The sequence below is a fragment of the Mixophyes fleayi genome, chromosome 1 (assembly GCF_038048845.1).
Source record: "Mixophyes fleayi isolate aMixFle1 chromosome 1, aMixFle1.hap1, whole genome shotgun sequence".
Taxonomy (NCBI): Eukaryota; Metazoa; Chordata; class Amphibia; order Anura; family Limnodynastidae; genus Mixophyes; species Mixophyes fleayi.
In genome coordinates, this window is record NC_134402.1 from 95,584,345 (window position 1) to 95,728,523 (window position 144,179).

Here is a 144,179-nt window from a genome sequence, read left to right on the forward strand (position 1 = left end):
AAGGTGTGCATTTAGCTGCTCTCCATGTAGTACACACGAGCAGCTATCCTCAGTATATGTAAAATATGTTTAAATAAATGTAGACAAAAATAGAAAATGTTGCAGTATAATAATTTGATTTCGTTTTTAAATATTACATACAAACTTTAAGTTGTTAATGGAACTTATCTGCACCACACCCGGGGGCATGAGAGAGACATGGTTGTCTCTGCCCAATTCCAAAATGGCTGTAGCTGCTCTCCTGTAGCCTGTAAGATGAGCCAGGTGATAAAGCGTTTGGTGCAGTACAAGGTTTCCTCTGCGTGTATGATCTTCAGCTGGCCTCACAGCTCTGGGGGCGGGGCAGAAGGCGCCGGATGTCCCGCCCTCGCCGCAGCGGAAGTGTGCTCAGGTGCTGAGAAGCCGGTTATCAGAAACTCAAAAGCGCACACCGGGGAAACATGTCTCATCCCACCCCAAGTGACCGGCCGTCCAGCTCCACCAATCCCCTGGTCTTCTTCGATGTGGAGGTGGGAGGCGAGCAAGGTGAGCGACGGCTAATGGACGGTCAGGGACCTTACAATGGAGACGGTGCTGCTGAATAGAATTGGCGCCATATATAAGCACATACAATGAATTAATTGATTAATGATATTGAAAATGAGCACTATATGAGGAGGCGGCGGGGTTGTGTAGTGGTGAATTAAGTCATCACGAGCCTGTGAATTCATTGCAGCCCATTGAGAACTTTCTAGATCCTGGCTCATAGGTGCTGGGTACTCTCAGGCTCATGGATGATGGGCGTGCCCTGGAGCTTGGACACTTGGTATCTTTCTGGTTTGGTGATGATGGGCATGGTCTGGAGCATGGGTAATCTGACTCTGGGATGACTTACTATATGGAGCCTTAAATGGCATTATCTTAGTAGAAATCCGTTTCAGAAACCTATGGTGATTTTTGAGCCCTTGAATTGTAAAGGGCTCACCAATGGGTGCTGTGTGGTGGTGCAATGCAATAGATATTTACAGTATGTTTGGCTCCAGACTATCTCTGTATAGCAAAATAGAACACTTAATAACACGCCTCTTCCACTACAGCACAATACTTGGGCTGCAAGTGCTAAAACCAGTATATATATATATGTGTGTGTGTGTGTGTGTAAAATATATATATATATATATATATATATATATATATATATATATATATGACTCTGCGTGCACAGTTCTTAGGTGGTCAATATGAATATGGTTACAAAATATGCATCTGCTCACCTCCTGCACAGGTCTTAAACTGTTGGCAGTATAACAGTTCCCTTAGGCTTCCTACACAGTACTTAAGGGGTTAACACACTTAACCTCATAGATGCCCCACAGCTCTACCCCCCCCCCCCCCCCCCCGTGTGTGTGTCTGTGTGTGTGCGCGCTTCACCATTTACTGGCATTCCCTGCATTGTATCTCTCAGCCCAGTCAATATACTCACTGCTGTGTCTCTGCTCTCAGCAGCACAGCCTTCTCTATAGGGTTTATCTTGCTTGTATTCAATATGGGGGATTCTTCCTCTCCAGAAACTGGGCAGCTTAGTGGTTAGCACTTCTGCCTCACAGCATTGGGGTCATGAGTTTGATTCCTGACCGTGGCCTTATATGTGTGCAGTTGGTATGTTCTCCCCGTGTTTGCGTGGGTTTCCTCTGTGTGCTCAGGTTTACTCCCACACTCCCAAACATACTGGTTTGTTAATTGGCTGCTAATAAATTGCCTTTAGTCTCTCGGTTGGTGTTTGTGTTAGGGGATTTAGATTGTAAGCTCCAATGGGGGCAGGGACTGATGTGAATGCGTTCTCTGTGCAGCGCTGCAGAATAAGTGGTGCTATATAAATAGATGATTCACTTTATTTCCTTTTATTTGTCATTACTTTTCCCCATCACTAATATTCTCTTCTCCCAATCTTTTTCAATAAGTATATTACCCCTGACAGATCTCACCTCTCTATAATACAGTTGTATCCTGAGGCAATTTCTCCCTCAAATCTGTCCATTATACACTCTTAGTGGTCTGACTCCTGCTGTCTTGTTCTCCGCCATCATGTATTATTGTACTTTACGATCTGTTTCCCAGAACTGTTTCTCTTCCATTTACCTGTTTCTCGCACCTCTTATTCTTTATTTTAAACGTTCTATTTTCTCCTCAGAACATTTCACTCATATTCATTGTAACATAATGTACTTTGACCCTTGTGGCGGCAGGTCATGGACCCACGCTCCAGATTGGGGGTCCCGTGACCACATCCCCTTCGTCCTGTGTCCCCAGCTGTCACTCTCCCACCACTTATGTTATAGCTTATCCAAACCTCCTTTTGCTTAGCAGCCGTTCCTTGTGCCTCTCCGGATGGAGTTTTACACTTATGTTAGAAAATTAACAGCACAGTGGTTTTGGAATGTGCGTGAAAATCTTTTTGTCTCAACAATTCTTAGGTATGATCACAAGGCTTCTGATAAGAAATGTAGTGACCTGCACAGAATGGTTGAATTACTAACTGAGCTTCATTTACTTGAACATTAGAAAACATGAATGCAATGTTAAATTTTCTTTTTCTGTCCATATATATTGGCTCAGACAGGACTAATATTTGTGAGCCTGAGCTCGTTGTCAGTGCCATGCAAGTAGATAGTGCTTTATAAACTATACTAAAGGGAATCAAGTAATCTTCACAGAGTGCCCATATTGGATACATGTGTTGTAACTAAATAAGAAAGTCATATTATTTTTACCTGTACCAGTCAGCAGAAGACTTCTTTGGTTTCATGGTCAATAAAATCTCAAAGATGTGGGTTCAAAGCCCTTTTCTGAGGCCTCTTGCATTTTGTTCTCTATGGGTTTTTGTTTTTCAGAAAAATTATCGGTGTATGTTTTTAAATTTAAACATTTCTTTAAATGAGTTTACCCTAAATTGTAGAGACATTACCTACTTGTATTTTATTTATATAGGCCTTCCCAAACTATTAGAATGGTGAATAGCCAGCCTACTGAGCATCTCCAGATTTGTGCCTGGGGATCTTAAATGGCTTTAATTTATATAAGTGGCATCACCAACTGTATGGGATGACACAGTCTAGATTGACATGGCCTGAATAACGCCTCTGCCTTGCCTTATACTGGCTCCCCTACAGAATCTTTTCCAAACACTTCACCTAGAAGGCCCTGATCCTCTCCCACTCCACTGCCCCATACATCTCCATTCACACTTCCTCCTGTTTCCTGCGATCGGCCAATGACCGTCGCCTCTGCTCCACCCTGATCACCTCCTCCCACTCCAAAATCCAACATTTCTCCCAAACTGCCCCCCTTCACTGGAACGACCTCCCACACTCCATCCCACTGTCCCCTAATTTGTGCACCTTCAAACAGGCACTCAAAACTCATCTGTTCCTCAAAGCCTACCTGCCATCCACCCAACCTTCTCTCCATGCTTCTCCTTACTTCTCTTCCCTTGTCCCCCTACTTGCTTTTTGTGCACTAGATCCCCTCCACTGACTCCATTGTGCCTGCTGTCTGTTTGCCGTCCCTTTAGGATGTAAGGTCTTATAAGCAGGGGTCCTCTTTCCTCTTGTCTATCTACCTATTCTGCTCCAACTTCAATGTGCAAGCTATGTTTGGAGCTTTTGAATTCCTGGTATTGTTTATTGTTCTGTACTGTTTCATCCTGTATGGTCTGCTGTCTGTTTTCTGTGTGGCGCTGCAGGAATCTGTGGTGCCCTATAAAGATTAATAATAAATGTGGTCTGTGTATATTGAGAAGCATGGGGTGCTTAGGGGTTCTTATCACATCATTCAATGAATAGAAGGTTGTATGCAAAGCAGAGCATTTCATTGATGCTTCAAGAGCTGGTGACACCTGTTAGCCTTTGTGGAATTGTGCTGAACCATTCTGTTCTGGTATTTTTCTATTGCTGTGGTTTTACAGACTTTAGCTATCTGTTCTTAAAGTGCACATAAAATTAACAATAATTATTTTGTGTTTTAAGGGCATTGAGTAGCATGTTCTAAATCATATTGAAAATGTATAAATTGAAACATTGTTTATTTGTATAAATGAAGGGAGGATGAAAGTGGATAATTGTCAAGCATGCATATTCTTATATATATATATTTGTTTTGATTATTTTAGTCGGCCGAATTGTGTTAGAGTTGTTTGCTGATGTGGTCCCCAAAACAGCTGAGAATTTTCGAGCACTGTGCACTGGCGAAAAAGGTCTTGGCCAATCAACGGGAAAGCCTCTACATTTTAAAGGATGTCCTTTCCATAGAAGTAAGCACTATTTGTTTCCCTATTTTACAAGCCTGTATTATATATTTTTTTTTTTACTTCATTCATAGACAAATGACTTGCTACTTTACCTATTTAAATGTCACTTTAAAGAAGCATGTGTTGCAGATGTTGTTTTAAAAGAAAACAGGGCTTTAACATCTTTGACTTCCTAGTTATCAAGAAATTCATGATCCAGGGTGGAGATTTCTCAAACCAAGATGGAACTGGTGGAGAAAGTATATATGGAGAGAAATTTGAAGATGAAAATTTTCATTATAAGGTATTTTACAGTAGGCTCTTATACTGTACTATATAGTGGGTTAAAAAAATAAGAAGGAATATTATCATAGAACAAATGTTCATCATAAGCCATATTTACTGTTTGTGCTGCTTTAGGCCCAAATGAGTACATTACAGTTCAGCTCTACCATTTTTTGGTTTACTTCCAATATCCCATACAGCTTTTTTAATTATCCCATATTTTAACATATGGACCATAGCCACCTTCCCTACCAATATGAGTGCATTGCTTTAGTTGTTGAGGGAACTCAAAGTTATTGTTTTTATCCCCCTATTTCCTCGACTCAGAGCTACTATAAGAAATTACCTCCACCATTCTTGATATACTCTCATTGAGCATCCTCTTCTCTCTTCTACAGTAGTCTTCTTTAGGGTGTGAGATTGCTGTTACATTTTGTTTATAGTTTAATTGGGATGAGTGGTTTTATCAAACCAATTCAACAGATTGGGTTCCTCCTTCTTTTAGATGAGTTTTCTATCTAAGGCAGCGATAGACAACATCCAGCTCCTTCCTGCTTTGTCAGTTATTTTAGCCTGAAACACTTGTTAAAATGCCTACTGATCTATTATTATAGAGAGGTGTCTCTCGCTTTGATTAGATGTATGTTTAACTTGTTACTGAGATTAAGAATAATGTGTGGCCCCTTTGAAGGTTAGATGGTCGTCCATGTGACCCCTAAGTATATCGGGTTGTATATCTGATCTAAAGGAAGAAGAGGAGAGAAACCTTTATAGTCCACAAGTTATGCTTTGAGTAATATTTTGTTTAATATGCTGTAATCTTTCTGCAGCATGACAAGGAAGGCTTGCTCAGTATGGCCAACGCGGGCCCAAGCACTAATGGCTCTCAGTTCTTCATCACAACTGTGCCCACACCCCATTTAGATGGGAAACATGTGGTATTTGGAATGGTTCTCAAAGGCCATGGGATTGTTAAAATGTTGGAAAACGTTGACGTAAAGGGAGAGATACCTGTAAAGGTAAGTCGCATGTATAATTACAGTATTTTGGAATGTTTTTCAAAATAAGGCTTCTCAATTTATGCTTTGGAGAAAAAGCTTTTAGCTTAAACTTGCTTTAAAATCTAGCAAGCAACAGTCTGATATGAGAAAAGGTAAACTCCTGGTAAGTGGATAAATGAACCCAAAAAATATATGTCCGTAACTAATAACAGCTTTGATACCTCAAGAAGGATCTGAAATAGAGGCATAGTTTATTATGCATATTGTGCAAATGTCACTGTGTAAGCCACAATCAAATGTGTAGTAGTGCTTCTTTTCTCAAAAGTGATATAAATATATCTATGTGGTCAAGTGAAAAACATTTAAAAATGTTTGTCCATCAGCAGAATACAAATTGTCAGGGCTTGTACACACAAACTTAGAGGCAAAAATGCCTGTTAAATGCATGGACAAAACCTTGGTACTTTGTCCAGACTTTTAACAGCATTTGAAGCATGTTTTTAAAACCTCCCTGCGCCATAGTGTGCTATGTATTTTATGTATGTTTCCATAGCACGCCATTATATTGTACTAAACATTAATACTTGTGATCGCCTTAGGCTATGTTGAAATTGATGCAAAGCAAACGCTTGTGTGTTTGTAAACAGGTCCATTTTTATCATAGTTGTTTTGACTATAGGTGGTATGGTCAATTAAGACGGCAGATTGCGGTTACGCACATAAAGTGCCAATACAGTACCGCAACATCGCAGGCTTCCCTTCACAGCCCTATGGAGTCTGAAAGGTTAATCTGCGTTGTGATATTGGAAAGCCTGCAACCTCGCGTAACTGCGATCCGCCGTCTTAATTGAATTTGCCCCTAAATGTTAAAAGCACATATGATATCTTTAACATGTGTTGAACTATGTGTTTACAAATTATTCAACTTTATTTATTATAACATTGTATTAGGCAATATAAAAGTTGAATAAATATCATAGTGCAGAGGCAGGAACAATAAAGCATGTTAGTGATCGACACTTTTACAAAAGCTGAGGTTCCTACAGCCTTTGAACAGACAACACAATTTTTAGATGAGAGCTAAGGTTTCGATAATTCAGATCTTTAATGGCTTGTACACTTTAAATCTGCCAGATCAGTTATAAGAATGTCAGCATTATTTTTTTGAATACTCTGTATACAGCATTTACATGGTAAATAAATCATGACGTAATAATTGTTTACAGACGCTGATTTTGTAGTGTTTGTTTCCTATGTAGCTATGCACAATAGCAGAGTGCGGAGAGCTGAAAGATGGAGACGAATGGGTCATGGCCCCATTAGATGGCTCTGGCGACACCCATCCTGACTTCCCAGAGGACTCTGATGTTGAATTAAATGATGTAAGCACTATAGACTTTTATACATTCTAATCCTTTATCGGTTTTAGTTTATATTATGTTAATGAATAGACTGGTTAGGTTTGCCTGGATTATCAAATGCTTAAGTCATTGTATGTCTGATTAAAAGGTTGAAAAAATCATCAGTATAGCAGAAGATGTCAAAAACATTGGGAATACCTTCTTCAAATCTCAGAACTGGGAGATGGCAACAAAAAAGTACAACAAAGCTCTAAGGTACAGTAAAATACGTAAAACTGAGCATCCACTCTAATTTATGAATGTGTGATCTGTGCTCTCGTTTAGGTTGAGGGGGACACCAAACAATCCTAAAATTTACATTGTTTACTATCTTAAGTTTACAAACTACAACAATAACAGGCACTGCACTCATGGAACTAAGCTTAAACTGTCTAATACAGTAGCATGCAATCATATTTAACCAATCACAATAACACTTATGCCTCTTTTTCTAAGAAATAAGTGTTTCCACTTTGCAGACTGATATCGTAGTCCCTATGGAAACACTTGATCCATATAAACATACTGTTTTGTATGGTTTGCGCACTATCAATGTGTTTTTGTTTTTTTTTAATTTGCCATAAATCATTTTATGCCATAAATCTGTTATGAGTTTTCTGTATCCAGTTAGGGTAAACTGTAGTTTGTTCACTTCCTGATACGTACAGCATGTGATTACTCACTGCAACTCTGTACACAGGTTTTGGAAAATGTAGAGATCGCAGTTTTTCACAGTGGGCATCTTTATATATGACGACTGGCAATTATCAGTTCTCAAAGCTGGCCTCAGTAGCATTGCATGCATGCCTGCATGGGAACAGAGGTGGAATAATTACTGCAGAGCAATCTCTTGCGTTAACATATGCTTCTTTCCCTTTCCGGAGAGCCATACAGCCTGCATTGGCTGTTGAGGTCAGGTTTTAGAACCACGCTGGCAAATACCACAATTTTTCCCCTTTAATATAATTGTATGTTTTTGGATCATGGTTAAATTGCATATAGCATGCTGTAACTTCCCTTAGAATGTGTACAAGATTAATTAGATATGCCAATAGGAGAAATAACTTGTTTCATTAATGTGAATTCTAATTTCCAGATATGCAGAAAGCTGCAAAGATGTCACTGGAGATGACAACATATCAAAATTAAATCCCATTGCTGTAAGCTGTAACCTGAATATTGCTGCTTGTAAACTGAAAATGTGTGACTTCAGAGCAGCGATTGAAAGCTGTCATGAGGTAAATTTTTAGAACTTGTCCCAGCAATATGAAAAAAATGCCTTCTGTAATTCCATATCCAAAGCTATATTAACATACTTTCATTGTTACTACATCTGTTCGGAGAGAGAAGTAAATAAGAAAACATTTATCAGTTTCCCATAGTGCCCTAGACTCAGAACCTGCTTGACACACAAAGTCACAACAACTGAGATGCTGAGCACCTTTGTAAAATTCCATGGATGTAACTGAGATCTTGTACACACAGGTAAACCCTTTTACTGCTGATGTAGTTGGCTGTGTCCTCCATGAGGTGGACACTACTAGAACTCTTTCAATTATATAGATGGTTGGTCTGCACTCGGTAAAGAGCAGGATATTACATGCTACATTTCAGGTCATGTCCTTAGAACAGAAGACCCAGTTTATTAAAGTTATCAATGAATAGTGAGTGATCTAGATGCATTATAAGCAACTAAAACCCTTTTCATTAACACAGTTGTATGTAACCTAAATGTGACTGGTGTAGAAGCAGCAGGCATACCACATCTGTAAGACACAAAGCAGTACCTTTTTCTTACCTTACTGCAACACAAAACAAACGATCAATCATGTAATTTAGTGTGGTGCCCAGTAACCAAACCTTTTTTTCTCTTTTCTTTTTTTCGCATAGGCTCTTGAAATTGATCCGTCAAACACAAAAGCTCTTTACCGACGAGCCCAGGGCTGGCAGGGCTTAAAAGATTATGAACAAGCATTGGTAAACTATTACTTTAAGAGGTCGTATTGCATGTTTTACAGGTTTAGTTTCTGTAAAACTTATTAATTGAGGTATTTGTTTTCTGTTTTACTTTAGGAGGATCTTAAAAAGGCCCATGAGTTAGCACCTGAAGATAAAGGTAAACTTATTTACTGATTAAAAAAAAAAAGGGAATCAATTGCTTCATAGATACATTAGTTGCAATGCATATGGATGGCCTAGTTTGACAGAATCAGATTTCCAGGAGTATCAGACAAACCTCTCGCAAGGAGCACAACGTTTTCTGTAACCTGATGTTTGTGCACGATGCTGTCCAATTTAAAACTACCAGATTGGTCTTCAAAATCATGTGTGCACAGCGTATTTAGCATTTCTGCTAACTTTTACATTGGGTTAATACAGCATGGATTTAATATTGGGCTATAATTCTAAATAGATGCTTTTAAACTTTATTTTCTCAAATGCATGCACCTATGAAATTAGTGACCAAGCCTGCTTATAGTGTGTGGTACAAACATCCTGTCCTCTGCAGAATGCATTTAAGAACTCTGTGTTCCATTTATCCATAATTTGATCCCATGTCCACAAGCTCAGTTTTCTTAATATAGCACAAACCACAGCATCTCAACATTATACTTGGCTGTCCCAGTCAGAGCAGGTTTTGGTAATTTGCCAGGCACACATTTGCACTTTTACATAAATGGTCACTTTATTGTTTACCCAACCAGCTTATGGTGTAGGTTTAATGTTGGTATCCATAATGGATTGCTGCAATCATTGTCCTAGTGCCACAGTATGTCCTGTCCGTTCAACTGTTCGTCTTGTTTATTGCAGCTATCAGCAGTGAAATCCTTCGGGTCAAGCACAGGATTAAAGAACAGAAGGAAAAAGAAAAAGCTGTATATGCAAAAATGTTTGCATAAGTGTTTACTTTGAAATGGGCATGCAGTGTACTGAGAACTGACATCTGGTCACAAAGGCTCCGCAAGAAGAATTTCTGTCTGATATTAAACCAAAAAAGAATTTCATACGTTTGAACCCAAGTGTTTCATGTTTACATTTTTTTTTTTTTTTTAGTTACTATCTCCTTTCTTTTACTGTCTCTTGTGACACTGCATAAACTATGCAACAAGTGGGATGTGCAGTGTAGTTTTTAGTTTTTGTGGGTTAGTTTCCAGCAGTGAAGCCATTAATGCTTGCTTGTTTTATTTTCTGTAACAGTGAAGAAACGGGGGCTTATTGTTTCCTGTGTAACTTTTAAGGAGAGCAGCAGTTTTGTTTTTATGGATAATTGTAAATTCTTTCATAACTGAGAGAATAAACGGTTTACTGTCCCTCCTAATAAAGACTGTTACTGCTATCTGTGCTTGTTTTGTGATATACTGAAGAGAAATGCCAAAGCATATTGGTTCATAGCCTATTGTTAATATGCAGGGCTGGACATGGTGACTAAATAATATGCTTTAGTAGCTATGCCATGCCCTACACAAGAAGCAGGATGTCCATGGCAGCCTATTCTCCAGTGCATAAATTGGGGGTCATTGTTTTTCTAGATCAGGGACCCCTAACAGTGCAGGTTTTGCTGGTGACAAGGAATAATTAGTACCACCTGTGGATCTGTTACATTGTCAGTCTGTAATGAATACACCCATCTTTCAGCAAGGCGATCTGGGAAAACTGCAGTGCTAGGGGCCCTGGGTTTGGGGACACCCTGATCTAGAGCTTCAAGATACCAGGCCATATTTTGGACACCATGGTGTACAATTCTAATGGTGACACGTCTGTGGCAAAAGGCCATGTTACGGATATTTGGGAATTTGGCCTGTATAACAAGCTGGTCGCTTTAGCTGCATAATACAACTGTCTAAAGTTCTATACAGTCATTGAGAAGTATTGAGCTGCTATGTTAGTATGCTGTACAATGGACATATTTGAATAGCATGTGGCAGCACGGTGGCCAAGTGGTTAGCACTTCTGTCTCGCATCACTGGGGTCATGAGTTCGATTCCTGACCATGGCCTTATCTCTGTGGAGTTTGTAAGTTCTCCCCGTGTTTGCGTGGGTTTCCCTCTGGGTACTCCGTTTTCCTCCCACATTCCAAAAACATACTGGTAGGTTAATTGGCTGCTATGAAATTGACCCTAATATGTGTGTTAGAATTTAGACTGCCAGCTCCAATGGGGCAGGGACTGATGTGAGTTCTCTGTACAGCTCTGCGGGATTAGTGGAGCTATATAAATAAATGAGGATTAATAGCAGCACCTGTTGATGTGTGTAAAGCCACTGTCTCCGCTTTCTTTGGTAGTCGAACAGTAATGTTACTAATTTAACAACAATTCCAGTAACAAGTTAATGTGAGCATTAAACAAACAAAACAGAAGTATTCACAAATACCCAATGTGTATATAGGTGGTAGTATCAATGTATGACCATGGAACTAAAAAAAATAATAAAAATACTCTATCAACAGTGATGTGCAAACCACCAGCAAGTATGTTGAACATTTTTACTTTAAAGCGATCTCAAAGATTTTTGTGTAGCCCTGGAGAGAACACTGACATGGATAGAAATATTGAATCAAGATCCAAAGCTACATAAATTGTACTCTGCCGGTCTCAAATGCACAACTACACTCTGCAGCCCAAACACAGAGATCGACTAACTGATTGTGCAGCATATGTGTATACAGATTTGTGTCCATCTGGAGACATGCAAGGCTTGAATAGTCTTCAGGTACAAGTGAGGAAAGTGGAGGCCAATGTGTTTCACTAAGTGTTTAATAAAAGGGCTCAGTCAGGGTATAGTGGCCCTTGTATATGTTGTGCATTAAACACACCTAATTAATTTACAGGCTACATTTTATTACAAATGTTCCTCATTGGCAAGGCATCACACTTCCACCCCCCAAAATTGTGGAGAGATTTCCTGGGCTGCACTGCACATGCATTTTATGTACATATCAGTAGAAATGTTCTTCCGTTTTGGAGACAACTAACTTTGGTGGTATAAAGGTTGAACATGCCGGAGAAGAAATTAATTGTAAACTTGTGTGAATTAAAACGCCTCCCCTTTTTTTTTTTTTTTTTTTTCTTCGTTACCAGTTTGAACCAGGGCAAAGACACTCTCCAGCAGTGTACCAGTGCCATTGGAGCTTACCTGCTTCCCCAAACACTTCACTAATGGTACTTGGGAGGAGTCAACTATAGGGGAACAGTAACCTGGGGCAGGGTGACAGCCACATCAGCCAGTGCTGCATTGGATCACACTGCAAGGGCTGCTGCAGTGCAGGAAATGGCTTAATTTTTTTTTCTTTCTGACAGAGACAGGGTTTCAGAGAGGCCTGCCCCTCCTTAATGGTCTTACATAGAAGAAATCCACAGGACCTGTGGCTGGGACAATGGTCCGGTGGGAACTATATAAGGTAAGGCCTGCACTGGGGATGAACAGGCAAAGGGGTCTGGCCCCAAGGGTAGTGCCATGTTTTGGACTGGGCCAATAGGGTGAGGTGATTCTATTTTACCAAAGTAGCACCGCCTCCTTGGGCTTTGGCAGGCTTGAAAGCCAGCCAGGATCCTGACCACTTCAGTGGTGTAAGAAGCTCCTCTCCTTTTCTCCTTGGAGACATTTTGCCTTTGATTGATAGATGAATATATACTTCAATTACCAGCCTATTAATTGAGACTTTGTGGTGAATGTGAGTACTCTCCTTTTAGAACACACACACTGTGTGGTCTGTTTGTGCTATTGTGCAGTGTGTGTATACAAAGTTATTGATCCTCTGCACTCACCCTGTACATACTGGTGTGCTTACATTGTATAAACAAGAACACATTGATGCTTTGCACTCACTAATTTAAGCTCTACTCTGTATTAAAACCAGGGAGTATTAGTTCCACACATCGCAATATATGTTAAGCTGACCAACTCTCACCAAAGTCTTCCCTTTCCGACCAGTCCTACACTCAATTATACACATAATTTCCTTTGCAACTTTAACATTATCATTGCTATGCTTTTTTTTTTTTAATCTGGGTTCAGGCTTAAGTTCACAGCTTCTAAAGGCAAATTGCTCCCAAGCAATAGCGGTTACTATACACTTAGGGAATCACCTGACACAAGTTTGATGTGAGTAATATCAATAACTATAAATGGGGTGCAAGAGAGCTGGAGCTTACATTGTATAAATAAGCAGACATTGATCCTCTGCACTCACCATGTACATACTGGGGTGCAAGAGGATCAATGTACTTCACATGTTCTAACTGCCAGGCTAAATTACTTAATGGCCATTCCAAAAACACCTTGTGGTCGCCAAAGGCTTGGCCAGCAATGCTTCTAGGTCCCAAGATTGCTGAAAAACAATCTGCATGATTGGATCACAACACTGCCCCCAAGCGGTTCTTTTTCATGACCCTTCTGAGAGACAGGACCAGCAGACTCTCCCTTTAGTCTCTATTGTTGTCAGGGCTGATTGTTCCAGTCCTGAAAGAGCTGGAGGGTTTGGGTTATTACTCAAACCTATTTGTTTGAAAGAAACCAGACATAACTTTTAGACCCGTCCTGAATATGAAATCCCAAAACAGGCGTCTGTGGACCAACGGATTCTGGATGGAGTCGTTACGATTGGCTATCAATGCCATGAACATGAAATATGGGTATTGTCATATGCAAGCCTCCTCAGGTTTGCAGTGGAGAAATACCATTCTCAATTCAGAGGTCTGCCCAGAGCACCAAGGTTATTCACCAAAGTCATTAAGATCGTGGCAGCTCTTTTGAAGTCAAAAGGGGTAATGTCATAACGTGTCTGGATGTCTTTTTGAAAAAAGCAAACTCTGCCTCTCTTCTCCTGACCCATTTTCAGATGACAGCAGAAACGTTGGAATCACAAGGCTGAGTAATAAACAAAGCACTAGCCCAGTGCATGATTTTTCTGGGTTTCTTCTCTGTATCGAGCTGAGAGTTTCCAATGGGTTTAAAAAGTGGAGATGTTGCCTATAACAACCATTCAGATTCTAGTTATCATTTATTTAGTACAGTCATGGCCAAAAGTTTTGAGAATGACACAAATATTAATTTTCACAAAGTCTACTGCCTCAGTTTTTATGATGGCAATTTGCATATACTCCAGAATGTCATAAAGAGTGATCAGATGAATTGCAGTCCCTCTTTGCTATGACAATGAACTTTATCCCCAAAACAACATTTCCACTGTATTTCAGCCCTGCTACAAAAGGACCAGCTGACATCAGGTCAGTGATTTTCTCGTTAACACAAGTGAGAGTGTTGACGAGGGCAGGGCTGGAGATCACTCGGTCATGCTGATTGAGTGAGAATAACAGACTGAATGCTTTAAAAGGCCGGTGGTGCTTGAAATCATTGTTCTTCCTCTGTTAACCATGGTTACCTGCAAGGTAACATGTGCAGTCATTATTGCTTTGCACAAAAAAGGCTTCACAGGCAAGGATATTGCTGCTAGTAAGATTGCACATAAATCAACCATTTATCAGATCATCAAGAACTTCATGGAGAGAGGCACAATAGTTGTTCAGGGCGTCCAAAAACGTCCAGCAAGCACTAGGACCGTCTCCTAAAGTTGATTCACCTGCAGGACCGGGGCACCACAAGTGCAGAACTTACTAAGAAATGGCAGCGGGCAAGTGTGAGTGCATCTGCCTGCACAGTGAGGTGAAGACTTTTGGAGGATGGCCTGGTGTCAAGAAGGCCAGCAAAGAAGCCACTTCTCTCCAGCAAAAACATCAGGTACAAACTGATATTCTGCAAAAGGTACAGGGATTGGACTGCTGAGGAAGTCATTTTCTCTGATGAATCCCCTTTCAGATTGTTTGGGACAGCTTGAAAAACATTTGTCCAGAGAACGAAATGTGAGCGCTACCATCAGTCGTGTGTCCTGCCAACAGTAAAGCATCCAAAGACCATTCATGTGTGGGGTTGCTTCTCAGCCAAGGGAGTGGGCTCACTCACAATTTTGCCTAACAACACAGCCATGACTAAAGACTGGTACCAAAACATCCTCCAAGAGCAACTTCTTCCAACCATCCAAGAACAGTTTGGTGACAAACAATGTCTTTTCCAGCATGATGGAGCACCTTGCTCTAAGGCAAAAGTGATAACTAAGTGGCTCTGGGATCAAAACATCAAAATTTGGGTACATGGCCAGGAAACTCCCCGGCCTTAATCACATTAAGAACCTGTGATCAATCCTCAGGAGGGGGTGGCTGACAAACAAAAACCCCAGAAATTCTGACAAACTCCAAGCATTGATTAGGCAAGAATGGGCGACCATCAGTCAGTATGTGGCCCAGAAGTTGATTGACATCAAGCCAGGGCGAATGGCAGGTCTTCAAAAAGAAGGGTCAACGCTGCAAATATTGACTCTGCATAAACTTAATGTAATTGTCAACAAAAGCCTTTGACACTTATGAAATGCTTGTAATTTTACTTCAGTATATCATAGCAACATCTGACAAAAAGGTCTAAAAACACTGAAGCAGCAAACTTTGAGAAAACCAATACTTGTGTCATTCTCAAAACTTTTGACCATGACTGTACATTCTACAAAATGATAGCTATAATCTGATTAGTTGCTCTAGGCAACATCTCCACTTTTCAAACCCACCGGAAACTTGTGACAAAATCTCCGCAAGGGTCGTTCACTTTCTATTTTGGACTGGACCATTGTGACCACAGATGCCAGCCTGCACGGATGGGGAGTGGTGCTGCTGAATCTCCGACTACAGGGGCTTTGGTCCCCAAGCATAAACATTCTCAAGTTAAGAGAGTTGCTAATTGCTCTGCTGCAGGCTTAGTCCTACTTAAGGAGCGGACCCATTCGTATACTATCGAATAACACCATGTCTGTGATTTATATAAACCACCAAGGGGTACCAGTAGTCCTTTGGCAATTAAGGAAAGAGCCAAGATATTACGCCGAAAGGAACAGTATGTCCTAGTAATCTCATTGGTATTCAGGCCAACTTCCTGAGTCTGTATGCCATTCATCCTGGGGAGCGTTCCCTCCGTCCAGAGGTCTTCAACTGGAATGTACAGCCGTGTGGTCAACCAAAGGTCAACATGATGGCCTCTTGACTTAAGCAATAAGTAGCTCGATAATGTAAATGAACATGAATGGGGCAGTTGTTTCACTGAGTGACAAATTGCAAGAAAGCAATAGCAAATTAGCGGAGGGAAAGTAGGCTCTGAACTGATCTTGTGGTCGAGGCATCTGGTGAAGGCCGAGTTGTCTACTAGACTCTGCACTTCAGGATAGTAACGCTGTAGTATCTGCCACTTATAGTTTACTGGTCATGGATGTCCCTTTACACTCTCCAGCTACTCCCTTGTAGCGCTGAGAAGCAGTTAAATTCTATGGATGATATTAAAGCCACTCTGGTTATTTGTCCCTTTGGGTCATCAGTTTCAAGTGGTGATTCAGCTAAGGCACCTGTAATTTCCTTTCTTACCCTGGGTAACACTGTACTTCAAATTTCTTCACTGTTTTTTTTTTTTTTTTACTTATAATCCAGATCCACATTTTTCTATAACCAATACCCCATACAATTTCAGTTACAGTTAGGTAACTAGTGGACTGACCAAATTGAAATAATCTATTACATTTCAAAGATTTCTGGGAAACGTTTTTGTCTGGGAATCACTTTTATGGGACCAAGGAAATCCTCTTGTATTTCAGACAACCTTGCCTCAAAAACGAATTGAATAACAAGAATAAGGTGAATTAGGTGGATTTGGCTATATTCTGGCTAGGATTGGTGGAGCAACTCATAGATCAGCTTAATATTAGAGATCCTCCTATCAACCTTAGCTGCGACTTTTATATAAGGAGATATCGGCAGTTTTCATATATACTTACGTGTGATAGCAGAAGGGTGGATCCATGGGGGTTACTTACTGCATCGGTGGAGATGCCTCTGTTTTACATCAACCTGGTCATTTAATTCCATTAAACATGTGTTTGTAATGAGACATTTTGCTGTGTGTCTCTATTTTATAAAATCTAAAGCTATAGGTAAATTTTTTTGTAAGATTATGTTGGCTGTGGATTTGAACTCTGGTTGAATAATATTTAGAGATTAGTCATGTCTTATTGTTTATTGCTTTACAGGTCACTGCAGTGGATGCTTAATTGCCTTATTCTGCAAATGGAAAGCAGAGTCCTTTCCACCATGTCAATGGTATGACTGTTCAATTGACCTTATTCCTGGACTGTCTGTTAGACTCCAAATCACTCTCTACTGAGAGCTGACTAACAGTAGCATGGTGACACCAACATTTATGTGACATTCCTGCATGTGGATCTTCTTTATGCAGTGTTCAGCGATTGTGATGTATACATTCCAGCTATCTGCACCCAACTGTATGTGGGATGTATAACATGTGGTTAGCCAGCAAGGTGGTTAATGTGTTAAATAACCAGATCAATAAGTTCTTAGTCAAGAACTTGTCAAATATAATGTTACTTTGAAATAAAATGTATAGCCATAGTACTGGTTACCATGCATGAATATAATATATGATAGATTATGCTAATATATTTAGTCCTTGGTGTAATATGTATACATATCGACTTGTCAATGGGCTAGGACCCTTCTTCTGACAAGTAGTCATGTTGTGTTATTTTGAATGCACTTCTGACATCTGTTCGAAAAACCCAACATAAGAATTAAATGCAACACATACAGAAAGCCATCTACACACACAGGCATTTGTACATGCATAACACAGAGTACTACTTGATTACTGTAAGGCTGGTGACAGAGTTTCGTGGAAACAGGACATAAAAACCAATAAAGAAACATTTTTACTAAAGAAAATGGATTTTGTAAAAATTATTTTTTTCTGTTTTCTTTTAAAAACATAAAACATTGTAGAATATATAAAGCACTTCTGTTTACATTACATCCATAAATAAGGCATTGTCCATAGTTGATATATATAGCATGCCTCACAGTAGCCTTCAATCTGACCAGTAAGAAAAAGAAAAGGCATTTCTGTGGCGTAACGAACCATTCTCCAAAACAAAAATCAAATGCCCATTCTACATTAGTATGTTAGTGCAAGCACATGAGCAAGTAGTGGTACTCTTCATTCCTGGGATCACATTCAATCAGAACATCATCAACAATTAAACCTCTGGTCACAGAAGATAGAACCCATCAGTCACTGAATAGGATAACACACTGCTGTCCGGTTTACAATCCGTTGTAGGCGGGTCCACCGCCTCCTTCTGGCACAACCCAGTTGATATTCTGACTTGGATCTTTAATGTCACATGTCTTACAGTGCACACAATTCTGAGCGTTGATTTGTAACCGCGACCCCTCACCCGATTCCAGAGGGACAAATTCATAAACACCTGGAAGAGAATTAAAAGAAAGTTACTTTTTGCTGCGGTTCTAATCTTAAAGGTTTTGCTCCATAATTAATTCTGGTGTGGATCTCATTTTCAAACTATAATGTAAATGCAAATAAGCAAGTACAGGGCATATAGGGGGAATTAAATTAGTTGCAAGATGCCGCCGGGCATCACCTCGCACATTGATGACTAATACAGAAACAAATCTCCACTCTCTTTTCCTCGCATCTCTCTGGTACGAGAGGGTAAGTGAGATAAAAGGTGATGTGTCTCTGTGGACTGTTCCAGACACAACATACTGCTAACTGCATGCCCTCCGTGGACTGCTGATTGGTCAGATGACTCCTGCTTTTGGCACATCAACACTTAAAATAACTTCACCTAATTTTGTTAAATAATTTATTTTCCCAACTTATATGATTGTTTTCACTACTTATACTGATGTCTTACAGGTCAGTTGCTCCCCAGGTAAGAACCTGGCAAGTAACATGTAAAAAGGGATCGACCAGTTCACCGATCCTTAATTTTTTCTATATTTATTTTGTATTAAATATATGTCTTCTGTAAGAGAAGGAGAGGAGATGTAATGTAAATGGAGTGTGTCAGGGCAGGGCCGTAACTAGGGCTGTGCGACAGGGGCGATCGTCCAGGGCGCAACGCTGAAGGGGGGGTGCAATTTAGGAATATTTTAGGTTAGTTTGGTTAAAATTGAGTGCTGGGGGGCGGAAATTTCTCTTTCTCGCCCCAGGCGCTAGAATTCTAATTTACGGCTCTGTGTCAGGGCATCAGAAAAGGAGAAAAAAAAAGTTAAGTAAATATCATTTTTAAAGAACTGAGAGAATAATTTATATATACCTTTTATAAAAAAAATAAAAATTAATTCGGTCACTCACCTGCTGGGCAGAATCTCTGTTCTGGGCCATCATAGATGGCTAGATTTTTACCGACTGGTACGCTGTCATCGCGTAGAGTTAGGTGCGCAGGCTGGTCATGTTCGTGATTTGTACCACTTAGAGCCACAGACGAAAGGAGGTCAAAACTTATTTTCCCATCAGGTTTGGGGTACTCAATTGGTGTGCAATCCTTGGCTGGTTTTAGCTGATTGCTGTCCAAACCTGGTGAGGACAGGAAAAAATTACAGCTGCATAAAAAGTTTTTCCCTGTTCATTAGAGAAGTGCTACCAGAATAATAAGAGCAGGTGTATAATGAAGATATGGGGTGTCTCTTCACAGATCATATACTTTATTAAAAAAATGTCACACATTTTGTTGTGGCAACAGCAGCAACACTTATATTATTATATTTACTTAATGCTGAGTGAAAGCGTAGAAGGTTAGGGGAACAGTGACAAAAGTGGCCCTGTCATTGTCTTTGACAGAACAGTTTGGAGAATGAGAAAGCCTAAGTGAAGTGCTGTGAATGTTACACGGTATAATGCAGCTGGTGAGGAGGGGGCTTAGAATACGCGCAATGACAAATGGTGTTCTCTGCTTGTGGATGAAACAGAGTGTTTGAGGGGTATAATACACAAGAGGGAGTATATAGTGCAATGTGATCTGTGTAGCGATATTAGCGCAGAATGGGGGGCATCATTTTAGGGGTTTTAGTGGTGTGTAGAGGCTTTCGTAGCAGCCACTAGCGGAGCGTATGGCTTAATGTGGTAACCGTGAGGGAGGTGCAGTTTAGAGGTAAAATGTATTGCTTTTAGTACTGAATGGGAGGAATGCAGTGAAGAGGGTGTAAACTGGAGAGCACAGACGTGAGTAACTCTGCAAGTTTGTAATGTTAACGCACTGTATGCATTTCTAGTGCTAGTGCAGAGTCTGTGTGCAGTGGTGTATTAGAGGGAGAGTCACAGGAAGAGTCTAGTCACTTACCAGACAAAGTTACTCCATTGCAGAGCAGCTGCTGTCTGGATAAACATCCGCTACATACGTCTATCACCTGATTCAATCACAAAGTATGTAGCCTTGTGACAAATCTTGTTCTTTAAATGTGTTATATAAATCTACTTAATCTCTGACGCGAATAGGGAACTAAACTATAATAATACCAATAGGCATCCAATGCAATAGAGGCAGTGCAAATCCTCCACTAAACAAACAAACAATTGGTAAAAAAATCAGAATTGCACAGAAGATGCCCAAATATACATTTAATATATACAAAATAACACATAAATAAAAAATAAGAAGAAGAATAACAAAGTTTTAATGTGTTACATATACAGTAGTACAATCTTATAGGACATCTTCCCCTTCACTTTACAGAAGATTCACAGGCAGCTACACTAGCAACTGCATTTACAGTCTTCATGTTTTTTGTATGGTGACTGTGGGATCAACCTCCTGAATGACCGGGGACTACGTGCAACAACATTTTATTCCCATGAAAGTGAACTGGGAGGGAGAGTCATGAATTCAGCACTACTCTTATAACAGTGCTGTCAAACTAGAGGAGAGGGGAAATGGAGGAGCCAATCATAAACAACTACAAAGTACTCAAACCTTCATTAAAGCCTATCTCCACTTTTGTTTTGCACTATATATTCTATTAGATTTCATTGTTTTCTATATAAACTCTAGTCGAGTACATATAGCATTTGCCTGTCTGAAGAGTCAATCTATTTGAGGGGGTGGTTATCCATTTCAACAGATTAATAAATTAAAGCCCCCAAGATCAATCAAGGTATTTATACAGCACAACATTTTTAAAATAAGGCCTCTTCACACGAGCGCAATACTTTGAAGCAAGGTGACATTCCTGGAATCTATGAGCCCCAAATATACTTCTTTGAATCCTTTTAAGTTGTCTGTTCCACCCGCTCACAGGTCATGTGCAGAGTCATCCTATGTGTCAAGTACGTAAAGTGGATCTGTCACCTACACCGGCATCCTTTTTCTGAGAAAAGCCAGTATGTGGTCTATTTATCTGAATTAGAAACAGCAGCATAACTGAGGTACTGCCGGATTAATTCAGTATTCAAATGAACATTCTGAAGAATATTCGTTCAGCTCACAAACTGGCTGCCTCCACAGTTTAGGTGACAGGTCCTAATTAAGCAGGTGCACAAACTGCTAATGCTTAGGATTTTCAAAACGATTAACTGGAGCCGTTAATGGTGCGGCGAGTGAAGTAGGGTTGACCAAACAACCAAAGTTTGCACAGAAGTTTTTTTTTTTTTTTTACTAGAGCAACCTTAATAAAGGATAACCGCACAGGCAGTGCCATGAATCAAAAAATAAAGCTAATGGGTACCATGTTCCATTATCAAAACCGTTTTCAGAACTTGATATGTGGCTTCCCAAAGTTTGAAGGATGCAAAATATGGGGAGTCTTCCAGGGCACATCAAAGTGCTCCTTAAAGGGAGATGTGGTTGTATGAGAGCAGGAGATATAATTTATGGAGCACAGACTCTGAATAGAGTATTCATAGAGAGTTAAATGTTATTTTATCTACCTGCATGGAGTTTATACATTCGACGTGCTTGTGTCGATCTCTTCCCAAACCCTAAAAACGCACTGGTAGGTTTCTGCTAAAATAAACCATAGTATGTGTGTGTTAGTGTGGTAGGGAACGTATATTGTAAGCTCCACTGGGGCAGGACCTCATGTCAATGATTATAAACACTGCATAACATGTAGGCACTCTATAATTAAATATAGTTAAAGGAAACATTCCTGAGGGAGAAGAGAAAATAAAAATGCTATTTAAACGAGTAGTCAGAGTCAGTCTTTGTGATATGTTGGTGTGTAACAGGCCTAGTGCAAGTTTGCAATGACAGTGTACACATGTGGCCCCTGAAGTGTATCAGGCGGATATCACTGGTATACACAGGATCAGCTTAATGCTGGACAACACAAAGGGCTGCACAATCACTCATCTATCTCTGTGAATTCCAATGTGCCAGCAAAGTGCATATGTACAATATAATACGTACATTATGATTACCTATGGGAGAGGTCAGGATGTAAGAGAGAGGCTAATCCACAGCCATTTTTAAGATACCCAAATTCCCATAAAAACAAAAATTCATATATTGTTCCATTATATAAATTTTTTCTCCCAGTTTCTTTTAACTAGCATAATAGAGATTAAATGTTCTAATATTTGTGAATACTGTACTCAGAGTGCCTGAGTCATTAAGGCAAAAAAGGAGTAAATGTTCTCTGGGACCAACCATGTTTCAATGCAAGGGGTGTAAATTAGTTTATTATTTTGCAAGTAAGTTAAATACTAGCTGTTTTTTCATCCAACACATGAAAACTTAATACCTTTATTATTACACTGAAATGTAATGTTGATCTAGGACATGCCCTACCCCAACTATAAATCTGTCCCCACATTTTAAATTTACCTCCCCCTCCAATGCAACATGGTTTTGCCCAAGTGTAAATGATACTCCTTTTTTATGCTTTGACTCAGGCCCAGAGTATGTGCTAATAATTTATGGGGTTCCTATTCATGTGAAATGGTCAAATTTAAGGATCACACTTTCTCTGAATGGTGTAAAACATGCACCCAAAATACAAAAAGCTGGTTATACATTTCACCACTGATGAGGACAAGAGGATTTATGTACTTACGTTAAATCCGTTTCTCTGATTCCGTCAGGGGGACACTGCTTACCATGGGTTGTGTAGGGGAGCTTGGGAGTTGGCACCTAACTAGTTAAACTTTACTACTGCTGGCAGACCCCTCCCCTCTACAATCCCGCTGCCTCTTCCTGTTCAGTTAGTTTTAAAAAGCCCAAGGATAAAAAGGGCAGTCAAACAAGAGCACACAGAAGAAAAACAGAAGGGAGGGATCGCAGTGTCCCCCAGACGGAATCAGAGAAACGGATTTAACGTAAGTACATAAATCCTCTTTTCTCTTTCATCCGGTCTGGGAGACACTGCTTACCATGGGGACGTTCTAAAGCAGCCCCCTAAGGGTGGGACTACTCTGAAAATCCCGCTCGTAAAGCACTACGAGCGAAATCTGCATCAGCTGATGCAAAAACATTAAACTGATAAAATTTTGTAAAGGTGTGGACAGAGGACCAGGTGGCTGCCCTGCAAAGCTGGTCTGCAGAAGCTCCATTCCTTGCTGCCCACGAAGCCCCTACCGATCTGGTGGAATGGGCTGCAAGTCTCTCCGGCAAAGGACGGTTAGCCTTTATATATGCTTGTCTGATGGTAGACGTAATCCATTTTGTGATGGATTGTTTTGAGGCTGGCCAGCCTCTCTTATTAGCGTCATAAAGGACAAACAGAGAGTCAGTACGTCTTATCTGGTAAGTTCTTTTGACATATATGCGGAGAGCCCTAACAACATCTAACTTCTCCATAGATTGTTTATCTGACTGAAAAGAAGATGAAAAAACCGGAACTACAATTTCCTGGTTAAGATGAAAAGCTGACACTACTTTAGGGACAAAGGAAGGGAGGGTCCTTAACACCGCTCTGTTCTCGTGGAAAACCAAATAAGGTTCTCGACAGGACAAGGCTCCTAATTCAGAAACCCTACGAGCTGATGCGATAGCCAAAAGAAAGAGGACCTTCCTGGTCAACCACTTTAAATCTGCCTCGCTCAAAGGCTCAAATGGAGGCCCCTTGAGCATATCCAGTACCATGTTGAGATCCCATGGAGCTGTAGGAGGTACATAAGGAGGCTGTATGTGCAAGACTCCCTGAAGAAAAGTTCTAATATCTGGCAAATCAGCTAATTTCATATGAAAAAATACTGAAAGTGCCGATACCTGCACCTTTAGGGAACCTAATCTGAGACCTGCTTCCAGGCCCTCCTGAAGAAAAGCTAACAAGCGAGGAATACGAAAAGCGGACGAATTGCATGTCCTGTTTTCGCACCACCTAATGTAGGCCTTCCAAATCCTGTGATAGATGCGAGATGAAACAGGTTTCCTAGCTAACATCAAAGTGTTAACTACACTGGAAGAAAAACCTCTGGACCACCAGAGGCTGGCTTCAACAGCCATGCCGTTAAACTGAGCTGAGGTAAACTCTGGTGCTGGAATGGACCCTGCAGAAGAAGGTCGTCTCGATGCGGAAGGTGGACCCCTGGTCCTTCCGCCATAGACAATATGTCTGTGAACCACACTCGGCGCGGCCAAGAGGGAGCTACTAGTATTACTGGCAGACCGGCCTGCCTTGCTCGTTTGAGGACGCGAGGAAGCATGGGAATTGGAGGAAACAGGTATCTGTTGAAGTTGTATAATTGGATGAACGAAAGTATATTGGTTTAATATTGTTTAGCCATGCGAATGCGATCCGTACGCTACGTAACAATTACAACATTTAGTTATTTATATAATTCATATTGGTTCCGTTACACTGTAATTTATGAGCAGATAGCATTTGGTTTATTATTAGTCTATATATACAGTGCTTTTTTTCCCATTGAACGCTGGGAACGGCGTTCCGGCACCTTTTTTTTTTCTCTGCGGTGCTGCTACAGTGCAGCACCGCATCTGTGTGTGTGTGTGTGTGTGTGTGTCCTGCTTCTGTCGGCCGGAAGCAGGGCAGCGATCGAACTAAGAAGAGTGAAAAGAAGTATGCAAAGAAGGTAAGTAATACTGACTACAGAAAGCGGGAAAGGGCGAAAGTAGAAGAAGGCTACAGAATAGAGGGGGAGCAGAAAGAGGGCTACAGAATAAAGGGGGAGCAGAAAGAGGGCTACAGAATAAAGGGGGAGCAGAAAGAGGGCTACAGAATAAAGGGGGAGCAGAAAGAGGGCTACAGAATAGAGGGGGAGCAGAAAGAGGGCTACAGAATAGAGGGGGAGCAGAAAGAAGGCTACAGAATAGAGGGGGAGCAGAAAGAAGGCTACAGAATAGAGGGGGAGCAAAAAGAAGGCTACAGAATAGAGGGGGAGCAGAAAGAGGGCTACAGAATAAAGGGGGAGCAGAAAGAGGGCTAAAGAATAAAGGGGGAGCAGAAAGAGGGCTACAGAATAAAGAAGGGGAGCAGAAAGAGGGCTACAGAAAAAGGAGGGAGGTGGAAAGAGAGGGCCACAAAAAAACCAGGGTGCAGAATAGGGGTGAGAATAGCTAGTGGCCATATGTGAGAAAAGTTGGTAGGCAGCCGCAGCAGGGGACATGTCAGTGTGTAACAGGTGAGTGTCCAGTTGTTATGTTTGTTTTATTAAATTAACATAGATATCCTGCGTTTACTCCATCAGTCATCTGGACTGCAGCCTTGCCAGCCAACCAGGAGGAGGTAGGAGTTATAATTTTTATTTTACAATTGTCAAGTGTGTGAGGGGCAAGGAAGGGAGTAAATTTGTGTGTGTATGTATATATATATATATAATTTTTTTTCATAAAAGATTAATAAGACGTGAGTTCCGGCACCTTTTTCTTTTTTACAAAAAAAGCACTGTGTGTCATATATATATATATATATATATATATATATATATATATATATATATATATATATATATATATATATATATATATAATATGTACATTTTAGTGTTATTAAAGGTTTAGGTTATAGGAAAGGTGTCATGCCTGATATCATATTGATCCCCTAATCATCAGCAGCTGTCCGGTGCAGTCGGCGAAGAGATCGCACATTGCATACTTTAGTTATTGATATTAGAGAATAAACCTTTGTTTGATGCTGGCTATGAAAGGAGCAGACCCCTGGAGAGACGACCTCCACCTTTGGATTCCTTAGATTGAATCAGCCTATGACCTGTTTGCCCTGGAGATACCCTTTGTCTGGACCTATGGAAGCAAGCTACGTCATTTGCATTGTTCTCTGCAACACTGAATGAATATATATGATCACAGCTGCAGCTGCTAGCCAGTCTACTCTGACCACAGTTATCTAAAAGATATACTGTTCCATTGGGACCCATGGAAGCGCAGCGATTGCAGCGGTATGTATGCATTTATCTTTTGGTATTGGCTGTGCTGTACTATACTGTTTCATAATATAATAATGTACTGAATTGTTGACTATTTACATATGCTAAAATAAACCACCATGTGCTTTGGAAACACATACAATTGATTGGGCAATGCTTATTTGATGACGATAAAATTACTTTAATATATCCCATCCTGAACTCCCATGACATAGTCATGACATCCACTGCCACCGCTAGGGGATCTCTCGCCCTTGCGCAAAACCTTGGAACTTTCCTGTTGTGCCTGGAGGCCATGAGATCTATGTCCGGAAGACCCCACTTCCGAACCAGAGAATGGAAGACTTCCGGGTAGAGTGACCACTCCCCCGGCGTCATCTGGATTCGACTTAGATAGTCCGCCTCCCAGTTTTCTATTCCTGGAATGAAAACTGCAGATATTGCCAGAACGTATAGCTCTGCCCAAACCAATATTTGAGCTGCAATATCCATGGCAGCTGCACTTCTGGTTCCTCCCTGCCTGTTGACATATGCCACGGCCGTGGCATTGTCGGACTGAATTCTGACCGGGTGGCCCCGAAGAAGGGACTGTGCTCCCCTGAGGGCCAAGAGAATGGCCTTCAATTCTAATACATTTATTGATAGAGCCAATTCCTGAACCGACCAACGTCCCTGGAGTCGGAGGTGCAAGATTACCGCCCCCCAACCTTTCAGGCTGGCGTCCGTCGTGGCTATGATCCACGACCATGGAGCGAAGGATCTGCCCACTTTCAGGTGATCCTGAACCAGCCACCACTGAAGAGATTCTCTCGCCCTCGGAGATAGGGAGATCTTCTGAAGTTCCAGGTGTAGGTGTGATCCTGACCACTTCGACAATAGATCCCACTGGAAACATCGAGAATGGGCTCGACCGAAGGGAATGGGCTAGAAGGAGGCCACCATCTTTCCGAGTAGCCTCATGCATAAATGCATTGAGGGGCTTGGGGAAGACAAAACCTGAGTAGTTACAGTCTGAATAGAGCTGATCTTCTCTACTGGGAGAAACACTCTTTGTTTGCTGGTGTCCATGATGAGTCCCAGGAAAACCATGCGCTGACTCGGAACAATCTGGGATTTCTTTGAATTTATCAGCCAACCGTGGGCCTCGAGAACCGCTCGGGTGAGGGATAAATGATGAAGTAGGCAATTCTCTGAGGAAGCCTTGATGAGTAGGTCGTCCAAATAAGGAACGACCTGAACTCCCTGCAGGTGAAGACATGCTGCCATTATTGACATAATTTTCGTGAAGACCCTTGGCGCAGTTGAGAGGCCGAAGGGGAGGGCCAGAAACTGGTAGTGGAATGATCCCACCGAAAATCTGAGAAGAGACTGATGGTGGATCCAAATGGGAACATGGAGGTATGCGTCCTTTATATCTATGGACGCCATATACTGGTCCTTCTCTAGGCCGTTTATCACTGACCTCAGAGATTCCATCCGAAATCTGTCCACCCTTAAGTGAGCATTGATGCCCTTTAAGTTTAGGATGGGACGAAAGGAGCCGTCCGGCTTCTTGACTAGGAACAGGTTGGAATAGAAACCCCGACCTTTCTGGCAATCTGGAACTCTGCAGATGACCTTCTGAAGTAGAAGAGAAGCGACACAATCCTGTATAGCCTGTCTTCTTAATGGATCCCGGGGTAGCGGGGTCTGGAAGTAACGCTGCGGAGCCGGGCCCAACAGGTCTATCCTGTACCCTTCTGAAATAATTCCCCGGATCCAAGGATCTTGGGAAGACGCTGCCCACTGTTCCCAAAACAGAGACAGACGTCCCCCCACTGGGGCCCCCTGTGGTACAGGGTGATCGTCAGGACGCAGGCTTCTCCTGGGTCTTGGAGGCCTGGCGCTTAGATGCAAACGAGCATCTCCTCCTAGTGGAGGAGCCTCGAGAATTAGATTGTCTGCCTCTAAAAGGACTGTCCCCTATGAGAGGAGGTCCCCCGAAAGGGCTGACGGAAAGAGCTGCCCCGTGGGTTGTGGCTTCTGCAAGAATATACAGGCAAGGAAGTGCTTTTGCCCCCCGTTGCCTGTGAAATAAGGGTATCTAATTCCGGGCCAAACAAACCTGCGCAGAAAACGGAATAGTTTCAACGGACCTTTTTGATTCCGCATCACCTTCCCAGGATTTCAGCCATAGCGTCCTTCTTGCAGAAATAGAGGCCGCCTGAATGGAAGAGGAAACCGCCGCTGAGTTCTGGGCTGCCTCATAAAGGTACCCCGAAGTCTCCTTCAAATGCAGGGCTAGGGGAAGAAGTTCGGAGTCCTGTAAGGCCTCTGCCAGCTGGTCTGCCCATGCTTCCATGGCTCTAGCCACCCAAGCTGAGGTAAATGTAGGTCTGAAAGAAGAACCCGCAGCCGCAAAAATGGATTTTAGCTGGGATTCAACCTTGCGGTTATTGGCGTCCGGAAGGGACGCTGAACCAGGAGCTGGGAGTAAGGAATGCTTTGCCAAGCGGGCAATAGGGATATCTACCTTGGGAATAGTCTCCCAGCAAACCACCTCTTCCTCCTGTAATGGATACAGGGAGGAGAATCTCCTAGGAATAGAAAACCTTCTTTCAGGCTGCTTCCATGCCCCTTCAGCAATAACCCTAAGCTCAGCAGAAGGGGGAAAATGGCTGGCCTCTCTCTTATCCTTCTTAAAGAGACTTCTGTCTCTGGGGGTAAGATCCTCCGGCTCTGGGAGGTCCAACGCCTGTCTAACCGCTAAAACCAAATCATTAACAAATTGGCTTTTGGGATTGTCTTCCTGTTCCAATAGGAGTAATTGGTCAGGATCTGAATAAATTTCCCCCTCTTCCTCAGAGCCTTCTTCAGAGTCTGATAGGACCATAAGGGGATTTACTGATCTAGGTCTCTTTCTTTTAGCAGGCGGGGTATTAGAGGAATCAAGCAACTGGTTAAGCTTGTTCAAACCCTTTAAAAAAGCTGTAGACCATGCCGGTTCTGTAAGAACAGGGGCTGGGTCAGGCTGTAATGAGGAAGGTCCCGGAAACCCTATCCACTCAAACCTGAGGAAGCTGGGAGGTCAGAATGTGGGTTAGCATTATTAGCCACCGAAGTTGCTACAGTAGTTAGCATCTGATTTGACTGAAAAACCATCTGAGCTAAGGAGGAAACCGACTGTCAGGGAGGCCACCCAGGCCGGTTCCTCCGTCGGTGGGTCTGAAACCTGCTGGGTATGCGCAGTGGGAACCCCTGCTTCGCATGCAGAGCAGAGCGCCAAAGGGTCCTTCTGGCCACAAGGTAATTTTACATGACACTTTGAGCATGTGAAGTATTTTGCCATGGGGCCCTTTCCCTTATCTGTCAATCTTATAAAGGAAGGCACACCAAACACACAGTGTAAAATATAACTCTAGCTGAGTAACAGAGAGAGAAAAAAATTGGAGAGAGAGCGAGAATATATATATATGTAGAAGAACAGAGATAAAAAACAAGTAATCAACTGATCTTTATATAAAAGTTGTACTTGTAATAATTAAACACCACCAAATATATAAGCCAGTAGGAGACTATAATGTAAATCCTACTAGCCCAGTTATTAAAACATTAGATAAGTGTTCAATAAAGGTGATACTTAGCCCATAGGCCACAAAAGGGGAGAAGTCCAACAGCAGTTTGTCCTGTGCCTGCTCCCTCAGTTCTGTTCACTCTTCCCGGGCTTCTCTTGGCGCCAGAAGGCTGGGAAAGACCATCTCTCTCTGGAAGGAGGGGGGAACTCTATGCTGTAGCTCCCCCCCCTTCAGTAACTGCCGTCTCTGCAGCTATTCCAAAAAATAAAAGGAACATGTCCTGCCTTTAAAGGCTTGAAGCGTGGCAGAGTAGTGGAGACCTCTAGGACAGAGGTCTCCGCAGCGAAAGATACCCGACACCCCCCTCCTATGTATGAGGGGGGAATCGTGGTATAGCCCCCTTTCCTCCTTCTCCGTAGTGTCCGACTGTAAAAAAATAAAATGGCCGCCGGCGTCTGTCAGTTGCCGATAACCGGCACTCTCTGCCTGTAATGGCAGCGCCGGTTATCGGGGAGGCTGGAGGAGTGACAGCGGTCCGTGAGACCGCTTGTCACTCTTCAATCAGGCACACATCTTCCATCTCTCCAGTCTCTGCCAGTGAGCGCCGCTGGCTCTCATCTGGCAGGGGAATGCCTGCGCTGTCCTGCTGTGAGTGTGTTCTCTATAGTAGAACACACTCCAACGCTGCCACTGCTGAAAAGAAAAAAATTGAAAACACAAATAAAAGAAAGTAAATTCATTAAAATTTACACTAAGTACTAAAACACTGCCCCAACTCCAGGGCACCTAAAAAAAACTGAACAGGAAGAGGCAGGGGGATTGTAGAGGGGAGGGGTCTGCCAGCAGTACTAAAGTTTAACTAGTTAGGTGCCAACTCCCAAGCTCCCCTACACAACCCATGGTAAGCAGTGTCCCCCAGACCGGATGAAAGAGAAACATTATTTATATCTATTTTTTTATGACAATGTGCGATTGTTCCCTCAGTGTACTGATGTCCCTGCCTACTTATCTCATTCACTAAATTAATAATATACTAATCAATGTGTAAGGATTTTTGCAGTGGACCTGCACTGTTTCCACAACGGTACCTTTATGCTTCAGTGTCCAAGGCTCCTTCCCCCTTAGTATCCAGTAGAATATACCAGTGTAGATCATGCCACCATACAGCCCCAGAGGTCCGTGGCAAGAAGGTCTAATATTCCTCACTGAATAGAGCTCCTTCCACACCCAGGATTTCTTTAAGTTCTCTTCATACTCTGTGACATTGAGTCCTAGAATACAATAAAATAAATATATACAAATCTGTCAAAACAGAAATTAGATTAAATAAAATGAATGGAGAATTAAACTATACTGTATGAACAAGTGGTTTTGCAGTAGTGTAACTGTTTCCACAATTTTAGTTAATTTATTATTGTATGGTACAGCCTGGAAGCTAGGATCCAAAGAGAATCTGGAATACATGATGGCATTAAATGACTGAAGCCTGTTATTGTCAGACACTCACAGACCGGATGGTTTTCTCCCCTTCCTCACCACACTTATTTTCACATTTTTTGCGGAGCATTGGTTTCACCAGGAACAACTTACTTCTTAATCTATCCAAGTGAATGTAATTTGTTAAGTCAGATATGACTTTCTTTTGGTAGCGTAGTGTAATATATGATTTTATGAGCATTACATGGGGGGGAAAAAAAAATGAGTAATAGGATTGCTACCTATTGTACTTTCACATTTGTGCAACCCTAAAAATTTTCATCAAAATTGCATTTGCTAGTTTTGCTTTATTATAGCTATACTAAAAGCAGCCAGATGGCAAAGACTATTTCTAAGATTTTTCCCTCACCTTGTGGTGTAACTCGACTGCATGGGGTGACATATGGACTATATATAATTCATTAGAAGGGATCTACTGCTGCTGTATTGCATGGGGTGACATATGGACTATATATAATTCAATAGAAGGGATCTACTGCTGCTGTATTGCATGGGGTGACATATGGACTACATATAGTTCATTAGAAGGGATCTACTGCTGCTGTATTGCATGGGGTGACATATGGACTACATATAGTTCATTAGAAGGGATCTACTGCGGCTGTATTGCATGGGGTGACATATGGACTACATATAGTTCATTAGAAGGGATCTACTGCTGCTGTATTGCATGGGGTGACATATGGACTACATATAGTTCATTAGAAGGGATCTACTGCTGCTGTATTGCATGGGGTGACATATGGACTACATATAGTTCATTAGAAGGGATCTACTGCTGCTGTATTGCATGGGGTGACATATGGACTACATATAGTTCATTAGAAGGGATCTACTGCTGCTGTATTGCATGGGGTGACATATGGACTACATATAGTTCATTAGAAGGGATCTACTGCTGCTGTATTGCATGGGGTGACATATGGACTATATATAGTTCATTATAAAGGATCTACTGCTGCTGTATAGCAGGGAAGATGTGGATTGTGTCTGTCTAGCCTAGTATAGCAGGATATACAGAATTGCATCTCCTATGCCTTAATATGGCCAGGGATCTGTGGTAACCCCAATGTGGGAACTCAGCAATGGTAAATACGATATACCTGGTAAACTGTGGGCGATCAGGAACCAAAGCACATCACTGGATCCACAGCCAGTCACTTACAGCCAAGTTCCAGCGACTGCAGTTTGTATGCCTACTGTCCTCATCAGAGATATGAATAGATTAAATCAATCTATTTTTAATAAAATTGATTGGGAAGGTGCACAATAAACTTCATATTCAAAAAATAATGGCAAAATGCAGCATTAAAGGAAAGAGAATTAAACCATTAAAATATTTTGGAATAATTTGAATTATTGAAAATAATACACATACAACAATAAACTAGCCTTCATACCTTGAGTACTCGACTGGAGGTTTTCATCTGTAAGTTGTTTAAAGATGGACTCTGCGGCCAGCATGCCACTCTTCATTGCCGTGTGTGTCCCTTTAATCTTAGGAACATTCATGAAGCCTGGACTGCACCCAACCAAGAGACCACCAGGAAATGTGAGCTTTGGCAAAGACTGAAAGCAAATAAGTAGGGAAAAGAAATTATTTCCTTAAATACCAACTGCAGTTTTATTCTACCTTCAACTCAATGCTTCCCCTGATGAATTTAAAAGTAGTGAGCAGGAGACAGGGTGTACTGGCAGGCCTCAATCATGCATGTGCCACCCATAAACTTTCCATTTATGTGTCAAAGGTTCAGGGCCAAGGGGCTTTTTAACTACCTTGAACAAGGTCCATCCAAACAGGAGAGAGGATCTCCTATACCAGTAGTTACATGCACGAGGGGCTAGTGAATCGCCGTATCGCAGGTAAGTAACATTAGACCTATTATGTAACTAAACCACATCCACAAGCTGTTGTACTACGAGTGTCTTATGACCCATGAATAAGACTGACAAGAAGGGCTTTGGGATAGAATAATAATGGAGCACAGATGAGTTTAGCTTGCTGACAGTGTTTGTTATTTGTAGATGCTAGGTAAAGTGGTGCAGCAAAAATATAATTATACAGCAGACAAAGATAGGGTTAGAGTGCCAGTTTACCGTACAAGATTATCTTACACACTGCTTCAATTCACGAATACTTTTGTAGCAAAAAATACTGGCTAGGTGTTCTAACCATCCTTCACTGAAGATATCTATAGATAACCTAAGTTCCAATGTAAAATATAAAACCTAAATTAACATGACAGGAAAAGCCGCTCTGCCCAATAGCAAGGGGGCTCTGCAGTTGTTTTACAAATACATTTCAGACAGACCTAAAATGGGTCAAAGTGGTGTTGCCAATAGCAATCAGATGTTTGTTTCCATTTTAAGCTGCAGTATAAAAATGATAGCTACAATATGATTGCTTGCTCTAGGCAACTGTGCTGAACCAAACTGTTGGGCTTTACAGGGGATCTATATTGTGTCCAGGCAGATTTGATGAGTTTTGTTGCCATTGGATACAACAGTTCAGATCAGTGCAATGGATACAATTATATCTGCACAACAGGTCTATTGTCATATCCAAGATCAACATAAATAAACAAATCGCCATGGCCAACAGAAATTGGAGGTCCTCTTGAACTTACAGAACATTTTTTTTCAGCGTTTGGTTCAGTGGTTGAAGTGGTGGTATGAAAAACGTAATGGGAATGTAAATGGATGAAATCTGATAGTTTTACAATGAAGGCAGTAGAAGTGGCGGTACCACTTCGCCCACTGGTTTGGTTACAATCAAATTGTTCTTCGGAATTTGCAATCTGAAAACAGTGCAGACTAAAACGCCACCCAGATGACATTGTAAGGAGCTCAGTAAGAATCACTTCCGCAGGGTTGTCAATATAGTGTGTCAGAGCTATCCCCCACTTGTATGAAACAGTGAGAACCACTCATTACACTGGTCTAGTCATACTAGGTTTTAATTGATATGGAAGTAAAAAAATAAAAAAGTGGCGATTGTGTTACTATTACGCCTGTGGAGTGGGCAGGTTCACGACTAGTTCATAAGTAGTATAGGAAAGAACAATATTAGATCAAAGGACCAAAGAGAACACATTTTCAGAATAACATGTCACTATTTAAGATTAAAAACAACTTTAACCAGCAAATGACTGCTACTTGCTGAAATCCTGGCACCCATATTTCTTATGCACAAGCGTACGCTGGCTGGCAAACAGGATAAGCGTTTACACTTTGACCAAATGCAGTGATATGGTATCTTCAAGATACTGAAATAGCAAAATGAGGAAAACACAACAGTTACCTGGAAACCACCTTCATTAAGAGCACGTGCCCCATAAGCAATTCGTGTCCCACCTTCCAAGGTTGGGGTCACACTGGGGTGATGTTTCCATCGCTGAAATTCTCTGTATGGGTTTAAGTATGGGTTCTGATAATCCAAACCAACCTGCAACAAAAACAGAGAAGAATACAAAATTATAGTTTGGTCACTTGGGAGGTTTAGTCTCTGGATAATGTAGTGTTCATGTATGTAGAAACTATGATTAAAATACATATACCATCATTGAGGTAGGTGTGTATAATAAATATGGAGACTATGCAGATATGGATTTTTTGGGCAGGAAACAATACTCGTGTACAGAACATTATTTTACAAGGAACAGGTAATACAGGACTACGAATTAACTTTATTTGTACTTTAATATATTGCTTAATACATGCAAACTAGCATTAGGCTTCCTGTTTTATCCATTTCACTTTACCTACAGTCCTCTCTTTCAATAGAGGTTGTAACTCATTAGTTTTCTATGTTCGCTCCATTGAAATCTTGTTGTGAAGCTTGGAAACATATATAGTAAGCTGGAAAGGGTAGAACACTATATGCCCTACACATGTACAAATGCCTACCACAAATCCAAGTGCTACCAGCGGTTCCGTCTCATTAAGGTGATAAAGGAATGATCCACCATATGTGTGTCTGTCCAAAGGCCAGCCCACTGTGTGTTCAACAAGACCTGGACTCCATTTCTTCTCATCAATAACCCACAGCTAGAAGATAAATGTGAACAGGAAGATCACTCTATAGCCAGATATTTTTGGCCTGAATTACATTCTTGTTATACTAGATTTATGTATTTGTATAAAAAACAAAAAACAAACACATTTACTGAACATACTGGGTCCGATTCATGAAGAAAATTAAGACAAAGATAGGTAAGTTTCCTCCTGGAAAAAAACATGTTACAATGCAAGGGGTGCATATTAGTTTATTATTTCGCACACAAGTTAAAGACTGGCTATTTTTACATGTAGGACACAAATACTTGATCGCTTTATTTTTACACTGATATGTGAAGTTGATCTAGGACATGTCCTACCCCAACAATAAATCTGTCTTCATTTTGTAAATTTATCTCCCCCTCCAATACAACATGGTTTTGCCCAGGTGAAAAGTTACTCATTTTTTCCCTTTACTTTCCTTAATAAATCTTGCCAATTGTATTTTGCGAAATCTCAGTGACATACTTAAGAGCAAAAAACATATAATTCTTTTAAATATGCTGTAAGAGGGTGAATTACATACGATTTGGGTTTTTTTCTTTTATAAAAGTAAATTTGTTCTGCAGAAAGTTCTGAAAAACCCGGAACACACAGACATGACTACCATGAGGCGGACTGGATTAACACAAGATCACGTTGCAGCCTCCCATGATGTTTATATTTTTTAATTAAACATGTCTCCACTCAGCATACCCCACAAGAATGCAGTTTCTGGGTTTGAAATAGATGGGGGCATCATATTAGTAAACAGGGGCAAGGTCAATTTTTACCTGAATTGTTGACCTGTAATGTTAGTAGTTGTGTTAAAGTAGTAACACTTTGACACATATTTGATGAATACAAAATATAGTGGTACCTATGGACCAATAGTGAGATGTATATGTTCTCACCGTGTTTCTGAAACCCATGGTCTCCCCGTGGGTTTCCTCCAGGTGCTCCGGTTTCCTCTCACACTCCAAAAACATACTAGTAGGTTAATTGGCTGCTAGCAAAATTGACCCGAGTCTTGTGTGTGTGTGTGTGTGTGTGTGTCAGGGAATTTAGACTGTAAGCTCCAATGGGGCAGGGACTAAAGTAAATGAGTTCTCTGTACAGCACTGCAGAATCAGTGGCACTATATAAATAAATGGTGGTGATGATGATGTATGTATAAAACAACAATGTTTCTGCATTCTGGTAGATAAACAAGATTTTATATTTATTTTGTGTTCATTTCAGAGCCACTATCTGTTTGTGGGACATGGTGACATTATTAAAAAGCATTTTGACTCCTGAACAGGTACTAAAAGTAAAAAATGTCAGAACTTTGTAACAAATAGGTGATAGAGTCTTGATAAGCTAGTCAAGCACTTAAATGAAAATAACTCGATACTGACTCAGCAGTCCTAGTTTTGCTGCCTTTTCCCATTTTGCATAACAGTTTGTTAAAATATTTATTAAAACTGGCCCTATGAATACAATGAACCAAAATACATACAGTAAGGAGTAATGCTGTACTTGGTTATTACCTCTTTCAGCCCAATTGCATAAGTTTGTGGTTCACATTTTTCTCGGAGATTTAATGTCTTGTACAACTGTTTTGCAAGATGCCCATGGCAGCCCTCTCCAAAAATGGTGACTTTGGCATGTAGCTCCAGACCTCGTTCAAATGTCGGCTATAGGAATGAAACAAAGGTGGAAATTAAAGTCCCTGCTTTGTAGCACAGAAAATGTCCAAGTGTTAATAATCACGAATTCCAGCAGTAAGAAAAGTCCTGTTAAAAATATACAGTAAAGAAAAGAGGATTTATGTACTTACGTTAAATCCGTTTCTCTGATTCTGTCTGGGGGACACTGCTTACCATGGGTTGTGGAGGGAGCTTGAGGAGTTGGCACCTAACTAGTTAACTTTTAGTGCTGCCGACAGACCCCTACCCTCTACAATCCCCCTGCCTCTTCCTCTTCCTGTCAGTTAATTAAAAAGCCCAAGGAGAAAAAAGGGCAGTCAAACAAGAGCACACAGAGGAAAAGCAGAAGGGAGGGATCGCAGTGTCTGGGGGACACTGCTTACCACGGGGACGTTCTAAAGCAGCCCCCTAAGGGTGGGACTACTCTGAAAATCCCGCTCGCAAAGCATTACGAGCGAAATTTGCATCCACGGATGCAAATACATTAAACTGGTAAAATTTTGTAAAGGTGTAGACAGAGGACCAGGTCTCTCTGGCACCGGACGGATAGCCTTATGTAAGCTTGCCTAATAGTAGCCGTAATCCATCTTGCAATGGACTGTTTTGAGGCTGGCCAGCCTCTCTTATTAGCATCATAAAGAACAACAGAGAATCAGTACGTCTAATCTGAGAAGTTCTTTTGACATAAATGCGGAGAGCCCTAATCACATCTAACTTTTCCATAGACTGTTGATCCGAATGGAAAGTAGATGAGAAGACCGGAACTACAATTTCTTGATTCAGATGGAAAACCGAAACTACTTTAGGAACGAAAAAAAGAGAGGGTTCTTAACACCGCTCTGTCCTCGTGGAAAACCAGATATGGTTCCCAACAAGACAGAGCTCCTAATTCTGAAAGCCTACGTGCAGATGCAATAGCCAAAAGAAATAGAACCTTCCAGGTCAACCATTTCAAATCTGCCACAAGTAAAGGCTCAAAGGGAGGCCCTTTAAGCATATCCAGCACCAGATTGATGTAGGCGGAACATAGGGAGGCTGAATATGCAAGACTCCCTGGAGGAAAGTCCTAATATCTGGCAAATCCGCTAATTTCAGGTGAAAAAAGACTGAAAGTGCCGATACCTGAACTTTTAGGGAACCTAAACGAAGCCCTGCTTCCAGGCCATCTGAAGAAAAGCCAATAAACTAGGGAGACGAAAAGAGGACATGTGACATGTCCTATTTTCAAACCATCTGATATAGGTTTTCCAAATCCGGTGATAGATGCGAGCTGAGACTGGCTTTCTGGCTCGCATCATAGTGTTCACGACACTGGAGGAAACAACCTCTAGCCCTCCAGAGGCTGGCTTCAACAGCCATGCCGTTAACTGATCTGAGGTAATTCTGGTAACGGAAGAGACCCTGCAGAAGGAGGTCGACTCAAGATGGAAGACGAAACCCGGTCCTTCTGCCATAGAGTATATGTCCGCGTACCAGACTCGGCGCGGCCATGAGGGAGCTATCAGAATTACTGGCAGACCTCCTTGTTTTACTCGTCTGAGCACACGAGGAAGCATGGTAATCGGAGGGAACAGGTATCCCAACCTGAAGTCCCATGACATCGTCATAACGTCCACTGCCACCGCTAAGGGGTCCCTTGCCCCTGAGCGAAATGTGTGAACCTTTCTGTTGTGTCTGGAGGCCATGAGATCTATATCCGGAAGACCCCACCTCTGAGCCAGAGACTGGAACACTTCTGGATGGAGTGACCACTCTCCTGGCATCATCTGATTTCGACTTAAGTAGTCGGCCTTCCAATTTCTTATTCCTGGAATGAATACTGCCGATATTGCTGGAACATATAGTTCTGCCCAAATCAAGATTTGAGTTGCAATCTTCATTGCAGCTACACTCCTGGTTCCTCCCTGTCTGTTGACATATGCCACAGCCAAGGCTTTGTTGGACGGACGGGTGGTCCTGGAGGAGGGATTGGGCCCCCCCGAAGGGCTAAAAGAATAGCCTTCAATTCCAGCACGTTTATTGAAAGGTCGACTCCTGAACCGACCAAAAACCCTGGAGCCAGAGATGTAGGATCACCGCCCCCAACCTTTCAGGCTGGCGTCTGTCGTGGCTATGATCCGTGACCATGGAGCGAAAGACCTGCCCACCGTCATGAGATCCCGAATCAGCCACCACTGGAGTGAATGTCTCGTCCTCTGGGATAGAGAGATCCTCTGGAGATCTAAGCGAAGGTGGGATCCTGACCATTTTGTCAACAGATCCCACTGGAACAACGAGAATGGGCTCGACCAAAGGGGATGGTCTCGAAGGAGGCCACCATCTTTCCCAGCAACCGCATGCACAAGTGCATTGAGGGGCTGGGGGAAGACAAGACCTGAGTTGTTATGCTCTGAATTGAAGCAACCTTCTCGACAGGCAGGAAACCCTTTTGCTGGCTGGTGTCCATGATGAGGCCTAGGAAAAGCATGCGTTGACATGGAACCATCTGGGATTTCTTTAAATCGATCAGCCATCCGTGGCCCTCGAGGACCACCAAGGTGAGGGACAAGAGATGATGTAAGCCATCTACTGAGGAGGATCTGATGAGCAGATCGTCCTAATAAGGCCCGACCTGAACTCCCTGAAGGTGAAGACATGCTGCCATACCCGACATGACCTTCGTGAAAACCCTTGGCACTGTTGAGAGGCCGAAGGGGAGGGCCTGAAACTGATAGTGGAAGGATCCCACCGAGAATCTTAGAAGAGACGGATGGTGAATCCATATGGGAATATGGAAGTATACGTCCTTTATGACTATGAATGCCATAAACCGATCCTTCTCTAAGCCGTTTATCACAGACCTCAGGGATTCCATACGAAATTTGTCCACCCTTAAGTGCACATTGAGGCCCTTTAAATTTAGGATGGGGTGAAAGGAGCCGGCTTCTTGACCAGAAAGAGGTTTGAATAAAACCCTTGCCCTTTCTGGTAATCTGGAACCCTGCGGATAACTTTTTGAAAAAGAAGAGAGGCTACCCAATCCTGTATAGCCTGCCTTCTTAATGGATCTCGGGGTAGCGGAGTTTGGGAGAAACGATGTGGAGCGGGGCCCAACAGGTCTATCCTGTACCCCTCTGATATAATACCCCGAATCCAAGAATCTTGGGAGGACGCTGCCCACTGTTCCTGAAACAAAGACAGACGTTCCCCCACTGGCGCCCCCTGCAGAACAGGGTGGTCGTCATGACGCAGGCTTCTCCTGGGACATGGAGGCCTAGCGCCTAGCTGCAAACGAGGATCTCCCCCTGGCAGAGGAGCCTCGAGAATTGGGCTGTCTGTCTCTAAAGGACTGTCCTTTAGGAAAGGAGGTCTCCCGAAAGGCTGACGAAAAAGAGCTGACCCGAGGGTTCCAGCTCCTGTTAGGGATACTGGCAAGGAAGTGCTTTTGCCACCGGTTGCCTGAGAGATCAGGGTATCCAATTCCGGGCCGAACAAACCTGCCGCTGAAAAAGGAATGGTTTCCACGGACATTTTTGATTCCGCATCTCCTTCCCGTGATTTCAGCCATAACTTCTTCTTGCTGAGATAGATGCAGCCTGAATAGAAGAGGATACAGCCGCTGTGTTCCGGGTCGTCCCATAAAGGGACCCCGATGCCTCCTTCATATGCAAAGCCAGGGGAAGTAAATCCTAAAAAAAAATATATATATATATATATATATATATATTTTCACTCTTAGGGGGAATTGAACCCACAGCACTATGTTACCAGAACAGTGTATATATCAGCTGAGCCACAGGTCCTGATGTAGCCACCCAAGCCGAAGCAAATGTGGGCCTAAAGGAAGAACCCGCAGCCGTAAATATAGATTTCAGCTGGGATTCCACTCTGCGGTCATTGACATCCTGCAGAGATGCAGAACCTGGAGCTGGGGGTAAGGTGTGCTTGTCCAATCGGGTTATGGAATATCCACTTTTGGAATACTCTCCCAGCGAACGACATCTTCCTCCTGCAATGGGTACAGGGAAGAGAACCTTTTGGGAACAGATAACCTCTTATCAGGCTGTTTCCAGGCTCCTTCTGAAATATCCTTAAGTTCTACGGAAGGGGGAAAACGGATAACCTTTCTTATGCCCTTCTTAGAGACTTCTGTCTCTAGGAGTAGTATCCTCCGGCTCTGGGAGGTCCAACTCTTGTCTCACTGATAAAAAATCAAATCATTAATAAATTTGCCTCTAGAGCCTTCTTCCTGTCCCAAGGGTTGAACCTGGTCAGGATCAGAAATAATTTACCCCTCTTCCTCTGAAAACTCCTCAGAGTCTGAAAGGACCATAAGGGTATAATCATCTGTAGGTCTCCTTCTCTTAGCAGGCGGAATGTTTGGGGATTGAAGTAACTGGTTTAGTTTATCCAAACCCTTTATAAATGCTGTAGACCATGCCGGTTCTGTGGGAACAGGGCCTAGGTCTGAATGAGAAGAGGAAGGTCCTGTATAGATGTTCCAATAGAACCTGTGGTAACAGGGAGGCCCAACTGAGTACTATAATTATTAGCCACCGAAGTAGTCACAGTAGGTAGCAATTGATTAGATAGAAAATCATCTGTGCTAAAGAGGAAACCGACTGTGACAGGGAGGTCACCCAGGCCGGTTCCTCCGTCAGTGGGGCTGAAACATGTTGGGTTTGCGCAGGGGGAACCCCTGCCTCGCAGACAGAGAAGAGCGCCAACGGGTCCTTCTGCCCACAAGGTAAATTTTTCATTACATTTAGAACATGTAAAATATTTTGCAATAGGGCCCTTTCCCTTATCTGACATTTTTAATAAAAGGAAGGCACACCAAACACACAGACTTAAATTGATAAATTTAGCTGAGTAGAAAGAGGGAGATAAATGTGTGCAGAGAAAAGTGTAACTACAAGTAATCAACTAATCTACATATAAAAGTTGTACTTGTAATATTTTAAACACAAAATAATACCCAAGCAAGTAGGAGAACTATAGCATAACCCCTACTAGCTCCCTTGTATACAGCAATACAGAATATGTGTTTAAATAAATCTGATACTTAGCCCATAGGCTCAACAGGGGAGAAGTCCAACAGCAGTATCCTGGTGCCTGCTCCCTCAGATCAGTTCTCTCTTCCCGGGCTTCTCCTTGGCGCCAGAAGACAGGGTTAGACCATCTCTCTCACTGGAAGGAGGGGGAACTCTATTTCCTAGCTCCCCCCCTTCAGTAATGCTGCCTCTGTAAGCAATTGTTCCATAAAAAATAAGAGGCATTTAAGGCAGAGTAGTGGAGACCTCCAGGGAAGGTCTCCACAGCAGATAACACCTGATGCCCCCTCCTATGCATGAGGGGGATCCAGGTATAGCCCCCTTTTTTTTTCAGCCACCGCAGCACTCCTGTGCCGAAATCCAAAATGGCCGCCGTTATGTGAAATGTCCGATAACCGGCGCTCTATGCCTGCAGTAGCAGCGCCGGTTATCGGGGAGGCTCCAGGAGTGACAGCGGTCCGTGAGACCGCTTGTCACTCCCAATTCAGGCACTTGTTTCTTCTGTCCCTGTCAGTGAGAACCGCTGGTTCTCATCTAACAGGGGAATGCCTGCGCTGCTCTGCTGTGAGTGTGTTCTCTATAGTAGAACACACTCCAGCGCTGCCATCTGTGAAAAAAAATTCAAAAGAATAAAATAAAATTGTAAATTTAAACTAAGCACTAAAAAACACTGCCCAACTCTCAAGGGCACCTAAAAAAACTGACAGGAAGAGGAAGAGGCAGGGGGATTGTAGAGGGGAGGGGTCTGTCGGCAGCACTAAAAGTTAACTAGTTAGTTGCCAACTCCTCAAGCTCCCTCCACAACCCATGGTAAGCAGTATCCCCCAGACTGGATGAAAGAGAAATCCATGTAACATGGTGGAAGCGAGCCGTTGGCAGGAGGTGGAGATCGCAGCACCTCCGTGGCCTGCTCCAGGCATCCCTAGCTGCGTCCGAGGGATGCAGACAGTAAAATTAGGAAAAACATAATACAAATCCAGAGGGTGCCTATTACAGCCACAGAACAGCACCCAGTTCTGCCGGACACCTAACCTAACCAATGGGGTATACAGGAGGAGGAGCTTCTGTTCTGTCTGTAAATTTAAAAGTGCCGAAGCTCCAGTCACAGCACTCTATGTACTAGTGTTCCAATGTCCCCCACTTGGGTGAATGAGAAACATAGTAAAGAAATCCATGCAACTTTGCTACCTTCATTCTAATAGGCATGAAATGGTCACAAAGTAGCCAAGAAATAGAAAGAAAATAATTTGCAGTACCATTTCCTACAACGTTTCCTTGTTTAAAACACAAACAATCTATTAAATCAAGGCAACAGAGTGAAATGTATTCTTTATCCATGTGTCAAAGTCACAGATGTTACCTTTGGTGATCCATCTTTGTGAATGCCAACATCGTTTGTTGCTATGCCTTTAACACTGCCATCTGCATGGAAAAGTACCTGAAAAAATAAATAAATGTATATTCAGAATTTATACTGGATCTATAACTCAACGCATTATAAAATGTTGACCAGAATCAATAGCTATTCAGTGGGCAGGTAATGTAAAAAAGGAGAAAAGACACTTACCTCTGCTGCAGCATAGCCGGGGTATATTTCAACACCAAGAGCCTCCGCCTGCTCACCAAGCCAGCTGACAAAGTGTCCAAGCCTTACAATGTAATTGCCATGATTGTTCATTGGAAGTCCTAATTGTACAGAAGAGAGTGTTAACATGTATATGTATCAGAGTCACATGTACACTTCTTGCTACAGCAGTTTATTGTTGCTCATAAGTATTTCCAGAAATGAGATAAAAGTCATCTTGTGAAATCAGAATTCGGTTCATGAATGGGTTACTTATTACAAACATGGGTAAATATAGTATTTAAAATAACCATTGACCCTTAAGCGACAATTCTAATAACAGCTTCCAGAGGAGGTTTATAATGGGCAGCACAGTGGCTTAGTGGTTAGCACTTCTGCCTCACGGCACTAGCGTCATGAGTTTGATTCCCGACCATGGCCTTATCTGTGTGGAGTTTGTATGTTCTGACTGCGTTCGCGTGGGTTTCCTCCCACACTCCAAAAACATACTAGTAGGTTAATTGGCGGCTATCAAAATTTACCTTAGCCTGTCTGTCTGTCTGTCAGGGAATTTAGACTGTAAGCTCCAATGGGGCAGGGACTGATGTGAATGAGTTCTCTGTACAGCGCTGCGGAATTAGTGGCGCTATATAAATAGCTTTAGCAGGAGGTGCTGCGTCTGGCCCGTCATTGTACCACATGACTCACAAGTCACCGAGCAGGCATTAGTTGCAAAAATCCAGATGTATGCTGATTGGTTAAAGCAATTAGTTTCTCCAATCAACTGGGGCCATTTCAAATGGAATTTGTAACCACTAACGATAAGATTTCAGGAGCAAATAAAGACAAAGGTGGAAATGCCCTCTAAATGTGAAGGGACAAATACAGAATATAGCGAGGTATACAATACACACAGAAATAAGTACTGGATTAAATACATTTACACCAAATTCATAAAAGGAGCTGTTCATGAATATTTGCATTACCTCCCACATCTCACTTCTGCCTTGTGATGTCATCAATAGTACATCATGTGTCCACCACCCCCTGCTTTTAACATGTATCTGCAGGTGGATCTGTCGCTATGTCATGATAGAACACTATTCGTCATTTTGGTATTTTGATTATAATGCAAGGCTGCTACTATCACAATGTCTTTCCAGGGCCAAATAATCATATCAGTTGTAAATGAAAACTGCATTGTAACACTGACCAAACCTGATTAGTAAACAGTAATTCCCCATGTATTGTACCTAGCAGAACATTGCATTATCAGGAACATTTTGCAATGGATTTTATTTTATACATCATTTTTATCAACACATTAGCTGGTCATTAAGATCATGAAAAATGAGCAACAACATACTAATATTTATTCTCTACTAGAGGCGGGCTGGCGAGTCTCAGCCCAGGGGGGGCGCACAGGCGGCCGCATCACATGATAGGCGATGCGGCCGCGTCATTGATGAGGGGGGGGGGGGGGGGGCGCGAACAGGGGTCAGACGGAGTGGCCCGGGGGACCGATGCCCCCCTGCCCCCCGCCCCTGTTCTCTATCCAATATTTATATTGGGTAGAGAATACAAACTGTAGAAACAAGTCACAAGTGCCTGTGTTGGCTAAAAACTATAACTATTAAAGCTAACTGCAATTCCTGCCGTGGACTTTGTTATGTGACAGATGTAAACAGACTGATGTTTACACAAGGTGTGGCACAGAGAACAGCTGGCTATGCACATATATAAATAATAGGGTAACCAAGTTATCTTAGGCCTGGATGAGACCTTACACTCACTTATACTGGGTAATGAATTCAATAAATACCTGTCTGAGCCTTTCTATATGGACAGTTTTAACTTAATGCTGCAACAAAATAAAGGCATAAGGCGTCATATCAGAGCTTTCACGCAGGTCATAGAACTGTCCAAAGATATGACCATATAGAGAAAGAACGTGAAAGATTTGTTACATCACACAAGATATTACATAACTACATCACTACTATATGATCTTAGCAATATTGTATATAGCAGATTGTAACAGTAATCATTTTGCATATTATATTATCAACAGTACAAAGGATGTTACCTTATAAATGTTTACAATAAATACAACAGTGATAACACTAAGCATGGTTTATAAAGCGCTACGAAATATGTTGGCGCTATATAAATAACTGATGATGATGATAAAGCTACAAAAAGCTGCCTAAATTCAACTTCATGAACTTAAGGTGTAAAAGATTAAAGAACAGTACATAGGAATATATCAGCTCAAAGTAGGCTTTTGCATCAGAGCTATTGGTAGACCAAGTACATTATTTGTATGTAAATAATTACAGTGCTCATCTGACCCATCATGCAAGTACTTAAGAACAACACTGCTCATTTCTGGCATGTGTTAAAGAGCACATCTAGATACAAGGTGCTGTACAAAGACAATTTGTCGGCAGTTCAGTAGTAACTGGAAAGTATGGAGCGATTTCCTCCCTCTCTATTTTACAAAGGACATATGTGTCTTCCATCTCATGACAAGAATGTACTATTCATAAGGTGCTTTTAGTGAGATATACCTGGGAGTATAGGCACTGGTATTCTATGCTTTTCTGTTAGTATTCCAAACTTATCTCCAGCCACTTTGGTGTGCAATGGAGCCTAGAAAAGTAGAATTGTATTAGATGTAGATTGAACAGAGTTCAGTCGAGTACAGTGCACACTCACGCATGACCATTAAAAGGTAGATAAATTGGTCAGCCACATTAAGGAAATAAAACACATTTTACTGTTTTTAATATTGATGAGAGTATAAACATAAATTAAATAGAAGGTCAACCAAGAGCCATGAAATGCTTCTAAATAAATGTCCAAGGGGTAGATTTACTAAACTGCAGGTTTGAAAAACCTGAAGGTGTTGCCTATAGCAACCAGATTCAAGCCGTCATTTTGTAGAATGTACTAAACAAATGGTAACTAGAATCTGATTGGTTGCTATAGGCAACATCTCCACTTTTTCAAACTAGCAGTTTAGTAAATATACCCCAAATAATTGATTATAAGGACTCAATATTTAAATATAAAATAAAGTCAATCAAAGAGCAAACAGTACTATACTAAAAGGATAACTTCACTATTCATTTTGCTTTTACTATAATATTCCCTATATTTTAACACTTATGTAACCCCCTCCTTTATGATTAAGCAATAAACTGTTACCTGTAACAGTCTAAGATGTTTTCTGGTTCACTACTAACCTTCGAAGCGCTCCTTTAGTGTTTCTACTTGTTGTGGTCCGACAAGGCTCTGTCATTAGTCCTTGAGCCTTTTCATACTATACACCACTTTTCTTGGGGAACTAATTTGCTAGTTTGGCCTACAGTACCACCTCTATGCTGATGACACTCAACTCTACTTCTCCAACCTCTCCCCTTTTAAACTATCTTATGTAACCAACTATTTCTATACTATCTCCACATGAATGTCCCAACACTACATGTCCAAAAAGAGCTTATCATCTTCCCTCCTCCCAGAGCCACCACCTCCTCCCCTCATATCTCCATCACAGTCAACTATATCACAAATTCCTCCATCTCCCAAGCCTACTTCCTTGGTGTTCCACTTGACTCTGCTTTATTACTCACATCCAGTATATTTCCCATTGTTGTCTGGCATTCCCCATACCCATATATCCCCACTTCAATCCATTTAAATGGCTTCCACTCTTTCTGCTGCACCACTTTGCAAATCCCTACAGTGACTTCCTTTGTCCTTCAGAATCCAATTCAAATTACTCACCCTTACCTACAAAGCCCTAAACACCACCCCTTCATACATCTCAAAATACTCTCCCTCTCACTCTTATAACTAGCTCTGACCTGCGCCTCTCCTCTAATAACCAACTCCCACTTCCACCTACAAGACTAATCCTATGCCACTACCCACTTAAGGAATTCCCTACCACACCCTTCAAATCTTTAAAACCTTCTCCCATCTCTGCATTAGTGTTAACCCTACTCCCACCTATACTACCCACACTAATGCACCCTCACAAATGGCAAAACCTGCACTCTGAGCCACACTTACTCCTACTGTCTCAGCTGTGCCCTTTTTAAATTAGAATGTAAGCTCTCTTATGAGCAGAGATCACTCTACCCTTTGCTTTAATGTCTCCATTTATATTGTCTACCTTATATATCCCTGTTTCATGTTTGACCTGTTTTCTAGACTCTACAGACTGAAATCTATGATAATAATAATAATAATAATAATAATAATAATAATAATAATAATAATAATAATAAGAAGAAGAAGAAGTTATTTTCAAACTTCTTTCTGGTTATCAGGGCAAACCGAGCAACTCTTTCCTATGAAATTCATGATGAACCTCACACTAATTGTTCTCACCTCACCCCATTCCCTCCTCTACACCATCATTCACCTGACTTTGGGGAATTCAAATTATCAGAGCAAGCATAAATGGGGAGGCGATTGTATACTGCCTGCAACAAGCTGGAAATTGAAAGCAGGTACCAATTGAACCCAGTAATTTGAGAAGTATAAGCAGTAGGTGGATGGGGTTTCTATTACAAAAATGTTAGATATTTTAGGGGGAATACTATATTAAAAAATGAATAAAAGATGAAGCTTATAAACATACAACTGGTAAAAACATACACACTGCATGGATGATCTCTGGTACTGGAGGGGTTGAATATATATGGCCTCTAACACCCTTATACAAACATTTGCACTCATGGATGCACTGCCATATTTATTTATTTAACAATTTCAGTAGCACTAAATCTGTACATTTAAGGTGGTAATCTAATTATTAACTTAAGTACTTACCCCTCGCTCTTTCCAATCAGGAAAAAGTTCCTCCAGGGCTCTAGGCTCTAGACAGGCCCCCGACAGTGTGTGAGCCCCAATTTGGGCTGACTTTTCCACTAAGCAAACACGCAGTTCCTTGTCACTCTCAGCTGCAAGCTGCTTTAACCGTATAGCTGCAGAGAGTCCTGCTGGGCCTCCCCCAACTATCACAACATCCGCTTCCTCTGCAAACCTTTCCATGCTCACCTCTAACAAGAGAAAGCAGTGTGGTAATTACTAAAATGAACTTGAATACAACATCTTAATTGAAAACCATACATACATACACAATAAAAGAATAAGAATTATCTGAAAAGAGAGGATTTATGTACTTATGTTAAATCCGTTTCTCTGATTCCGTCTGGGGGACACTGCTTTACCATGGGTTGTGGAGGGGAGCTGGGAGTTGGCACCTTACTAGTTAACTTTAGTGCTGGTGATAGACCCCTCCCCTCTACAATCCCCCTGCCTCTTCCTGTACAATCCAGTTTGTTTTAAAAAGCCCCAGCAGAAAAAAGGGCAGTCAAACAAGAGCACACAGAAGAATAACAGAAGGGAGGGATCGCAGTGTCCCCCAGACGGAATTAGAGAAACGGATTTAACGTAAGTACATAAATCCTCTTTTCTCTTTCATCCAGTCTGGGGGACACTGCTTTACCATGGGGACGTTCTAAAGCAGCCCCTAAAGGGTGGGACTACTCTGAAAATCCCGCTCGTAAAGCATTACGAGCGAAATTTGCATCTGCTGATGCAAAGACATTAAATTGATAAAATTTAGTAAACGTATGGACAGAGGACCAAGTGGCTGCCCTGCAAAGCTGGTCCGCAGAAACACCATTCCTTGCTGCCCACGACGCCCCAACCGATCTGGTGGAATGGGCTGTGATTCTCTCCGGCACAGGACGGCTAGCCCTTATATAAGCTTGTCTGATGGTAGACGTAATCCATCTTGCAATGGACTGTTTTGAGGCTGGCCAGCCTCTCTTATTAGCGTCATAAAGGACAAATAGAGTCTGTACGTCTAATCTGGGAAGTTCTCTTCACATAAATGCGGAGAGCCCTAACCACATCTAACTTTTCCATCGATTGGTGATCCGTATGGGAAGAAGATGAGAAAACCGGAACTACAATTTCCTGGTTGAGATGAAAAACAGACACTACTTTTGGTACGAAAGAAGGGAGAGTTCTTAACACCGCTCTGTCCTCGTGGAAAACCAAATATGGTTCCCTACAGGACAGAGCTCCTAATTCGGAAACTCTACGAGCCGAAGCGATAGCCAAAAGAAAGAGGACCTTTCAGGTCAACCACTTTAGGTCTGCCTTACTCAAAGGTTCAAAGGGGGGGCCCTTGAGCATCTCTAGGACCATGTTGAGATCCCATGGAGCAGTAGGAGGGACATAGGGAGGTTGGATATGTAAAACTCCCTGGAAAAAAGTCCTGGGGCTAGATTTACTAAGCTGCGGGTTTGAAAAAGTGGGGATGTTGCCTATAGCAACCAATCAGATTCTAGCTTTCATTTATTTAGTACCTTCTACAAAATGACAGCTAGAATCTGATTGGTTGCTATAGGCAACATCCCCACTTTTTCAAACCCGCAGCTTAGTAAATCTAGCCCCTAATGTCTGGCAATTCGGCTAATTTCTTATGCAAAAAATACAGAAAGTGCCGAAACCTAGACCTTTAGGGAACCTAACCTAAGGCCTGTTTCCAGGCCATTTTGAAGGAAGGCTAATAGACGGGAAAGTCGAAAAGAGGACGAGTGGAACGTCCTGTTTTCGCACCATCTAATGTAGGCCCTCCAAATCCGGTGATAGATACGAGAAGAGACAGGTTTCCTGGCTCGCATCAGCGTCTGAATTACACTGGGTGAAAAACCTCTAGCCTTCCAGAGGCTGGCTTCAACAGCCATGCCGTTAAATTGAGCTGAGGTACATTCTGGAAATGGAATGGACCTTGCAGAAGCAGGTCGATTCGATACGGAAGGCGGAACCCCGGCCCTTCCGCCATAGATATGATGTCTGCGTACCACACTCTGCGCGGCCAAGAGGGAGCGACTAGAATTACTGGCAGAAGGCCCTGCCTAACTCGTCTGAGTACTCGAGGAAGCATGGGAATTGGGGGAAACAGGTATCCCAACCTGAACTCCCATGACATCGTCAAAACGTCCACTGCCGCCGCTAAGGGATCCCTTGCCCTTGCGCAAAACTTGTGGACCTTCCGGTTGTGTCTGGAGGCCATGAGGTCTATGTCCGGAAGACCCCACCTGAGAACCAGAGACTGGAAGACATCCGGGTGTAGAGACCAATCCCACGGCATCAGCTGGTTTAGACTTAAAAAGTCCGCCTCCCAGTTTTCTATTCCTGGAATGAAAACCGCCGATATTGCTGGGACATATTGCTCTGCCCAAACAAATATTTGGGCTGCAATCTCCATAGCTGCTGCACTCCTGGTTCCTCCTTGTCTGTTGACATATGCCACGGCCGTGGCATTGTCGGACTGAATTCTGACCGGTTGGCCCTGAAGAAAAGACTGGGCTCCCCGGAGAGCCAAGAAAATGGCCTTCAGTTCCAAAACATTTATCAGTAGAGTTGATTCCTGAGGCGACCAAATTCCCTGGAGTCGGAGGTGAAGGATTACCGCCCCCCAAGCCTTCAGGGCTGGCGTCTGTCGTGGCTATGATCCATGACCATTGTGCGAAGGATTTTCCCACGCTCATGTTGTGCAGACACATCCACCACTGAAGAGATTCTCTCGCTTTCTGAGATAGAGAGATCCTTTGACTTTTCAGGTGTAGGTGTGACCCTGACCACTTCGATAGCAGATCCCATTGGAAACATCGAGAATGGGCTCGCCCGAAGGGAATGGTCTCGAAAGAGGCCACCATCTTTCCGAGTAGCCTCATGCACAAGTGCATTGAGGGGCTGGGGTAAGACAAAACCTGGGAGGTTACCGACTGAATAGAGGAGATTTTCTCTGCTGGGAGAAACACTCTCTGCCTCCTGGTGTCCATGATGAGTCCCAGGAATACCATGCGCTGACACTGGATCAACTGGGATTTTTTTGAATTTATTAGCCAACCGTGGCCCTCGAGAACTGCCTGGGTGAGGGACAGGTGATAACGCAGGCAACCTTCTGAGGAAGCCTTGATGAGTAGGTCGTCCAAGTAAGGAACGACCTGAACTTCCTGCAGGTGAAGACATGCTGCCCTGACTGACATAATCTTCGTGAAGACCCTTGGGGCAGTTGAGAGACCAAAGGGGAGGGCCCGAAACTGATAGTGAGCAGATCCTACCGAGAATCTGAGAAGAGACTGGTGGTGGATCCAGATGGGAATGTGGAGATAAGCGTCCTTTATATCTATGGACGCCATGAACTGATTTATCTCTAGGCCGTTTATTACTGACCTCAGAGATTCCATCCGAAATTTGTCCACCCTTAAGTGAGCATTGAGGCCCTTTAAGTTTAGGATGGGCCGAAAGGAGCCGTCCGGCTTCTTGACTAGGAACAGGTTTGAATAAAAACACTTTCCTTTCTGGCCATCTGGCACTCTGCAGATGACCTGCTGGAGTAAAAGAGAAGCGACACAATCCTGTATAGCCCGTCTTTTTAAAAAATCCTGAGGTAGCGGGGTCTGGAAGAAACGCTGTGGAGCCGGGCCCAATAGGTCTATTCTGTACCCCTCTGCAATTATTCTCCGAATCCAAGGATCTTGGGAAGACGCTGTCCATTGTTTTTGAAACAGGGACAGACGTCCTCCCACTGGCGCCCCCTGTAGTACAGGTTGGTCGTCAGGACGCAGGCTTTTCCTGGGTCTTAGCGGCCTGGCGCTTGGTAGTAAACGAGGATCTTCCCCTAGAGGAGGAGCCTCGGTAATTAGATTGCCTTCCTATGAAGGACTGACCCCTTTGGAAGGAAGTCCCTCGAAAGGGCTGTCGGAAGGAGCTATTCCTCTGAGCGCGGCTTCTGTTAGCGTATACTGGCAAAGAAGTGTTTTTGCCCCCCGTAGCCTGGGAAATGAGGGTATCCAATTCCGGGCCGAATAAGCCCGCTGCAGAAAAGGGGATGGTTTCAACGGAGCGCTTTGACCCTGCGTCACCTTCCCAGGATTTCAGCCATAGTGTTCTCCTTGCTGAAATGGAGGCCGCCTGAATGGCAGAAGAAACCGCTGCTGAATTCTGGGCCGCCTCATAGAGATACCCCGAAGCTTCCTTTAAATGCAAAGCAAGGGGAAGGAGCTCGGGGTCCTGTAAAGCTTCTGCCAGCTGGTCTGCCCATGCTTCCATGGCTTTTGCTACCCAGGCTGAAGCAAATGTGGGTCTAAAGCCAGAACCCGCAGCCGCAAATATTGAATTGAGCTGGGATTCTACCTTAAGGTCATTGGCGTCTGGGAGAGACGCTGAACCCGGGGCTGGGAGTAGAGTATGTTTAGCCAGGCGAGCAATAGGAATGTCTACCTTGGGAATACTCTCCCAGCGAGTCGCCTCTTCCTCCTGAAGAGGATACAGAGAGGCGAACCTTTTGGGAATGAAAAACCTTTTCTCAGGTTGTTTCCAAGCCCCTTCAGCAATTTCTTTGAGTTCTGCAGAAGGAGGGAAACGGTTGGCTTTTGTTTTGGCCTTTTTGAACAGATTTCTGTCCCTGGGGGAAACCTCCTCCGGCTCTGGGAAGTCCAGCGCCTGTCTAACCGCTAAAACCAAATCATTAACAAATTGGTTTCTAGGGTACACTTCCTGCTCTGAGGAATGACTATGGTCAGCATCCGAATAGATTTCCCCCTCTTCCTCAGACTCTTCCTCCGAATCTGAAAGGACCACAAGGGGATTTAACGCTCTAAACCTCCTTCTCTTAGCAGGCGGGGTATTAGAGGAATCTAGCAACTGGTTAAGCTTGTTTAATCCCTTCAAAAAGGCTGTAGACCAAGCCGGGTCTGTATTAGCAGGGGCTGGGTCAGCCTGTGATGTGGAAGCTCCCGGCAAACTCGATCCACTGGCATCTGAGAAAGCCTGGGGGTCTGAATGCGTATTAGTATTACTAGCCACCGAAGATGCCACAGTTGATAGCAACTGATTTGATTGAAAAACCATTTGGGCTAGGGAGGTAACCGACTGTGTTAGGGAGGTTACCCAGGCCGGTTCCTCAGACGAAGGGGCTGTAACCTGCTGGTTTTGCACAGAGGGAGCCCCTGCTTCACATGCAGCGCAGAGCGCCAAAGGGTCCTTCTGCCCACACGGTAATTTTACATGACATTTAGAACATGTGAAATATTTTGCCATAGGGCCCTTTCCCTTATCTGTCATTTTATATAAAGGAAGGCACACCAATCACACAATCAATCTAGCTGAATATACAGATAGAGATAAAGAGAGAGAGAGAGAGAGAGAGAGAGAGAGAGAGAGAGTAAAATATATTAAAAGAACAGAGTAAATTACAAGTAATCAACTAATGTCTTTGAAAAAGTTGTACTTGAATATTTTAAACACCATAATATTCTAGGCTAGCAGGAGACTATAATGTAAACCTGCTAAGCCAGTAATAAAACAACAAATATGTGTTTAAATAAGCTTGTACTTAGCCCAAGGGCCACCAAGACAGGGAGAAGTCCAACAGCAGTCTGTGCTCTCCCTCCGCTCTGTTCCTGTTCCCGGGCTTCTGCTTTGGCGCCAGAACCCTGGGACAGTCCATCTCTCTCTTTCTCTGTAGGAAGGGGGGGAACTCTATGTTTTAGCTCCCCCCTCTTCCCTGATGCCGATGTTCCTGCTTGAAAATCCATAGGAAAAAACGGCTTTTGGTGGCAGATTTGTGGAGACCTCTATTAGTTCCTCTTCCCAGGACAGAGGTCTCCGCAGCGGTACCTTTCCGACCCCCCCTCCTATGTCTGAGGGGGAATCTTGGTTTAGCCCCCTTCTCCTCTTTTCGGCGCTGCTGCCGAAATCCAAGATGGCCGCCGCCATTTTCATTATCCGATAACCGGCGCTCTATGCCTGTAATGGCAGCGCCGGTTAACGGGGAGGCTGTAGGAGTGCAGCGGTCCATGAGACCGCTTGTCACTCCCTTCAATCAGGCACTTTGTACTTTGGTCCCTGTCAGTGAGAACCGCTGGCTCTCCGCTGACAGGGGAATGCCTGCGCTGCCAAGTTGTGAGTGTGTTCTCTATAGTAGAACACACTCCAGCACTGCCACCTGAAAGAAAAAAGTAAAAAGTAAAAGAAAAAATAAAATTTCTTAACTTTAAACTAAGCACTAAACAAAAAGGCTGCCCAACTCCAGGGCACCTAAAAAAAACTGGGTTGTACAGGAAGAGGCAGGGGGATTGTAGAGGGGAGGGGTCTATCACCAGCACTAAAGTTAACTAGTTAGGTGCCAACTCCCAGCTCCCCTCCACAACCCATGGTAAAGCAGTGTCCCCCAGACTGGATGAAAGAGAAAAACAAATTTCCAAAAGTAAACAAATTATTGAATAACAAAGCTTCTAGCAAATGAAAACATTTCCTTTAACGCGTATCTGACATTGACATAGTGGAGGTAACCATTTTGTGGGCTCATTAATATTGGTTCAGGCCATAAAATGGCTGTCTGTACGCGATACATTTCCGGTTTTTCTGGTATATATTATTTGTTTGTAATATTGTAACTATTTACCACTATGGGCACATGACTTAATAATCATGAACATCAATATTATCATGAACATTTAAAGTGTGATACTCATTTTTAACATGATATATAGATGACGCATAATTATTTTAGTCAAATGGCACAAACTGGAGCCTCCAGAGAATCTGAGAGAGCACTAACGGGTACTAACCCAACCTACTCCATAGATACACCACGGAAGTACGGCACAGTCACAGGTGAGCCGCATAATCAACAAACCAAGTGACAGATGCTTCATCACGCCGTTCATTCATCTAAAATAAACATGGTCTATCCATATTATTTCACATACAACCAAAGTTTTTAACCACTATAGTATAGAAGTAAAATTACCTTCCCATCTTTTGTCCTGCTCACGGGGGTAGATGCTATAATGTGTGGTAATTTTGGGCACAGAGGATAAAGAACATTTCCTGATGCAGAACGTGGGCAGAAATGTCCTCAGAGCCTTTAAGTAATGTAAGCAGTGATGTGCTGCATGAAGAAAATCATACAAGAAAACATTATTGGTTTTTAATTAGTAATTACCTAACAATTTGGACAAACAACGCACATTGTATAACTAAATAACTCCATCTATACCTAAGTATTTTAGTCATAAACTCCTGTACCTCCAATTAGCAGAAAGGCTAGTTTGAGGTCCAAGGACACTTGTTTTAGGAGACACTCACCACAGGTCACAGACCCTGCATCTGCCAGGAGAATTTCAAAGCAGATTGCTTCTTACACATGCGTGTCAATAGAAGCTGACTGGACTGCAGCCAATCATCGGCCACCCAAACAAGAACACTGGAAGCACTGAGAATCAAAGTTATCCTGCCAGGAGAAGCAGGACACTGGTCTGTCACCAAGAAACCATGGTAGTGGCTGTGTATTGTTCTATCAATGTCCATTCAGCGTGGACGTGTCCCTGATGAAGACCGCACTTGCACGGAACACGTTGAGTGAAGAACTTACGTTCCACTATTTTCATTCATTCACAATATTCTCAGTTAGATACCACTTTGCTGATATTAATTCCATACAGAACCCAGGTTCTTCATTCTACCTATGACGGGCCAAGATACCACAGGTTTCCGTTCTATATCCACAGTAACATGGATGAATTCATGCTGAGTGGACATTTACAGAATTATTTACATGAAATGGAAAGCAGCTCCGGGTTTTCAGTAGCATATATACACAGACAGCTTGTCTCCATACTGTGGAACAATCATAATGGTTGGAGAATATATTTCAGTCTTTCTGAAAAGATCCAGTGGATTTAACTGAAAAAAGATTATTGGGCTCTACATCAGATTACTCTATTACACAGAAACCAGTCTGAGTAATTCTTCTATTCTCAGTTATGGGAACTGCACTTTTTCAATGGAGGAAGCAGAGTGTCCTCCTATGGTCAGTATCGCATCCACAATTTCATGTAATGAGTAAACCATTGAGCACCTGCTATTCCTTCTTATTGGTGCCTCTAAAGATCCATCAGGACTATAACCATTTATTTGTGCACACAAGGTAGATTTTTTTGTTTATTTTAGATATTTTTATATTCAGCTTCTTGACACATTAAAGTTATTTTATCACTTATTGCCTTTTATTTATTACAGTTTTATATCATACTGATTTTGCTCAGTGCATATAGACATTTTGTACATTACTTTAATACATACTAAATGCCCTGTAGTACTGTATCTATACACAGTATAGGGACATACTAAAAGGAATGACAGCTGCAGTCTGCTAAAAGGAATGCCAATAGACTTCTATGATAGAAAAATGTAATTTTATGTATATTTTAAAAACTCTTATACTTTTCAAATATATCTTTCACCCACTTATTGCTAAGGTACTTGGTCATGTTTTACATGTGGAATGACGGACGATTACTGTGGAATGACAGCTGTTTTATACGACATGTCAATGAAGAAATATCAGTAAAAACTTGCATTTCTCCCAATAAAACACCCCTATTTCTCCCATATCCCCAAGTTCCACACACTAATCCCTTTGCATATGTGCTCCCCCACACCTGTACCCCACCAAACAAGTCTCATAACGTGGAATGACGGACGATTACTGTGGAATGACAGCTGTTTTATACGCCATGTCAATAAAGAAATATCAGTAAAAACTTGCATTTCTCCCAAAAAAACACCCCTATTTCTCCCATATCCCCAAGTTTCACACACTAATCCCTTTGCATATGCGCTCCCCCACACCTGTACCCCACCAAACAAGTCTCATAGCGTGGAATGACGGACGATTACTGTGGAATGACAGCTGTTTTATACGCCATGTCAATGCAGAAATATCAGTAAAAACTTGCATTTCTCCCAAAAATCACCCCTATTGCTCCAACATCCCCTAATCCCACACACTAATCCAATTGCATATGTCATTCCACGTTATGAGACTTCTTTGGTGGGCTACAGGTGTGGGGGAGCGCATGTGCAAAGGGATTAGTGTGTGGGATTAGGGGAAATGGGAGAAATATGGGTGTTTTTTGGGAAGAAATGCAAGTTTTTACTCATATTTCTGCATTGACATGGCGTATAAAACAACTGTCATTCCACAGTAATCGTCCGTCATTCCACGTTATGAGACTTGTTTGGTGGGGTACAGGTGTGGGGGAGCGCATGTGCAAAGGGATTAGTGTGTGGGATTAGGGGATATGGGAGAAATAGAGGTGTTTTTTGGGAGAAATGCAAGCTTTTACTGATATTTCTGCATTGACATGGCGTATAAAACAACTGTCATTCCACAGTAATCGTCCGTCATTCCACGTTATGAGACTTTTTTGGTGGGGTACAGGTGTAAAGGAGCGCATATGCAAAGGGATTAGTGTGTGGGATTAGGGGAAGTGTGAGAAATAGGGTTGTATTCCATGACAGCAAAGCAATTGTTTTGACATTTCTGCATTGACATAGCGTATAAAACAACTGTCATTCCACAGTAATCGTCCGTCATTCCACGTTATGAGACTTGTTTGGTGGGGTACAGGTGTGGGGGAGCACATATGCAAAGGGATTAGTGTGTGGAACTTGGGGATATGGGAGAAATAGGGGTGTTTTTTTGGGAGAAATGCAAGTTTTTACTCATATTTCTGCATTGACATAACGTATAAAACAGCTGTCATTCCACAGTAATCGTCCGTCATTCCACGTCATTCCACTTGTAAAACATGACCAAGCACCTTAGCAATAAGTGTTTAAAAGATATATTTAAAAAGTATAAGAGTTTTTAAAATATACATAAAAATACATTTTTCTATCATAGAGGTCTATTGGCATTCCTTTTAGCAGACTGAAGCTGTCATTCCTTTTAGTACGTCCCACAGTATATTCATTTATGCTCTCTGGGAAGATATACAGAGAAGCAGAGACATGTACTCCCCTCTATCTATTAAAGTCAACAGTGTTTAAAACAAATAATAATGAAAGTGTCATTTGCATATGCCTATCTACACTATACATCTTTCTTTGAGTGCATGGCTCTTTCTGCATACTTTGGATTTATGTGGGAATAGCTTTCTGCTAAATGTGATTTTTTTTTTACCGTTTTCAATGTATTTAATAAAGCAGAGGACATTGTGTCCTATTTTGCCCAACACAACCCTGTTAGCTATTGGTTCTTGTTTTCCTACCGATTCATTTATTAACATCTTTCCTTTACACTGTTAACCTAATTATGGTGAAAATGAAAACGTTCAGAGCTGAGACAGATCTACACCAGACGTTTTGTGTTGGCTTTACATGACAGTAATAAATTGACATATGAAGAGAAAATGACCAGACCAGTTGTATTTCCTCTCTAACAAGGGCCCTTGATGGTTCAGACATACAGGAGGCAGCATTTTTTCCTGAGGACCCAGTGCCCTCTGACAATTACTTCTAGTCCTGGCTTGATAAGAACTGATCTAATAGTATATAAAAGTCATTTTTTTCTGACAACAGGAGTGAGCAATATCAGTTTTCATAACAAAGTATTTAGACAGATAGAAAATCTTCCTAAGCATTCTCAAAATCTTACAATTTAAATTCAGTACATGTGGCCAATAAACAGTATCACTTGAATTCCATTTTTGACTGTTTCTGCCAATGGATGCATCCATTCAATGCTAAACACACCTTCCATATGCATGTTTTTATTGATGACCTTTACCCTAGATTATGATTTGTGCCCTATAGATGGAGTGATAGAGCTGCTGCTAACACATACTTACTAGTACTACACAGGGACACATACTCTACAATTGCTGAGGAATAGAGCACAGCATTACATATTAATAACCAGCCCCATAGACACAACCGTATAATAAGCAGTGTTATATAAGGTGCACCCATATGCCTTACATAGCAGAGTAAACTACAGGCTAAAAAAAAAACTGGTGCTCTCCAACTGCTGTGACACTAAAAGTCCCAGTAAACCCCGAGAGACCTCGAATGGTAGATTGCTGGGACTTGTAGTCTTACGACAGCCGGGGAGACACTCCAGGGTAACTAACCCTAGTTTAACGAATGACAGCTACCTATAGGTGACGAGTTCGCTAATCATCCACGTACCTTGCGCTGTATACCTACAGAGAGGTAACATCATGGTGGTAGATTAGGGGTCAAACGCCACTAAATGGCTGCAGTGACTGCCAGATTACTGCTCTCAGATCTGGGCTGCGCACTGCCAAGCTCCAGCAACCACACATCGCGCATGTGCGAAGCCAGCGCACAGGCTGCCGGGAAATGTAGTCCTGTGTTCGCCGGGTGATCGAACTAATTAACGTGACTACAAGTTGTAGTACAACCATAGAGATGTATGATTGGCAGAGAGTCTAGAGGCAGGGCGGCTGTGTTTGCTGTACTGCCACCTGTTGGTATTGTAGTATACCGACATAAACTCGGATCAATCATAATATGCTACAATTAAAGGAGGAAACTATAATATCCCTCAGTAGTGATAAACTACATTACACATTTAAGAATTTGTTTCCTGAGTATTCATTATGTGAGAAGAGCGAAAAGCGGTCTGAACATAAGTTATTATAAACTATTACCAGACATTTACGGTCATTGTTCATATTGTTATAATAAAGTTTAGTTAAGGAAAAAAGTGGTGGAAAGATGTCTCCTGTGGGCTGATAAACCCGGCTTTCTGATTGGCTGTAGTGGATTGGCCGCGTCCCCTCCGCGCTTTTTTTTGAACCCAGGATTTACTGTTACCGCTAATTGCTGCGCTCTACACTATGGCAGAAGCGGTGCAGGGGGGACCGGGTGACCCGCAGGAGATGCTGGAGGAGGTGGAGCTGCAGATCGATGATGTGAGTTTGGGGTCTGTGGTGGACTTGTCGTTCCATAAAGAGAGAACAGGGACATAGCTGATAAATGTCTCCAGGGTCAGTCATTCAAGGGTTAAAGATGTGCCCAAGAGCTGGATGCCTGTTCTTGTGGTTCAGTTTTTAGTTTTTATTCTAATCAGGTATGATGTGCAAATTGAAGCTGGATATTTATCATGCAGCAAAACTATTCTGATCATACTTGTGATGTAGGTGATGCTTACAATGTATACATAGTGTTCTGCACATTGCACAAACCCAAGCACTTGTCCATCAGGAAGTGACCTTAATAAATGGGCTTCTAATGTTGGTAAATATGTAAGATTGTTTTTGCTGGTATTGTGATGATATATTTCATCTCGTAGGACAGGTATGTAAATTGTATTTCTCCAGCAGTTATGAAACTACAAGTCTCAGCATTCATTGTCTACTGAAACTTACAGGTCCACAGAGCTGGTAGGTTCCATTTTCTGCCTGATAGTATTTCTACTAATAGCTAACATGACTTTTTATAACCTCTTCATTCATAAAATATTCCTTACAAATCTTATTTTGTAAGGAACATATTTATTTTTCACAAGAGAACAGATACAACTTCTCAATGCGCATAACCTTCCATTAGAGCTGACAATCTGGCGTATGTCAGGAGTCTTGAATGACATCAAATAGGATCTGCATATGGTACAAGGGAAAGTACATGTAGGATAAGTTTTCAGTTTACCCAAATCCTGGGATATTAATTGGAAATGGTCTTTGCAATTCTGTCCTTTCCTTTGCGGTCTCAAACCCAGGTTGCCACCTGATCACCTCTCCTTTCCCAGTCTCTCGCTCCACGTCTCTTCAAAACAGCGTAACAGCACTTCCAAAGCAGGTCAAGTAGTGTTCTGCCCTCACACCAGTTTGATGATACAAATTCTCGACATCGTTCTTTCTCACTGAAGATCTCCCGGTCACCATCTTTAAGAAATCTTGCTGATTGTGTTTTGTTCAAACTGAGCTTTGAACGAAAATATTTATATTTTTACTTTGTAAAAATCTACATTGCAGCTTGTGTCCATTTGTGAACTCTGCCATTTGTATCATTTTTATTAGTTACGTTGGTGCTGTCTATAGGCTTTGATTTTCTTGGATTTTTACTTTTGAGGGTTTGTGGTAGCCCCATTTTGAAAGCTGCTGTTTATTAATATTATTATTATTATTATTATTATTATTGTTATCTGAAGCTTTTGGATGACTATTTTTTTGTTTATATGTGGTAATTAGCCCTGGTCCTCTGTGCTGATTTATCACAAAAATTGTAACATGAGTGTAGATCATGTAGATGGCAATCAGCAAGGTTAGTATCTAGGCACGATACGGACTTATGCTTGCCAAACCATGCTAATTTGGACCTTGCTTACAGTTGACTGCTCTTTTTGAGCTTCTTGGCTAGGCCTCCGTCCCTTTTGAGACAATTCAGAAACCCAAATCCTAGTGAGTAACTAACTGGGATAACTAATACAGCAAGAAGTCTTAAATCAAAAATAAATAAATGTACTAGCTCACTCCACAATAACCAGAGCAACTTGTAGCTGTTGTGGTTGTATACACCAGCTAAACCATGTGTATGCACAGCAACAGCCTGTTCTAAAGCGGTACACACCAGTTCTAAAAAGACAGCCTACTGAAACTGTGCTACCTGTGCCCTATTGGTTTATGAATTCACAGGGTCTTATACATCCCTACTATCCTTGATCCCCAGATGACTATCAAACTCCTATCACTAGTACTCTGCAGCCATTAGTAATTTTGTGAGGCAGGAGACATGAGTTTGGTTTGATCTGATCTGCTGGTACCAAAGAGCAGCTCCATCCCCTGCTTTCACAACATACTGTGTCTGGTACCACAGGCAATTTGATATCAGACACCGAGGCCATTCCTTGATAAAAATGTGATATGTATAACTCTCATAGGGTTATTCTCGCTATCTTCTGTTAAGTGCCGCAGATTAATGCTGAGAGATTGATATATGTGGCTGTTTTCCAGTTCCATGTGGTTCTGGAAGAGAAGGGATAAAAACACTCCTGTCCATACCTTCCCTGTCAAAGGCACATATGGGCAGATTCAATTCGACACATGGGCCGGGCATTATTGCCGCTACTAAGGTAATTTTAATATAGATTTTTGCTTGCGACTCAGAGCTGCGAGCAAAAATCTGCTTTGAAATTACTTTAGTAACGATAATGCACAGCTACAAATGGTAATAGTGTGCGACAATGCGGAAAATTGTATCTGCCCCTTTTGAATGGTGAAAAAAGTCAATTTTAATAACATTCTCAATACTTTAGAGCTCATCTTTATCAGAAATAGGGGTGTGCTAAGTATGAGTTAAAGGCTATTGGATTATTGCTCTAACAAACATGAAAAGAATGTATTGGCCTGAAACCATGGCGATTGCCGTGAAGAGACAATGCAATTACATCATTATATACACGTTCATTGACTTCTATACAGGTGAATATCTCCTTATAAAAAATTATGGGTAATAAATAAAAATACGTAAAATAGCATATCCAAATGTTGTTTTTAGTTTACAAACAGGCCAGTGAAATCTTTGCAATTCTTCAAAACGTTAGTCTTGGGATTCAGAAACATTATTATATTTAGACCCCAAGGGCATGAAATGTAATGATCATTACGACATAGTAAACAAATGATCTGGCATTATGTGGACCGGATTATTGTGTAACAGTATCCATATTTGGATGGTGACTACAAAGCAAGTTGTATCCATTGCATGTAATCTGCTCTCTTGCCTAGTTACTAAGCTTCTTGATCGCCACCTTTCAGACAGACCTCACACAGTTTAGTACACAAGTACTTGGGTTGTGACACACATTGTGATGTTACATCTAGCATATGCAATGCACAGATGCATAGACTAAATTTTGACACCACTACTAATCTCGAGGAAAACAGTTTCATATGAAAATGGCTAGGAATAGGAGCCATAATATTAAGTTCTGTTCTTAACATTAACACTTTTTTTTATATATACTTTACAGTCCAGCTGAAAGACGCCATAGACATTTGTATAACCCAAGACTGATTAAAGCGTTTCAGAAGTGCATATTATTGTTCCCAGTACTTCAGCTCTCAAGCAACCCTTCATTGCCTTCAGAGACAGAGGAACTATTGTCTCTGCCCCATTAGCTTGACTGATTGCTTGATGAACGTGATGGGACTGGTAGTACTTTGTGAGAGTGTTTATTGAAATATGTATGTTGTCTGAAGTTTTCCTTTGAGCTCCATTGACATCTACTGCATAACACATGTTTTAAAAGGATTTTGGATTTAATATGTAGAGCGTTTGTTTATAAGTGGTACAATGACTGTTATTTTTCAGGCTGCCTTTTCATTAACCAAGCTTCTGGAAGCAACCTCTGCAGTGTCATCCCAGGTGGAAGAGCTTGCTGTCGGATGCAAAGAAAATGCCCGCTTCCTGAAGGCTTGGAGAGACCTTCTGAAAGAGGGATATCAATCTTGGCAACCAAGTACATGAGGACAACTTCACCAGTGTCACTAAATCATGAATGGAACACAAAGATAACTTGTCTGTTACCCAATTGATTCAGAAGTTATCTTTAACGGACAAGAATATACATTTTATATCGGACAACATGCTTTTTGGGACATAATGCATGAGTGCTGCTTCTGCCCCCCTAAGCTCTGTGCGTTTTCTTACAATGTAAAGTGACGATCATTGCTTATTGAGGACTTTATACCCTTTAGATGAAATTATATATTGTGTATGTGTTGTGACTTCAGAAATATTAGATTTTCTCAGACAATTGGTGGCTATTTCTTCAGTTTTCTAAACCTTATTCAATGCAGGCCTTTTGTAATGGAGAATCCTTTCCTCTTCCTTTGTGTTCTTTCCCAGTGTTCATGAGGGCTTCCTTCACTGATCTAAAAACAAACCGGGAAATTTAACCTATAGCTACATTTGTCCTAATTTTTGTGTGCTGTACTATATATAATGTTGGCATTATTACAATCTCGTAATGATAACAAAATGGATATGGCCAAAGATGGCCCCTTGTTGCAGTGGAGTAACCATTAGCAATGCCCAATGAGGAGACTGGGGGGAGGCTTGTTTATGTTAACAAAGGATGTTGAATAAAATAAATATATCTTTTTTTTTTTTTTTAAAGGTTTTCTGGTTCTAGATAAAGATGATAGAAATGTGCTGCCAAAAGGTTCCCCATCCTTCTGCAAAGGACCAGCAAGTAGAATGCGTAGTATGTTCCTTACTTACTTGCTGGGCAGCATTGTTGTTATACCCCCATCCACACCCAACATTACACCTCTGACCACCCCTTCCTGGTCTGCTCATATTAGTATTTCCCATCACTTACTTGTTGGAAGGGGGCGTGGCCTCACAGGCTTATATGGTGGATGTATCATTGAGTGGCTCGAGCCCAATGACTCAATGGTTCCACATCCAGGGGGTTTAATCGGCCCCAAAAGTGATAAAACCACCAATAGGAACAGTGGTCTTGCCAGTACACGCTCACTGGGTCCATAAGTGGTTTTAAGACCCAGACACAGTGCTGCACACAACCTAGTTCATGCCAAGCTTGCCCCGCACTTAAACTAGCAATAAGGGGCTGACAGAGCTATTCTCCAGAGATTCCCCCTACCCTGTACTGTATAGCGCCACTATGTTTAACAGAATATAGTGTGATACCTTGGCGCAATAAACTATAAAAAGAAAAACAAGATAGTATATTGTGTGTACTGTTTAAGAAACCAAAGTTGCTCTTTCAATGCCTAATAAGCTGCTAGTCCATTATCATTATTATTATCCTTTATTTGTTAGGCGCCACAAGATTTCCGCAGCGCTGTACACCATACAAACAGTACACTATACAGGGTGAAACGGTACAAAACAATAAACAAAAAATACCAGTATTTCAGAAACTCCAGGCTGGTTAATGCAGTAAACACTGAGCAGCAGAACAAGTAGAGAGAAAGGAGGGAAGGGGGCCCTGCTCATGTGAGCTTACATCCTAAGGGAGGGAAAACAGAACAGGCACAAGGGGGGCCAGATGGGGCGAGTGGAGGAGGTGAAGGGGTTATGCGGATGGTTGGTAGGCTTTAAGGAAGAGGTGGGTTATCAGTGCACGTTTGAAGGAGCACAGAGTAGGAGAGAGGCGGATGGAATGAGGGAGGTCATTAAAGTGAAGGGGGGCAGCACGGGAAAAGTCTTGGATTCTGGAGTGGGAAGAGGTGATAAGAGTGGAGAAGAGGCGGCGATCATTGGCTGAGCGCAGGGAGCAGGCAAGAATGTGAATGGAGAGGAAGTTAGAGATATAGGGGGCAGTAGAGTAGGAGAGAGCCTTGTAGGTGGTGGTGAGGAGTTTGATGAGGATTCTGTAGGGGAAGGGAAGCCAGTATAAGGCGAGGCAGAGGAGGAGCGGCGTGAGAGGAAGATGAGTCTTGCGGCTGCGTTGAGTATAGAGTGGAGGGGGGAGAGACGGGAGTGGGGGAGGTCGGTGAGGAGGAGGTTGCAGTAATCTAGGTGGGAGATGATGAGTGCGTGTATGATAGTCTTGGTAGCATCCTGAGAGAGAAAGGGACGGATGCGGGCGATGTTGCGTAGTTGGAAGCGACAGGCTTGGGCAAGGGAATGAATGTGGGGGGCAAAAGAGAGAGGAGTCGAGAGTGACCCCCAGGCAGCGGAGTTGGGTGACAGACAATAAGAGAGGTCGTGGTGGGATGGGAGTCTGGATGGAGGAAAGACAATTAGTTCCGTTTTAGAGATATTGATTTTGAGAAAGCGAGCAGACATCCAGGAGGAGATGGCGGAGAGGCAGTCAGATACACGAGAGAGGACGGCAGAAGAAAGGACAGGAGAAGAAATGTAGAGTTGAATGTCGTCAGCATACAGGTGATACTGAAGACCAAAGGAGGAGATGAGAGCACCAAGGGAGGAAGTATAGAGCGAGAAGAGTAGAGGGCCAAGAACAGAGCCCTGCGGGACACCAACAGGGAGGGGGTAGAGGGGGGAGGAAGAGCCGGACGTGGATACAGAGAAGGAGCGGTTAGCGATGTAAGAGGAGAATCAGGCATGGACAGATCCGGAGAGGCAGAGAGAGAGAAGAGTTTGCAGCAGGAGGGGGTGGTCCACGGTGTCAAAGGCTGCGGAGAGGTCAAGGAGGATGAGTACGGAGAAGTGACCCTTGGATTTGGCTGATAGGAGGTCATCAGTAACCTTGGCTAGGGCAGTTTCGGTGGAGTGGAGAGGACGGTAGCCGGATTGGAGGGTGTCAAGGAGGGAAAAGTCAGAGAGGTGACTGGCGAGGCGGCTGCAGACAATCCGCTCATGTAATTTGGAGGCATAGGGGAGCAGTGAGATGGGGTGAGAGAGGTGGGGTCAAGATTGGGTTTTTTAAGGATATGAGAGATAAGAGCGTGTTTAAAGGAGGAAGAGACTACATCGGAGGAGAGAGATAAGTTGAAGAGGTGTGCGAGGTAAGAGTAGACAGTGGGAGAAAGAGCGAAGGAGGTGGGAGGGGATGGGATCGAGAGGACAGGTGGAGGAAGGAGAGAATAGAATAAGGAAGCGAACTTCCCCTGTTGTGGGGCGAAAGGAGCTCCAGAGTTGGTTGTTGGGAGGTGAGGCGATGAGGGTGGCGGGAGAGGGGGAGGAGGAGGAGTTCAGTCTGATGGCCTCAATTTTGGAGGAGAAAAAGATGGCAAAGTCAGTAGCAGAGAGGGAGGGCGGGACAGGAGGGGGAGAGAGGAGGGAGTTGAAGGTGGCGAAGAGGAGGCGGGGATTGGAGGACTGAGAAGAAATGAGGGACTTAAAAAAGGATTGTTTAGTGAGGGAGAGAGCGGAGCAGAAAGAGGAGAGGATGAATTTATAGTGAAGGAAGTCAGCCAGGGAACGAGATTTCCTCCAGAGGCGTTCAGCAGTGCGAGAGCACCTTTGGAGGAAGCGGGTGAGTTTCGAGTGCCAGGGTTGTGGAATGAGGCGGCGCTGGCAGATAGCGGAGGCTTGGGCGACAGCATCAAGGGCAGTAGTGAGGGAGTGGTTGTAGAGAGAGGATGCCTGGTCAGGACAGGCCAGGGAGGGAAGGGGTGATAGGAGAGTTTCAAGAGAGGAGGAGAAGGAGGTAGGGTCGATAGCATCAAGGTTGCGCCTAGTGAGGGTGGCTTTAGGCGAGGTGGGAGTAGGGGAGGAGGACAGAGTGAAGGAGAGGAGATGGTGGTCAGAGAGTGGGAAGGGAGAGTTAGAGAAGTCAGAGAGATCACAGAGATGAGAGAAGACGAGGTTGAGGGAGTGATCAAGACAGTGAGTGGGGGAGGAGGTCCACTGAGTGAGGCCGAGAAAGGAGGAAAGGGAGAGAAGTTTGATGGTGGCAGGGTCAGAACGGTTGTCAATGGGGATATTGAAGTCGCCCAGTATAATGGAGGGGAGGTCAGAGACAAGGTAATGGGGGAGCCAGGCAGCGAAGTTGTCAAGGAAGAGGGACGGGGGACGGTAGATGACGGAGACACGGAGGTGGATAGGGGAGAAGAGGCGGATGGAGTGGACTTCGAAGAAGGAGAGGGAAGGTAAGGTAGGAATTACCCGAAAAGTGCAGTTAGGGGAGAGGAGGAAGCCCACTCCGCCTCCAGGACGCTCATCCGATCTGGTGGGTGAAGGAGAGGCCCCCATAGGAGAGAGCAGCAGGAGAGGCAGTGTCAGAAGAAGTAAGCCAGGTTTCAGTGATGGCAAGAATATTTAGAGAGTTGGAGATGAATAGGTCATGGACGGAGGATAGTTTGTTGCGGACGGACCTGAAGTTCCAGAGGGCACATGAGGAAGGGAGAAGAGATGCGGATGAGATTATCGGGGGGGGGGGGAGGGGGAGAGGTGGGCAAGAGAAGGGGGCTGGGGGAGAGGATGGATATAGGAAAGGTACGGGGTGCGGCATTGTACAGTGCAGGAACAAAGGCGGAGGCGAGGACAATATGAAATGCAGTAAAAACAGTGCAGTAAAATTAAAATAAGTGCAGATGAAGTGAAATAAAGAGCAAGTAAAGAAAGATACAGTGCTGATAAATTAAAATAAAGTACCAAGTATCAAGACATACAGTACCTAGTGACAAGATTAAGATGAGCTAATGGTAAATGCAAAATAAAAGTATAGGAGAAGTAAATGAGGGCTGCAGAGAGCTGGTACCAGGTGTGAGGTAGGAGAGTCCAGATTGGAGAGACCAGAGTCCAGAGACTGGGGAAGGGGAGTGCAGGGCCGATCACAACAGTCGCTGTAGCAGTCAGGAGGGACCAGCGATCAGGATCTTGTTATACAGAGGTCCGGGTTGGTTGCCGAGATGGGGTCCGTGTATTAGAGCCATAGACAGTATTAGTGCCAGAGACCGGGGAGTGTGTGCCAGGCCGATGTGCGTGGATCAAGCTGCGGGAGACACGGCAGGCAGACCAGGCAACGGGGCACAGGAAGAAGTACCAGGCAGCGGGAGATGAGATGGCGGCGGACCAGACAGCGGGAGTCAAGATTCAATATGCCACATAAGGAGATGGCCCGGCAGACTAGGTGGTGGGAGAGCTGGGACATGGCAGGCAGCCAAGACAGCAGGCCACGGATCCGGAGGAAATGGAAGGCAGGCCCTCAGGAGTAGGCAGTGCGGGACTAGCAGCGGTGGCAGCTTAGCCGGAGGCAGGGGAGCCAAAGCAGGAACATTCAATAGGAAACTAAATGTTCTGTTTATCAGTTTGTTATGTAAAGCCTGAATGCAATGTAATGTCAAACCTTTTTCCAGGTCCAAAGTGACCATGCAACCAACAAATTTTAGGAAAAAGTGAAAATGTAAAACTACAATACCCTGGTTGGATAAGTGTGCTCACCTATAAACTAAAACCTTGTGGAAGCACCTTTTGCTTTTATTATAGCAGTGAGTCTTTTTGAATAAGTCTCTTGGAATCTCCTTTGCACAGCCATCTTCAGGTCTTTCACCAGGTTTTCAATGGGATTGAGATCTGGGCTCTGGGCCATTCCAAAACTTTGATAGTCCTTTTCTCAAGCCATTCATTGATTGACTTAAATGTGTGTTTTGCATAGTTATCATGTTGGGAGGTGAAATTCATTTTCAGCTTTTTTCCACAGGCTAGCAGGTTTCATGCCAAAATATCTTGATATTTGCAGCTAATTAATTAATAATAATTAATTAATCAGTTAATGAATCCTTCTTCCTGATCTTTCACAGGTGATCTTTATGGGGCTATTGGATCCCCAGTCAGAATGACTCGGACTGTTGTTGTGGGAAAACGTAAAGACTGGGTTCAGCGCATTCTCTACATCCTCACGTATTTCATCCGCTGCTCAGAACTGGAGCAGAACCACCTGGGGGTAAATGTATCAATCTGCGGGTTCTTCAACACCCGCGTGTTCAGCCTCTTCCGCGATTAAATTTCAAGCGGCGCTGCATCGTAAAGGGTTAACTTCCCTTTACAATGCAGCGCCGCTTGAAATATAATTGCGGAAGAGACTGAACACGCGGGTGTTGAAGAACCCGCAGATTGATACATTTACCCCCTGGTGTGCAACAGGGTCTTAAAGAAAGGAGAGCAGATGGTACAGGGCAGCAATGTCACAACATATTTTGAGAAGGGTGAGGTGGAAGAATCTGAATATGTGATTGTAACACTAAACAACGAATCTGCATTGGTGTCCCCTTCATTACCCTGTAATGCAGATGTTGCATCACCTGAAAGATCCAGTGGACCTGTGCTCTAATATTTCATTAAAGAACATGAATAAAATTAATGGCTGCTTTAAAGCAGGGAACTATTGCCTCTTCACTTGATCATGGTACCATTTTAAGTAGCAGTGGTGGAAGTGATGGTGTATATGGTGGTATGCAATACCACCACTTCTCCTATTGCCTTCATTGTAAAACTATCAAATTCCGTTCACATACACTCCAATTACATGCTTCATACCGCCACTTCTAAATTTCCACTTCAACCACTGGGAAATAGTATATACAGTCAACCCCCCAGTTTGTTTGTCTAGGGAGAATTGGTGGGGGAAAAAAAGTCTAAAAAGCCTCAAACTGCAACAGAAAAACATAGGGGCATATTTAAGAAATCACGGTAGTGCACTATCGTGCACTTACCGTGGAAATCAGGTCCCGATGTGCCCTCCGCAAATTTATTAAAGGTGCATCGCAGCAGATATCATGGATATCTGCTGCTTTGCACTCCTGATCGTTTTTGCGAGCAGTCACCATTCAACAGTATGGTGACTGCTCTGGCCGCAATCTAAGAAGTCCTGAAAAGCCTTTTTTTTCGGGAACTTGCCAGCTGAAGTTAGCGTACATTATCAAAATTAAAAAAATCCAATGCTGTCAGCTCAGCTCCGAAGAGCAGAGCTGGACAGCGCATGCGTGGAGGGATCACATGACCCCTCCCTGTCACTCACAGCTCTCTCTCTGCAACAATAGTTGCAGAGACAGAGCGGGGATCTTTGTGCGCACGTGCAATTGAAAGAAGAAGAGGAACGAAGATGACCAGTAGGAGATTCTGAGACACCGCGTCCCGAAGAGGGGGGTAAGTATGAATTTTTTTTATCACAGAAACAGCAGTTTTTCGGAACTGCTGTTTCTGTGATCCGTTTTTCAGAAATTTGAGAAATACATCAATCCTTCTCCATGCGATAAGGATTGATAAGTATTTCTCATTTTTCCCGATAAATGATAAAGTGCCCCATAGTTATATACCACAGTGGTTCATTGTGTCAGTGTTTTCTTCTAGCCCATTATCTACACTTTGTGGATAGAGAAGAACATCACTTCTGTACAGTAAAATAGAATGTTTATGTGTGTGGGAAAAAACCTAATTTAGCCTAATTGGAGCAATAATTTTCAATCCTATATAGAGTACATACAGTATTTTGAAACTATTTCTTTGCTAAAACATATAAATATGTTGTCACTTCCAGTGATGCACAATATATAGTAATGTATAATAGTTTATTTTGTTTATTATAACAGTAAATGTGTTGTAGAATGGGGAATGTGACATCAGACTTTAAAATGGGGTTTTCACTGTAAATATATATATTTTTCCAGCAGAGGGAGCCAGATTTACACGTAGATTACCCTATGTATGTACACTTGTGTCTATTACAATAGAAAATACCTGGGACTCTTTGTCCCTTCATAGCTCTCAAATGAACATGTAAAAGGACATAGCACATGGCTGTATTTATGTACATTTTCAGACAGGACCATACGTGATATATATAATCTCTATGGAGAAAAGGGCTGACAGTTGACTTGGTCGCTTCTCTTTAAATGAAGCTGCTGAACTACAGTAAAAACTAATATTAGTGTGATTAGTCTACTTTGTCAGCTGCTATAATGCTAGGCTTATTGGTTGCATCTAGTACTATTTCTTAGTACTATTCTTTAGTGATCTACAAGACACTTGTACTACCTTTGCTTTGCTTCCCTCCACGTCCAGCAGATGGCACTAAAGACAACCAGACAAGTTAAATTAAGCAAAAATATTTTTCTTCCACACAAGAGCATTCCATTTGTTCCTCGTCACTAAAAGAGGGTGAAATCGAGAAATCATTTTGTAAACTAATCTCTTATATATGTGCATATTTTGTATGTATCATCAATATCAATGTCGACTCAATAACCATTCATTTTATTCTGTCTAAGCTGTTGTAGTACTATAAAGCTCAGAAAAAAACCCATAGCCATGTAAATTGCTTATTTTTCTTACAATTGTTGCCACGATTAATTCATTTGTAACTTTTGCCTTATTGACATGCCACATTTTAGTAGTGATAAGGGGTTGCAGGGCTGTGTTAAAATACACAAGTGATTTTCTTGTTTGTTTGTTGTTTTTTTTTACATAACATAGAACTAAACTGAAAACAATTGTTTTAATACTCGATGTATTGAGATCATTATTCATTTTAGTAGTAAATGGATATTTTATGCTGACTTAAATCTGTTTTGGAATCCCAGATGTTGCTGTAGCTGCCATAAAGCTCTGGTACTGTATTTATTAGATAGATACACCTTCACCTAAATGCGTGACACATTACATTCTAATTGTAATCGGGTAGAAAACTCACATAGGGTGGGGTGGTACACGTCTTCACTGTGTACTACCCCAACCTAACTGAATGTCTACAAGTGTTTTTTTACATTCACATATTCAAAGAAAGTGTTTGTTGGGCACTGCAAAAAATAACTAAATAGCGTTCTGATCAGGAGGTAAGTCTTGATGTTAAAACAAAAATAAGTAGGGATGTAAACAATTTTACTTACCATATAAGTGTAATATAGTTTTTATAATAATTTGTCTCAACTCGGGTTCTATTTTGGGTGATAATTCTAATGTGGTCTAACACACTTCACATAAGATTGGTGCATTTATAACACTTTTGGACCCGACTGTATTGGGATGAATAAATCTCATTAAAGTAGTACTAATTTAGTTTGGTCAACACATCTTTAGTAGTATCTAGTGGCTGTTTAATTAAAATATTATATAGGCCTGTAAACTATACTCAACCATTTAGATATATGTGTACCTAAAAAAATAAATAAATAAATTAAAATAAAAGGTTAATTCCATCTGCAAGGTCACTTTACTTGAAGAATCTTCATAGAGGTACTGCACTGCTCACTTATTGGAACTGAAATATGATTAGATTTTCATATTGTTTACTTTTAGGTTGTATGTTGTTAAAAAAAAAAAAAACCTCACTGCTTCGCTCTGCAGACTAATGTACAGTCAAAAAAAACAGATGATGCTGCTGATCTGTTTGGTGGAGATCTTAGAAAAGAAAAATTATGTCAGTAACGTACAATTAAGATATATTTTTCAGGTAATCATTTACTTAAAAAAATAAGGGTCAGCAATATTGTCAAAAGATTTTGGTTATCAATTGACAAATCCAATCACATCACTCCCTTACATATAAATGCAATACAACAATTTAACACAATACTGTAATGTAAAAAAAAAAAAAAAAAAAGACTATATTCACCATGGATGTTTTTTTTTCTTTTCTTACCCATTATCACAAATGGTAGAGAATATCCTCCTTTGGTGACAAGTAGACAGTTTGGCATCATTTCTGTATATTGTATGACAAGGCCATATTTTTATTATTTAACTACACAAATATAACGTGTACCTTATTAAAAATAAAAAATACTTCCATGAAAAGAAAGCTTCGATTGACGGACATGAGTCGGAAGCTCCTCCATCTGTCCTACCTCAGTAGGTCCAAATCCAAAGAAATCTCTGGATCTATATCAACCTCCAATCGGTTTGCAATACAAATATTGTGCAGAATACAACAACCAATAATTATATCACAAACTTTAGAGGGTGAATGTAAAAGCACACCGCCGGACCTGTCTAAACAGCGAAACCGGCTTTTATGTGCACCAAAGGTTTGTTCAATAACATATCTGGTACGTATGTGTGCTGCTTGGTACCTTTTTTCTGCGGAAGAGACAGGGTTGCTTAATGGAGTCAGCAACCAGGACCAGTTCCCATATCCAGCGTCCCCTAAAAAAAAGAAAACAAAAAAATTAACTACTACACTTTTTAGTAGCACTGGCACATCTTTAACTTTTTGGGGGGTTTTCCCACTAAGCTTGGAATAAACATTTAACGAACAAACCAAAAAATAATTACCAAGCAGCCAGCCATGTGGAAAGGATCTTGCTTCGAAATTCTGGAACAAGGACGACTGTTGCAAGATGAAAGAGTCATGGGATGAACCTGGAAAACCAACAACATTGGTGATTTTTTGGGTTGCTTAACAAACCATCTGAACATTTATGGAATGGAAGTGTTTTTGATTACGGAAACTTTCTTCCATTCAGCGGGGTGGTATAAGGGCAATGTGGGTGCAATCAATTGTACCCAGCACATTGGGCATTTGAGACAAAGCATAAAAATCAGCTTTGACCTCACGCCACTCATTGGCAGATGCCACTCATTGGCAGACTGCGGGAAATTAATAAAAATTGCAGTGTGCTTTTTGAGGGCATTTAGGACCTGGAACAGGATCCTAGAAAGAGTGGGTTGGGAAAACCCGCCAATAACTGCCAAGGTGGGCTGAAATGTTCCTGAAGCCAGAAAATGCAAAGCACCAAGCAGTTTGGCAAGTCCAGGGAATGCTCGGTTACTAGGGTAATGAGGTTCTAGGTCCTCTTTTACAATCTCATACAGATTGTAAATTGCTGAAAAGGATAGGCGATAAAGTCTTCTCACCTCCTCCCTGGGCAATCCATCAAGCAAACGCCTGTTGTGGTGCAGATGTGGCCTGGGGATTCTAGTCCTACTTGCCGCAATTGACTATGCTGCCATTGCCTGTCCACCATTCTCTCCCACAGGCTCTCCCTCTTCCATACTCACATTCACACCACATACATCAACATTCTCTCCAGACACTCCCACATTTGCATCGCCTTACATTGCATCCAAAGCAGTCTCCTCCATACATGCAGCATACATGTACATCCACACTGTGTCCAGGAATGGCTCCATTGAAAAAGAGACAATAATTAAAAGGGATAATTTAAAACTAAACTATTAACTATTTTTGTAAAAAAAATGTAGGGAGAAGGCCTGTTTGTGCAGGGGAAGAATGGGCCTGTGAGAAGCACTATTTTACTATGATATTACTTTGGCTGGAAGTGATAAATTTATATGTTAATTTTGCTAATTTTGAGGACAGACAACACCAAACAACACGATACGTGTCCTTAGGAAATCCTCGATAATCCACCAGAAAACACTTCAGTCAAATGCTGGAAAATGTTGTGTGCACAAAAAAAAAAATCACTCAGCCAACAGTAATTTCTCCACAAAGCTGTCCTGCACCACTGTCTGCCCTGTGCCGCCGTCTGCCCTGTGCCGCCGTCTGCCCTGTGCCGCCGTCTGCCCTGTGCCGCCATCTGCCCTGTGCCGCCGTCTTCCCTGCGCCGCCTGTCTGTCCTGCACCACCGTCTGCCCTGCACCGCCGTCTGCCCTGCACCGCCGTCTGCCCTGCACCGCCGTCTGCCCTGCACCACCGTCTGCCCTACACCACCGTCGTCTGTCCTGCACCGCCGTCTGTCCTGCACCACCGTCGTCTGTCCTGCACCGCCGTCTGTCCTGCACCACCGTCGTCTGCCCTGCACCGCCGTCTGCCCTGCACCACCGCCGTCTGCCCTGCACCGCCGTCTGTCCTACACCACCGTCGTCTGTCCTGCACCGCCGTCTGTCCTACACCACCGCCGTCTGTCCTGCACCGCCGTCTGTCCTACACCACCGTCGTCTGTCCTGCACCGCCGTCTGTCCTACACCACCGTCGTCTGCCCTGCACCGCCGTCTGTCCTGCACCGCCGTCTGTCCTGTACCACTGTTCATTCAAGTGATTTTGAAAAAAAATAAAAAATGTGTCAGTTAATTTGAAATAAAAACGGACTGAACCACTGAAGTTATTTTGAAAAGGGGAAATGTGTAAACTTTATTATTTATTTTGACTGGATTTTTAAAGAAATAATAATCCTTTTTCATTTTAATGTAATGAACTTGTATAACTTTTTTTTATCTTCAATAGCTTTTTTCAGGAACTTTTCAATAATTTTTATTTTTAGAGCAGACCAAGGAGGTGCGACATGAAACGGCATATTTGCCTGTTTCACCCGCCTTTTAACGCGGCGGGTTCTTAACCACCCTATACTTTTAATGGACAAACGACTAAGGCGCGAGAGGACCGTTTCTTGAAAAAAAAAAAGAGTTGCGGGTAAAGTTTACGCGCTCGAAAATTATGGAAAAGAAAAAAAATGGACTTAACACGCTCTAAAAAAACAACTCGCTAACAATTGAATATGCCCCATAGAGTGGTATTAAGAAAACGAAGCCTTTGTTCACCGAGGAAGCCAGAGATATTACCTAAATGTGTCTGAGACATCCAAGCACACGTCATCTTTTCAGTTTCTAGTACATTTTCTACCCAAATATATACATTCATTTGTTTACATTTATTTTTACTTTTAACCTATGTGTTTCCACTTTATACCTTGTAGGATGTCATATCTTGTACTTCATGTCTTGTATTATACTAAAATGTATGAATGATTATGTTTCTTGGTGTACTGCGTGCACTTGAATGTAATGTATGGTGTTGTTTGTACCTTTATACAAATAAAGTTACTTTTTCAAAAAAGTAGCTCTGTATACTGTGTGATTATGAGGACATCAGCAGTAGCTCTGTATACTGTGTGATTATGATGTCATTACCCAGCTGCAACAGTAGTGATATATACCTGTGATTATAATATCATTACCCAGATCCAGTGACGAACGGAATGATGACTAGTACTAACTTCAGACCCCTCCTTAGGAAATACCTCCCTCCTCCTGCCCCCCTGCCCAAACCCCACCCTCCTGCCCCCCTGCCCAAACCCCGCCCTCACCTCCTGCTCCCCCCTCTTCCCCTATGCGATAGCCCCCATAAATTCCCACAGCCCCGTCCACCTGGCCCCCCGCTTCCCCCGATTCGAGCACATGCTGGAACATGCTGGCGCTTCTTGAAATTATATCCCAGACCTCCTCCACCTGTCCCCATGCGTCCCCATCCTCCCCCTCCCCCTAAAATCATGCCATTCAAATCCCCCCCCCCACCTACAACTGTCCCCTTGTGTCCCCATCCTCCCCTGTCTCCCCGTCCCCCAAAAATTAAATCCCTTCTTCCTCCTCGCATACCTCCCCGACTTTCCCGAAAACCACCACCCCCTCCTCCTTGCCCTCAGACTCGATTCCCCCCACTCTTTCCCTGGAATGCCCATCGCCCTCCCCCTCCACCTCCTAGCCCCCAAAATAGCCCCCTGTGTACATATACCCCACTGTAGATAGAGCCCCCCCCCTGTAAATATACCCCCCTTGTAGATAGAGCCCCCTGTAGATAGACCCCCCCTGTAGATAGAGCCCCCCTGTAAATATAGCCCCCTGTAAATATAGCCCCCCTGTAAATATACCCCCCTTGTAGATAGAGCCCCCCTGTAGATAGAGCCCCCCTGTAGATAGAGCCCCCCTGTAAATATAGCCCCCCTGTAGATAGAGCCCCCCTGTAGATAGAGCCCCCCTGTAGATAGAGCCCTCTGTACATATAGCCCCCTATACATATAGCCCCTGTACATATAGCCCCCAGATGAAATGACAGAGACTCGCCAGTCTTTAGGGAGGATTACAGCATTACCACCAAGGGTGGTAAAATTCCCAACCCCATTCGCTCCTGGATTGATTCCTCCCTGCCGCCCCATATCCTGGAAGTTATTGACAAGTGTGGATACAAGGTGTGTATTAGATTAAGATTAGAAGGATTACTAGGGGTAAATTTATCAAAATGCGGGATTGAAAAGTTGTCATTCATTGCCTATAGCAACCAATTACATTCTAGTTTTCATTTATTTAGTACACTCTACAAAATGACAGCTAGAATCTCATTGGTTGCTGTAGGCAACATTTCCACTTTTTCAAACCCGCAGCTTGATAAATTAACCCCCTGGAGTGGTGACTGTGCTTGGAGATATTATCAGTAGAGTAAATTATTCTGGTGAACCGTGATTGATTACATGAAGTGCCTTGGTGACAGATAATAAAAAAAAATCAAATTGTTTGTGTACAGGAGCATAGTCTAATATTGAAGTTAGAGATGTTAGTGTAATTCTCAAGCGCCCAGCATCTAACTTACATTTCTAGAAGTATTGTTAAAGTGACCTACTCTAAAGTTACAATATCTAACACAGCATATATGTTATAAGAGTGACTGTAATAGCAGAGGCTGCTACATGATGCAGATGTGGCAACGTGTGTTTGCTGAAGAAATAAATTCTGCTGATTTGCGTCATGTAACCTGAGTCTCCCCCATTAGATTCTGGATTGTATGTTTATTTTATGTGCTGGACAGAGACATTAGTGTGTGTTCTCCATTTCTATAGCTATATTCAGCTGTGTTCCGGTTGCTGATTGAGTAACTCCCACTTAGTTTGTGGTGTGAATTATAGAGTGGAGACCTTTTTTAGTTTCTGAACCTCATGTTGCATTTTTACTTCTACAGGAACCAACACCTATTCAAAGACAAGCCATTCCCATCGGTCTGCATAATCGTGACATCATTGGTGTGGCCGAGACTGGCAGTGGTAAAACTGCCGCCTTCCTCATCCCTCTGCTGGTCTGGATCACAACTCTGCCAAAGATTGACAGGTCAGAGAAACCTTTATTATTCTGCAAATGATCTGCCTAATGGAGGAGATAACTCATTGTGATGCTACCAAACTTAAACTTTTCCATAATTTGCTTCAGAGGGGGCAAAATTGTGAAACTTACCTTTTACATTGTTGATTGTAGGATTGAAGAGTTTGACCAGGGACCTTATGCTATTATTCTGGCTCCAACAAGAGAGTTGGCTCAACAGATTGAGGAGGAAACAATCAAGTTTGGAAAACCACGAACTGTGTCTGTTATTGGAGGTATCCCTCATGAGGACCAAGGTTTCCGACTGCGAATGGGCTGTGAGGTGAGACTTTCCCATATATTACATAGTGATTTGACCTTTCTCTGATATTTCTACTTCCATTCAGTGATTGGACAAGGTTTTGTGATTTGCTATTACAGGTTTTTATTATCTCACATTATTTACCTTTCTTTACAAAAGATTGTAATAGCTACCCCTGGACGTCTGATAGATGTGCTAGAAAATCGATACTTAGTCCTAAGTCGCTGCACTTATGTGGTACTGGATGAAGCTGACCGTATGATTGACATGGGTTTTGAGCCTGATGTCCAGAAAATCTTGGAGCACATGCCAGTCACCAATCAGAAGCCAGATGCAGATGAGGCGGAAGACCCAGAGAAAATGATTGCAAACTTTGAGTCTGGGAAGCATAAGTATAGACAAGTAAGTGTTAATTTTAATTGCAACTTCAGATATACCTGAAAATCTTAGAAATCTTTGATTATTTGTTTTTAAACTGTCTGTTGGCACATAATTATTTGACACCTTTTCTCCTTGTGTAGATGGTCATGTTTACAGCGACTATGCCTCCATCTGTGGAACTGCTGGCCAGAAGCTATCTTCGTCGTCCTGCGGTGGTGTACATTGGCTCTCCTGGTAAACCTCATGAGAGAGTTGAACAGAAGGCGTTCCTCATGTCTGAAGGGGAGAAGAGGCAGATGTTTGTTTTTAATGTCTCCATGTTTTTGTGGATCATGATGTAATGGTGAATTTGGCCCAGTGCCCTAATAAATATTTTGCTTGTAGAAAAGCAACATTAAAGTCATTCCATTTTGGTGTATGTAAGCAAGGAAGATGTTGTGTAGGATAAAGGATTTGTTTTATTTCCCTCACATCTGTAGAATACTCTGCATTAACTTCACTGAGAAATTTGTTCAGTGCCCCATTCAAAAATTCAAACGAACAACACATAAAAAATAACAGTGTAGTATGTCCTATATTATAAGGGCACAGTCGTGCCGTTATATTAAGGTTACATCTAAAAAACGTAATTTTGCCATAGGGAATCTGTGAGAGGGGGGGCATGGTGTTTGAGGGTCTACATCTTAAAATGTATTAAAGCTATTAAACTGAAATTTGGCATGTGAATGGAGAACTGTCCACAGGTGCCACCTGTGAAATTTCAGAAAAAAATAATAACACACACACACACACTAGCACTTTTAGCCCTGGCACCGCTCTTATTCATAGTTTAATCCCTTGGAGCGGTGCCAGAGCGGCTGTGTAAGAGCCCGTTTTAAACCTCCCACCCCTCAGTGACGTCAGTTAATTTATTCACTGCACTGAGCTTAGTTGGGGCGGGAGATTTAATAGTGCTTTGTGCTGCGCTGATCCTACAGAACAGCGATCAGTACCTGGGATAGGAATGGGGATGTTGCCTTATGAAGCAGATACGGTACTGGGTACAGAAGTATAAGAAAGTACGGGCAGTTGGTTCCTGTGTCGCCATTTTCATATCACTGAGAATTGTGTCCTCCAGGGCCCCTCTCTGATCCTGTGATAAGAGAAGTCTATGGAATTTTATGTTCTATAGGCTCCGGCAGACATTGGTCTTCATCTGCAACCATCCCCGGCCAAAATAGCTGTTTGTATTAATAAACTCACACTCTGACAGACAGCTAATGACAGAATACTGCGGTTTAGTAAATGGTCCCTCTGCTGGGAGTGACTCCAGGAGCAGATCTGACAGGACGACACCCAGCTGATATTCCTGCAGTCCCTGATCAATTGCATCTGAGTGACCAGCGATTCGGGTACATATCAGGATCAGCTGCTCTCTGAGACTGTCACAGTTATATCGGCAGCACCAGTTCTTGTGTATAACGTAAGTGATCAGCCTAGTTCTGAGCTAGCAGCCATCCTCCAGACTCTCGTACGCTTCCCCAGTGTCCTGGTTGAGTACAGAGACCTAGAGACTGATCCTCCTCTCAGTTGAAAGCCTCGAGTGTCTTCCTGTCGGTAATCAAAGAGACAGAGGTGTGTTGGAAGTCATCAGTCAGACATCTCCATTTTCACACTACAGTTACAAAACCAAAATCTGTTCTCATAAATAAAAAATAATTTATAACCCAAAACATTTATATATCGCAATGAGCTTAGCTCCGATGGGGAATCGAACCCACTATGCTGTGTTACCAGAAGAGTGCATATATCAGTTGAGCCACAGCTCCTGATGTCTGTCTATGGGCAAATGTCTCTTATATTGAAGAAAACTATATATCAGAAATGAAAAAAAAAATATATATGGGGAAAGGAAAAACTGAGAACCTTATGGGGACCATAGGGTGCTCATTTTATTCTTTCCCCATATATATATTTTTTTTCTACGGAGATTTAGAAAAAAAAATAAAAAATGTGTGGTGTCCCCCCTCTGTTCACTATTAACCCTAGTGCTGCCAGCCCACTGCTGGTTCCGTGAAAACCGGGGAAAAATTTGCGTGGGGTTCCCCTGACTTTCACGGAACCAACACTAGGCAAAGCAGCTGGGGTTGGAGGCACTATAGCAGTGGGACACGCGGCAGGGGTCCCCCTGCCATAATGACTAATAAACCCCAGGCTGTTCAGCGCTGGGCTGGATTCCCTAGGGAGTGGGGTCCGCCGAAAAAAACGAGCGGGTTCCCTTCTAGGGACACCCAGCCCAGTACTGATAGCACTAGGGCTCGTCCTACCCCTGTGGGCTGTGGGTAGTAATAACGGCGAAAAATTGAGAAAATAAACAGATGCCATTTTGTTTTGTGGAACTAAAAGTCCCAGCCAGCCAGGTTGCCCATAATAGTGTGGGCATGCTGCTGCTTGTATAACTACAAGTACCAGCATGCCCACGGCAGCCAGGGCATGTTGGCACTTGGAGAACCACAAGTGCCAACATGCCCTGACACCCACGGCTGGTTGGGACCTGTAGTTCCACAAAACAAAATGTTTACAAAACCACCATACCCTCATTACAACCACTAGGATTTATTAAAAATAAACTCACAACAAATACAGTAAACATTAATACCACATATTTTTTATTATAAATAATAAATTCCCTAATACTCACTAATAACGTTTTCTCCTTTTGTCTGCAGCTTTCAATCCAAAAATGGCTGTAAAACAAATCCAAAATAAATTTGTAATTCCAAATGTCCTGGCTTGCCCCCGTCATAAAGTAATTTATACTTCCAAAAGTCCATGCTTGTAATCTGTTCATTTCTTCATCCAGGGGGGACCCATTGTTGATTGAAGTCTTCAGTTCTTTACCTGGGGGGGGGGGGGGCATATTTGTAATTCCCACGATTGTTTGCTACTATAGTCTCTCTGTGCTGTGAAGGGGTCAGAGGATGGCTCTATGTATTGTGCAGGGGTCAGAGGATGGCTCTATGTATTGTGCAGGTTCAGAGGATGGCTCTATATATTGTACAAGTGTCAGAGGAAAGCTCTCTGTAATGTGGAGGGGTCAGAGGATAGCTCTATGGATTGTGCAGGGGTAAGAGGATGGCTCTGTGTTGTACAGGGTCAGAAGATGGCTCTATGTTTTGTGCAGGGGTCAGAGGATGGCTCTCTCTGTTGTGCAAGCGTCAGTGGATGGCTCTCTGTTTTGTGCAGGGACCAGAGGATGGCTCTCTGTGTTGTGCAGGGGTCAGAGGAAGGCTCTATGTAATGTGGAGGGGTCAGAGGATGGCTCTATGTATTCTGCAGGGCTCAGAGGATGACCTCTGTGTTGTACAGGGTCAGAGGATGGCTCGCTTTGTTGTGCAGGGTCAGAGGATGGCTCTCTGTTGTGCAGGGGTCAGAGGATGGCTCTCTGTGTTGTGCCGGGTCAAAGGCTGGCTCTATGTATTGTGCAAGGTTCAGAGGATGACCTATGTGTTGTACAGGGTCAGATGATGGCTCTCTGTGCTGTGCAGGGGTCAGAAGAAGGCTTTATGTATTGTGCAGGGGTCAGAGGATTGCTCTCTGTGTTGTGCAGGGGTCAGAGGAAGGCTCTATGTAATGTGGATGGGTCAGAGTATGGCTCTATGTATTGTGCAGGGGTCAGAAGAAGGCTTTATGTATTGTGCAGGGGTCAGAGGATTGCTCTCTGTGTTGTGCAGGGGTCAGAGGAAGGCTCTATGTAATGTGGATGGGTCAGAGTATGGCTCTATGTATTGTGCAGGGGTCAGAGGATGGCTCTATGTATTGTGCAGGGGTCAGAGGATGGCTCTCTGTGTTGTGCAGGTTCAGAGGATGGCTCTCTGTGTTTTGCATAGCCAGAGGATGGCTCCTTGTGTTGTATATGGATAAGTGAAGGCGCTACCTATTGTGCAGCGGTCAGATGAAGATTCATTTTATTATGGGATTCTCTATCATGAGTAGGGGTCACTAAAAGATTTTTTGTGTGGTGCAGGTTTTACTAAAAGGCTCTATTTTGCACAGAGATCGGAGAAGGCTCTTTGAATTGTGAAGTTGTCACTGGTGGAGCAGAGGTTGGAATGTGAGAGAATAGCTGGTGAGTTGGGTGGTATGTGAGGGAAAAGCTGGTAGACATGGGGTAACGTGAGCGAAAAGCCGTTGGTTATGAGGTGGCATGTGATAGAATAGCTGGTGTGCAGGGCTGATATTAGAAGCTTATGGTCAGGGAGTGGTATGTGAGAGAAAATCTAGTTGATAGGTGGTGGCATATAAAAAAGTAGCTGGTCAGCAAGGGCCCATATGTGTGAAAGGCTGATGAGCAGGAGATGGCATGTGAGAAAAGTGTGTGTCATGGGAGAGAACCTGCTTGGCAGTGGGAGGGGCTTGTAATAATTTAGGGGGCAGGGTGGCATGTGATAGAGAATTGTTGGTGGACAGAGGGTGGGTGATTTCACATTTGGATACATAAAATGTGAAAATTATCAATATTTCTACTTTACAAAAAGCCATGAAATTCCATAGACAAAAATCCTTACGGTTTAACATGTCCGATTAAGGTTCCTTACACACCATCTAAAATGTAAGAAAACTATTGAAACTCTTCCACTCAAACTCCAAAAAGCAATGAAGCCTTAATGGATGTGTTCCTTGAGCAATACAGACATGGTATGTCATCACATCCTGCGGTTAGCTGCAGATTCAGCGCTATCATGTAGTGAGATTGCTGTCACTCACAAACTGGTGGATCTGCTAATTCACAGATTTGTGTGTTCACTGGAATACACACATATAGTACTATTACATTTTCTTAGTTTAGCTTTATCGTAGTTTAGGGCCTGGGTATCTTAGAAAGAGACAGTAAAGCAACTTCATAAAAAATTAGAACTACAAAATCCCTACAGAGCATTTCTCCCTCCTAGACTGTGCCTGCTTATTAAAGATACCTGCAGAACATAGCTCATCACCAAACAGAAATAGTTTTAAGCTTTGCTTGATTGCCGACAGTTCCACAGAGTAGAGCAGAAGTTGACCTTATGAACAGAATATAGCTTACAATTAGAGATGGGTGGGCTCGGTTCCCCGAGATCCGAATCCATCCGAATTTCGCCTATCCGAGTACCGAGCCGAGCATGCTCGGTACTCTCCCGCCCGTTCGGTATGGAAATCGAGGCAAAACATCATTGTGACGTATTTGTATTTCTGACCTCGGTTCTCGCGAGAACTGAAAAGCATAAAAGCCCGCCTCCACAGCAATCCATCGCCATTTGACAGAGGGAGAGAGCAGGGTTAGGTCACAGGCTGTATTAGCGCAGGGACAGAGCAATAATTGTACACCTTATTCTTTCTATTATTCTTTCATTTCGAATCTATTCAATTCTAATATTAATTCAAATTCTATTAGCAATTGTTAGAGCAGGAAGAGAGGAGAATAGAGGAGGCTTATTTTTCATTTTTTTGCACTACAAGTGCTTTGGGGTGTTCCATATTCCCCAGTGTGAAACAATAATTTTTCTGGCTGTCAAAAGTGATATTTGTCAGCAGTATTTATAAAAAAAAATTGCACTACAAGTGCTTTGGGGTGTCCCATATTCCCCAGTGTGAAACAATAATTTTTCTTGCTGTCAAAAGTGATATTTATCAGCAGTATCTATACAATTTTTTGAACTACAAGTGGTTTGGGCTCATTAAAAAGGATTCAAAGCAGTCCACATATGAGCGGAATCAGCAACCAGTTTCTGTCACCAGTCCTGATGGTAGTGTTCCCAGTATGTCATCTGGTAAAGGCGATGTAAAAGTACATAGTCTTTTTAAATCAGGGAAAAAAACATACACCCAAAAAAATGTTACCGTGTTGAAGCGAAAAAGAAGTGTAATTGACGAAAAGTTAAGTGCCGGAAAAAAAATAATTGACAACATGCCATTCTACACACGCAGTGGCAAAGAAAGAATGAGGCCTTCGCCTTTCTCTATTAGTGGCAGAACCAAAAATGTTACCAAGCCTTCTTCTTGTACGGTCACTTGTGAGCAAGCAAGACAAAGTAATTTGGAGTCTAAAAGTGGTGCACAACTACTGTTACGCGTCAAAGCCGAGCTGCAAGAAAACAGTAAGGCATTAGAGGATAATGTATGCTCAGAATCAGAAATGACACCAATCCCTGTGGAGAGTCCATCCATCAGTGGTATGTCTAATCGTGAGCATTCTGATAATGTACCCATAAAGATGGGCCCTTTCAGCAGTTCTGCTGATGTGTGCCTGAACAGCCGGAGTGTAGCCGGTGATACACCAAGTGAGGATGACACTTTGGAATTAGAAGAGGATGAGGGGGGAGATTTGGGTAGCCGACGAGGGCGCTGATGAGTTTGCGGTTGATTGTGTAAGTCCTGCACCAGTGGTAGCAGGGTGGCACCAGTGGCAGCAGGGTGGCACCAGTGGCAACAGTTCTGGCACGTGAGGTTCTGGCACCAATTTGCACTTTCCAAACACAAGCAGGGATGACACACGTGGCAGACCACAACAGTTTGACATCTGGGCTGGTTTGAAGGATTTGACATAAAAATGTGTGACCTTGCCCATAACTCCAACCAGTCCTACTATTAACATGCAAAGGATGATGGAGGGCCTAGCAGGGATTAAACTGTATTTTTCCTAATTTGCACTAATAAGGTTTGGGTGTAATATACACCCAAAGACGAGTGCTTAATTGCTAAGAGTCATTGATGAAGAGGAAGACAAGCAGGCTTGTCTATAGAATTTGCAGGAAAATTCTACTGCGTTATATAGGTAACACCCAAAGAGCAGAGCTCCATTGCTCCATTGCTAATTGTAATTGCTGAAATAGAAATAATAGGGCTGACAGTCTTGGTCTAAATCTGCAGTTACATTTTATTGTACCATAGCTCACTCAGAAACAGGAGAGGTGGCAGGGTTCAGTGCTAATCTTCCTCAAGCAATACTAATTCATCTCACCATCATAGAAGTCTGTGTACTATGATGTGATTGCCGATAATGGCCTTCCAAATGGAATTAGTAGTTCATTTTAGGAAAGAGCTGTCACGATTTTTGGGCAATTCTTTTACAGCAGAGCAAATATCAAAATGTGCGGAATCATCTGCATCACCACTGGGTGTCTTGGGAAAGCAATTTTTTGTACAACAAGCAGTTGCCAGAGAAGGAGAAGACTTACAAACAAGATGTTGATAGCTCTTGGATCCTTGTGAAGCAAATTAAGTATTTCATCTACAATTAAAATATAGTTAGAACATTTACTTTGTTTTATTTGACACGTTAAATTTCTGTAGCTCCTTGTCAAAATGTATTATTAAGGCAATCACTTGACTCAAGCTAACCGTGTCTGCACTCTCTTCACAGGTGACTACTTCACTGGACTAAAGTACATTCCCCTCAAATGCTAGTCTTCTTGCAGCTGCTGTATTCTCCTATATGCTGTTGCAGAAAACAGAAATTGACCCTAAATTTTTCCGGACACAAATAGCATCTCCTGCATGTCATTTTTAAAAGTTCTGTAACACCAATTTGATTGTGTGTGCAAAACAGGAAATGTGATGGAATTCAACCCCGCTGTATTGCTTGAACAATATTGGGGTCGTAATCAGAAATGACATATCCTCAGGAGAGTCCAAACAGGATTAGCCATCTTTCAATGACATCCCTTAGTTTTTGTAACAGATTGTCAGCTATATGCCTCTTAGTGAAGCTGCTGATACACAGAGTAGCCTACTTCTAAAAAAATGGGACGTACTTGGGTACATGCTGCTGCTGTCCCTGCTGGTGAAGGCGAATCACCAACCCAGTGGGCTGTCACAGTCATATAATCTTTACTTTGACCAGTTCCGCTTGCCCACATATCTGTGGTTAAGTGTACAGTGGGTAGAATGGCATTTTGTAGCCCAATAATTACATTTTTATGAACTTTCTGGTAGAGGTTAGGAATAGCTTTTCTAGTAAAATGGTGTTGTGATGAAATTTGGTAATATGGACAGAAGACCTCAAGTAACTGTCTAAAACTAGCTGCATTAACAATGGACATTGGACGCTGGTCTAATACTAGCATAGTCCTTATGGCGTCTGTGATCCGCTTTGCAGCTGGGTGACAGATTTCATTCTTGCTTCCTCTTGCAAAGGATTGTTTAACTGTAAATTATTGGTTCTAGGGATATTGGTGATGAAGGTGTTGGGGGGGGGGGGGTAGATTGCAGGTGCTGGGATGTAGATGAGAGAAAGGAGGCAGATGATGCTAGACTGCTTGTTGTTATTTTTTTTAACCTAAGTTTCTGATTTTCCCAACAGCTTTCCAAGAACTCTAAAAAAAAGACGTAACATGGATGAGGATCCCAGATGGTTAAGGTCCCTACCTCTACTGAGTGTGGCTTCAAAAACACTACAAATGGCTAGACAACTGTTGTCAGAATATGTGTAAAATTAATTCCACACTTAAGACGTGGATTTTTGGTCTTATGCCCAGGCATGACAATGGCCTTTTTCTTATCACTGGCAAGAACTGCAGCAATTTTTCTTTGAAAGTATATGAAAATCATATTGTGACCTAGGAAGTGGTCAAAATTGAATGGAAATGACTGGAAATTAGTGTTAGTGAGGTTAATAATAATGTAGGTACAAAATAATACCTAAATTATGTTATTTTAGGCCAAATTTTTTTTATTTTTTTAACAAATTGCAAAACAAAACCAAACAAAACCAAAACCAAAACACGCAAGGGCGGTTTGGCAAAACCAAAATCAAAACACAACGGTAATCCAGATCCAAAACCAAAACCAAAACATGGGTTTCAATTAGCATCTGTAATATTTATTAACCTATTGTTAGATATGGCCTGTATCTTTTTTGCATATAGGTTAAAAGTATTTATTAACCTAGGTGTTCTAAATTGTACAATAGTGTGTAGTGTAGGTTAGTATTTAGTACTATTGTAGTATATCACTATATTTCATATTACTTAATAGTATAGTTTAACCTGCAGTCTAATATATTAATATAGGATAGTGATTTATATAAAAAAAAAGCATATAATTACCGAAGTGTATTTTGTAAAGCTAGTTACATTTTTGAATAAAATTTTAATTTTATAGAGCAGCCATGTCTAGGGAATGTAGGGATTCTCGTTTTCCACAAGAAAGCCAAGAGGAAAATCTGAGTAGTGGTGAGGAATGGAGAGAGAACCGTGAGCAGCGTCGAGAAGAAAGAAGAAGACAGCAGTTTGTGAGCAGCGTTCAATCCTCAACAAGTACCCCGCAGCAACATACAGAAAGTGATTCAGATGACGATGAAAGAACAGCTGTATCGCTCTCCAGGCGCTTCACAGAGGATGAGAATGATGTCCTTGTTGCTGGGGTACTGAGGCACTACGAAATGCTGAAGGGTGCACAATCTCAGAAGACCTCCTTCAAGCAGAAGTCCAAGATTTGGACCCGGATTGCCTCTGAGGTGTCAGCAGTTGGAGTTCTAGTCCGAACAGTAGAAGTTTGCCAGAAGCGCTTTCGGGACTGCAAGCGGACTACTAAGGCAAAGATGGCAACTGTTGCAAGACATTCCAGGGGCACCGGTGGTGGCAAGCCACTGCGCATCAAATTTAAAGTTTGGGAGGAGAAGATGCGTCAAATTCTGAGTGCTGATCTTGTGGAAGGAGTGGAAGGGACAGTGGACACCCTAAAACAATCCACTTTCCAGCCACCAGGTATGTTTAATAGTCTATAAAAATAGTGATCTGAATACCGTATATACTCGAGTATAAGTCGACCCGAATATAAGCCGAGGCACCTAATTTTACCACAAAAAAAATGGAAAACATATTGACTCGAGTATAAGCCTAGGGAGGGAAATGCAGCAGCTACTGGCTCTGACATACCGTGCTTTAATGATTTGTTACAGGTCCATTTGTTTATATAAAAATCCAGACACCAAACTTATTCTATAGGTGGAATAAATTCTAGGCAGATTATATCCCAGTTACTGATTCCAATCGTGACATGAATAATAATTTATGTTCTTAGATGTTCTGCCTCCATGGGGGAGACATTTGGCATTAAATCCTCTTTGTGCAGTTATTTTTTGTTATATTCAAAGCTGTCATTTCACACCACAAAGTACAGTATAGCACACAGGACGAATCAATTGTAATGTGGCAATAGACACAAATTTGAGTTAAGTACCATATAAGCCATGCAGTCGCAATTCACATGAATACCTCTTTTCCGGATTACTGTGATACAGGAACATTTTAAAGCTTTCTACACAAGTGAAATAATTATTTCAGAGTCCAGTTGCAATGTATAAGTTTGCCGCTGACTGTAGCATATTATAACGGCCATTGTACACAAATCATACAGCCCGATTAAGGGAACCGTGGGTTAGGGAGAGAAAATTTCTACACCCAGAGGAAATAAAACCAAAAGACAACCGGTAAATTACATATCTGAGCACAATACTCACATGCAATGAAATGCGGGCGCTGCTCACCCGGAAGCATACAGAGCAGAGCAGGTCACCAGCGCAGTGGAATCAGACAGGGCAGACAGGATATCATCATCATCATCATCATCATCATCATCATTTATTTATATAGCGCCAACATATTCCGTAGCGCTTTACAATTGGGGACAAACGTAATAAACTAATAAACAAACTGGGTAAAACAGACAAAGAGGTGAGAAGGCCCTGCTCGCAAGCTTACAATCTATGGGACAATGGGAGATTGACACATGAGGTTAAGTATACATTTTGCATCTTGGCCCAGCCAGACTGCAAAGGTAGGGTGACTCATAAGCTAAATGATCCTGTCACACAACAATGTTGGTCCGGGGGTAGTTGTCTTGTGTGAAATTGTGTAACAGGCTAAAGGTAGTGAGGTTAAGATGGTGGTTGAGGAATATTATAAGCTTGTCTGAATAGGTAGGTTTTCAGAGAACGCTTGAAAGTTTGTAGAACAGAGGAGAGTCTTATTGTGCGAGGGAGAGAGTTCCATAGAGTGGGTGCAGCCCGAAAAAAGTCCTGTATCCGGGAATGGGAGGATGTAATGAGGGTGGATGAGAGACGCAGATCTTTTGCAGAACGGAGTTGCCGAGTTGGGAGATATTTTGAGACAAGAGAGGAGATGTATGTTGGTGCAGCTTTGTTGATGGCCTTGTAGGTTAGTAAAAGTATTTTATATTGGATTCGGTAGAAGACAGGCAGCCAGTGTAGAGACATACAGAGTGATTCAACAGAGGAATAGCTATTTGCAAGGAAAATCAGTCTTGCCGAAGCATGCAAAATAGATTTTAGGGGTTTGAGTCTGTTTTTGGGAAGACCAGTAAGGAGGGAATTGCAATAGTCAATGCGGGAGATGATTAGTGCATGAATTAAGGTTTTAGCAGTGTCTTGTGTGAGATATGTGCGGATTCTGGAAATGTTCTTTAGATGTATGTAACATGATTTAGATATAGAGTCAATGTGGGGAACAAAGGATAGGCGTGAATCAAGGATTACACCTAGGCAGCGAGCTTGTGGGGTGGGATTTATGGTCATGTTATCAACAGAGATAGAAATGTCAGGTATGCTCTTGTTGGCGGGTGGGAATATTATTAACTCTGTTTTAGAAAGATTAAGTTTGAGTTGACGAGAGGACATCCAAGATGAAATGGCAGAAAGACAGTCAGTTACACGGGACAACACAGATGTCGAGATATCAGGAGAGGATAGATAGATTTGGGTATCATCCGCATAGAGATGATACTGAAAGCCAAAGGAACTTATTAGATTTCCAAGAGAAGCGGTATAGATAGAGAACAGCAGAGGACCTAGCACCGAGCCTTGTGGTACTCCAACTGATAGGGGAAGCGGAGCAGATGTGGCTCCAGAGAAATTAACAGTGAAAGAGCGATTAGAGAGGTAAGATGAGAACCAGGATAGAACTGTGTCTTGAAGACCTAGGGATTGCAGCGTTTGTATGAGAAGAGAGTGGTCAACGGTGTCAAATGCAGCCGAGAGATCAAGGAGAATTAGGAGAGAGTAATGGCGTTCAGTCTTAGCAGTGATCAGATCATTAACAACCTTGGTCAGCGCAGTCTCTGTGGAGTGTTGAGAACGAAAGCCAGACTGAAGAGGATCCAACAGGTTGTTTGCAGAAAGAAAGCGTGTGAGGCGAGTGTAGGCAAGTCTCTCTAGAAGCTTGGAGGGGCAAGGGAGCTGAGAGATGGGACGGTAATTTGAGAGAGAGTTTGGGTCGGAGTTTTGTTTTTTTAGAATAGGAGTAATCATTGCATGCTTGTATAGTGATGGAAAGATGCCAGATATCTCACACTATCAATACACTGCAGCGCTCAGCCAATTCATCTATACATGTATATAACACCTAATTGACCACACATTTATGGACTGCCTCTTAAAAGCACAATGTCCTGTATTGTCCGTAGTTCCTCTTGTCAAATTTCATATATACGGGTCTCACCGATGTTCATTCCGTTCCATATGTGTATTAAAGGAAAAACACAATCGGCTTAGAACAATGTAAATAAAGACGGCACAATCCGTTACTTACACATAAATAAGCTGCATCCGGTACCACTCGATGTCAAATTCCAAATGACGCCACAATGAGAGTCCGGTATTTACAACCTTTGCAACCTCCGATTGTCTGCTGTAACAAAATGCCCCAAACAGTGTTGCAAATGAGCACCAAGTAATGTACTCGTTGTTATAGTTCCTCCGATACTATTAATTGGCAGGTCCTGGTAAACGCCACAGTAAGAGTCCGGTCCCAAACCTCCGGCTGTCTGCAGTAGATAGTTAGTGCGCAGAGGTTGGTGTTTTATAGGATATCTCACACTGCTGCCGCCGGCCACCTCAAGCAGGTACTTTTCATTATGGTCCTGGAGCATCACTCGAGTATAAGCCGAGGGGGGGCTTTTCCAGCACAAAAAAATGTGCTGAAAAGCTCGGCTTATACTCGAGTATATATGGTAACTTTTTATTATGATTTCTAAAAACTTGTTGTACAAACCTGCAGAAGAAGATCCAGCACGAAGCAGAAGAGATGCAAGGGAAGCAGTACCCCGGAAGAGAAAATCCAAATCTGGAGGTAAATGTCCAAACTAATTTAAACAGAACAATTTTTCTCTTTTTACTCTTATTGGTAAAATATTAGTTAAAGATTTACTAATGTTGTTTTTTTAATGTATTTTAGATTTGGGTTCTTCTCGAGGACACAAGGGCCAGAGGAGTGTAGAAGGAGAAGGTATGATCTAAAAGAATATACACACATGCATGTATGCATTTGTCACGGATCAATGTAGAAATACAGCTAAGGAGCCATGGATAGGTGAAAAAACAAACAATGTTTATTGCTGGAGAGTATGAACAGTTGATGACATAATAGCTTGCAAAATTTACCAGATATACAGCAGTTGCAGGTAAATGGGAGGTGAGGAAATATTCCAGGCAGCATGCACAGGGAAATGCACAGAAAGTCCCAGGTTCACATAAGGAACAGGTCAGCAGGTTGTATGTTGAAATAGATCTCCAGCAGTATAAATCCAGGAGCACAAACAGGAGGAAGTGACCACAGAGAATAACCTCAGGATGTGACAACAGGATGGGACAACAATAACCAGCAATGACTGCTGGGAGGAACAGGTATATATAAGGGAAAAGAAAACACACCCAGGTGCATGGGATAATTGGGAGAAAGTGTTAACCCCTAATGCAAACATGAAGGGCAAGATAGCAGCACCTCTGGTGATCAGAGGTACTGCTGCAAATACACACTAATAAAGACAAAAGGCAGGAGCTGCCAAGCAAAGCAGTATGTACTGCAAGGGGCTTGCAGGCAGATCCTGACAGTATTATCCATAGATAACATACTTTACAGTACACATTACAGTCAGCTAACGCTTTACATTTTTTGCATAATGCAATAGTATTCACATAATTGTTTACTACTTTATATTAGCGTAACAGATATTTGTCTAGTTGTAACAAAAAGTTTTAAACACACACACCCAAAACTAATATATATATATATATATATATATATATATATATATATATATATATATATATATATATATAAATAAATATATAATTGAATATATATATAAATCACTATCCTATATACATATTCATTTGTCAGCGAGAGAGAGAGAGAGAGAGAGATAGCTAGTGCATTGGATTTCTCTAGAGAAAACTAAAATTTATGTTCCACCTGTTCTTATTATTATTGGATACAATATATATGAATATCTAGCCTCATATTCTGCTGATGTAAAGGTTATTTGAATATTTATCGTGCTTGCTGTAATGTATGTAAATTTTGTATTAACTGTACACAAATGTGCGAAAGTAAAATGTATTTTAGGGATGTGCACCGGCGACTTTTGGTGTCTCGTGTTTTGTGTTTTAGATTCGGATTTTCTTGATGTCTTGGGTTCGGATTTGTTTCGCAAAACACCTGCCGAAAGGTTTTGGTTCGGATTTAAGGTTTTGGATTCGGATTTTTTTTGAAAAAAGCAAAAAAAGTTCAAAAATCAAGTTTTTGGGCTTATTTTCACTCCTACGCTATTATTAACCTCAATAACATTCAATAACAATCATTTCCACTAATTTACAGTGTATTCTGAACACCTCACAATATTGTTATTAGTCCAAAACGTTGCAACGAGGTATCTTTCTGGACTGCGTAGAGGAGTGGTCACCACAATATAATTTAAAAACTCTGAAGTTGTATGAATCGCACCAAAAAATGTACCTGGACTGCGTAGAGGAGTGGTCACCACAATATAATTTAAAAACCCTGAGGTTGTATGAATCGCACCAAAAAATGTACCTGGACTGCGTAGAGGAGTGGTCACCACAATATAATTTAAAACCCCTGAACTTGTATGAATCGCACCAAAAAATGTACCTGGACTGCGTAGAGGAGTGGTCACCACAATATAATTTAAAAACCCTGAACTTGTCTGAATCGCACCAAAAAATGTACCTGGACTGCGTAGAGGAGTGGTCACCACAATATAATTTAAAAACCCTGAAGTTGTATGAATCGCACCAAAAAATGTACCTGGACTGCGTAGAGGAGTGGTCACCACAATATAATAAGAAAACCATCAACTGGTCTGAATCGCACCAAAAAATGTACCTGGACTGCGTAGAGGAGTGGTCACCACAATATAATAAGAAAACCATCAACTGGTCTGAATCGCACCAAAAAATGTACCTGGACTGCGTAGAGGAGTGGTCACCACAATATAATTTAAAAACCATGAAGTTGTATGAATCGCACCAAAAAATGTACCTGGACTGCGTAGAGGAGTGGTCACCACAATATAATAAGAAAACCATCAACTGGTCTGAATCGCACCAAAAAATGTACCTGGACTGCGTAGAGGAGTGGTCACCACAATATAATTTAAAAACCCTGAAGTTGTATGAATCGCACCAAAAAATGTACCTGGACTGCGTAGAGGAGTGGTCACCACAATATAATAAGAAAACCATCAATTGGTCTGAATCGCACCAAAAAATGTACCTGGACTGCGTAGAGGAGTGGTCACCACAATATAATTTAAAAACTCTGAAGTTGTATGAATCGCACCAAAAAATGTACCTGGACTGCGTAGAGGAGTGGTCACCACAATATAATTTAAAAACCCTGAAGTTGTATGAATCGCACCAAAAAATTTACCTGGACTGCGTAGAGGAGTGGTCACCACAATATAATAAGAAAACCATCAACTGGTCTGAATCGCACCAAAAAATGTACCTGGACTGCTTAGAGGAGTGGTCACCACAATATAATTTAAAAACCCTCCACGGGTCTGAATTCCCCCAAAAAAGTTTCTGGACTGCATAGTGGGGTGGCCCCGGTACCCAATTTGATACCGGGGCCACAATATAATAAATACACCCTCAACTGGTCAGAATTCCACCAAACAAGTATCTGGACTGCGTAGTGGGGTGGCCCCGGTACCCAATTTGATACCGGGACCACCAATATAATAAATACACCCTCAACTGGTCAGAATTCCACCAAACAAGTATCTGGACTGCATAGTGGAGTGGCCCCGGTACTAAATTTGGTACCGGGGCCACAATTCCTCCTCCAACTTCCAAGTGTAGTGTTTATAACATATTAACACTATATTTTGTTTTACTTTTTGAACATGGCAAACGACTGTTGAATGGTCACATAATGCCAAAAAAAGAGTTGCAAGATGGAATTGTCCTTGGGCCCTCCCACCCACCCTTATGTTGTTGAAATAGGACATGCACACTTTAACAAACCAATCATTTCAGCGACAGGGCCTACCAAACAACTGTGGCTGAAATGATTGGTTTGTTTGGGCCCCCACACCAAAAAAACAATTCATCTCTCCCTGTACAAACTAAACAGGCTCTACTGAGGAAAGATGCCGTCCTCATCCTCAACCTCTGATTCCTCTCCCCCTACAGTGTGTACTTCCTCCTCCTCACACATTATCAATTCGTCCCCGCTGGACTCCACAACCACAGGTCCCTCTGTACTATCTGGAGGGCAGTGCTGTACTTCATTGAGGAATTGATTATTCATTTTTATAAACATCATTTTTTCAACGTTGTGAGGAAGCAACCTCCTTCGCCGCTCACTGACCAGGTTCCCCGCTGCACTAAAAACTCTTTCCGAGTACACACTGGAGGGGGGACAACTCAGGTAAAATAGAGCCAGTTTGTACAGGGGCTTCCAAACTGCCTTTTTTTCCTGCCAGTAACAATATGGACTGTCTGACATGTCTACTTGGATGGTGTCAGCAAAGTAATCCTCCACCATTTTTTCAATTGTGACAGCATCCAATGCAGCGACAGTAGACATGTCTGCAATGGTTGCCAGGTCCTTCAGTCCGGACCAGATGTTATCAGCATCCCCGCCAGCGCCTCTTTTAGGAAAACTGAGCTTTTTCCTCGCAGCCATAGATGTGGAAGAAAATGAGGGTGGAGCTGTTGGCATGTCACGGTCCTCTTCAGAGGACAATCTCCTGACCAGCAGGTCTTTGCACCGCTGTAGACTTGTGTCCGCCGGAAACAGAGACACAACATACGCTTTAAACCGAGGATCGAGCACGGTGGCCAGAATGTATTCCTCTGACTTTAAAAGAGTGACCACCCTCAGATCCTGTCAAAGCGTACGAAGGGCTACATCCACAAGAGCTACATGCTTGGTGTAATCGCAATGGTTTACCAGCTCCTCCCTCACTTTCTCCAGCTGCTTCTGCAACAGCCTGATCAGGGGAATCACCTGACTCAAGCTGGCAGTGTCGGAACTGACTTCTCGTGTGGCAAGTTCAAACGGCTGGAGAACCTTGCACAACACGGAAATCAGTCTCCACTGCGCTTGACTCAGGAGCATCCCCACTCCTTTGCCTATGTCGTAGGTGGCTGTGTAGGCCTGAATGGCCTTTTGCTGCTCCTCCATCCTCTGCAGCATATAGAGGGTGGAGTTCCAGCGCGTCACAACCTCTTGTTTGAGGTGATGGCAGGGCAGGTTCATGGTTTTTTGATGTGCCTCTAGTCTGCGGTAGGCACTGGCTGAATGCCGAAAGTGTCCAGCAGATTTGCGCGCCACCGCAAGCATCTCCTGCACACCCCTGTCACTCTTGAGGTAATGCTGCACCACCAAATTAACGGTGTGGGCAAAACATGGGACGTGCTGGAAATTACCCATATTTAATGCTCGCACAATGTTACTGGCATTGTCTGACACCACAAATCCCCATGAGAGTCTAAGTGGGGTAAGCCACTGGGAGATAATTTCCCTCAGTTTCTCTAATATGTTGTCAGCGTTGTGCCTCTTATTAAAACCTGTAATACACAATGTTGCCTGCCTTTGCACGAGCAGCCATTTTGTAGATGCTGCTACTGATGCAGCTGTTGCTGTTGCTGCGGAAGGGGATGCATCTACCTAGTGGGCTGCCACAGTCATATAGTCCTTTGTTTGCCCAGAACCACTTGTCCACATGTCCGTGGTTAAGTGGACAGTGGGTACAACCGCATTTTTTAGAGCACTGAGGACACTTGATCGTACTTCTCTGTACATCTTTGGTATCGCCTGCCTAGTGAAGTGGAATCTCGACGGGATTTGGTACCGGCGACACAATACCTCCATCAACCCTCTAAATCCCAATCTGAATCTGATGGAGATCGTGGAGGAAGTTGACGAGGTGGGTGTTGCTGGTGTGTATCCAACTGGACCACGGGATTTAGGTGTCCCTGTACCGATGACGGTCCTAGCCCCAGTTCCTGAACTAACCACTGAACTATGAAGGTTATTCAGGTGACGTATAAGGGAGGATGTTCCTAGGTGGGCAAGATCCTTACCCCTGCTTATTTGAGCTTTACATAAGCTACATATGGCCATACATTGGTTGTCCGTATTTGGATAAAAATAACTCCAGACCGAAGAGGTGCATTTTTTGGTCTTCTGACCAGGCATGACGATGGGCTTTTTCATCCCATGGACATCAGCTGTTTCCCCCCCTGGTGCCTCATTTACAATAACCACATCACCATCCTCATCATCAAGTTCCTCCACAGCGCCAGCTACATCATCAATAGCCTCCTCCCGAGCCACCTCTTCCCGTACAGTGATGGGAAGGTCAGGCTTGACAACCACCAACACCCTTGGACTCGCCTTGGGAATTTGTGATAATTTCTCTTTAGAAGGCAGAGTTGTTTGCTGTTTTGTTGCTGAAAGCATAACTCTCTTCAAATTTTTGTAGGGGGGGGGGGAGGAGGAGGAGGAGGGCTAAGATCCTTGGGTGAAGCTGAACCACTAGTCATGAACACGGGCCAGGGCCTAAGCCGTTCCTTGCCACTCCGTGTCGTAAATGGCATATTGGCAACTTTACGTTTCTCCGCAGATGATTTTAAGTTTCTCTTTTTGCTACTTTTACTTAACTTGGGCTTTTTGGATTTTACATGCCCTGTACTAGGAGATTGGGCATCTGGCTTGGAAGACGACGTTGATGGCATTTCATCGTCTATGTCATGACTAGTGGCAGCAGCTTCAGCATTAGGAGGAAGTGGGTCTGGATCTTTCCCTACTTTATCCTCCAAATTTTTGGTCTCCATTATATGTAGCACAAGATACTGCAGAATGTGTGAACTTGGTAATATTGCAGTACCAATGGACTTATACTGCTGGATTGGTTTTGCAAATTTTGTTATAATTACTTTTTTTTTTAAATACTTTTTTTTTATTTTTTAAAAACTTGGGAATAATGGGGAAATAACTATGCCCTTAGAAGCACTGAGCACAGGACACAGCACCACTGGACTGAACAGGACACAGCACAGCACAGAACTAAACAGCACAGCACGAGATCTACCAGGACAGAGGACCACCTAACACACCCTCCCTCTACCCTGAGCAATGCCCGAGTGAAGATGGCGGCGACTAGCGGGGAATTTATAGGATCCGAGTATCGCGAGATCCGATAGCGGGATTATGACTCAGAGCCTCGGTTTCAAGTTTTTATTTGGCGCCAATACCCGGATCTGTCTCGGATCCGACTCGGATCGGAAAGGTTCGGGTGGGCTCGGATTCACGAAATCCGAGTGCGCTCATCTGTAGTTTAAAGGAGGAAGGGACTACACCGGAGGAGAGAGATAAGTTGAAGAGGTGTGCGAGGTAAGAGCAGACAGTGGGAGAAAGAGAGCGAAGGAGGGGGGGGTGATGGGATCGAGAGGACAGGTGGAGGGAGAGAAAAGAATAAGGGAGCGAACTTCTTTCCCTGTTGTGGGGCGAAAGGAGCTCCAGAGTTGGTTGTTGGGAGGTGAGGCGATGAGGGTGGCGGGAGAGGGGGAGGAGGAGGAGTTCAGTCTGATGGCCTCAATTTTGGAGGAGAAAAAGGTGGCAAAGTCAGTAGCAGAGAGGGAGCGCGGGACAGGAGGGGGAGAGAGGAGGGAGTTGAAGGTGCCGAAGAGGCGGCGGGGATTGGAGGACTAAGAAGAAATGAGGGACTTAAAAAAGGATTGTTTAGCGAGGGAGAGGGCGGAGCAGAAAAAGGAGAGGATGAATTTATAGTGAAGAAAGTCAGCCAGGGAACGAGATTTCCTCCAGAGGCGTTCAGCAGTGCGAGAGCACCTTTGGAGGAAGCGGGTGAGTTTCGAGTGCCAGGGTTGTGGAATGAGGCGGCGCTGGCAGATAGCGGAGGCTGGGGCGACAGCATCAAGGGCAGTAGTGAGGGAGTGGTTGTAGAGAGAGGATGCCTGGTCAGGAAAGGCCAGGGAGGGGAGGGGTGATAGGAGAGTTTCAAGAGAGGAGGAGAAGGAGGTAGGGTCGATAGCATCAAAGTTGCGCCTAGTGAGGGTGGCTTTAGGCGAGGCGGGAGGAGGACAGAGTGAAGGAGAGGAGATGGTGGTCAGAGAGTGGGAAGGGAGAGTTAGAGAAGAGAAGTCAGAGAGATCACAGAGATGAGAGAAGACGAGGTCGAGGGAGTGACCAAGACAGTGGGTGGGGGAGGAGGTCCACTGAGTGAGGCCGAGAGAGGCGGAAACGGAGAGAAGTTTGATGGTGGCAGGGTCAGAACAGCTCTCAATGGGGATATTGAAGTCACCCAGTATAATGGAGGAGAGGTCAGAGGCAAGGTAATGGGGGAGCCAGGCAGCGAAGTTGTCAAGGAAGAGGGACGGGGGACGGTAGATGACGGAGACACGGGGGTGGATAGGGGAGAAGAGGCGGATGGAGTGGACTTCGAAGAAGGAGAGGGAAGGTAAGGTAGGAATTACCCGAAAAGTGCAGTTAGGGGACAGGAGGAGGCCCACTCCGCCTCCAGGACGCTCATCCGGTCTGGTGGAGTGGGTGAAGGAGAGGCCCCCATAGGAGAGAGCAGCAGGAGAGGCAGTGTCAGAAGAAGTAAGCCAGGTTTCAGTGATGGCAAGAATATTTAGAGAGTTGGAGATGAATAGGTCATGGACGGAGGATAGTTTGTTGCGGACGGACCTGAAGTTCCAGAGGGCACATGAGGAAGGGAGATGCGGATGAGATTATCGGGGCGGGGAGGGGGAGAGGTGGGGTAGTGAGAGTTGGGCAAGAGAAGGGGGCTGGGGGAGAGGATGGGTATAGGAAAGGTACGGGGTGCGGCATTGTACAGTGCAGGAACAAAGGCGGAGGCGAAGACAATATGAAATGCAGTAAAAACAGTGCAGTAAAATTAAAATAAGTGCAGATGAAGTGAAATAAAGAGCAAGTAAAGATACAGTGCTGATAAATTAAAATAAAGTACCAAGTATCAAGACATACAGTACTTAGTGACAAGATTAAGATGAGCTAATGGTAAAGTGCAAAACAATAAGATAAGATAGGATACAATACAATATGATAAAATTAAAATATAAAATGAAGTAACAAGATTAAGATGAGCTTATGGTAAATGCAAAATAAAAGTATAGGAGAAGTAAATAAGGGCTGCAGAGAGCTGGTACTAGGTGTGAGGTAGGAGAGTCCAGGTTGGAGAGACCAGAGACTGGGGAAGGGGAGTGCAGGACTGATCGCAACAGTCGCTGTAGCAGTCCGGAGGGACCAGCGATCAGGATCTTGTTATACAGAGATCCGGGTTGGTTGCCGAGATGGGGTCCGTGTATTAGAGCCAGAGACAGTATTAGTGCCAGAGACCGGGGAGTGTGTGCCAGGCCGATGTGCGTGGATCAAGCTGCAGGAGACACGGCAGGCAGACCAGGCAACGGGGCACAGGAAGAAGTACCAGGCAGCGGGAGACGAGATGGCGGCGGACCAGACAGCGGGAGTCAAGATTCAATATGCCACATAAGGAGATGGCCCGGCAGACCAGGTGGTGGGAGAGCTGGGACATGGCAGGCAGCCAAGGCGGCAGAAGACAGCAGGCCACGGATCCGGAGGAAATGGAAGGCAGGCCCTCAGGAGTAGGCATTGCGGGGCTAGCAGCGGTGGCAGCTTAGCCGGAGGCAGGGGAGCCAAAGCAGGAACATTCAATAGGAAACTAAATGTTCTGTTTATCAGTTTGTTATGTAAAGCCTGAAAGCAATGTAATCATGTCAAACCTTTTTCCAGGTCCAATGTGACCATGCAACCAACAAATTTTAGGAAAAAGTGAAAATGTAAAACTACAATACCCTGGTTGGATAAGTGTGCTCACCTATAAACTAAAACCTTGTGGAAGCACCTTTTGCTATTATTATAGCAGTGAGTCTTTTTGAATAAGTCTCTTGGAATCTCCTTTGCACAGCCAACTTCAGGTCTTTCACCAGGTTTTCAATGGGATTGAGATCTGGGCTCTGGGCCATTCCAAAACTTTGATAGCCCTTTTCTCAAGCCATTCATTGATTGACTTAAATGTGTGTTTTGCATTGTTATCATGTTGGGAGGTGAAATTCATTTTCAGCTTTTTTCCACAGGCTAGCAGGTTTCATGCCAAAATATCTTGATATTTGCAGCTAATTAATTAATAATAATTAATTAATCAGTTAATGAATCCTTCTTCCTGATCTTTCACAGGTGATCTTTATGGGGCTATTGGATCCCCAGTCAGAATGACTCGGACTGTACTTGTGGGAAAACGTAAAGACTTGGTTCAGCGCATTCTCTACATCCTCACGTATTTCATCCGCTGCTCAGAACTGGAGGAGAACCACCTGGTGCGCAACAGGGTCTTAAAGAAAGGAGAGCGGATGGTACAGGGCAGCAATGTTACAACATATTTTGAGAAGGGTGAGGTGGAAGAATCTGAATATGTGATTGTAACACTAAACAACGAATCTGCATTGGTGTCCCCTTCATTACCCTGTAATGCAGATGTTGCATCACCTGAAAGATCCAGTGGACCTGTGCTCTAATATTTCATTAAAGAACATGAATAAAATTGATGGCTGCTTTAAAGCAGGGAACTATTGCCTCTTCACTTGATCATGGTACCATTTTAAGTAGCAGTGGTGGAAGTGATGGTGTATATGGTGGTATGCAATACCACCACTTCTCCTATTGCCTTCATTGTAAAACTATCAAATTCCGTTCACATACACTCCAATTACATGCTTCATACCGCCACTTCTAAATTTCCACTTCAACCACTGGGAAATAGTATATACAGTCACCCCCCAGTTTGTTTGTCTAGGGAGAATTGGTGGGGGAAAAAAAGTCTAAAAAGCCTCAAACTGCAACAGAAAAACATAGGGGCATATTTAAGAAATCACGGTAGTGCACTATCGTGCACTTACCGTGGAAATCGGGTCCCGATGTGCCCTCCGCAAATTTATTAAAGGTGCATCGATATCTGCTGCTTTGCACTCCTGATCGTTTTTGCGAGCAGTCACCATTCAACAGTATGGTGACTGCTCTGGCCGCAATCTAAGAAGTCCTGAAAAGCCTTTTTTTTCGGGAACTTGCCAGCTGAAGTTAGCGTACATTATCAAAATTAAAAAAATCCAATGCTGTCAGCTCTGCTCCGCGTGTGTGGAGGTATCACATGACCCCTCCCTGTCGCTCACAGCTCTCTCTCTGCAACAATAGTTGCAGAGACAGAGCGGGGATCTTTGTGCGCACGTACAGTTCTTTGAAATGCACATGCGCAATTGAAAGAAGAAGAGGAACGAAGATGACCAGTAGGAGATTCTGAGACACCGCGTCCCGAAGAGGGGGGTAAGTATGATTTTTTTTTATCACAGAAACAGCAGTTTTTCGGAACTGCTGTTTCTGTGATCCGTTTTTCATAAATTTGAGAAATACATCAATCCTTATCCATGCGATAAGGATTGATAAGTATTTCTCATTTTTCCCGATAAATGATAAAGTGCCCCATAGTTATATACCACAGTGGTTCATTGTGTCAGTGGTTTCTTCTAGCCCATTATCTACACTTTGTGGATAGAGAAGAACATCACTTCTGTACAGTAAAATAGAATGTTTATGCGTGTGGGAAAAAACCTAATTTAGCCTAATTGGAGCAATAATTTTCAATCCTATATAGAGTACATACAGTATTTTGAAACTATTTCTTTGCTAAAACATATAAATATATTGTCACTTCCAGTGATGCACAATATATAGTAATGTATAATAGTTTATTTTGTTTATTATAACAGTAAATGTGTTGTAGAATGGGGAATGTGACATCAGACTTTAAAATGGGGTTTTCATTGTAAATATATATATTTTTCCAGCAGAGGGAGCCAGATTTACACGTAGATTACCCTATGTATGTACACTTGTGTCTATTACAATAGAAAATACCTGGGACTCTTTGTCCCTTCATAGCTCTCAAATGAACATGTAAAAGGACATAGCACATGGCTGTATTTATGTACATTTTCAGACAGGAGCCTACGTGATATATATAATCTCTATGAAGAAAAGGGCTGACAGTTGACTTGGTCGCTTCTCTTTAAATGATGCTGCTGAACTACAGTAAAAACTAATATTAGTGTGATTAGTCTACTTTGTCAGCTGCTATAATGCTAGGCTTATTGGTTGCATCTAGTACTATTCTTTAGTGATCTACAAGACACTTGTACTACCTTTGCTTTGCTTCCCTCCACGTCCAGCAGATGGCACTAAAGACAACCTGTGGAGCTTTCGTAAAAGATCCCATCTGGATCCTGATCCACCCAGACAAGTTAAATTAAGCAAAAATATTTTTCCTACACACAAGAGCATTCCATTTGTTCCTCGTCACTAAAAGAGGGTGAAATCGAGAAATCATTTTGTAAACTAATCTCTTATATATGTGCATATTTTGTATGTATCATCAATTTCAATGTCGACTCAATAACCATTCATTTTATTCTGTCTAAGCTCAGAAAAAAACCCATAGCCATGTAAATTACTTATTTTTATTACAATTGTTGCCACGATTAATTCATTTGGAACTTTTGCCTTATTGACATGCCACATTTTAGTAGTGATAAGGGGTTGGAGGGCTGTGATAAAACACACAAGTGGTTTTTTTTTTGTTTTTTTTTTTTACATAACATAGAACTAAACTGAAAACCGTTGTTTTAATACTCGATGTACTGAGATCATTTTTTTATGCTGACTTAAATCTGTTTTGGAATCCCAGATGTTGCTGTAGCTGCCATAAAGCTCTGGTACTGTATTTATTAGATAGATACACCTTCACCTAAATGCGTGACACATTACATTCTAATTGTAATCGGGTAGAAAACTCACATAGGTTGGGGTGGAACACGTCTTCACTGTGTACTACCCCAACCTAACTGAATGTCTACAAGTGTTTTTTTACATTCACATATTCAAAGAAAGTGTTTGTTGGGCACTGCAAAAAATAACTAAATAGCGTTCTGATCAGGAGGTAAGTCTTGATGTTAAAACAAAAATAAGTAGGGATGTAAACAATTTTACTTACCATATAGGTGTAATATAGTTTTTATAATAATTTGTCTCAACTCGGGTTCTATTTTGGGTGATAATTCTAATGTGGTCTAACACACTTCACATAAGATTGGTGCATTTATAACACTTTTGGACCCGACTGTATTGGGATGAATAAATCTCATTAAAGTAGTACTAATTTAGTTTGGTCAACACATCTTTAGTAATATCTAGTGACTGTTTAATTAAAATATTATATAGGCCTGTAAACTATACTCAACCATTTAGATATATGTGTACCTAAAAAAATAAATAAATAAATTAAAATAAAAGGTTAATTCCATCTGCAAGGTCACTTTACTTGAAGAATCTTCATAGAGGTACTGCACTGCTCACTTATTGGAACTGAAATATGATTAGATTTTCATATTGTTTACTTTTAGGTTGTATATTGTTAAAAAAAAAACCTCACTGCTTCGCTCTGCAGACTAATGTACAGTCAAAAAAAACAGATGATGCTGCTGATCTGTTTGGTGGAGATCTTAGAAAAGAAAAATTATGTCAGTAACGTACAATTAAGATATATTTTTCAGGTAATCATTTACTTAAAAAAATAAGGGTCAGCAATATTGTCAAAAGATTTTGGTTATCAATTGACAAATCCAATCACATCACTCCCTTACATATAAATGCAATACAACAATTTAACACAATACTGTAATGTAAAAAAAAAAAAAAAAGACTATACTCACCATGGATGTTTTTTTTTCTTTTCTTACCCATTATCACAAATGGTAGAGAATATCCTCCTTTGGTGACAAGTAGACAGTTTGGCATCATTTCTGTATATTGTATGACAAGGCCATATTTTTATTATTTAACTACACGAATATAACGTGTACCTTATTAAAAATAAAAAATACTTCCATGAAAAGAAAGCTTCGATTGACGGACATGAGTCGCAAGCTCCTCCATCTGTCCTACCTCAGTAGGTCCAAATCCAAAGAAATCTCTGGATCTATATCAACCTCCAATCGGTTTGCAATACAAATATTGTGCAGAATACAACAACCAATAATTATATCACAAACTTTAGAGGGTGAATATAAAAGCACACCGCCGGACCTGTCTAAACAGCGAAACCGGCTTTTATGTGCACCAAAGGTTTGTTCAATAACACCCCTGGTACGTATGTGTGCTGCTTGGTACCTTTTTTCTGCGGAAGAGACAGGGTTGCTTAATGGAGTCAGCAACCAGGACCAGTTCCCATATCCAGCGTCTCCTAAAAAAAAGAAAACAAAAAAATTAACTACTACACTTTTTAGTAGCACTGGCACATCTTTAACTTTTTGGGGGGTTTTCCCACTAAGCTTGGAATAAACATTTAACGAACAAACCAAAAAATAATTACCAAGCAGCCAGCCATGTGGAAAGGATCTTGCTTCGAAATTCTGGAACAAGGACGACTGTTGCAAGATGAAAGAGTCATGGGATGAACCTGGAAAACCAACAACATTGGTGATTTTTTGGGTTGCTTAACAAACCATCTGAACATTTATGGAATGGAAGTGTTTTTGATTACGGAAACTTTCTTCCATTCAGCGGGGTGGTATAAGGGCAATGTGGGTGCAATCAATTGCACCCAGTACATTGGGCATTTGAGACAAAGCATAAAAATCAGCTTTGACCTCACGCCACTCATTGGCAGACTGCGGGAAATTAATAAAAATTGCAGTGTGCTTTTTGAGGGCATTTAGGACCTGGAACAGGATCCTAGAAAGAGTGGGTTGGGAAAACCCGGCAATAACTGCCAAGGTGGGCTGAAATGTTCCTGAAGCCAGAAAATGCAAAGCACCAAGCAGTTTGGCAAGTCCAGGGACTGCTCGGTTACTAGGTTAATGAGGTTCTAGGTCCTCTTTTACAATCTCATACAGATTGTAAATTGCTGAAAAGGATAGGCGATAAAGTCTTCTCACCTCCTCCCTGGGCAATCCATCAAGCAAACGCCTGTTGCGGTGCAGATGTGGCCTGGGGATTCTAGTCCTACTTGCCGCAATTGACTATGCTGCCATTGCCTGTCCACCATTCTCTCCCACAGGCTCTCCCTCTTCCATACTCACATTCACACCACATACATCAACATTCTCTCCAGACACTCCCACATTTGCATCGCCTTACATTGCATCCAAAGCAGTCTCCTCCATACATGCAGCATACATGTACATCCACACTGTGTCCAGGAATGGCTCCATTGAAAAAGAGACAATAATTAAAAGGGATAATTTAAAACTAAACTATTAACTATTTTTGTAAAAAAAATGTAGGGAGAAGGCCTGTTTGTGCAGGGGAAGAATGGGCCTGTGAGAAGCACTATTTTACTATGATATTACTTTGGCTGGAAGTGATAAATTTATATGTTAATTTTGCTAATTTTGAGGACAGACAACACCAAACAACACGATACGTGTCCTTAGGAAATCCTCGATAATCCACCAGAAAACACTTCAGTCAAATGCTGGAAAATGTTGTGTGCACAAAAAAAAAATCACTCAGCCAACAGTAATTTCTCCACAAAGCTGTCCTGCACCACTGTCTGTCCTGCGCCACTGTCTGCCCTGCGCCGCCGTCTGCCCTGTGCCGCCGTCTGCCCTGTGCCGCCGTCTGCCCTGTGCCGCCGTCTTCCCTGCGCCGCCTGTCTGTCCTGCACCACCGTCTGCCCTGCACCACCGTCTGCCCTGCACCGCCGTCTGTCCTGCACCGCCGTCTGTCCTGCACCGCCGTCTGTCCTGCACCGCCGTTTGTCCTGCACCGCCGTTTGTCCTGCACCGCCGTCTGCCCTGCACCGCCGTCTGCCCTGCACCACCGTCGTCTGTCCTGCACCGCCGTCTGTCCTACACCACCGTCGTCTGTCCTGCACCACCGTCTGTCCTGCACCGCCGTCTGCCCTGCACCGCCGTCTGCCCTGCACCGCCGTCTGCCCTGCACCGCCGTCTGCCCTGCACCACCGTCGTCTGTCCTGCACCGCCGTCTGTCCTACACCACCGTCGTCTGTCCTGCACCGCCGTCTGTCCTGCACCGCCGTCTGTCCTGCACCGCCGTCTGTCCTGTACCACTGTTCACTCAAGTGATTTTGAAAAAAAAAAAAAAAGTGTCAGTTAATTTGAAATAAAAACGGACTGAACCACTGAAGTTATTTTGAAAAGGGGAAATGTGTAAACTTTATTATTTATTTTGACTGGATTGTTAAAGAAATAATAATCCTTTTTCATTTTAATGTAATGAACTTGTATAACTTTTTTTATCTTCAATAGCTTTTTTCAGGAACTTTTCAATAATTTTTATTTTTAGAGCAGACCAAGGAGGTGCGACATGAAACGGCATATTTGCCTGTTTCACCCGCCTTTTAACGCGGCGGGTTCTTAACCACCCTATACTTTTAATGGACAAACGACTAAGGCGCGAGAGGACCGTTTCTTGAAAAAAAAAAAAGCGTTGCGGGTAAAGTTTACGCGCTCGAAAATTATGGAAAAGAAAAAAAATGGACTTAACACGCTCTAAAAAAACAACTCGCTAACAATTGAATATGCCCCATAGAGTGGTATTAAGAAAACGAAGCCTTTGTTCACCGAGGAAGCCAGAGATATTACCTAAATGTGTCTGAGACATCCAAGCACACGTCATCTCTTCAGTTTCTAGTACATTTTCTACCCAAATATATACATTCATTTGTTTACATTTATTTTTACTTTTAACCTATGTGTTTCCACTTTATACCTTGTAGGATGTCATATCTTGTACTTCATGTCTTGTATTATACTAAAATGTATGAATGATTATGTTTCTTGGTGTACTGCGTGCACTTGAATGTAATGTATGGTGTTGTTTGTACCTTTATACAAATAAAGTTACTTTTTCAAAAAAGTAGCTCTGTATACTGTGTGATTATGAGGACATCAGCAGTAGCTCTGTATACTGTGTGATTATGATGTCATTACCCAGCTGCAACAGTAGTGATATATACCTGTGATTATAATATCATTACCCAGATCCAGTTACGAACGGAATGACGACTAGTACTAACTTCAGACCCCTCCTTAGGAAATACCTCCCTCCTCCTGCCCCCCTACCCAAACCGCACCCTCCTGCCCCCCTGCCCAAACCCCGCCCTCACCTCCTGCTCCCCCCTCTTCCCCTATGCGATAGCCCCCATAAATTCCCACAGCCCCGTCCACCTGGCCCCCCGCTTCCCCCGATTCGAGCACATGCTGGAACATGCTGGCGCTTCTTGAAATTATATCCCAGACCTCCTCCACCTGTCCCCATGCGTCCCCATCCTCCCCCTCCCCCTAAAATCATGCCATTCAAATCCCCCCCCCCACCTACAACTGTCCCCTTGTGTCCCCATCCTCCCCTGTCTCCCCGTCCCCCAAAAATTAAATCCCTTCTTCCTCCTCGCATACCTCCCCGACTTTCCCGAAAACCACCACCCCCTGCTCCTTGCCCTCAGACTCGATTCCCCCCACTCTTTCCCTGGAATGTCCATCGCCCTCCCCCTCCCCCTCCACCTCCTAGCCCCCAAAATAGCCCCCTGTGTACATATACCCCACTGTAGATAGAGCCCCCCCTGTAAATATACCCCCCTTGTAGATAGAGCCCCCCTGTAGATAGAGCCCCCCTGTAAATATAGCCCCCTGTAAATATAGCCCCCCTGTAAATATAGCCCCCCTGTAAATATAGCCCCCCTGTAGATAGAGCCCCCCTGTAGATAGAGCCCCCTGTACATATAGCCCCCTATACATATAGCCCCTGTACATATAGCCCCCAGATGAAATGACAGACAGAGACTCGCCAGTCTTTAGGGAGGATTACAGCATTACCACCAAGGGTGGTAAAATTCCCAACCCCATTCGCTCCTGGATTGATTCCTCCCTGCCGCCCCATATCCTGGAAGTTATTGACAAGTGTGGATACAAGGTGTGTATTAGATTAAGATTAGAAGGATTACTAGGGGTAAATTTATCAAAATGCGGGGTTGAAAAGTTGTCATTCATTGCCTATAGCAACCAATTACATTCTAGTTTTCATTTATTTAGTACACTTTACAAAATGACAGCTAGAATCTCATTGGTTGCTGTAGGCAACATTTCCACTTTTTCAAACCCGCAGCTTGATAAATTAACCCCCTGGAGTGGTGACTGTGCTTGGAGATATTATCAGTAGAGTAAATTATTCTGGTGAACCGTGATTGATTACATGAAGTGCCTTGGTGACAGATAATAAAAAAAAATCAAATTGTGTGTGTACAGGAGCATAGTCTAATATTGAAGTTAGAGATGTTAGTGTAATTCTCAAGCGCCCAGCATCTAACTTACATTTCTAGAAGTATTGTTAAAGTGACCTACTCTAAAGTTACAATATCTAACACAGCATATATGTTATAAGAGTGACTGTAATAGCAGAGGCTGCTACATGATGCAGATGTGGCAACGTGTGTTTGCTGAAGAAATAAATTCTGCTGATTTGCGTCATGTAACCTGAGTCTCCCCCATTAGATTCTGGATTGTATGTTTATTTTATGTGCTGGACAGAGACATTAGTGTGTGTTCTCCATTTCTATAACTATCTTCAGCTGTGTTCCGGTTGCTGATTGAGTAACTCCCACTTAGTTTGTGGTGTGAATTATAGAGTGGAGACCTTTTTTAGTTTCTGAACCTCATGTTGCATTTTTACTTCTACAGGAACCAACACCTATTCAAAGACAAGCCATTCCCATCGGTCTGCATAATCGTGACATCATTGGTGTGGCCGAGACTGGCAGTGGTAAAACTGCCGCCTTCCTCATCCCTCTGCTGGTCTGGATCACAACTCTGCCAAAGATTGACAGGTCAGAGAAACCTTTATTATTCTGCAAATGATCTGCCTAATGGAGGAGATAACTCATTGTGATGCTACCAAACTTAAACTTTTCCATAATTTGCTTCAGAGGGGGCAAAATTGTGAAACTTACCTTTTACATTGTTGATTGTAGGATTGAAGAGTTTGACCAGGGACCTTATGCTATTATTCTGGCTCCAACAAGAGAGTTGGCTCAACAGATTGAGGAGGAAACAATCAAGTTTGGAAAACCACGAACTGTGTCTGTTATTGGAGGTATCCCTCATGAGGACCAAGGTTTCCGACTGCGAATGGGCTGTGAGGTGAGACTTTCCCATATATTGCATAGTGATTTGACCTTTCTCTGATATTTCTACTTCCATTCAGTGATTGGACAAGGTTTTGTGAAATGCTATTACAGGTTTTTATTATCTCACATTATTTACCTTTCTTTCCAAAAGATTGTAATAGCTACCCCTGGACGTCTGATAGATGTGCTAGAAAATCGATACTTAGTCTTAAGTCGCTGCACTTATGTGGTACTGGATGAAGCTGACCGTATGATTGACATGGGTTTTGAGCCTGATGTCCAGAAGATCTTGGAGCACATGCCAGTCACCAATCAGAAGCCAGATACAGATGAGGCGGAAGACTCAGAGAAAATGATTGCAAACTTTGGGTCTGGGAAGCATAAGTATAGACAAGTAAGTGTTAATTTTAATTGCAACTTCAGATATACCTGAAAATCTTAGAAATCTTTGATTATTTGTTTTTAAACTGTCTGCTGGCACAGAATTATTTTACACCTTTTCTCCTTGTGTAGATGGTCATGTTTACAGCGACTATGCCTCCATCTGTGGAACTGCTGGCCAGAAGCTATCCTCGTCGTCCTGCGGTGGTGTACATTGGCTCTGCTGGTAAACCTCATGAGAGAGTTGAACAGAAGGCGTTCCTCATGTCTGAAGGGGAGAAGAGGCAGATGTTTGTTTTTAATGTCTCCATGTTTTTGTGGATCATGATGTAATGGTGAATTTGGCCCAGTGCCCTAATAAATATTTTGCTTGTACAAAAGCAACATTAAAGTCATTCCATTTTGGTGTATGTAAGCAAGGAAGATGTTGTGTGGGATAAAGGATTTGTTTTTCTTTCCTCACATCTGTAGAATACTCTGCATTAACTTCACTGAGAAATTTGTTCATTGCCCCATTCAAAAATTCAAACGAACAACCCATAAAAAATAACAGTGTAGTATGTCCTATATTATTAAGGTTACATCTAAAAAACATCATTTTGCCATAGGGAATCTGTGAGAGGGGGGGCATGGTGTTTGAGGGTCTACATCTTAAAATGTATTAAAGCTATTAAACTGAAATTTGGCATGTGAATGGAGAACTGTCCACAGGTGCCGCATGTGAAATTTCAGAAAATAATAATAACACACACACACACACACTAGCATTTTTAGCCCTGGCACCGCTCTTATTCATAGTTTAATCCCTTGGAGCGGTGCCAGAGTGGCTGTGTAAGAGCCCGTTTTAAACCTCCCGCCCCTCAGTGACGTCAGTTAATTTATTCACTGCACTGAGCTTAGTTGGGGCGGGAGATTTAATAGTGCTTTGTGCTGCGCTGATCCTACAGAACAGCGATCAGTACCTGGGATAGGAATGGGGATGTTGCCTTATGAAGCAGATACGGTACTGGGTACAGAAGTATAAGAAAGTACGGGCAGTTGATTCCTGTGTCGCCATTTTCATATCACTGAGAATTGTGTCCTCCAGGGCCCCTCTCTGATCCTATGATAAGAGAAGTCTATGGAATTTTATGTTCTATAGGCTCCGGCAGACATTGGTCTTCATCTGCAACCATCCCCGGCCAATATAGCTGTTTGTATTAATAAACTCACACTCTGACAGACCGTTAATGACAGAATACTGCGGTTTAGTAAATGGTCCCTCTGCTGGGAGTGACTCCAGGAGCAGATCTGACAGGAGGACACCTAGCTGATATTCCTGCAGTCCCCGATCAATTGCATCTGAGTGACCAGCGATTCGGGTACATATCAGGATCAGCTGCTCTCTGAGACTGTCACAGTTATATCGGCAGCACCAGTTCTTGTGTATAACGTAAGTGATCAGCCTAGTTCGGAGCTGGCAGCTATTCTCCAGACACTCGTACACTTCCCCAGTGTCCTGGTTGAGTACAGAGACCTAGAGACTGATCCTCCTCTCAGTTGGAAGCCTCGAGTGTCTTCCCGTCGGTATTTAAAGAGACAGAGGTGTGTTGGAAGTCATCAGTCAGACATCTCCATTTTCACACTACAGTTACAAAACCAAAAGCTGTTCTCATAAATAAAAAATGATTTATAACCCAAAATATTTATATATCACATTGAGCTTAGCTCGGATGGGGAATCAAACCCACTATGCTGTGTTACCAGAGGAGTGCATATATCAGTTGAGCCACAGCTCCTGATGTAAGTCTATGGGCAAATGTCTCTTATATTGAAGAAAACTATATATCAGACATAAAAAAAATATATGTATTTGGTGAAAGAAAAAAATGAGAACTCTAGTGCTATCAGTACTGGGATCCCATATTCCCCAGTGTGAAACAATAATTTTTCTGGCTGTCAAAAGTGATATTTGTCAGCAGTATTTATAAAAAAAATTGCACTACAAGTGCTTTGGGGTGTCCCATATTCCCCAGTGTGAAACAATAATTTTTTTTGCTGTCAAAAGTGATATTTATCAGCAGTATCTATACAATTTTTTGAACTACAAGTGGTTTGGGCTTATTAAAATGGATTCAAAGCAGTCCACATATGAGCAGAATCAGCAACCAGGTTCTGTCACCAGTCCTGATGGTAGTGTTCCCAGTACGTCATCTGGTAAAGGCGATGTAAAAGTACATAGTCTTTTTAAATCAGGGAAAAAAACACACAGAAAAAAAATTTTACTGTGTTGAAGCGAAAAAGAAGTGTAACTGAGGAAAAGTTGAGTGCCGAAAAAAAAATAATTGCCAACATGCCATTCTACACACGCAGTGGCAAAGAAAGAATGAGGCCTTCCCCTTTCTCTATTAGTGGCAGAACCAAAAATGTTACCAAGCAGTCTTCTTGTACGGTCACTCGTGAGCAAGCAAGACCAAGTAATTTGGAGCCTAAAAGTGGTGCACAACTACTGTTACGCATCAAAACCAAGCTGCAAGAAAACAGTAAGGCATTAGAGGATAATGTATGCTCAGAATCAGAAATGACACCAATCCCTGTGGAGAGTCCATCCACCAGTGGTATGTCTAATCATGAGTATTCTGATAATGTACCCATAAAGAAGGGCCCTTTCAGCAGTTCTGATGATGTGTGTCTGAACAGCCCGAGTGTAGCCGGTGATACACCAAGTGAGGATGACACTTTGGAATTAGAAGAGGATGAGGGGGGAGATTTGGGTAGCCGACGAGGGCACTGATGAGGTTGCGGTTGATTGTGTAAGTCCTGCACCAGTGGCAGCAGTTCTGGCACGTGAGGTTCTGGCACCAATTTGCACTTTCCAAACACAAGCAGGGATGACGCAGGTGGCAGACCACAACAGTTTGACATCTGGGCTGGTTTGAAGGATTTGACATAAAAATGTGTGACCTTGCCCATAACTCCAACCAATCCTACTATTAACATGCAAAGGATGATGCAGGGCCTAGCAGGGATTAAACTGTATTTTTCCTAATTTGCACTAATAAGGTTTGGGTGTAATATACACCCAAAGACGAGTGCTCAATTGCTAAGAGTCATTGATGAAGAGGAAGACAAGCAGGCTTGTCTATAGAATTTGCAGGCAAATTCTACTGCGTTATATATAGGTAACACCCAAAGAGAAGAGCTCCATTGCTAATTGTAATTGCTGAAATAGAAATAATAGGGCTGACAGTCTTGGTCTAAATCTGCAGTTACATTTTATTGTACCATAGCTCACTCAGAAACAGGAGAGGTGGCAGGGTTCAGTGCTAATCTTCCTCAAGCAATACTAATTCATCTCACCATCATAGAAGTCTGTGTACTATGATGTGATTGCCAATAATGGCCTTCCAAATGGAATTAGTAGTTCATTTTAGGGAAGAGCTGTCATGATTTTTGGGCAATTCTTTTACAGCAGAGCAAATATCAAAATGTTGTGCGGAATCATCTGCATCACCACTGGGTGTCTTGGGAAAGCAATTTTTTGTACAACAAGCAGTTGCCAGAGAAACTGAAGGAGAAGACGTCCAAACAAGATGTTGGTAGCTCTTGGATCCTTGTGAAGCAAATTAGGTATTTCATCTACAATTAAAATATAGTTAGCACATTTACTTTGTTTTATTTCACACGTTAAATTTCTGTAGCTCCTTATCAAAATGTATTATTAAGGCAATCACTTGACTCAAGCTAACCGTGTCTGCACTCTCTTCACAGGTGACTACTTCACTGGACTAAAGTACATTCCCCTCAAATGCTAGTTTTCTTGCAGCTGCTGTATTCTTCTACATGCTGTTGCAGAAAACAGAAATTGACCCTAAATTTTTCCAGACACAAACAGCATCTCCTGCATGTCATTTTTTAAAAGTTCTGTAACACCAAGTTGTGTGTGCAAAACAGGAAATGTGATGGAATTCAACCTCGCTGTAATGCTTGAACAATATTGGGGTCGTAATCAGAAATGACATATCCTCAGGAGAGTCCAAACAGGATTAGCCATCTTTCAATGACATCCCTTAGGTTTTGGAACAGATTGTCAGCTGTATGCCTCTTAGTGAAGCTGCTGATACACAGAGTAGCCTACTTCTGAAAAATGTGACGTACTTGGGTACATGCTGCTGCTGTCCCTGCTGGTAAAGGCGAATCACCAACCCAGTGGGCTGTCACAGTCATATAATCTTTACTTTGACCAGTTCCGCTTGCCCACATATCTGTGGTTAAGTGTACAGTGGGTAGAATGGCATTTTGTAGCCCAATAATTACATTTTTATGAACTTTCTGGTAGAGGTGAGGAATAGCTTTTCTAGTAAAATGGTGTTGTGATGAAATTTGGTAATAGGGACAGAAGACCTCAAGTAACTCTAAAACTAGCTGCATTAATAATGGACATTGGACGCTGGTCTAATACTAGCATAGTCCTTTGTGATCCGCTTTGCGGCTGGGTGACAGATTTCATACTTGCTTCCTCTTGCAAAGGATTGTTTAACTGTAAATTATTGGTTCTGGGGATATTGGTGATGAAGGTGTTGGGGGGGGGGGGGTAGATTGCAGGTGCTGGGATGTAGATGAAAAAAGGGAGGCAGTTGATGCTGGACTGCTTGTTGTTATTTTTACCTCTACTGAGTGTGGCTTTAAAAACACTACAAATGGCTAGACAACTGTTGTCAGAATTTGTGCACAAATAATTTCACACTTAAGACGTGGATTTTTTATCTTATGCCCAGGCATGACAATGGCCTTTTTTTTTTTATCACTGGCAAGAACTGCAGCAATTTTTCTTTGAAAGTATATGAAAATCATATTGTGACCTAGGAAGTGGTCAAAATTGAATGGAAATGACTGGGAATTAGTGTTAGTGAGGTTATTAATAATGTAGGTACAAAATAATACCTAAATTATGTTATTTTAGGCCAAAAAAATGTACTTTTTTTACTCAAAAGGCTTTTATTAAGTTTTTAGTAAAAGAATATGTAACAAACATAGCAGTTACCACAGAGTACAGTGCATAATGTATAATGTAGATCCAATAAATCAGTCAGAACTGCACATAAACCATCAAAAAAGTAACAAAACACAATAACACAGGAAACATTCAAGTACACATAAGACAAGGACTTCAATGGGGAGGAGGAGGGAGACAGACAGGGGGGCAGGGGTCGGAGACTGGCCGTATTAACCCCAATCAACCGTAAAGGCACATTTTGAGAGCGGGACATCTACCCTCCAGAGGGGTATACAGCATGGAAGATTTAGGTGGCAGACACAGGTCTATACTTTGAAAAGAATTCGTACCATGTGAACCATTTAACCAGGGGCGAGGAAGCTCTTGAGGAAAAGTTAAAGCCTATGGTTTCCATCTCATAGCTGTGTTGTACTTTGCTGATGATTTTGGTAAAAGATGGAACCAAGGGGGATTTCCAGCTTTGAGCTATTGCGGCTCTGGCTGATATGAGTATGTGCCCAGCCACATAGTGATTATGACGCTGAAGATGAGAGGGATATAGGTGTAAAAGTGCCATAGCCGGACATGGGGATAAATCATCCTTGGTGACCTGAGTAATTAGATGGAAAATTTCAACCCAAAGAGGTTGTAGCTTAGGGCAGTTCCAAAAAATGTGTATGAGCGTACCAACTTCCCCACAATTTCTCCAACAGTACTTAGTTTCTGACGGCCAGATTTTATGCAGTTTGTCTGGCGTGAGATACACCCTGTGAATCATTTTAATAAGCATTTCTGAATGATTAATACACTTTGACATTTTGTATATATTCTGATTGATTTTCGACCAGACCTCTAGTGAAATATCTATATTTAGTTCTTTCTCCCAAATCCCCTGCACTGAGAGATCTCTGCTGTCCACAGGAACCATCAAGAGTCGGTACCAAACCAAGATGCCTCCCGCATGAGAAGTGGGAGAGAGAGACAACATAATACCAGGGGGAGCCGGTTTTAAGACCAGAGGGAATGAGGGATGAGAATGTACCCAATGTCTAATTTGGAGGTACTTGTAAAAAATTTACTTTTTTTAACAAATTGCAAAACAAAACGAAAACCAAAACACGCAAGGGCAGTTTGGCAAAACCAAAATCAAAACACAACGGTAATCCAGATCCAAAACCAAAACATAGGTTTCAGTTAGCATCTCTAATGTTTATTAGCCTGTCGTTAGATTTGGCCTGTATCTTATTTGCATATAGGTTAAAAGTATTTATTAACCTAGGTGTTCTAAATTGTACAATAGTGTGTAGTGTAGGTTAGTATTTAGTACTATTGTAGTATATCACTATATTTCATATTACTTAATAGTATAGTTTAACCTGCAGTCTAATATATTAATATAGGATAGTGATTTATATAAAAAAAAAAGAAGCATATAATTACCGAAGTGTATTTTGTAAAGCTAGTTACATGTTTGAATAAAACTTTAATTTTATAGAGCAGCCATGTCTAGGGAATGTAGGGATTCTCGTTTTCCACAGGAAAGCCAAGAGGAAAATCTGAGTAGTGGTGAGGAATGGAGAGAGAACCGTGAGCAGCGTTGAGAAGAAAGAAGAAGACAGCAGTTTGTGAGCAGCGTTCAATCCTCAACAAGTACCCCGCAGCAACATACAGAAAGTGATTCAGATGACGATGAAGGAACAGCTGTATCGCGCTCCAGGTGCTTCACAGAGGATGAGAATGATGTCCTTGTTGCTGGGGTACTGCGGCACTACGAAATGCTGAAGGGTGCCCAATCTCAGAAGACCTCCTTCAAGCATAAGTCCAAGATTTGGACCCGGATTGCCTCTGAGGTGTCAGCAGTTGGACTTCTAGTCCGAACAGTAGAAGTTTGCCAGAAGCGCTTTCGGGACTGCAAGCGGACCAGTAAGACAAAGATGGCAACTGTTGCAAGACATTCCAGGGGCACCGGTGGTGGCAAGCCACTGCGCATCAAATTTAAAGTTTGGGAGGAGAAGATGCGTCAAATTCTGAGTGCTGATCTTGTGGAAGGGACAGTGGACACCCTAGAACAATCCACTTTCCAGCCACCAGGTATGTTTAATAGTCTATAAAAATAGTGATCTGAATAACTTTTTATTATGATTTCTAAAAACTTGTTGTACAAACCTGCAGAAGAAGATCCAGCACGAAGCAGAAGAGATGCAAGGGAAGCAGTACCCCGGAAGAGAAAATCCAAATCTGGAGGTAAATGTCCAAACTAATTTAAACAGAACAATTTTTCTCTTTTTACTCTCATTGGTAAAATATTAGTTAAAGATTTACTAATGTTGTTTTTTTAATGTATTTTAGATTTGGGTTCTTCTCGAGGACACAAGGGCCAGAGGAGTGTAGAAGGAGAAGGTATGATCTAAAAGAATATACACACATGCATGTATGCATTTGTCACGGATCAATGTAGAAATACAGCTAAGGAGCCATGGATAGGTGAAAAAACAAACAATGTTTATTGCTGGAGAGTATGAACAGTTGATGACATAATAGCTTGCAGAATTTACCAGATATACAGCAGTTGCAGGTAAATGGGAGGTGAGGAAATATTCCAGGCAGCATGCACAGGGAAATGCACAGAAAGTCCCAGGTGCACATAAGGAACAGGTCAGCAGGTTGTATGTTGAAATAGATCTCCAGCAGCATAAATCCAGGAGCACAAACAGGAGGAAGTGACCACAGAGAATAACCTCAGGATGTGACAACAGGATGGGACAACAATAACCAGCAATGACTGCTGGGAGGAACAGGTATATATAAGGGAAAATAAAACACACCCAGGTGCATGGGATAATTGGGAGAAAGTGTTAACCCCTAATGCAAACATGAAGGGCAAGATAGCAGCACCTCTGGTGATCAGAGGTACTGCTGCAAATACACACTAATAAAGACAAAAGGCAGGAGGCTGCCAAGCAAAGCAGTATGTACTGCAAGGGGCTTGCAGGCAGATCCTGACAGCATTATCCATAGATTACATACTTTACAGTACACATTACAGTCAGCTAACGCTTTACATTTTTTTCATAATGCAATAGTATTCACATAATTGTTTACTACTTTATAATAGCGTAACAGATATTTGTCTAGTAACAAAAAGTTTTAAACACACACACCCAAAACTAATATATATATATATATATATATATATATATATATATATATATATATATATATATATATATATATATAATTGAATATATATGTAAATCACTATCCTATATACATATTCAATTGTCAGCGAGAGAGAGAGATAGCTAGTGCATTGGATTTCTCTAGAGAAAACTAAAATTTATGTTCCACCTGTTCTTATTATTATTGGATACAATACATATGAATATCTAGAGTCATATTCTGCTGATGTAAAGTTTATTTGAATATTTATCGTGCTTGCTGTAATGTATGTAAATTTTGTATTAACTGTACACAAATGTGCGAAAGTAAAATGTATTTATGTTAAAAATAACATTTGCAATAAGTGTGACATCGCTTTTGGAAAGTCAAGTCGCAGTTGAAGTAGCGCAAACGTCTTCAAATACAGTTATAACTTTTAAAGTACTTGTTTGAATGGATAAGATACGGCACATGAAATGTCCAAAGCTTATTTGACTAATTTTTTATTACAGAACATATAAAGGCGTTTAACCAAGTCTACTGTTCCTGCCCAAAGTGTTGAACTGAGTCAAAAAGGTATTTCTATTTCCATTACAACAAAATACACACATATCCCCCTCTCTCTCTCCCTCTTTCTCCCTCCTTCTCTCTCACTCTCCGTCTTTCTCTCTCACTCTAGCTCCCTCTCCCTCCCTTTCCCTCCCACACTCTCCCTGTCTGTCACTCTCTATCTTTATCCCTATTTCATACTCGAAATTATTTTATAGCTCACAAGAGGCGAAGAGTGACTGAGGAAGACGTTTCGGAGCCTGTTGACCATGTCCATCAAGGAAATGATTTCACTGAAGCTTTTTTCGTTTAGTGTTTGAAATATGTTTTCTATACTCTGTCCATTTTTGTTTCTTTAAAGTGTGTGTATATTAAGTTCAGTGAACTTTGGTTAGTTATCCGAATATCACACCACGGTGCGCCTAATCCTGTACCTTATTTACCATATTTATCTTGGACTTACCAACCATTTCTAAGGAAGGCTGCCGCCATACATGGAAGAGGTGTTTTAGTGGACTCTTTTAGCACAATATATCTATACAATACTGTTGTGAGCACTTTTGTTTATTGCTTATATTACTATTGAATATATATTTATATATATTGAAAATGATATGTAAATACTCTTTTGTACTTTATTATTATTTACAGAAACCCGACACGTTGAAGAAATGACAGCAGAACGGGGAACATCAACGACGATTGCTGATAGCCCAGAAGGTATAATTATGTTAAAAACTGTGGATACATATCTAGCTATCCATATATATACATATATTTTGTAATCTATCCATATAAATATAGATAGATTGATGTAGACAGATATATATTAGATATACAGTGATCACAAATATATTATCTTTGTGACAAATTATTTTTTTCTTTGTTTTAGAATCCACCATCATCACCAGAACATGTGGTTTCACCACTTACCACGTCTCATTTGCCTGATGCCATTGAAGAAATAGCATCTGCTGTTGTCTCAGAAATCAGTGAATATACAATTCTTTTTATAATTGTTGTACTAAATACATGCTAATGACTTTTTGAAAATTGTAAACATTATTTCATTGCATGATAAATAATTTATTTCTAACATTTTTCTCTTTACAGAGCCAATTGAACATGACAGTGATTCATTGTCATTTTCTCCTGCTGAGACTTAGGTCCACGAAGATGCTGCAACAAGATTTGAGATGCTCCAGGAAGCCTTCCCCAACCTTCAAGTTCCTTCCACAGCACGGGAAGGTCCATCTCAAGCAAGGGTACCCTCCACAGGCACCAGTCTTCCACCACAACTGGTGCACGGTCTGCCAGAAGAAAGCACTCGATTTCATTCCATCACAAACTTTGCTAGACAGATGGAAGGAAGGCAGGAAACATCTCGCCGAAATATGGAAGAGAGAGTTCAGAGAATTGGTGATTCAGTAGACCATTTGATGTCTGTTGTGGAAGAGGTACGAAGCTCCCGTAATGCCACCAATTCGTTATTGGAGCGACTGGTCACAGTCCAAGTCGACATTTCAGCATCTCTGCACTTGAACAACACCTTTCAAGCGCGAATGGCAGTCGCAATGGAGCAGAATGCAACGCTCCATTATCAACTGAATCGATCCATGGCACAGATGCATATGCAACAACAGCAACAGAGAATGCATCTGCAAATGATGACAATGCATCTTATGAATATTAGTGAAGAGCTGAGGGTCCGGCGAGGCCAGGGTAATGGTTCACTCCCTTTACCCGATTGGAATATTTCTGGACTTGTTCCTCCAACACCACAGCCGAGGACGTCATCGGGACTGAACACCCCCGTGGTGGAAGTAAGAAGACCTGAGTCAGCAAGGAGAAGATTGTTTGTGGAAGAGCCAGAAGAGGAAATCATCAACCCCTTGTCAGAAGAGGAAGAAGGGTAAGAGTGAGCCTCATTACCCGAAAACATATATATGTCATAGATAACATCAACCCCTTTAAATCATACATCGTTACTTGAAAGGTTTTTTTTCTGTCTTTATCTATCTCTCTATCTATAGGTTCTATGCATGTAAATGTAATGTATTGGCACATATATATATATATATATATGATCCATATAAATTGTTTATTTCTAAAAAAGGTTTTTCAACTTTTTTCATTAGACCCCAGGAGACTGTAAAATTTGAAGACCGTTTGGAACCACAGCAGGAAAGAACACCAGAATTATTTACTCGGTGAGTTTGTTTCAGTTTAGTATGTTTTCCTGTTGTTATTTCACCTGTTTTTTTCCCGTTATGGAAGGGGTATGATGTGACCAATGGCCGATGATATATACATGATTTATATAGAAGTCCATACTGATCCTTCCTTGTTTTAAAAGTAATAATTGGTTTTTTTAAAAAACAAATACAGGTTTCACATGCACTTTTCCCTTTTTTTTAGAATGCGACCGACTATCAAGTTTATACAAATTTCAAGAACATGGAAAACATGAAGACATCCCTAAAGATTGAAGGTAAGAATGTTTTTTTAAAATTGACTTCTACATACATTGTAATGCCAGTAACAGATGGCAATTTATAGGATAGGTTGTCTCCTTATGAACTTTACCACAATCAATTTTGAGGAAGTTCTATGTCAATATGATTTTATTTTAGTTTAGGTGGCTTTATATCAACACCAAAACCTCAATCACCCACAATGCTTGTTTAGAAAAACCTGTGTAGCTCTGTATACTGTGTGATTATGAGGTCATTACCCAGTTCTGCTGACGAACAAAACGAAGATGACTACTGACTACAGACCACTCCTCCAGAAACACCCCCTTCTGCCCCCCTGCCCAAACACCGCCCTCCTCACCTCCTACTTCCCCCTCTTCACCTATACAATAGCCCCCTGAAACATCCACAGCCCCGTCCATCTGGCCCACTGCATTTCCTGAATCCTCCGCATACTGGTACATGTTGGCGTTTTCGCAAGCACCTTCCCAGACCTCCTCCTCTACCTCCAACTGTCCCCATGTGTCCCCATCCTCCCCTGTATCCCGTCCCCCTAAAACTAAAATTAAATCTTTTCTTCCTCCTCGTCCACTTCACCGACTTCCCCGAAACCACCACCCCCTGCTCCTTGCCCTCAGCCTCGAATCCCCTCACTCTTTCCCTGGAACTTCCATCACCCTCCCCCTGTAGATATAGCCCCCTGTACATATAGCCCCCTGACACGGTCACGGTTAGTTTAAAAAAAGTAGCTCTGTATACTGTGTGATTATGAGGACATCAGCAGTAGCTCTGTATACTGTGTGATTATAATATCATTACCCAGTTCTGCTGATAAACAAAACGAAAGACGACTGACTACATCTCACTCATAAAGAAACGCTCCCCTCCTGCCCCCTGCCCAAACCCCACCCTCCTGCCCCCCTGCCCAAACCCCGCCCTCCTCACCTCCTGCTCCCCCCTCTTCCCCTATACAATAGCCGCCTGAAATTCCCACAGCCCCGTCCACCTGGCCCCCCACTTCCCCCGATTGCTTCACATGCTGGAACATGCTGGCGCTTTCAGAAATTTCTTCCCAGACCTCCTCCACCTGTCCCCATGCGTCCCCATCCTCCCCTTCCCCCTAAAATCATGCAACTAAAATCCCCCCTACCTACAACTGTCCCCATGTGCCCCCATCCTCCCCTGTCTCCCCGTCCCCCTAAAACTAAAATTAAATCTCTTCTTCCTCCTCGCCCACTTCACCGACTTCCCCGAAACCCACCACCCCCTGCTCCTTGCCCTCAGCCTCGAATCCCCCCACTCTTTCCCAGGAAATTCCATCACCCTCTCCCTCCACCTTCTAGCCCCCTGTAGATATAGCCCCCTGTAGATATAGCCCCCTATAAATATAGCCCCCTGTAGATATAGCCCCCCTGTAGATATACCCCCCCTGTAAATATAGCCCCCAGGAAGACTACCCCAGGCACCAAAAGGTTAGTATTGCTTTTGTACTCTATTTGCATGTTAAGCATCCACTCTGTTCAGCACTATAACCATGATTACTAAGCATGGAGACTAAACTATTTTATATGCAGGCTTGTAATGCATGTCACATAAGTAATGGTTACATTTGGATGAATTTGAGCGCTCTCACCAGACAACATTGAAGTAGAGATGCTCACTGACCCCCGTATTTTGGTTTTGGATCTGGATTACCTTCGGGTTTTGGTTTTGGTTTGCTGTTTTTTGACAAAATGCCACTTTTTGGGCTACAGTCACATAATTTAGCTATTATTTTGTACCTACATTATTATTAATCTCAATAACACTAATTTTCAGTCATTTCCAGTAAATTTTTAGCACCTCACAGGTCACAATATGATTTTCATATACTTTCGCCCAAAAGACTGTGCCATAGCTCACCCCCAAATAGTTGCCAGTGTTCAGTGCTTCAACAGAAGTCATCGGCCTTGAATTTATTTTTCAAAGTCTCCACTCACATTGTATTGTGCCATAGCATTATTAATAGGCCTGGCAGTGTTCTTTAAAGTGTAGTAACAGTGTACTGTGCCATACATAGATAAACTGGCTATACTGGTTCATACAATTGAATATAAATAAAATCCCTTGTGCAATGACGGTAAATATGCAATTAGCACAAGTCACACACTATGTAGAACATGAGTTCCTATATTGTAATGCTTCAGTATGAAATGTAGGGGCCTTACAACAATACAAAGAACTATATATATTTTTTGGTCCCACATATTTACATGCTGTGTCAATTTCTTGAATCTAAACTGAGACGCTCTTGTTTTTTTTTATTTCTTAGATCTGAGGTCATCAGCAGCACAAATATAAAACATTTTAGAAGGTCTCTGTTTGGTGGTTACTGTTCCACATACATGCCGGATATGGTGCTCCATGGGATTGGCAGTGCAGAGAAGCTGAAGCAATGCCTGATGGCCAGCCTGGCACACTCTACCCATGTACGTTTATACACACAGCCATGGGACATCGCCCATGGATGCTGGGGCATTGTGCTTTCTGGGAGTTGGACGGTTTTTCTCATTGTCTTCTAACCAATTACTTTTCTCCAGTCCATTACTTCATATGCTAAAACAAAGATGCTAAATATTTTATAATGGGCACACCTGCATAGCATTTACCATTCACCTTGTAACTAAACATGTAGCAAAAATAATTATAACTTTCAGGATATAAAGGGAAAGCTGTGTAATGCCAGAAAGATCATGTGATGTGTTGGTGCAGGAATCACTCACATTGAGGCTGCCCCTTTTAATTTGTTTTTTGGTGTCCCAGTTGAATTTTTGTAAAGTGTGATATTTGTCCAAAGCATTTACACGCTTATGTAACGCCAACATGAGATCTGAGCTTACATCCCTCTTAATTATATTCCTCTTTGATTATTGTTATCCTTATTGTTTTCTGTAGATCTAAATGTGCTTCGGTGGGGGAAAGGGGGCAAATTTAACCATGCTCAGACAGAGCAGATTTAAAATTAGGACATGTTGCAGTGCAGCCCTTTGCATCCTTTAGCAGAATATGCCCCTAACTCTCGATGAGGCCCATAATGTTACTTGTAATCTTCAGTGCCCAAAAGAAAGTCTAAATACTGTCTGAACCCCCGCATTGGACTACTTTTATTAAATGATTAATTGACTTGAAATTACCATTTGCTGTGCATGAAATTATTGTGTCTGTGTGAATTAGAGCATAGCTTGAAGGTTTTACAACTTGTGCACAAGAGTAGGAATAGAATTGTCAGACACAGGTTGGGCAGCAAGTGGTAACTGTCTCCCTATTGCCTCTTCCTAGCACCCTGTCATGGACGAGCCCTTAGCAGAAGCCGTGTGTATTGTGGCAGACACTGATAAGTGGAGCGTCCAAGTGATCAGCAGCCAGAAGACTACTGTGGACAACTTGAAGCTTGGCACTGATGTCTTGGTATCTAGTCAAGTGTGCAGTTTGCTGCAGTCCATTTCACAACTGTATAAGCTCAAAACACCACCTGTATTTGTAAGTTTCATTAAGTACCTTTATAAGTTAATACAGTAACAATTGAGTCTTTTGTGCACTGTGATTTTCTATTGTACTCTCAGGGTATGATGATGATGATGATCATTGACCTCTGGCAAATGCTATTGCTTTTGCTTTGGACTCTCTGCAGACCTATGGGCTGATTCAATTCTGTGTGAAGTCCCATTGGAGCCTGGTGTGGCAAAACGTAACGGGATGTTATGGTACTAAAATGTTGCTTATTTTTACCCTCGCCTCATAGAGGTGTAAACAAAAATAACCAATGTTATATGTACCATAATACCCAGAAATGCTCGCAGGAGGAGTTAATGCAGAGCTCCAATGGGCCTGTCCTTGGACATTAAAATTAATGCGACTCGTCTTCCTTTTCTACAATGTTCAATACAACAAGCTTTAAAGCAAATGTCATAGTTGTCATCGATAAGTTCTCTATGCAACATCTCCATAACTGGCGGAATCTACATTTTCTAATTTGTTATGAGTGTACTACTGCCCACCAGAAGAAATGTGTATGTTTACTGATGACTTCTAAGTATTTAGTCTTCAGCAGTAGTAATGCCATACATTTTTTATTTAAACATTTAAGTTATCCAGTTTGTGTTTGTGTAAATTTATTAACCTTGTCCATTCCGTAAACCAAATATGAAATGCCTTATATTTTTTTTAATCTAATCCTAATATAATCTATTTTTCTTTACTTGATTAGTGTGTGATGCATTTAGAGGACAAATTACAGGAGTTGTATTTTAAAAGTAAAATGTTGTCTGAGTACCTGCGGGGACACACAAGAGTCCATGTGAAAGAGCTTGGCGTTGTATTAGGGTAAGCATCAGGTTACACTCCTCCTGTTCTATTTAGCCATGTTCTTTTACCATAAGGCAGAGTTATTTGTTTTGAATAATGTGGAAACACCACTCTGCTTTGTTCCGTGTATTGGCTGCAAATGGGTTCAGCAGGCAAACCAGTCAAGCATGCAAAACACATCAGGGCACTGTTCACAGCATTCCAGCAGCCCTCCAAATTGTCAGTAATGAAGGTGAAAGCACACACCAGAGACACTACCCCTGAAGCTGAGGGAAATAGACTGGTAGACCAGGCCGCACGAGATGCCGCCATAGGCCCAGTACCCCAAGGAGAGTCTATTTACATGGTGACTCCTGACCCTAAGATTGACCGTACCACACTCCAAATTATGCAGAAGCAAGCAACAGAGAATGAGAAAAAGACTTGAGCAAAACATGGAGCATCAGAAGTACAAGGGGAGGGGTGTAAAGGTCAGTGTTTGTGTCTACCAAAAGCCCTTTATCCCATTATGGCTAATATAGCGCATGGGAAAGTGCATCTGCGAAAAGATGCAATGGTTGCACTCACTAACAGGTTATGGATAGCACCAGGTTTCGCCCAAGCAGCACAGGTATTACTAGCAGGATGCCTAATCTGTGCAAAGAATAACCCGGGGAAGTCTGTCCCAACTCCATGGAAAAGCACACCCCAGACACAGTATTCCTTTCAGAGGATACAGATAGACTTTATACAGCCTCCCAAATGCTCAGGATTCGAGTATGTACTCGTGTGTGTCGACCTCTTCAGTCGTTGGCCAGAGGCTTGGGCATGCAGGACAGCAAATGCTAAAACTGTAGCCAAGAAAATTATGAGTGAGGTAATCTGCAGATATGGGGTACCAGAGGTCATTGAAAATGACAGAGGGACACACTTTACAGGGCAAGCATTCCAGGAACTGTTAAAAGACATGGGAATCATATCTGCCCTCCACACCCCTTACAGACCCCAAAGTTCGGGATGTGTGGAGCGCCTTAATGGTACTCTGAAACAGGCCTGCCATGGATTTCATGCCTACCCATGGCCCTGCACTCAGTAAGAAATACACCTAGAAAGGACACAGGGCTCACACCGTATGAGATTCTGTTTGGCACAGCACACAGGACAGGCTGCTATTTTCCACAGCAGCTACAGCATTCACATGGTGACTTGTTGAATTATGTAACCCTGTTGCAAAAACAACAAACTAAAATACATGGTCAAGTGTTTTCTTCCATTCCAGACCCTAATTTTGATACAGGAACTCACAACCTGCAGCCTGGGGACTGGTGGTCGTGAGAAAGCACGTCAGGACAAGTCTTGACCCCAGATACGAGGGTCCTTATCAAGTCCTATTGACAACTCCCACATCAGCAAAACTTGAGGGGAAAAACACCTGGATTCACGCATCCCATTGCAAGATTTTTGCACAAGGGAAGTCCGGTTCAGAAGTATAAAAATGTGTAAAAACATTGCTTTGACATGTAAAAAACCTGCATGGGCAATAATGATAGGACCATCATTAATGACAATAGGTATAGTTCTTGCAATATATGCAGCATCTTTAGCATGGGAACATACAAAGGGTTCAGACACCTTGCACAGGGCAGTCAGGACACTCCCCTTTTTTGAGACTGATGAAACAGGTGATGATGTACAAAACTGTCTGTGCCCCTATGAAGCACAGAAACAAGAGGAGTGTGAAAACATATGCAATAACAAACAGGGAAAGTCTGAAAACATTTTTTTGCAAATGCATAACCTTATTGGTCAGATTGTTAGCAATAGTTCATGCTGGATATGTACACAAAGCCCACCTGCGTCACGGTTGTACTCATGGGTAGTTGTTCCTTTAACTTTCCAAGAGATGCTACAGCTTCCACATCAATGGGTATATAACGTTTCCCAGATAAGTCATTACCTTACTGAGCCGCATTATGTTTCAATAAGCCAATTATATCACCCCCCTGATGTGTGTTTTCGAGTAAGTGCCACGGTAAAGGGGAAGGTTAACATGAATATTTGGTTTTTAAATAGAAACAATGATCCCACTGTTAATTTGACACTGGTTGTGGCTAATACGTCAGCAGGTAATACTGACTGTAGAAAAGCAAAGATGATATACACAAGAGTCGGGAAGGATAGCAATCGCCTCACAGCTATAAGATTCAGAACACCAGGTAACAAAACACAAATGTGTTTAGAGCACTGGCAGAAACAAGGTATGAAGGGGGAGTATACCAGTAAGGAAGGAGTAGAAACCTGCCTTCCAACAGGTAATCATAACCTCTCTGCTATAATGTTCACACTTACTGGTACCTGGCCTTATCAACTGCCAGAAGATGTTTATAACATATGTGGGAAGAAGGCATATAAATGGTTGCCTTTTGGATACACAGGAATATGTACATTAGGTAAGCTTACTGCACAAACGATATTGATACCACATGAGGAGCTGGAAATCTTGATTACTGAGGAAACAAGTCTTATGCATCACTACCGAGGAAAAAGGGAAATTAAAAGTGCCTCAAAGACAAAGGGAAAGTACCAGGACCTTTTTCACACAGGGTTTTGGATGAAAGTGGGTCTGTCTGTAGGTAACATTGTGTCATTTGGTACCGCAGGAACAGCCTATACCCTTAAGCAAATTAAAGATCTAGCACGACTGTTAGATAATGTTACAGAAATGTATGATGAAACATTCAGATATGTGGGTACAGAGTTGAAAATGATACATAAGGAGCTTGCACAACATCGATTAATTTTGGATTATCTCACAGCACAAACAGGTGGATATTGCTTAACCCTTTTCACACACACAGGATCTCTCTGTTGCACCTACTTCACTGATAATAGCACTGCAGATCCGGAATATGTCATCACACAACATATGGATGAGATTAGAGAACTTAAGAATTTTTTTTCTGAGGAGCATGCAAAGCCAGGGTGGGGATTTGATATTAGTGGCCTATCCTGGCTCAATCCCGCCACATCGTTTGGGGGGATAGGTGAATGGATATCTGATATATTATCGCTAATTGCAAAAGGCTGTTATCTTATTATTGTTTTATATAGTAGTAAAGCTTGTAATATGGTTGATAAGGAAGTTACTGACACTTAAATGTTGTTCTTTTAAGAAACAAATGACAACGTTGGAATCTGCAGAGACTCTTATGATCGCAGATATATGTGAAGATCTGACTTCTGAGCAAACTAGCAAATTCAGGATGCTGCAGCTATCTGAAGGATCATCTAAATGCACCACCATCTGTGAGAAGCTATTGAAACCAACTGGAAAAAGAACATGCGTCAGATGCAAGACGGTTGTCGACTCATTGACCATCTATTAATATCAGCTAGAAGAGGGATCATGGACTTGTTATTGATGGGGGATGGGTTGTTTTATGTATCCAGTTTTAGACATCCCTATTAATATGTTCTGTTAGAAGGGTGTATGTGTATAAGTACCCATTAAAATCGACAACAAGAATGTGATCTCTGATAGGTAGTGTTAGGGCAAATAATGAATAAAAAGATGGGAAATGAGAAATATGATTTTGCTAAGCTGACGCCACCTTGTTGCCTTATAGTCATTTTATTCTCTTATAGCTTAAAAACAATTAGATACAGCTAGTTTGTAGGAGTAATTCATTATTTTCTAGAACCATGCTTATGACCTTTGTCGAAGTCAGCAAATTGGATAAAGTTATTTCAATTAAAGTCGAGCAAACTTGGTTGTCTTTGTCTGAAAAGATGCGTACGGTACGCTACGACGTACATGGGCACGCTACGGCGTGAAAGGGCGTACGCATCCACTACACATGGCAGCAACAATTATTGGTCTTTTACCATACATTCGCACAAACACGCATACTAATAAAATAGTACACATTAATGGTAGTTGCAACACATAGTCAGTTATGTCGAAATATAGTAGTATTTATGTGTTATATTAAAGTTACATGCATATTAGTTAAATATACGGAACAGGTTGAAGGAATCATATCATGAGTATCACAATAAACCTCTTTACATTTCCTACTGCTTGGTCCACTCTGCGAAGGAATCGCAGAGTGCATACACAAGTTATGAATGATAGGGAATTATGAACTACTTAAGACTAAGGAATCTTGGCGGGAAGAACCGAGCATACCCCCTGGAGAGATGACCCCCTCCTTTGGATTCCTTAGGATGAACTAGCCAATGATTGACAACCCCTTGGACCTTCCTGAGACCTGGACCAATAGATGCAAGCTATACCATCTTCATTACTGTATTTCAGTGTGTATATAAGCAGCAGCTTCACATCTAGTGTTCAGACATCTTGTCCCCAGACTTCAAGATTGAATGACTGCACACTGGATCCAGAGCGCCTGCGATAAGTAACGGCTGTATTTATAATTACTTCGCTTGAGCATATTATTCTACTTGCGAATAAATCTTTGTGCGTTGGAAACACAAATCGAGGTTCGACAATCGTTATTGGTTAGCGACAATACGCACATAACACCTTAGATATAGCAGGTGTAAGATAAAACCAACACCCCCCTTTTGGGGAGTATTCCTTTGAAAATGTTTGAATATAGCAAGATCTAAGTAAAGAAGCATGAGTGGTTAAATCCTTTTGGGGCGTAGTTTTCTGTAATACGTGATTTTGTGCTGTAAAGACACGAGCGTGTAACTAATCAATTAGAGAGCTAATTGCACACGCAGAACTTGCAGTGTCTTTTACGAGTTCATAACTGATAAACTGACACTTACAGGTGAACAATCTGATTTAGATTCGACACCACTCAAACAAAGGAAGAACATACAAACTTCACACAGATGGGGCCCTTGTCTGAATTGAACTCATGACCCCAGCGCTGAGACACAATGGTCGTAACCACTGTTACTTATAACATGTCTGTTGTCCATAATTAACTGCTGTTCTCTAATGCTTTTTGTTGTTTCCATTTAAGGATTGAATCAAGTGGCTGCTGTGGCAAGCACTCAATTGCCTCACGTTGCTCAAATCCTCTTATAAGCTGCATTCTACAAATGGTCATTCCTTAAAGGAACTATTCAGGAAAAGGGAAGACGGAATCACACTGCCGTTCTTATACTAAGCAGTTTAAGTTCTACCACTTTATCCTAATTGGACATTATTTAAAGTTTACATGAAGTACAAGGCATTATGGTACTCCTGAGTGGCCTTTTTCGTCGCTTCACAGGGAAGAGGTTCCGGAAAATCCTGAAATTCTCTAACACTAAAACAATTGTTGATCTCTTGTTTGGATAGCCACAATGGCCATGTTTTATCTGCTTTGTTTTCTTGCCCCAAGTTGGAGCGCTACATTATACTTCTACTGTATTGTGTTTTTAATAAGAAATTGTATGGATTTTGGCATCCTATAATTGTCCTTTTTTTCCCCATGTAATTCAGGGTTATAAGCTCATAAATGAGATAATGTACAGTACCTCCAAGCGTCATTATATGGTCACAGAGTTCTGACTACTTCTGCTATTATAATTTGCAAGACCCAGCAGCCCCTGCTGTGTCTTATACTAAGCATTCCTTAGGAACCTTTGTATGACCTTACTGAAAAATTGACATTGGTTTATACACACATTAGTGCCACGTGTATATTTCATAGTCATTAACAGTATGGAGTATGGTGTCCTACATAAATACCACAATTGTTCATTGTTATACAATAAAAATATGTTATTGAAATTCCCCATGAGGACACAATCTCTGTGAGCTCTGCTGGACAAAACAACTGAAGAGCACTTTTTGCCTGCATAGGTCCTAAAAATAGACATAATAATACACTTAATAAGAGTACTGATGCTCAAACTTCAGTTATGCACTAGTAAATACTAAATCCTCAATATGAGGTTCTGTTCAGCCAAATCTCGGTACATTCACAAATCAGGCTCTAGTATGTAGCTCCAAACTTGCATAGACACTTATATAAATTACCATCCATAATTCAGGACTAAGAGGGATGGCTGTTGGGACTATCATCTGTGTATTCCAGTGAACACACAAATCTGTGAATTAGCAGCTCCACCATTTTGTGAGTGACAGCAATCTTACTCCATGATAGTGCTGAATCTGCAGCTAACCACAGGATGTGGACATACCATGTCTGTATTACGCAAGGAACACGTCCATTAAGGTTTCTGCCTTAATCGTCGTATTTTCATTGCTTTTTTGCAGTTTGAGTTGGAGTTTTCTTACATTGTAGATTGTGTATAAGGAACCTTAATTGGACACGTTAAACTGTAAGGTTTTTTGTCTATATTTCATGGCTTTTTGTAAAGTGAAGTGTATGCATGCATGTTCTGGCAGTCAGAAATGTGGTGCAGTATGTACCACATTGTGCTTATGTGCTTCCCACCAGCACCTGCAGCAATGTAATCATCTTCCCATTCCTTAAACTTGAGTCCTTGTTGATGCTGGTCACCAGTGAAAGCAGACAGACTTTTACAGAGATTCTGACAGAAAAGCCAGGAGTAAACCAATGAGTAAAACACAGCCCACAGCAGGCAATGAGAAGTGGGTGTGTATAGATTATCTGCAGCTTCTCTCCAGTACATGTCACTTGTAAAGAGGGACATGTCAGTTGCTAATGTCCAGTTACCTCACATCTACTCCCCGCTGTGACTATCACTGAGTGTGATCAGTACAAGTACCACAAAGCACTTTTGAATAAATTAACTGATGTCACTGAGGGGCGGGAGGTTATAATGGATTTACCAATAGCCGTTTCTGGCACCACAGGGAGAGATTAAAGTCTCAATTAAGAGCAGTGACTGGGCTAATAGTACTACAGGGTGCCCCTCCCATATCCCCAAAACACTAACCAGCCCCCCTGTGGCTAGAAAATGTGGGTAATTTCTTCAGCTCAGAGATGAAAATCCCTTAGCCAGAGACTGAGCCATGTTTGTGCTCTCAAGTGAAGCCAGTCTGAGTACACCCAGCACAAGCCTCTAACTGACATGTGCAACATTATGAAATCCCTTCTCTGTATAATGGGGCATATTTTACCAAATTGTAAAAAAACTATAACTTTCTCAAAATTTTAAACCCTCAAAGGCACTCCTCAGCCCTAATAGCTTTCTTATAAAAGAAACCCCAAGTCTTTAGACCTCCTGTACACTGAGTTACGCTCTCCCCCCCAAAAAAAGAAAAAACTGTGACTTTTGCAAACCAGGAAGTGGAAAAAAACGGCGAGATTTTGAACTTTAGATTATTCCTAATATGTCATTTTTTATTCTTTTTTTCGGAAATTTGGCATGCGGCACCTGTGGACGGTTCTTCATTCGCATGCCAAATTTCAGTTTAATAGCTTTAATACTTTTTAAAATGTGGCCCCTCAAACACCATGCCCCCCCCCCTCTCAGATTTCTAATGCTAGAATGTTGTTTATTAGATGCAACCTTAACATAAGGGCACGACTGTGCCCTTATAATTAAGATAAAGTAGTTTTTATTTTTCTTTTGCTGTAGGAAAATATTCGTATTTTATGTATATACCCCTTGCAGCTTTGTTCTGGTGCTCTCTGTGCGTTCAGTTTACACTACTGAGCAGTTTACCAGGAAATATTTTATTAGTTAAATCTTGTTGGCTTTGTTTTTTGGTTTGTGCATCGGTCTGGTTTTGTTTTTTGTTTTTAAAACCAATGATCTCTTTTTATATGGTGGGCCGAGAGCTGCTCTGCAGCCCAGAATCATCTGTGCAGACCCTGGACTAAAGGTAGGCAGCCCCTACAACTGCCAGGCTGTCTCTTATTGCAGGCCGGAGGAGCTCTTGCAATGAGCCTCGCAGGAGGGTATTAGTGGTAGTGGGGGGGGAAGGGGGGTTGGCTGAAACCTTGCCTAGGGCGCCTGGAGACCTTGCACCGGCCCTGTTCCCACCAGCACTGTAATCACCTCCCCAGTCCTAAACTTGAGTCCTTGTTGATTGCTGGTCACCAGTGAAATCAGACAGACTTTTACAGAGATTCTGATAGAAAAGCCATGAGTAAACCAATGAGTAAAACACAGCCCACAGCAGGCAATGAGAAGTGCGTGTGTATAGATTAGCTGCAGCTTCTCTCCAGTACATGTCGTCGTCGTCGTCATCATCATTTATTTCATTTATATATTTATTTTTATTTTTATGTCACTTGTAAAGAGGGACATGTCAGATGCTAATGTCCAGATACCTCACATCTACTCCCCGCTGTGACTACTACTGTGATCAGTACAAGTACCACAAAGCACTTTTTTTTTTTTTATTATAAAACAGTTTTTATTAGAAGTTTTCCAATTACAGAATAAAATAAGGACAATATCCAATCAAGAAATATTCACTGACAAGGAAATTTTACAAAGGAATGAACCGTATCTTGTTTACATTTAACAAATGTCGAAATTTATTTCCCTATATAACTTTTATGTCTTATTATCTTAAGAACAATTTGAAAAGTAAAACATTATAACTCTTGATTTTACCAGCATGTGAGAGTGAGTTTAGCATCAATAAGATTATAATGAAAATTCACAAAAAAGAATCGGAAGAGTTCCTTCGTATAAAATGACACACATAACGCAAAATAATACTGGCATTAATAACAGCAACAGGCAGGAGTCCGTGGACAACCTCCGAGTACATAACACAGCGGAGGGAAGTGTACCCACCACCCCATCCCCTCCACATGGTATGGACCTGAAAATCAAATGCAAATAAGGGTGAGGGTGAGCATGAGGAATGGGAGGGGGGGGGGGGTTGGGGGAGAGAAGACTGCTCCTCTACACAAAATCCCATATCAACAACTCCAGACACCTTATATCTATGTCAATTACTCCCCAAAGCACGGTGCAGAGACCATGTTGTGTCTTCAAACATCTTTAAAATTCCTTCTTGGGTTTTAGGAGGGAGAGAGTAAATAAAAGGACCCCATTTCTTGTAGAATCTTTCGACCCCTTTCTCAATATCTGGCCAGGTGGCTCTTCTATCTAAATACAGTGTATTAAAGAGTTCACTTTTCACTTCTGATAAAGATGGGGGGATTTTTTAATCCAATGTCGAAAAATTACTAGTTTAGCTATTGTGATGGTGACCGTAATAAATGGTTTAACATCCTGGGATTCTCTGGATGGAATAAGATGTACCCAATTTTCAAATTGGCATAAGAAAATGGCCCTTCTATCACTTGGAAGAGGAGTATCCAAGACAGAAGATAAAAAGCTTAGTATTTTATTCCAGAATTTCTGGATCTTTCTGCACTGCCAAATGTTATGGTAAAAAGATGCATAAGTGTGTTTGCATTTGGGACATAACCCCCATTCTTTCGGAACATAACATCTCCTTTGATATTGTGATATACAAGTACGATTAAGAAATTTTATATGGGTCTCTTGTAGTCTTGTAGAGTGAAGCCATTTCAATTTTTTTTCGTTATGTTTAAGTAGATCTATATCAGGACTAAATTCAGGAGATTCCTTCAGCTAGGATCTGTGTGTCTTAGTCCAAATTTTGGGTATATCTGACGGTAGCAGATCCTGATAGAGGAATCTAATTCGGAATTTCTGTCTTTTGGAGAAATGTAAAAGGTCTTCTAGAGAGCTGGTTGCGGGGAGAGATAGTTTATTATCTGTATGAGTCATGATGTAATGGCGGAGCTGCAGATACATAAAAAAATGGGAATTGAGCAGGTTAAACTTTTCTTTAAGTTGTTGGAAAGGGAATAGGATGCCTCCAGGGTCGAATACATCTTTTATTGCAGCGATATCTTTGGTTCTCCAAGTGGAGAATTTAGCATTTTCTAGGCCTGGGGGAAACGCAGGATTGGCACAAATAGTAACGTAGTGTGTAGTAGAACGAGGGTGTTTTAAGCGTTTCGTGATAATATTCCATGCCTTATAAGTATGCAAATAAAATGTTTTGTATTATTTCTTCTGGAATTAATTTTTTCGGAAGGTGGAGGAGTGCCGCCAGTGAATATGGGTGCACTAATTCATTTTCTAGAGGCAAATTAATGAAGTATTCTTGCCTCAACAACCAACCTACAGCATAACGGAAAAGAGCAGAGAGCATAAAAGCCATCACATCCGGGAAACCAATTCCACCTCTTTGTTTATTTTGCTTAAGTTTAGCATTGTGAATTCTGGGTCGCTTACCTCCCCAGAGAAGGAAGTAAAGAGTTTGGTGCATCTGTGTACATCATTTTTCGTAAGACAGAGAGGGAGCATCTGTATTGGGCATGTCAATTTAGGAAAAATAACAGACTTAATCACAGCGTTTCTACCAAGTAGCGACAAAGGAAGGTTTTTCCAATTAGCTAGCATAAATTCTATTTTCTTAATAATGGGAGAATAGTTGAGTTTATAAAGGTCACTCAGAGATGATGGAATGTAAATGCCGAAGTATTTTAATTTTTATGTTACTAAGCGGAAATTTGAAACAGCTCTAATTTGGTCTGGATTCATTGCGGTGTTCGAAATAGGGAGTATTTCAGATTTTTGAAAGTTAATTTTATAGCCTGCAAAGGATCCAAAGTTTTCTCTTATCTCAACAATTGTGGGGATAGATTTTTCCGGGCGTGTAACCATTAATAACATATCATCAGCAAACATCGCTAATTTGCATGATTCAGAACGGATTTGTATACCTGAGTAGTTAGGATCTTCTTTGAGGGTTATAGTCAATGGCTCTAGCGCAATTGCAAAGAGTAGTGGGAATAAGGGACACTCCTGACGCGTGCCTCGTTGTATTTTAAAGGGAGATGATATGTGTCCATTTGCAATTATCTCGGTCTGGGGGTTAAAATATAGTGTTTGAATGGTTGATATAAAAGCTTCTGGAAAACCAAATCTTCTCAGAGACTCGTATAAGTGATCCCACGTCACTTAGTCAAAAGCTTTTTCAGTGTCTAAGGAAAAAAGGATACTGATCTCTGGAGATTTGGTGTGCTTAATGTGCGACAAAACCGTCAGAACTTTGCGTATATTCGTGACAGAATTCCGGCCCCAAATGAAGCCAGATTGATCTGTGTGTATGATAGAGGGCAAGATAAATTTTAATCTTTCTGCTAGTATTTTAGTTAGAATTTTATAATCAATATTGAGCAGGGAGATTGGTCTGTAAGACCCCAGGTCATCTAGTTGTCTGTCTTGTTTGGGTAAAACTCTAAAAATGGCAGAGTTGAAATGTAGGGGTAGTGAACGAGATTCAATGATTTGATTAAAAGATTTAGTTAGTGTTTCTGTTATTTGAGATAGGAGTATTTTATAAAACTCGCCACTCAAACCATCCGGTCCTGGTGCTTTGAAGGTTTTTAAAAAATTTTATTACATTGATGACTTCTTCTGTTTTGATTGGGGCTAGGAGGGATTCTGATTGTGGTTCAGAGATGCCCGACATAGAGATTGTCTCCCAAAATTGGTCTTTAAGCAATTAGATTATTGAACGGTGTCTGTTTTTGCTTGTACATGTTTTATTTGTTAGACATTGATTATTTTCATGTTTTGGTAGGCTGAAGTAAGTTCTCTTTGTGTGTCTAGGTATAACTTAGTGTGTGTTTTTGTATGTTGGCTTGCATATGAAATTATACGGACTTTGAGTACCGCCTTGGCTGTCTGCCAGAGTAACGCTGGGTCAGATTGATGTTCTTCGTTATTGAACAGGAAGTCATGCCAGGCTGCAATGAGCATATTTCTAAATGTTAATGAATTAGATAAATGATTTGGAAATTTCCATTGTCTATATGAGCCTGTTTTATGTGTGTTAAATATTTCCATCCAAAGCATGGCATGGTCTGACAGCGGGATGGTTTCTATGTCTGACCTACCCACTACTGGGAAGGAGAGATTGGGATAATAATATGTAATCAATCCGAGATAACGTGCCGTGCGCCGCAGAAAGACAGGTGTATTCTTTTGAGGTGGGGTTCATTAGGCGCCAGTAATCAGCTAAGTCGGCGATTCCCAAAGGGTGCGCCGCGGCGCTGTCACTGGGGTGCCGCGGGCCAGCCCTAGAAAAAAGAAAGCAGCCTCCTCTCTTCCACAGCTGTCACTGAATATCGACATCAGTGAAAGCTGCGCGAGAGAGGAGGCTGCAGGGTCCTAGCGCCGCGCGGATTGGTAAGTTTCTGTTAGCGCGAGAGAGGGCAGCGGAGGGCGACAGCGCGAGAGAGGGCAGCGGAGGGCGACAGCGCGAGAGAGGGCAGCGGAGGGCGACAGCGCGAGAGAGGGCAGCGGAGGGCGACAGCGCGAGAGAGGGCAGCGGAGGGCGACAGCGCGAGAGAGGGCAGCGGAGGGCGACAGCGCGAGAGAGGGCAGCGGAGGGCGACAGCGCGAGAGAGGGCAGCGGAGGGCGACAGCGCGAGAGAGGGCAGCGGAGGGCGACAGCGGGGGCAACGTGAGAGAGGGCAGTGTGCCTGGATGCAGAGGGGGCAGTGTGCCTGGATGCAGAGGGGCATTTTTGTATACAACTAAATAAGTACTTCTGTCGTGACCTAAATACTTATTACAATTTTTTTGACCCAACTACTTCTAAAACAGGACTGCTCAGTAATTATTTTGGAGGGGTGCCTTGAAAACATTTGGAGACTCTAAGGGTGCTGCGAACTGCAAAAGTTTGGGAACCACTGAGCTAAGTGTAATTGATCTATGATATACTTGATTCCTACCTTAGGGAGTTTGGAGGAACAATGAATCCGAGCAGATGCCCCCTCCCTGTCCATTATCGGGGATGCAACGAGGTTGAAATCCCATCCATTTATCATATTGGAGTCTAAGTAAGGATATAATTTTGAGACAATGTTAAGAAAGAATTGCTTATCATATTTGTTAGGTGCGTACTAGTTACATAGTGTCAATCGGAGACCATCAAGGGTGATATCGGTAATCACATAATGTCCCCCGATGTCCCGGATTTGTGAATGTATTGTATAAGAGATACCCTTTCTCAGTAATATTGCTACTCCACATGACTTAGATGTGTAAGAAGCGTAGGTGATTATTTTATATTGTAAAAGATTAAGTTTGTCGTGTTCTTTGTCTATTAGATGTGTCTCCTGGAGTAGGACGACATCTGCTCTCTGCTTTTTTAAATAAGTCAGGAGTTTTTTCCGCTTTGCCGGGGAATGTATACCACCCACGTTCCACAAACATATTTTCAACTTATTTGCAGCAGAAGTAGGCATAGTTTAGCTGACTACATTTGAGCAAAACATGATATTTATAATGAATGAAACTATATCTTTCTGGTATTTCAAAAACTATCCATAAGTGTCCTCCCCCCCCCCCCCCCCCCCCAAAAAAAAATACTGTCTCACAAAAGGGTCCACGGAAGCCTGCCAGCCAGCAAAACAAACTAACAATAGAAAAAACATAGAAACCCCAAAAAATAACAAAGGAGACAAGCTCCTTAAGCATTTTCGCTTAACTTAAAGTCTCAGACCCAGCTAACTGGGTAAGAAACCCCCTTTTTTTTTTTTTGTCTAAAAAGACAATCAACCCCCTTTAGGGTCTCAGCGGTATTTGAACATTATACTTTAAGAATAGGTTTATGCTTAACTATGATAATATGCACAAGAATCTTAGCTCTTCTAGTGCTACCATTTTTTTTCTTTTTTTCTTCTCTCCTCAAAAAATATAAAAATGAAGCTGAGGAATATGCCTACATGTTCTCTTCATATAACAGATCATTTGGATCAAGTTCCAAAAAAATGCAGTCAATATATTCAGTTCACAATTCCTCCACAGTGCCGGTTGACAATCTAACACAATTAAGTGTAAGAGGAAGACAATATAACATACTGTCTGAGTGGGGATGCAACAATAGTCACTGTAATAGAATTACTTTCTAGGTTTAGATATAATTAATTCATAAGTCTTTACAGTGTCGGTTGAGAGTCTAGCACATTTAGATGTAAGGGGTAGACCATACCATATGATGTCTTGATGGGAATGCATCAGATCGTCACTGTGATAGGTTTACATTCTAGGCTTGAACCCTCCATCTTTGGAAGAAACAAAAATGCAAAGAAAAGAGACTAGGCTAGAGAGATAAGTAGATGAAATATGATCAAGTAGCGTCTAGATCCCAGAGGAAGCAAAAAGAGCAAGCAAAGAGAGAAGAAGAAAATTTCAAGCATAGTTGGAGTCATGCAATTCTGGTCAATTAGTGGGATTTTCGGTACAATCCTGTATTTCTGCCTCTTCTCCTTCCAAAAACTTCTGGGCATCCGCAACGTAGGTAAAGTAATGGAAAACATTACCCGAGAACAAGCGTAGCCTGCCTGGGTAGATCAGTGCAAATTTTCTTTTCCGTTGAATCAACGAAGAGCATAAGGGAGAAAAGTCTTTACGAGCCTTTGAGACTTCTTCAGAAAAGTCTTGAAAGAGAAATAGGCGTTTTCCTTCCCATGAGATGCTATCTTTTCTTTTATAAACTGCCCATAATTCTGCTTTTTGGACATAATTGAGGCATTTGAAAATTACTGCTCTTGGGCGTATAGAGGTATCTTCTCTTGATGGGCCCAGCCTATGGGCTCTTTCCACTACAATGTTTCCTGATGATTCTGGTAAACCAAGTATGCTAGGAAGCGTGGTGGACACAAATTGCATCAAAGCTTGGTTTTTGACTGACTCGGGTAGACCAATAATCCGTAAGTTATTTCTGCGGGAGCGATTTTCCAAGTCGTCAACTCTATTCTAGGCTTGATGATGAGATTTGGTAAGCGATTTGATTTGCTCTTTAAGATCTGTAACTTCTTGGAAGAGTGAGCCGATCTGGGACTCATTTGCCAATGATCTCTGAGTATTCTGTACCACCTGTTCTTTTAATTCGTGGATAGCAGAGAAGAATTTGTTGGATTGATCAGCAAGCAATGGCTCCATAGTTTTTTTAATTGCTTTCACCACATCCGCATAGGATACTGGATTTGTAGAGAGATCATTCATGTTTGCGTTAGGTTGTGTATCATCTCTTTTGTTTGATTTTGATGTGGAAGTATTAGAATCGGTTTGTTTATTTTCATTCCTCACTCTCTGGGGTTTAGCAGTAACGTGTTTTTCCATTTCTGCGTTTGTAGACATATAGTTTTTGTTTTTTTTTACAAAGCGAGATCCTCTATTACACGTAGGATTGTAGATAATCAAAGAGCATGAAAAGCATAGGTTTAGTGAATACCACTGGGGTCACAACAGGGGTTGGGGAGGTGGCTTTACCTTTACATTAGGCTCTGTTTGTTGCAGAGGTTAGTGGACTGCACTTTATCATTGTAGCAGGCTTTGGTTATAATAAAACATGTGAGTTATGTAGTTCGACCTCTAGATGGTACTAAAGATCCAATAAGAATTTACAAAGGGTCTAATATTGTTTTTGACCACAAGATGGAAAAATCTCTTTTTTTTTAGTGAGCGACTATGGAATCTTCATAAATAATTATGTTGGGTATCTTCAGCCTGTGCCGAGTAATCTAAGATAGCTTTATTAGGTAATACCATAAGTTGAATGCTAGGATCTATGTGGTCTTTTAATGAAAATGACTCAGAGTATAAATACCGGTTGTTTAGATGGTAGTGCACGTTTGAATCTGAATATGTTAGTTACCTCCTTCTGTCTATGGTGTGGACCTGTGCTACTAGTTTTGCACAAATTTTCTACTGATGTCACCCCCTCTGCGGTAGTTTGATGTTTCGGATCAGCGTCAGGGCAAATGATATATGAGGCAACCGAGGCAGGTTCACACCCCAGGGGGGAATGTATGCAGGTAACACTGGGTAAGAGTATTCTAGCAGGGCGACCACACGTCTCAGGCAGGCTAATGCTAGGTAATATGCAAGCCCTGTACTCGGTCCCAGCAGCGGGAGGCGGGCTCCGATCCAACCCAGCAGCGCGGACACAGCTACCACGATGAAGCCCAGCGCGTGACGTCCGGCAGGCACTCGGGAACGCTGCACACCACAGTCCGAGAGACAGCACAACAGGTAAGCGGGTTTGGTATCCTGTGGTAATCTGCAGCTCTGAGCGATGCAGAAAAGAGCCTGGATAGGGTCCCACAAGGTCTGCAACAGCCGCTGTGCGGTTTTCCACCCACCTCTCACACCAGGAGCTTACCACCGATCTTCCGAGGACTCCAGCGCCCGTTCTCAGGTAAGAGCTACCACCGTCCCAAGAGTGAGTAGGTGTTCCGGAGCTGCACACCAAAATGGCGACGGGATCGCGGTCTTTCCCCTTTTAACTATCTTATGTAACCAACTATTTCTATACTATCTCCACATGAATGTCCCAACACTACATGTCCAAAAAGAGCTTATCATCTTCCCTCCTCCCAGAGCCACCACCTCCTCCCCTCATATCTCCATCACAGTCAACAACATCACAATTGCCTCCATCTCCCAAGCCTACTTCTTTGGTGTTCCACTTGACTCTGCTTTATTCCTCACATCCAGTCTCTTTCCCATTGTTGTCTGGCATTCCCCATACCCATATATCCCCACTTTAATCCATTTAAATGGCTTCCACTCTTCCTGCTGCACATCTGCAGCACCACGTTGCAAATCCCTACAGTGACTTCCTTTGTCCTCCAGAATCCAATTCCAATTACTTACCCTTACCTACAAAGCCCTAAACACCACCCCTTCATACATCTCAAAATACTCTCCCTCTCACTCATATCTAGCTCTGACCTGCGCCTCACCTCTAATAACCACCTCCCACTTCCGCCTACAAGACTAATCCTATGCCGCTACCCACTTAAGGAATTCCCCACCACACCCTTCAAATCTTTAAAACCTCTCCCATCTCTGTATTAGTGTTAACCCTACTCCCACCTTTACTACCCACACTAATGGACCCTCACAAATTGCAAAACCTGCACTCTGAGCCACACTTACTCCTACTGTCTCAGCTGTGCCCTTTTTAAATTAGAATGTAAGCTCTCTTATGAGCAGAGAGCACTCTACCCTTTGCTTTAATGTCTGCATTTATATTGTTTACCTTGTATATCCCTGTTTCATGTTTGACCTGTTTTCTAGACTCTACAGACTGAAATCTATGATAATAATAATAAGAAGAAGTTATTTTCAAACTTCTTTCTGGTTATCATGGCAAACCGAGAAACTCTTTCCCATGAAATTCATGATGAACCTCACACTAATTGTTCTCACCTCACCCCGTTCCCTCCTCTGAACCATCATTCACCTGACTTTGGGGAATTCAAATTATCAGAGCAAGCATAAATGGGTTGGCGATTGTATACTGCCTGCAACAAGCTGGAAATTGAAAGCAGGTACCAATTGAACCCAGTAACTTGAGAAGTATAAGCAGTAGGTGGATGGGGTTTCTATTACAAAAATGTTAGATATTTTAGGGGGAATACTATATTAA

General features: G+C 42.2%; 4 protein-coding genes and 1 long non-coding RNA gene across 5 annotated transcripts; 4 read left to right on the top strand and 1 right to left on the bottom strand.

Annotated features, from left to right (window-relative positions):
- The first annotated feature begins 340 nt into the window (after nt 1-340).
- Nucleotides 341-10,287, top strand: PPID (peptidylprolyl isomerase D). Its single transcript, XM_075198186.1, has 10 exons — nt 341-525; nt 4,148-4,288; nt 4,462-4,568; nt 5,380-5,568; nt 6,810-6,932; nt 7,060-7,166; nt 8,047-8,188; nt 8,841-8,927; nt 9,024-9,066; nt 9,762-10,287. Exons 1-10 carry the CDS (start codon nt 441-443, stop codon nt 9,848-9,850), a joined length of 1,113 nt encoding a protein of 370 aa, XP_075054287.1. The 5' UTR covers nt 341-440; the 3' UTR covers nt 9,851-10,287.
- A 7,463-nt stretch (nt 10,288-17,750) lies between these two features.
- On the bottom strand, nt 17,751-59,789 carry ETFDH (electron transfer flavoprotein dehydrogenase). The gene is made up of 13 exons (XM_075198179.1): nt 59,647-59,789; nt 55,421-55,561; nt 48,412-48,641; nt 46,140-46,221; nt 43,573-43,691; nt 43,366-43,443; nt 36,814-36,960; nt 35,153-35,293; nt 34,548-34,691; nt 32,647-32,815; nt 30,838-31,020; nt 19,212-19,433; nt 17,751-18,318 (listed from the first exon to the last, which is right to left on the bottom strand). The coding sequence occupies exons 1-13, from the start codon at nt 59,678-59,680 to the stop codon at nt 18,155-18,157; spliced, it is 1,854 nt and encodes a 617-aa protein (XP_075054280.1). The 5' UTR covers nt 59,681-59,789; the 3' UTR covers nt 17,751-18,154.
- Nucleotides 59,790-60,320: 531 nt separating this feature from the next.
- On the top strand, nt 60,321-79,710 carry LOC142103866 (putative ATP-dependent RNA helicase DDX23). The gene is made up of 8 exons (XM_075188178.1): nt 60,321-60,395; nt 63,796-63,943; nt 69,666-69,765; nt 77,654-77,786; nt 78,551-78,696; nt 78,841-79,009; nt 79,148-79,390; nt 79,510-79,710. Exons 1-8 carry the CDS (start codon nt 60,321-60,323, stop codon nt 79,708-79,710), a joined length of 1,215 nt encoding a protein of 404 aa, XP_075044279.1.
- Nucleotides 79,711-120,894: 41,184 nt separating this feature from the next.
- On the top strand, nt 120,895-122,445 carry LOC142126273 (uncharacterized). Its single transcript, XM_075194287.1, has 4 exons — nt 120,895-120,967; nt 121,089-121,887; nt 122,114-122,185; nt 122,394-122,445. Exons 2-4 carry the CDS (start codon nt 121,172-121,174, stop codon nt 122,443-122,445), a joined length of 840 nt encoding a protein of 279 aa, XP_075050388.1. The 5' UTR covers nt 120,895-120,967; nt 121,089-121,171.
- Nucleotides 122,446-124,785: 2,340 nt separating this feature from the next.
- LOC142105129 (uncharacterized) lies at nt 124,786-126,818 on the top strand. The gene is made up of 3 exons (XR_012679681.1): nt 124,786-124,917; nt 125,768-125,968; nt 126,696-126,818. It is a non-coding gene; the product is annotated as an uncharacterized LOC142105129 (long non-coding RNA).
- Nucleotides 126,819-144,179: the final 17,361 nt, after the last annotated feature.

What these genes read in the sequence shown, in the direction of transcription:
- LOC142126273 (XM_075194287.1), top strand. Translation starts at nt 121,172, where the DNA reads ATGCTCCAGGAAGCCTTCCCCAACCTTCAAGTTCCTTCCACAGCACGG. An exon ending in TTGTCAGAAGAGGAAGAAGG is followed by an intron (nt 121,888 to 122,113) that starts GTAAGAGTGAGC and finishes TTTTTTCATTAG; the next exon opens with ACCCCAGGAGACTGTAAAAT. An exon ending in ACACCAGAATTATTTACTCG is followed by an intron (nt 122,186 to 122,393) that starts GTGAGTTTGTTT and finishes CCTTTTTTTTAG; the next exon opens with AATGCGACCGACTATCAAGT.
- ETFDH (XM_075198179.1), bottom strand. Translation starts at nt 59,680, where the DNA reads ATGATGTTACCTCTCTGTAGGTATACAGCGCAAG. An exon ending in ATGCAATTGGGCTGAAAGAG is followed by an intron (nt 35,294 to 36,813) that starts GTAATAACCAAG and finishes TTTATCTTCTAG; the next exon opens with CTGTGGGTTATTGATGAGAA. An exon ending in TTAATGAAGGTGGTTTCCAG is followed by an intron (nt 32,816 to 34,547) that starts GTAACTGTTGTG and finishes ATTTGCTTTCAG; the next exon opens with TCTTTGCCAAAGCTCACATT.
- PPID (XM_075198186.1), top strand. Translation starts at nt 441, where the DNA reads ATGTCTCATCCCACCCCAAGTGACCGGCCGTCCAGCTCCACCAATCCC. An exon ending in ATGAAAATTTTCATTATAAG is followed by an intron (nt 4,569 to 5,379) that starts GTATTTTACAGT and finishes ATCTTTCTGCAG; the next exon opens with CATGACAAGGAAGGCTTGCT. An exon ending in GTTAGCACCTGAAGATAAAG is followed by an intron (nt 9,067 to 9,761) that starts GTAAACTTATTT and finishes TGTTTATTGCAG; the next exon opens with CTATCAGCAGTGAAATCCTT.
- LOC142103866 (XM_075188178.1), top strand. Translation starts at nt 60,321, where the DNA reads ATGGCAGAAGCGGTGCAGGGGGGACCGGGTGACCCGCAGGAGATGCTG. An exon ending in TTGACAAGTGTGGATACAAG is followed by an intron (nt 77,787 to 78,550) that starts GTGTGTATTAGA and finishes TTACTTCTACAG; the next exon opens with GAACCAACACCTATTCAAAG. An exon ending in GGAAGCATAAGTATAGACAA is followed by an intron (nt 79,391 to 79,509) that starts GTAAGTGTTAAT and finishes CTCCTTGTGTAG; the next exon opens with ATGGTCATGTTTACAGCGAC.